The sequence below is a fragment of the Mchenga conophoros genome, linkage group LG3 (assembly GCF_057382185.1).
Source record: "Mchenga conophoros isolate Kocher_MC1m ecotype Shallow Benthic linkage group LG3, M_conophoros_male_GT1.1, whole genome shotgun sequence".
Classification (NCBI taxonomy): Eukaryota; Metazoa; Chordata; class Actinopteri; order Cichliformes; family Cichlidae; genus Mchenga; species Mchenga conophoros.
Window position 1 is genome coordinate 44,915,485 of NC_140528.1, and position 125,524 is coordinate 45,041,008.

The 125,524-nt window shown below is 42.0% G+C and overlaps 8 protein-coding genes and 1 long non-coding RNA gene across 17 annotated transcripts in view; 5 read left to right on the plus strand and 4 right to left on the minus strand.

The window, feature by feature from the left end:
• LOC146578928 (uncharacterized) overlaps positions 1 to 3,144 on the minus strand; it is a 5,478-nt gene extending 2,334 nt beyond the window's left edge. Inside the window, exons 1-2 of one of the 4 annotated variants that reach the window (XM_085259706.1) lie at positions 2,865 to 3,144; positions 1,372 to 1,441 (exon numbers count right to left, since the gene is read on the minus strand). In XM_085259706.1, the coding sequence (XP_085115832.1) occupies positions 1,372 to 1,417 (46 nt within the window). In that variant the 5' untranslated portion in view covers positions 1,418 to 1,441; positions 2,865 to 3,144. Of the gene's footprint in view, positions 1 to 1,343 lie in introns of all 4 variants that reach the window. The other 3 variants (XM_085259718.1, XM_085259699.1, XM_085259713.1) reach the window with 3 other exon arrangements.
• Positions 3,145 to 10,854: 7,710 nt separating this feature from the next.
• On the plus strand, positions 10,855 to 15,332 carry LOC146578929 (low affinity immunoglobulin gamma Fc region receptor II-like). 3 transcript variants are annotated; one of them, XM_085269450.1, is made up of 6 exons: positions 10,855 to 11,062; positions 11,456 to 11,491; positions 12,904 to 13,164; positions 13,244 to 13,489; positions 13,564 to 13,761; positions 13,849 to 15,332. In XM_085269450.1, the coding sequence occupies exons 1-6, from the start codon at positions 11,032 to 11,034 to the stop codon at positions 13,896 to 13,898; spliced, it is 822 nt and encodes a 273-aa protein (XP_085125576.1). In that variant the 5' UTR covers positions 10,855 to 11,031; the 3' UTR covers positions 13,899 to 15,332. The 3 variants fall into 3 exon arrangements, with proteins under 3 accessions (XP_085125576.1, XP_085125577.1, XP_085125574.1); XM_085269451.1 differs by lacking the exons at positions 10,855 to 11,062; positions 11,456 to 11,491 and adding an exon at positions 11,569 to 11,942; XM_085269448.1 differs by lacking the exons at positions 10,855 to 11,062; positions 11,456 to 11,491 and adding an exon at positions 11,569 to 11,863.
• Positions 15,333 to 26,849: 11,517 nt separating this feature from the next.
• On the plus strand, positions 26,850 to 32,415 carry LOC146578930 (scavenger receptor cysteine-rich domain-containing protein DMBT1-like). Its single transcript, XM_085267864.1, has 6 exons — positions 26,850 to 26,898; positions 28,332 to 28,718; positions 28,862 to 29,293; positions 31,145 to 31,531; positions 31,675 to 32,106; positions 32,354 to 32,415. The coding sequence occupies exons 1-6, from the start codon at positions 26,850 to 26,852 to the stop codon at positions 32,413 to 32,415; spliced, it is 1,749 nt and encodes a 582-aa protein (XP_085123990.1).
• Positions 32,416 to 33,180: 765 nt separating this feature from the next.
• On the plus strand, positions 33,181 to 41,802 carry LOC146578931 (alpha-tectorin-like). The gene is made up of 11 exons (XM_085269452.1): positions 33,181 to 33,423; positions 33,645 to 33,795; positions 33,923 to 34,010; positions 34,117 to 34,179; positions 36,557 to 36,756; positions 36,865 to 36,996; positions 37,090 to 37,277; positions 39,923 to 40,074; positions 40,160 to 40,405; positions 40,488 to 40,650; positions 41,716 to 41,802. The coding sequence occupies exons 1-11, from the start codon at positions 33,181 to 33,183 to the stop codon at positions 41,800 to 41,802; spliced, it is 1,713 nt and encodes a 570-aa protein (XP_085125578.1).
• Positions 41,803 to 44,320: 2,518 nt separating this feature from the next.
• LOC146578932 (nephronectin-like) lies at positions 44,321 to 56,829 on the minus strand. Its single transcript, XM_085269453.1, has 13 exons — positions 56,270 to 56,829; positions 55,300 to 55,400; positions 54,556 to 54,648; positions 52,754 to 52,873; positions 52,395 to 52,514; positions 52,178 to 52,312; positions 51,199 to 51,273; positions 48,686 to 49,201; positions 45,750 to 45,833; positions 45,488 to 45,586; positions 45,113 to 45,299; positions 44,956 to 45,040; positions 44,321 to 44,875 (listed from the first exon to the last, which is right to left on the minus strand). Exons 1-13 carry the CDS (start codon positions 56,335 to 56,337, stop codon positions 44,789 to 44,791), a joined length of 1,770 nt encoding a protein of 589 aa, XP_085125579.1. The 5' UTR covers positions 56,338 to 56,829; the 3' UTR covers positions 44,321 to 44,788.
• A 2,138-nt stretch (positions 56,830 to 58,967) lies between these two features.
• Positions 58,968 to 69,206, plus strand: LOC146578933 (atrial natriuretic peptide receptor 1). Its single transcript, XM_085269454.1, has 23 exons — positions 58,968 to 59,096; positions 59,283 to 59,394; positions 59,575 to 59,707; positions 59,798 to 59,930; positions 60,463 to 60,567; positions 61,761 to 61,863; positions 62,113 to 62,258; positions 62,340 to 62,412; positions 62,700 to 62,844; positions 64,084 to 64,170; positions 64,257 to 64,400; positions 64,580 to 64,701; positions 65,025 to 65,163; positions 65,339 to 65,387; positions 65,480 to 65,581; positions 66,501 to 66,620; positions 66,787 to 66,880; positions 67,064 to 67,151; positions 67,320 to 67,459; positions 67,844 to 67,996; positions 68,078 to 68,176; positions 68,300 to 68,391; positions 68,478 to 69,206. Exons 1-23 carry the CDS (start codon positions 59,061 to 59,063, stop codon positions 68,667 to 68,669), a joined length of 2,607 nt encoding a protein of 868 aa, XP_085125580.1. The 5' UTR covers positions 58,968 to 59,060; the 3' UTR covers positions 68,670 to 69,206.
• Positions 69,207 to 76,839: 7,633 nt separating this feature from the next.
• On the minus strand, positions 76,840 to 78,519 carry LOC146578934 (uncharacterized). Its single transcript, XR_014890159.1, has 3 exons — positions 78,347 to 78,519; positions 77,667 to 77,799; positions 76,840 to 77,027 (listed from the first exon to the last, which is right to left on the minus strand). It is a non-coding gene; the product is annotated as an uncharacterized LOC146578934 (long non-coding RNA).
• A 1,388-nt stretch (positions 78,520 to 79,907) lies between these two features.
• LOC146578935 (uncharacterized) lies at positions 79,908 to 94,572 on the plus strand. 2 transcript variants are annotated; one of them, XM_085259728.1, is made up of 4 exons: positions 79,908 to 80,208; positions 81,257 to 83,742; positions 84,770 to 84,901; positions 91,861 to 94,572. In XM_085259728.1, the coding sequence occupies exons 1-4, from the start codon at positions 80,119 to 80,121 to the stop codon at positions 93,869 to 93,871; spliced, it is 4,719 nt and encodes a 1,572-aa protein (XP_085115854.1). In that variant the 5' UTR covers positions 79,908 to 80,118; the 3' UTR covers positions 93,872 to 94,572. The 2 variants fall into 2 exon arrangements, with proteins under 2 accessions (XP_085115854.1, XP_085115861.1); XM_085259735.1 differs by lacking the exon at positions 79,908 to 80,208 and adding an exon at positions 80,219 to 80,326.
• Positions 94,573 to 101,594: 7,022 nt separating this feature from the next.
• On the minus strand, positions 101,595 to 115,708 carry LOC146578936 (uncharacterized). 3 transcript variants are annotated; one of them, XM_085259756.1, is made up of 4 exons: positions 115,511 to 115,708; positions 113,538 to 113,767; positions 110,820 to 111,875; positions 101,595 to 107,776 (listed from the first exon to the last, which is right to left on the minus strand). In XM_085259756.1, the coding sequence occupies exons 2-4, from the start codon at positions 113,652 to 113,654 to the stop codon at positions 107,729 to 107,731; spliced, it is 1,221 nt and encodes a 406-aa protein (XP_085115882.1). In that variant the 5' UTR covers positions 113,655 to 113,767; positions 115,511 to 115,708; the 3' UTR covers positions 101,595 to 107,728. The 3 variants fall into 3 exon arrangements, with proteins under 3 accessions (XP_085115882.1, XP_085115891.1, XP_085115901.1); XM_085259765.1 differs by lacking the exon at positions 115,511 to 115,708 and adding an exon at positions 115,173 to 115,291; XM_085259775.1 differs by lacking the exon at positions 115,511 to 115,708 and adding an exon at positions 114,414 to 115,063.
• Positions 115,709 to 125,524: the final 9,816 nt, after the last annotated feature.

Consider the following 125,524-nt stretch of genomic DNA (forward strand, 5'->3'; position numbering starts at 1 on the left):
CCACTGAACCAGTGACATTAGAAACAGGACTGTAAACAGAACAGAACAGAATCCATTTCCTCTTCAAACTGCTGTCAGACATTATCTACTGCACTCTGATCACAACACCCCGGCTAGCTATCGAGCTGGTGGGTAAAATATGTCTCCGAAAACGTCGGAGTGCTTTTGCAAATATGTGATGTCTTTAAAAACCGAGCAGATATTTGAACTTTACACAGCTACATTCTCGCCTGAAAATATGTTAAAAGTTTGTTTTGTGACGCAGAAAGAGTAATAAGAGTAATATTAAAACTAAGTAGCTGCCGCCATTGTTCGAAACTGGAATAGGCTGGGCTGCGCTATGAATTCTGGGATAGGTTGGGCCACGAACGATACACCCGACCCATCCTTCAAATCCGGAGAAATGAAGGACCCATTTCTGGGCCGCATTTGTCGGAGTCTTCGAAATTGGACGGCCTTCGTCGTGTCGCATTGATGTAATGCGGCCTCAGGAGGATGTGGTTCCTGTATTTGGACACAGCTAGGATACTGGACACAGCTGCTTCTTCTTCTTCTTCGAGGTTTAACGGCAGCTGGCATCCTTGTACATGCAGCGCTGCCATCTTCTGTTTCAGTCCGTTATTACACTCTTAAATCCTACTACTTATTCCAGCGTCTTTTGGGATCTTACAAAGCTTCAAATGACTATTAAATTAGTCGTCGACGATTTTGATAGTCAACGTAATCGTGACTAGTCGACTAATCGTGGCAGCCCTAGTTTCATTTTAATAGACAACTTTTGTACACAAACGTCAACTCGACACCCACTTGAGATATAAACACATAGATCCTGCATCGAGCTTGTAAGATGTTCAGGGTGTCAGACTGTGGGATGCAATTTTTTCATTCAATGAGGAAAGATTCTAAAAGAAAACATGGCAATACAATTGAAACATGGCAAAAACAGGTAATTTTCTACAGGTGACACTAAGTTAAACTATAGCTTAATGAACAATGTTTTAATTATAATATATCATATATACAGTATGTTTAGTTTTTATTTAAAAGTGCATCATAAATACACTTATAACATCTGTAAGCACACTTCTGGTTAATAATGCAGCAAGTTATTATTGGCTCTCTCTGTCTGGACAAATTAATTTGAGTTAAGGGTATAAACTCACACCGTCATCTTCATCCGGGTTACCACACACACAAAATAGATTAAGCCTTGCCACACTCGTCTATACAACTCCTCATTCAACAATCATTTTCAGTGAGCCAGCAGATCACACACAAGTTACAGTACGAGCATAAGTGCTAACAATATGTCATTGTTTTACAAAAAAACCCAAACTACTCACCCATGACACCTTCATGTTTCACACCCACCATTGGCTTCAATGCCCAAATCCCAAGTCCTGGGGGGTGTACTCATCCTCCTGTCTGCTCTCCTTCCGCTCTGGAGCACCAGTTTTTTGTTTGTTTGTTTTTTGGTTGACAAACCCAAAGAAAACAAAAAACCCTTCAAAATGAAAATATTTTTCTTCTACTTAGTGTGTCCCTAACACTCATTTTCCTCAGAGCTCCTCTTTTGCAGAGTTGGTTCAAGTGATGTATTTCCCAAAAACATTTCAAAAATGCCTTTTTAATCAGTGGAGTGTAAACTCCCCAAGTAAATATTGCAGTTTGATATTTGGACGTGTCAGTAGAACTCATGTGGCACCTAGTTTACTGGAATTCTGCGAATACGAGCATCCAGTGTGACGTTGTAGAGGCGGCCCTCCTACTTTTTCGGCCGTGGGGGGATTTGATACACTACAATGCATCAGTCGCGTCATCTCTATTCACTCCAATGGATCAGTTTTGTTTTTTGTTTTGTTACAGCGATGGCAGACGGAGCACAAGAGAGAGGATTTTATTATGGATTTCAAAATCTTATCTGGTTTTCTTATTCAGTTCAATTTCATTTATATATCGCCAAATCACAACAATAGTGGCCTTAGGGCGAGCCCCCATATGGCTAAGAAAATGTCTGGAGGCGGCCCTGTTTGCAAGCATATTTGTGCCTGCGTCTTTTTTACCTTATAAAAACATCTGAACAAAATTAAAGAAATGTTATATATTGGCACTCTTGAAAGGCGTTTTTTGTATGTCTATTAAAGTTATTAGCAGAAAATTGATTGCAGCTTCTCCCTTTTGACAGGAACGTTGTTTGTGGCTCAATGTTTGACAAGTAAGCGCCGCAGGGAACAATCTCAAGTCTTCATGTTTAAACTCGCGACTCTCCCAATCAACAGCTCCCAAACCTCCGACCAACGCGCCATCTACGATGACCTGACGTCGCCACAACTTTAAGATTTTGGAAAAAATTTAACCAATAAAAGGCTTCAAATACTTAATCACACAAAATGACGTTTTCACAGTCAGCGGGGGTGATTTGTTTTGGAGTGTTCAGTGATGTTATGAATAACAGAACACGGTTCGGCGCCGAGGCGAAATCTCACCGGCGAAAGTGGACGCGGTGGCGACGACAACGAGCATCAGAATCCAGCAGGGCCACGAAAACGTTACAACAGCCATTTGCGCTTAACCTAAAACAGCAAAGAATGAGGAGGGAATAGACGCAGGATTAAAGTCACGGAGTCCAGTTAGTTTACGTTACACAGTAAAGATTTACTGAAATATCCGTTTGTTTACCGTCGTTTTAAACTACGGCAGAAAATGATGTGACGTTGCTGTACCGTGAACCCGTTTAAACGTTAGCGCTTTACAGATTAATGGTGAATAACACGGTAAACATCGACGGTCACGTTCAATGTGTCAGTAAAAACAGAGACGCCGGTAAACGTTTATCTTTTAAAGGTTTTCCGTCAGTTACTCACGAGCTCTCAGCCACGTACAGCCAACACGACCACGGTGGAAACTACTCTGAATGAGCGCACCGGATCCGGTGAAGCTTCTTTACCGGCTCCAGAACTTTCTGGAGTTTTCCAGACCAGCGGAGGAGCCGAGAGTTCTGCTAGATACATTAACCGACATTTGTTTATTCGTTTAGATTTTTAAGGTTCCGAAATTACATTAAAGTAAACATGGTTCGTTTAAATAGCTGATTGATGTCGTTCTTTTTTTCCCAATAAAAAGCTAAACTAATCACGCGGAAATGGTTCAGGAAGTCTGTGGGCGGTTCCCGTTCGAATAGGAAGTAAACAAACCGCTGTTTTTTCCTCTTCAAACTTTAGTTATAAAACACGCCGCCCCCAAAACAAACAAAACGAACTAGAAAGCACTTACAGAAAGGTACCGCACTAAGAGGATCACTTATAAGTAAAAAAAAAACAAAAAACAATTCTACCAAAATATGTAATTTACATAGACCTTTTCAGGGTCGCGGGGGGCGCTGGAGCCTATCCCAGCTGTCATAGGGCGAAAGGCGGGGTACACCCTGGACAGGTCGCCAGTCTGTCGCAGGGCTAACACACAGGGACAGACAACCATTCACATTCACACCTAGTGATCCAATTATCCAGTTAACCTATCCCCATAAGCTGCATGTCTTTGGACGGTGGGAGGAAGCCGGAGTACCCGGAGGGAACCCACGCAAACACGGGGAGAACATGCAAACTCCACACAGAAAGACCCCGGCCTGATGGTGGAATAGAACTCAGGACCTTCTTGCTGTGCGGCAACAGTGCTAACCACCGTGCCACCGTGCTGCCTAGGGAAGAGTTTCATCTCAACTAAATTTTAAAAAGTAAAAGCACAGTGCTCCACTGGTTAGTACTGTTGCCTCACAGCAAGAAGGTTGTGAGTTTGATTCCTGTGCATGCTCTCCAGGTACTTTGATTAAAGATTTAAAAATGCCACTGTTCCCATTGGCAGTAATGTTTCAAAAATAATGTAACCATCTTTTTTTCCTGGACACCAGTCCTGACATTAATGTCAGTCACATTTCGGAATATATATATATATATATATATATATATATATATATATATATATATATATATATATATATATATATATATATATATATGTATGTATGTATGTATGTATATATACATATATGTATGTGTACACACACATATATGTATATATACATATATGTATGTGTACACACACATATATATATATATATATATATATATATATATATATATATATATATATATATATATGTGTGTGTACACATACATATATGTATATATACATACATATATGTATGTATATATACATATATATATATATATATATATGTGTGTGTACACATACATATATGTATATATACATACATATATGTATGTATATATACATATATGTATGTGTACACACACATATATATATATATATATATGTGTGTGTACACATACATATATGTATATATACATATATGTATGTGTACACACACATATATATATATATATATATATATATATATATATGTGTGTGTACACATACATATATGTATATATACATACATACATACATACATACATACATACATACATATATATATATATATATATATATATATATATATATATATATATATATATATATATATATATATATATATGTATGTATATCTTGTTGGGTCTGTATAACTGCTAACTGCAATTCCTTCCTCTGCTTCGCTTTCCCTGTTTTACCTGCTACACTTACAGCTATTCTTTCTACCAGCATTTTACACTTAACTTTGTTGAAATCTCCCAATTCTTTGAATCTTTGGGCTGAAGGAAGGACAATACTCGGTGTATAAATGCTCAATCAACAATCATTTATTTCCATACAATTCAACAATCAGAGCATTACAACGTCCGGACGGGAGAGATGTCTGCAGAGGGTCAGCAACATGTCTCAAAGTGGTAGCAACTTTCACAGACTTTTATAGCTAGTAACAGCCCCCCTCCTTGTCATAAAAGCCCAAACATTCACATTCTTTCACTCACGGCGCCTAAAATATGACCTCGGCTCTCTGTCTTTCTGTGTGAAGTAGGAAGGGGGGGTAAGGAATGTGGTTTTATCTCTTTCTCCACAGACACCAAGTCTTCTGCTTACAACCTTCTTCATATGATTCAGCAGTAAAACATGTCAAGAAACAATGTAATACATTCAACAGTGTTGAGTAATACAGGTCAAACAAATAGATCGAATGATTTTCACACTCTTTTAAGTCAGAAGTATAATGCAAACTAACACTACATACTGATCACACACTCTATGTTAAAGGATATAATATGATCTACAGCAATATCATTATTCAACTATTTTGATTACATATAAATGGTAACATATAATAACAGAATAATATCACAATACCCTCTTTTGATCTCTTAAATAAGAGATCACTAATAACATGCACTTCAGCATTGCAAGGTCCACGTCTCCTTGGTCCTCTGTCCCCCTTTAACGGGTGGACCATATGTGGGATGACCTCTGTGTTCACGCAGTTCAGATGCAAGCAAAGTTAGATTTACAACCATAACAGCAGTTACAGATGACACTCCCATCATTCCCCATTTTCCCACAGCTTTATTTTGGTGCTCCAGTTTTCCACCCCCTTGATGCCACCTAATAGCTTTCAAATGTACTTAGACTAGAACCTCTGTCTAAGGAGTTTTTAACCTTTATTTTTATTGCTGCAGCTACCAGTGTCTTCCAGTTGGGTGATTCTCAGCTTCTTTCTTCGACCTCCGGGGTTAGACCACCCTTTAGTCATTGCACAGTTCTGGGGATTATTCTGCCCCGATTTCAAACAAGGATCTGTGTGTTTTGGGGTCACCGCCGTGTCCCCCTTTTCCGCCAAGAGCCTCTTGAACCTCATTGGTATGGTGTCCCTGGTTCTCGCCAACCCCTTCATGGTTATTGCTGTGTTTGTGGGATCCATCTTCTCCAGGAGCCCAAACGTCCTGACACTTGACCCCAGTTGCTGTCTCGGCAGTCCCTACATCTGTCTCTGCTGTGCAGGGTCCTCATATCTCCGTGTCCCCGTCTGGTGTCTGCTCCTTTCTCTGCAAGAGACAGAAAACCAAAACACCTCTCTCCCTAGCCTTGATAATCTAATATTGTTATCCATTGTTCTTCTAATGATTCAAATTTGGTTCAGAATATTATGTTCAGGACTTATTCTAATCCTAATCTATGTGTGTAAAAGAAATCAAAAATTAATGAATCATCTCTAAGTCTAACACATTATAAGCTTAAGTCTTACCATAGCTAAATTATTAAACACAAAAATAAACTCATAGAAATTTTCATATCACCATTGTTAGATGTTCAAACTCAACTTCCACTTCCCCCTTTTTTGACACACTCCCATGTGTCAATTCACCGGAGCTAGAAACTTACAAGAAAAGGTCAGTGACATCATATCTCAAAAAGCATCAGAAATTCTCCTCTTCAGTCTCTCTTATCGTCCTGCTCCTGCAAACATAAAACAAAACAAAACAAAGCATCCAAACAAATAGATCAAATGATTTTCACACTCTTTTAAGTCAGAAGTATAATGCAAACTAAAACTACATACTAATCACACACTCTATGTTAAAGGGTCTAATATGATCTACAGCAATATCATTATTCAACTATTTTGATTACATATAAATGGTAACATATAATAGAGATGGCACGATACCACTTTTTTATGTCCGATACCGATACCGATATCATAAATTTGGATATCTGCCGATACCGATATGAATCCGATATAGTGTTTTTTAATCAACAAAACTGTTTTTTAAATATCTTGCTGCATTTTGTATAAGTTCATACTCAAGTTTAAAACAACAACTACACTAAAGCTATTCTGTTATACCTGTATGCAAAAAAAAATATTTCATAGTTCAGCAATACTGATCAATCTAATAAACTTAAACCTACACCATCCTCCCTATTCTGGTATTTTAAAGAGTACTTAGCATAAATATTAAGCAACCTAACTAATAGGGTTCCAACTCCCAGCAACAACAAAAATAAATAAATAAAAAATAGGGAACCACCCCTCACGCGCCACCTCATGATGCTTAATCAACGTAATCAACCTTAATTTGATGCAGTGTGAAAAAAAATGCACAGAAATCAATTATTTTTCAAGAAATATTAAATAGATTCAACATCTTTCTTCAACAAAATTGCAGACTGCACAGATGGTACCTTCCCAAAGGAAAAAGTACTATAGCTTACTAGGGTATATATATTAGACTTAATAGTTACTATATACAGTAATTGACTTCTATTCATTTTACATCAAATTGAAACTTTGGGTGTCAGATAATTATTTATTAAAAGCTAGACATTTTAAATGAGAATTTGAGTTAATGCCCTATCGGCCCCCCTGGCTAAACTTTGCTAGATCCGCCCCTGCACAGTTACCAGCGTCAGCTACGTAGAAAAAGATCCTTGAGTAGAAAGTAATATTAAATACATTCTAACAATAGCTGATCAAGCTTAAACGTGCTGCTGTTGTTCAGCCCCTGGTTTCCTCTTTCTGGTGCAAAGTGGGCCAAAAGCAAACAAGAGACACGGACTCGCGACAGAAAAGCCGATCAGCTGATCGTTAAGCAGTTTCATGATTGAAGTAGCAGCAGGAGAGGCAGTCGTTTGTTAAGCTTAACGCAGGAATGCTTTACAAACATTCAGAGATGGACTTACACACTTGCTGTACTTCTCTCGGGATAACTTTGTCAGAGATGAAATGCCGGGTTGCTAGCGAAGCTCCAAATGCTATCCAGACCACCGACAGGTCCCGCATGCCACAGCTGCTCTATCACGTGATGCATACTGCTCCGACGTTCTGAGGTGAGTTACGGAGTGTTGCAAGTTTTGTGAGGTGCTTTCTGATATTTAATGGATCGGATTACATTTTTTATTTTTCTCCGATATCCGATCCAGTAATTTAGGTCAGTATCGGACCGATACCGATACGTAATATCGGATCGGTCCATCTCTAACATATAATAACAGAATAATATCACAACTTCCACTAATGTCCCTTCAAATCCACATTTCTTACACCAACAACCTACATACTGCGTGCTGCCTGGTAAAAATTTCTGCATAAATTTTACATCTCCTTCTAAGCAGACTTACACATTTTATTCTCCATTACAAGACAACAATCAGCCACACTCACGCAGACCACGTCTGGCCCGCACACACACAACATAGGCCTATCGCTTGCGTCTGCACGCACAGCTAGCGCTCTCTGTTGAAAACTCTCCAACGCCCCAAATGACGGAGATTCCGGACTCCTTCACGGCGGAGACGCCGAACCTAGGTTATCTCCACTCCCCAAATGGCGGAGAAGTCTCTACGCCCCACACGGCGGAGAAGCCTGCGTCTCTCTCACGCGGCTAGCGCGCTCCCGTACCTGCGGTCAACGCAGGGTCACGTAGCCGCTCTCTAAGGCCTTCTGTACTCACTGTTTGTTTACGTTCATGGGAAGAGTCTCTGGATCCCGTCAATCGTCATCCATCCCGAGGGGAGGTCAGGCGCAAACTTCCCGGCCAAAAACACCAGGGCTTTACGTCAATCATCCCAGACGTTGCGGTGGCGTCCTCTCCCTCTCCTCAGTGGATGCAATGTGTTAGGCTCCGGCTCGGAGGACCAAATAAATGTTGGGTCTGTGTTTCCACAAACCCCGCTGATTCTAGAGACTTATTCATGATGAAGAAAACAAGACAGTCGATCGATCCATTACTTGCGCAAGGGAGGCCTCGTCTGTGTCCAGCACGACAAAGAACCCCATGATGGCCTCCTCTCGCTGCCTTTTATTGACAAACTTCAAACAATAGTTTACAAAACACCTCCCCTTGCAACTCCCTTTGGTTACAAAGACAAGGCACTGTATGTAAATGTATATGTGTGAACTTCTGTAAGAGTGTGTGTGTGTGTGTGTGTGTGTGTGTGTGTGTGTGTGTGTGTGTGTGTCAGACCTCCTGCTGACCAAAGGGTCATAAACCCAGAAAGTTTACATCAAAAGAAACAGATCTTTCAGATAGGATGTATCTACAATAAAACCTCCCCCAGCACAGAGTGGTTGGAGAGGTGATCAGGATCAAAGGAATGGCTTTGATCCTACTGCTTAAACTAAGACTGTACAAATTTAAGAAACACAATGGCAACATTCAACAATTAGACTTAACAAGGCCTCTGGAGAACTTCAAGACATGTTGAGGAGCTAATTTAGCCATTTAAATCTAATAATAAACTAATAATAATAATAATAAATTTAAAACAGCTGTGATGGATCAAGGACACATCTAAAACCTGCAGGACACCGGCTCTCGAGGCCTGGAGTTCCCTACCCCTGGTTCAGAGAGATTCAGATCAACATAATGAACCCTCACTTTACAAATTCACAGGCTTTACTGTGATATATGAAACACGTGCAGAGTCTCAGCCTATCCTACCTGCTTCCTGTCACAGAAAATGATTTCTAATAATAATAATTACTAATTTAAGAAAATACTTTTTCGATTAAATTGATTGACAGTGCTCACACATGTTCACTACAGTTCTTGTTTTGAACCACTAGATGTCAATAAACCTTCATTTTTATGGTGTGAAGAATGAAACTATATTCCTGATGTTTCACAGTTTAACATTTTTTCATATTTCAGACTTTCTGCAAGTATTTCACAATAAAAAAAAATATTTTCATACTTTTTTCAATTTGAAGGGCTAAAACACTTTCCATGTGAAATGATGCAGAAAAGTCTGTTTTAGCCATAAAAAGAAAACAGATTTATTATACTATTATTCAACTTCTATGGATTTCTCATTCATTATTCTGCCATAGCTCAGCCTAGTAGTATTCACCTGTAGTAATAACTTATTGATTTATAAATAATCTCTATTCATTTCAATTTTATTAATGCAGAGCCAAATCACTACAACAGTTGCCTCAAGGTGCTTTATGTTGTAAAGTAAAGACCGAACAATAATACAACCCAGCCCAACCCCCTGTGAGCAAGCACTTGGCAACAGTGGGAAGGAAAAACTAGCTTTTAACAGGAAGAAATACCTGACAGAATCACACTCAGTGGCAGCTATTTCGTGTGACTGGTTGGGGGTGAGGGGAGGGAGACAGGACAAAGACACACAGTTATTAGATGCTGCTCCAGCCGGTCAGAGAATCCCCCGCCGCCCCGCCCTCTCCTCCCTGTGCAGCAAGCAGCAGGCGCACTTCGCAAACGGAGGGCGCCCTTACTCCCAGCAAATGGGCGGCAGAAAACCGATCGGTGCCTATGCTATTCCCAATATGCGCTGGCATGACATCGGGGCAGGATGAGTACAGCAATTTTTTAATTTTTTTTTTTTGCCCATGTCGCCTGTATCAAAAACCTATACTGCATAAGGGCATAAGGAAGTTTGTCTAATGACACCTGTTGTGGATAGGCATAGCTTTGGGTCACGTGGTGTCTGTAATAGTGATTGCTATATGACCTGTTCACGTCCCGAGGGAATTTTTGTGAATGAGTGGGTGATGGGGGAAGTCGACTTTTGCTGACTGTTCAAGTTTAGAATGTTTTTGATTGTTTTTTCTACGGATTTTAAGGATTTGATAACAAATAAAGGAGTTTTAACCTGGTACTTTGACTTACGTTTTAAACAGTGGGCGCGTCAACATTATTCCCCTATTCAGCTGCTCGGCGACTCAAAGGCTTGACAGTCGCCAATAAAACCTTTACAAACCACCCGATTGTGGTTAAAAGAGAGAGAAGCACAACACCACCTCCATCTCACTTCCTTTCATGTGAACTGCTCTCACTATCAGGAAAACAAAACCTAATGTTCTAACATAACAGGTCATCACTTCATCAATCATTGTCCATTAAAGCTCTCTGATTCTCCCCATGAAAGGGAATCAAAGAGCTCATGGTTAATAAAATCACATTCATATTTACTTCATATTAGATATTAGAGCTTTGATTTAATAGAAAAGCCTCGTACTGATGAGTGAAGAGGAAACCACAGTCACAGAGGAGGAGGAAGAGGAGGGTGTGCATAGAAACTGATCACTTATAAACTTTTAACTTACCAAGTGTGAAGATGGGGGAAGTTTCTGTGCTGTGGCTGCTCTGTAAGTTCCCTCTGTTTCTACAAAGTTTAGTTAAAGTTACTTGCAAAAGGGAACAAAAACATGTCTCCGAAGAATGCTTTTAGGGATGTTTGGCTTTGTTACGATTAATTTGTGAGACTTACTCAGAAAGGTCGTAATGATACTCCTACAGGAAGTTTGCATGATTTTCATTTTAATACATTTTAATACTGTTACATCCTGCTAGGGCCGTAACAAATACAAACGTTGAAATTGTATTTAAATTCTCTTTACGTTTGAATCAATTCCTTGTTTTCAGCACTTTTTCTCCTTCCTTTGCTGGCTTTTCTTCAGTGTTTTTTTTTCACTTTGCCCTCTGATCACTTCGTTAAACCTCTCAAATTAAAAACTAACCCAAGTGTCATTTGTCTTCAGTCCTGACCTCACTGCTGATCTACACGACAAACCAAGGTCAGTGAGCTTCGTCTTTGTTAGTAAAAACTTAATTTAAGCATTCAGGTGTTGGTTTAAGGAAAAGTTTTCATTATTATTACTCATTGATTGCATGCTTAAACTCTCATTTCATACAATCTGCTTCACCCCGATGCTTCACAGGGCAACATGATGGTATAAAACATGAAAAAGGTCAAACTCGTGTTGTACCAAGAGAAAAAAATAAAATAAAAGGAAAGAAAACAAACAGCTACAAAGGGAGGAGATGGTTTTAACAAGAGCTCCCATTGGTGGCCTCACTGATAATGAAAGCAAAAAAGGAGGAAGTGACGCTGTTACAGAGACAAACAGACAGTGATCGGAGCATGAGAGTAGAAAATTCATCAGCAGGTGACCAGAGCTTGTTCATCTGTGCAGTCTGGGACTATAAACTGTATATAAAAGATGGCTGAAGTCAAATGGAACAACAGTATGTTAATGATTAGTGAACTGTTTAAAGCTTTAGTTTTAGCTTCAATCGGGAACATCGTACTTAGAAGTGACCGTACTTGGGTGAGAGGTCAATGCTAAGCTATTGGCTAATGCTAGCTAGTTAGTGCTAAGTGACATCCAAAGAAAATTCTAAAATTTCAATCACTAAAACTGGAGCAGAGACATCTTATATGTGCTTTTAGAACAATTAAAAATTTCACCTCCACTTGTCAGTACCATTAAATAAATATAGCAGAAGTAGTACATTTATTTTGTAGTACACATTTAGGTTTTTATGATTAACTGTATGCAATATTTTCTTTATATAAATAAGTTTTTATTCATTAGAATTATAAAGACAAACTGTTAACTGTTTGGTAAAGTCAAGACATTCATTTAAAAATGTGTTATGAATTAAGTCACAAGTAGATTAGAGTTGAGATAAGAATCTGTTCATATGGTCTTAATGTTTACAGCCAGTGGAGTAAAGGCATGAAGACAAAAGCCTGGAAAGGTTGGTGCTTCGAATTGGAAGCATTTGTTATTTATTAGCTCTTCTAGCTAACAGCAGCAGGCAACTTTTTCTCTCCGACTTGTGGCTTTTGTGGTCCTACAGGCGATTCTGTGTCACTGTGTATGCAAGGTAAACATGGCTGTGTGTAAAAAAAAATATTGCCTTGCTAATGAAATACCTCTTAGTTTTAAACCTAACACAGGTAATTAAACATTGTTTATTTTGAATGAATTTCGGCACTGCCAGTAATCCCAAATAGAGTCCTGCTAATCCAGATTTGATAAACCTTAAAAGTCTGTACCTGGATCAGTGTGATTGCCAAAACTGGATCACTTACATACTGTTAAAAATTCAATATTTACGGTGGAAACTTGCTTGACCTTTGTGATCAGTGCTCAGGTTGACAGTTTCTCATATCCAAGTATTTTTTCCCTGTTTCATTCAGTTCGTCTGACTGTGAACCCAAACAGCTCTCAGTTCTTCAAAGAAAAGTCTGTGTCTCTGAGCTGTGAGGGGGCCGAAAACTCTGCTGGATGGACTCTGAGGAGAAGCACACTTGAAGGACAGAGTCACTGTGGAGATGGGTGGGGAAGATGGTCCAATTCTTCCTGTAAGATCAGCATGACGCTCCCATGGGACAGTGGAGCTTACTGGTGTGAGTCCAGAGAGGGTCCCATCAGTAACATGGTTAACCTGACAGTCACTGGTAAGCTGAGTGTGTGGAGTTAGTGTTGATGAAGCTGTGTGTAAATGGATGAAATGCTGTAGTTTGTCTCTGTGTTGAGGTGGATCAGTGATCCTGCAGAGTCCTGTCCTCCCTGTGATGGAGGGAGATGACGTCACTCTGCTCTGTAAAACAAAGACCACTCCCTCCAACCTCCCAGCTGCTTTCTATAAAGATGGCGTCTTCATTGGGAGTGAGACTACAGGTCACATGACCATCCAGCATGTTTCCAGGTCTGATGAAGGCCTCTACAAGTGTGACATCAGCGGTCATGGAGAGTCTCCATCCAGCTGGATCACTGTCACAGGTGAGGAGCTTCACTCTGATTTCACCTCTGATTTCATCCACATATTCACTGAACAGGTGGGATTCTCTCTGCAGGTAATCCAATAACCACAGTCCTGCCTACATCTACACCCCCACCACCCACTTTTACATCCCTCACCCCTGGATCAGCTTCACACCCTGATGCCCCCTCCCTCCAGCTTGAGTTCAGACTGCCTTTCCACCTGCTGGTGTTCTGTCCATACTTCATTGCCACTGTCCTCATGGTGTCTTTATGTCGACGCAGAGCCAAAGGTAACACTTTGATTCCCCTCGAATATTTTTAAAGCTCGATCTGGGGTTAACTTATTCAACAGGCGCTCCTTGTTTCTTTGGTAACAGCACCACCTACCTGCACTGGACAGAAGTTGCCTGACGACTTGTTTGACTGACCACTGAGCATCAAGTGTGAGATGCAGCTTAGAAAAGTCAACATAGACTCTTTGTACAAAGATATGTCTGCTTCCTGATCTTCCCCTGTTAGGTCTTAACGTCAGGCTTTTTCCATAAATCCTTTTAAAAACATTAATAGCAGTTGTTTTTGTTGCTTTTCACTCGTAAAATTTCTTAAATACATTCTTAGGATCAATATGTGAATCACCAAGGCGAAGGCGAATCATTTCTCACTCACCATTGATAACTCCACAGTTTTCCCTTCTCCTCAGGTTAAGAGCCTTGGTGTCATCCTAGACAGTTCACTTTCCTATAAATCTCACATCAGTAATCTCACCCTTTCTGCCTATTTCCATCTACACCACATTAACAGATTACGTCCTTCTCTTTCCACCCAGTCTACGTCCATTCTAATCCATAGTCTCGTTCTCTTCCTTCCTCCTTCATTTACTATAGTAATTCTCTCTTACCTGGTCTCCTCCAAAAATCCCTCCAGAAGCTTCAACTGGTTCAAAATCCCTTCTACCAGCACATCACCCCCATTCTCCAGGAATTTCACTGGCTCCCAGTGAAACTCCGGATGGTGTACAAACTTCTTCTGCTCATCTTCAAGGCCTTTCATAACCTTGCTCCTCCTTATCTTTCTGACCTGTTAAGCACCTGACCTGCCTTTTTTCCGCCTCACCTCCATGGGAAGCAGAGCTTTCAGCTGCTCTGCTCCCAGGCTGTGGAACTCTTTACCCCCAGATATAAGAAACATTGGTTCTTATATCTCAGCTCAGAACCCGTCTGTTCAAATCTGCATATTCACTGTGAATCCACTGTTTGTTCATTTTATCTTGTGCTTTTATTTTATTGTTCTTCATTGTGTCATTGTTCTATTATGTCTTTTATCCTATTGTGCAGTGTCCTTTGGTGTCTTGAAAGGCACATTTTGAATAAAATGTATTATTGTTACTATTATTGTTATTATTATTATTATGAATACTTAACCTCTCTTTTTTTTAGGATTTATATTCAGTGCTCTTTATTGGCTCTTTATTGGCATAAAAACAATTACGTTTTCAATTCAGTTTGATTAATGCAGCACCAAATCACAACAAAGGTTGCCTTTAGGTGCTTTATATTGTAAGTACAATGAATGTTCTCTGTACAATAATACAGAGAAAAGAGAGAAAACCACAACAATCAGATAACCTCCTATGAGCAAGCAATTTGGCGACAGTGTCGCTGAGGTTAGTTCATAGACTGCAGACTGTTAGACTTGATGGATAGGATTAACAACCTGTTAGCTGCAAATAATCATGTGCAGTTCTGAAAGCAGTCTATGAACTAACCTCAGCGACACTAACTAACCTGTTTAGCTATTGTTTCTCATTTCCTTATTTGTCGTCTCCTGTGTTTGAGATCTAGTTTCACTTCCTCATTTTCATGTGCACTCAGAAAAATTATGGTTCTTCAGATGTCTTCATGGTTCTTTAAAGAACCATCATACGTCAAAGAACCTTTTTATTTTGTGGATGGTTCTTCAGCTATTACAAATGGTTCTTTAAAGGTACTGACGTATGTTACCATCAGTTCTTTGCCATGGTGAATCATTAGAAGGAGAGTTTTACTCTTGGTTTTCTTGTTGATGGTATGTGGGTGGATTTCTAATTATAGTTTCTTAGGAGACCAATTAAGTAAACTCAAGAAATGCTTTAGGTTTCAGAGTCTGTAAAGCTCAGATTTGCTGATTAAATATGCTGCACATAGATAATGTTGGAAACAAGACCTGTCAAAGTTGAGGGAGGAAGGACAGCACCTGATTTTGTTGATGGTTATAGAAATTAAAGGTTATTAAGGTGGACAAACTGATAAGGTGATCAGATTTATTGGCACCTGTCAGTAAAGACTGAATCACTGCGTGACAGAATACTGTCGTATCCAACAACACCAGCATTCAGCTGAATCTGAGACCATGGCAGATGTTTGAGGGGTTGGTTTTTGTTGAAACAGTGGAGTTGGTCTGTTTTGTTGATTTGAGCTGCTTCTCTCCATCTCCCATATCATTCATTGTTTGTTCCATTAGAATAGGGGAAAAAATCAAATAAAGGGATGATTAAAAAACAATCTCAGTTTCTTTCAGTTTTTTTGGTTCAGAAGCTGATTTGATGTAAGATAAGAACCCATTAAAATACTGTTGGGTAACAGAGTCAAAGCAGCTTACAAAGAAGCCACTGGACTTACTTAAGTTTCTTGAAGAACTTTTCGAAAAGCTTCTTCTTCAGTTCTAAGACTAAATGGTGGAGAGTCTGATCTATATCGCTACTTTATTTTACATGTAGATCAAGCAGTCAAATATTTTTTGACTGCTTTGCCTTCCCATGCTGCCTTTGTTCGCTTTTCTCTGTCATTTCTTTTCATTGTCATGTCCCTGTGTTTGTTATTCCTCACTTCACTACTTGTTGTTTTGCTGTGGAGATGAGTTTTTATGTCCTTAGTGATTTGGTACATTGGAATAGCCACTTTTCCTGGTCATGAAGTCAAGGAAATGTGTGAAGGAGAACTGATAACTTAGGAAAAGGGAAATGTGGTCCAAAAGGAATCCGACTGGACTGATAAACTCAAATTTCAGGTTTATGATGTAAAATGCAACAGGTCTCCTCTGGATAGAGCCTGTGGCCCAGACCCAGTCTGCAAGACCACACACAGTGCCAAATGGATCCAAATGCAGGACCCCAGAGACGACACATGAACTTAAACAGCTTTATTCCTGAGAACCAAAACTAAAACTGGGGACTCAGAAATACACAGGATCATGAGAGGATGGGCAACAGGGGCAAACACAGATGGAATAAATTTGACAAACGGAACAAGGGAAGCAAAACTGAAATTAACACACATGAGACGAGGTAGCTTCATGATAAAACAATAAGTGACACTCACACTGAGACCCAGACAAAGACAAAGACATGCGAACTTGACAAGAGGACAGGTAACAAGCAGACATGAAACACATGACAGACTGGGGAGATGAGATGAGACACATGGAGAGCCACACTGGAACAGATATGGAAGACGAAACACAGAGACACCACTAACAGAGTGAGAGAGAGGGACGCTGAGGGCGAGGGAGTGTGTAAGGAGTGTGCTAAAGAGACGACAACTATAATAAACGGGACATGACAACAAGACTGACAAACACTGCGGACAACATAGAGGGAAACGAAAACACTAAGAGAACTAAACCGGAAGCAAGAGGGATTAACACAATCAGAAAAACGAATAAATGTAAGAAAACTAAACTAGGAAATATGAGTCACTCTAGAAACATAACACTAATGATTAATCAAGATTCAAGAGGTCCACAAACACAAAGGAGTGGATCAGTGACCCAGGACCATGACAGTTTCCTTTAGAAGACTTTATAAGTTATCTGACAACACAACCAGAACACAAACAGCCTCATAAGATTACAGGTGAAACAATCCTTTTTACTTAATGACATGTAATGTTATTTCAGCAACATGATTATGAAGTGTTTAAGCTGTGACTACTAGAGATTACATCATTTACAGTTGATGACTCTCAGTCAGCTGGGAGTGAGGTCAGGTGTGGCCCATTTAGGAAGGTCAGAGTCAAACTGGTACATCTGTTTCACAACGGATGTGATCATTCTCAGTCCAAAGGAAAGGCTTATGTCCAGGGATTGACCTCCTCAGACTCATCAGATGTATTTTTGTCCACTAGTGGATCTGTATGGTCCTCAGGAAGAGGCTCATCCATATTGCTTTGCTGTTCTGGTTCTTCCTCATCTTCAGCAAAGATATGATCCCCATTTCATACTCATCACAAACATCATGACTTTCACCAGAGCATTTTATAATTTAGTGAAATTCTATGTTTTGTGTCTTCTGTTTAATTATTAGCAGCCATCACATTGCCAGCTGTGTGACACCTGTTTTTGACTCTGGTACAGTTGTTTTTGTTTGCTGCTACCTCCTGGCAGCTTCCTGTCACTGCTCAGTTTGTCTGAAGCTGAGCAGCTCCACAATGAAACACAGGTCAGTGTTTAAAGATGGATATTGGATGGATAAATAATTTCCCCCAGGGATCAATAAAGTATTCTGATTCTGATTCTGATTCTGATATTTATTGAATAAACTGAAATTCATTTTATTAGTCATAATGCTGATTTCCGCTCACACTGGGAATAAAGTGGGTAAGAGTTTGACTTAAGTAAAATTTTGTGACTTTAAGACATTTTAGGGTGTGAAAAATATGCTGCTGTGTTCATCCGTGTGTTATTTAACTCACCACCAACACACTGACAACATTGAGAAATCATGTGTAGCCATTTTATCACAATATAAGATTTTTAAAACATATACATTGCAGATACTCTTGACCAGTGTTGCAAAGATTCTTCATATGCTGTTAACCCAAAAATACCCTCGATCCAGCTGTGGTGAGTGTGAGCAACCAGGTACATGAGACAGAATGACTCTGGTGGGAAAAATGAATCGGGAGCCATGATGAGATGTTCGCAATGTACATACACTGCTTTGCCATTTTCATGTTGTTGCAAGTAACCTGGTAGCACACACAAACTTTCTACCCCAAATGCTGTCTTAACACAGGCAACAAAGGTAAATTGCAAACTGTTTTAGTTACTGGACTCTAATCAAATGAAATGTATTTAACTGGTATAATTCAGTTAATACCAGCAACATTGTCCTTAAAGATTAAGAATTTAAACAATTGAGAGTCACGTGGGACCGCCAAAGAAGATGGCCGCACACTAGAGGCGCTCCTAAAGCCTGTTGATTAATGTTCTGAATCTGGAAACATACACTCCAGCTGTAGTCGGAAGTTGGACACCCTTTGTGGACTTTGAAGCTTTTCAAGGATTACCGTCTTTGGAAAATGGCAGGTAACAACAGAGCAAACTTTTTTAAGGGAGCTACCACGAGGAAGAAGCAAGCTAGCATTAGCCTCGCTCCGGAACCACCCGAAAGTGCATCTGCATCTGAGGCCGCCTCTCCAGTAGTTGAGGGTGGTATGGGGAGCGAGAGCAAAAAATACATTTTTGAAGAAATTAAGAAGATGAACGCTACTCTTCAGGTCGTAGCAAAAGATGTCACCACTATTAAAGAGGCCACTAAAGAATTGAAAGATTCGGTGGAAGATATAAAAGTGAGGTTAGGGGAGGCGGAACAACGTATATCAGACATGGAAGATGCCAGCATGCTTACCGAGGCAAAAGTGGACAAATTCCAGAAGAGGATGGACGCGTTGTGGTCGCGAGTGGAGGACCTTGAAAACCGTAGCAGGAGGAATAATGTACGGATCATTGGACTCAAAGAAGGTGTGGAGACACCCGGGAACGTGGACAAATATGTGATGGCGATACTGGCCAAAGCATTTGAGCTTTCTGGAAGTGAATTTGAAATTGAACGTGCCCACTGTTCCCCGGTACCAATGCCGGAACCTAACGAGCCTCCCAGGGTGATACATGTCCGCTTTCTACGTTCATCTGCTAGGGAGAAAGTGCTTCGGGTGGCCAGAGAGAGGCGTGGAGTCGATTGGCAAGGCTCCAAGCTTTCCTTTTTTGAAGATATTACAAAGGAGCTGGCGGAGAAGAGGAAGGCATTCAACCCGGTGAAGAGGCGTCTTCGGGAGCTACAAGTGAAGCATAGGCTGCTGTATCCTGCAACGCTCGTTTTCACGTGGAACGGACAAAAGAAAGCATTCAAAGACGGAAAAGAGGCCGAGAAATTTCTGCAGGAGTCGACTTAGAGGAATGCGGGACATGATGTAACAGATCGGAGTAGTGTATGTGGAATTTAAAATAAGGTAACAAACAAACAATGGGCACAATGGGGCTGCGGCGGTGGTGCTGCTGTCGGATGATTAGCGTGTCTCACGGACCACAAGCAGTTTGGGGTTTCAAGCTAAAGTTAGTTAGGCTTGGGTAGGAGGGGAGGGAGGGGGCGCTTAGCAACGTTGTTCTGAGTTGCTATGCAAAGAAGGGTGTTGGTTTTGTTCAGGTTTGTTTGTTTTTTTGTTTTTGTTTTTTTAATGACGGCTAGTTTGATAAGACCAGATGGGTTTTGTAATATTGAGTGCCTATGCATATATTTGTGTTGTGTTGTAAAGCGCACAAGGTGTGCCTTACCCCATTTCTGTTAGAAAGCGATGAACAGGTATACTAAAATAATATCGTGGAACATAAACGGATGTGGGGACCCAATCAAGAGGAGGAAGGTTCTAACATACTTAAAATCTAAAAATGCAGATATAGCGTTTATTCAGGAATCCCACATTGCGGGGGAAGAAGAGGCGAAAAAGTTTAAACGAGACTGGGTGGGCTCCGTTTTTCATAGTTCATATTCGAGTAAACGAAATGGTGTATTGATCCTTGTTAATAAGAAATTGAGCTTCGTGTTGCTGAAGAAGTATAATGATGACGAAGGACGCATTATATGCTTGGAGGCCTTAATTAATGGGGTTCGAACAGTTTTGTGCAATATTTATGCACCTAATAAGGAAGAGCCAGTTTTTTTTTCACAAAATTAATAAGATAATAGGGGATCATGTGGGGCAGGTGATATTGGCTGGGGATTTCAACCAGGTGATGGATGGGATAATTGATAAGAGTAATCCCAGGGGTACGTCTACACCCAGGGACAGAGAGGCTGTTCATTTACTGACAGAGGATCTTTGCTTAACGGACATTTGGAGGTTAGTTAATCCCAGTTCAAGGGAATACACGTTTTACTCCAACTGTCATAAAACATATTCGAGGATAGATTTCGCCTTAATATCAAAGTCTCTGGTCGATTCAGTCGTAGACTGTGAGATTGGTGCCATTGCTATTAGTGATCATGCCACAGTAGAGTTGTAAATTGACTTGAACACAGATAGAACGAAGAGGGGCCGCTGGAGGCTTTTATCGAAGTTTACCGGAAGCCCACACACACGGACCAGTACCTCCTGTTCGACTCCCATCACCCTCTGGAACACAAACTTGGAGTAATCAGGACCCTACACCACCGGGCAGAACATGTTCCCTCTAAGCCTGAAGGAAAAAAGAAGGAACACACACATGTAAAGGAAGCACTCAAAACGTGCGGCTATCCTAAATGGGCGTTCTTAAAGTCAGCAAAGAGGCACAGAAAAGAAGACCAGACACCAGCGAGGGAGGATAAGAAGGACAGACGCAACAACATTGTCATCCCCTATGTAGCCGGTGTATCAGAAAAACTCAGGAGAGTTTTCTCCAAGCATGACATCCCAGTGTATTTCAGACCCAGCAACACGCTCAGACAAAAACTGGTTCACCCGAAAGACAAAACGCCAAAACACAAACTTAACAATGTGGTGTATGCTGTACAGTGCAGCGAGGAATGCCCAGACCTCTACATTGGAGAGACCAAACAGCCACTTCACAAGCGCATGGCACAACACAGAAGAGCCACCTCCACAGGACAAGACTCAGCAGTCCATCTGCATCTTAAGGATAAAGGACACTCTTTCGAGGATGCCAATGTTCACATTTTGGACAGAGAGGACAGATGGTTTGAAAGAGGAGTGAAAGAAGCCATCTATGTCCACTGTGAGAGACCATCTTTGAACAGAGGCGGGGGTTTATGACACCAACTCTCTGCCATCTATAATCCAGTTTTGAGATCCCTTCCCAGACGCCTTAACGCCCACTCACATCCTGGGCCATCTGATCTCAGGAATTCGCATGATAAGGTGGGGCCAGGTTTCACAATGAACTCACCTGAAACTCTGGCTGATTGGGACCCACGCCCAGTTTCACATCTTGGCTCAGGCGATTAGAGGATCATCAGGGGGTCCTTTTGTCCCTCTGTGGGGGGTCACTCCCACTAGGTTTAAATCTGGGACTCTCCACCATTTGACCTTAGAACTGAAGAAGCTTCTCGGATGAGAGGTGAAACGTCTTCAAGTAACTTAAAGAAGTCCAGACGCTTTTCTTTGCAAGCTCGTTTGACTGCTCATGTTTGTTTGCATACTGTGTTCAGGAGGCTTGCCCCATCGTGATCATCACTAGAACATCAGTTTCTGAACAAAAAGTGATGAAACACTGGTTTTTAATCTCATCCTTTATGTATTTATTTCTGTCTGTTGGAAGAAACAATAAAGCAATGAGGGAGACAGAGCAGCTCATCAGCACAACTGTGACCAGCACTACTGTCTTCACAACACTCAAAGACAACTCTATAAAATTTACGAATAAATTCTTTACAAATCCTACCATGTGGATTCATGGATTTTTTTTTCACATTCTGTCTCTCACAGTTGAAGTGTACCTCTGGTGCAAATTACTGACCTCTGTCATCATTTTAGGTGGGGGAACTTGCACAATCGGTGGCTGACTAAATACTTTTTTGCCTCACTGTACGTATTTGAGCAGCTATTCCCCACCAAAAACCGCTCACGCCTCACAGACGACAGCTTACAGTCCTGTGTAAAGATAAAAGTGACTTCGTACAGCCCCGGTCTGCTGACGCTGTGTGTAGAGGTTCATGAGCAGAAGTCCCATTGGAAACATATCACGGCAGACCCGACGATGTTTAATAATGAAGAACATTAAAACATTACTGTTGGCCACATGTCGGCAAAGTTATGTGACATTAGTGATGTTTGTACTTTCAGCGTCAGCTTGGTTTTTAAAGCCTTTGCTTTAAAATATACGCCGTTAGATAGTCGACCTCAATCTTACAGAGAATGTGATGATTTTATGGATAGTTAAAGTCAGTCATATATCCACAAACACAACAAGCTGAAAGTCAGTGATGCTGCTCGGTCTGCAGTCCTGAATATCACGGCACAAGCAGGATTCACTGCACTGTTAATGTTAGCTATGTTATATTGCTGCCTCTGTTCGGTGGTGTCGAGCCAAACGGACTTTAACGTGTGTTTGAACGAGCTGACAGTTCAAACTTAATACAGTATGCTCGGATATAAAGCCTGACGGATAGCAGATGGTCAAGATATTAGTGGCACATACGACACGTGAACATGGGTATGCTGATATACTTATTTCATACATTTATATCTCATAAATTCTTTTTATGCATCTCCCACATTTATTTTGCTGAAGGTGGCATTTAGACTTTTAACAGTGGTTGCACTTTGTGTTTGTCTGTGTAGGACAAGTCCTTCGAGAAATGTCAAAGGGTATCATCACGTTGTTTCCATACCTGGCTTATCCTAGGAGCAGGTTTGGCTATGTAAGTACAAGCTTGGCTATGGGTTGAGTAATACTGAAGCTGGGGGTTTTTTCGCATGTCTTCCATCTGTGCTGCATTTTATATTAACTCTGATAGTGGAGCTATCAGGTAGCTCAACTGTAGATGCCGCCTCTGTATCCACCCCTCCTGGGTGTGGAGAGTGGAGCGGATGTACATAAAGAGAGACAGAGTGGTGTCCTCACAGAGACACCAACAGACAGATCTGTCCAAGTACTGCAGATCCACCAGATAGCCTCCTGAACATCAGCTTTCATCCTCCATCAGAGCTGCAGAAGGTAAGATGAGCTGCGCACTTGTACTCTTATTCTTCCTCTAACACAGGGGTCTCAAACTGAAGTGCTCAAGGGCTGGTGACTTGAAACATATCCATGTGTCCCTGTTGCAACACACCTGAATGTAATTAGTAGGTCATTGGCAAAAGTATAGAACTTGACTGCATGCTGAAGTGGCAACCCCTAACGCTACTCAATTAAATTTAAATAAATGTAAGTGTTTGAAAAATTGTACTTCTAAAAGTACTTTTATTGCACCATGTTCATTCACTCATGAGCTGCTGTAACATGAATCAAATGGCTGAATTTCCACCTCAGCATGCAGTTAAGTTCTATCGAGTCTGCTAATGACATACTAATTGTATTCAGGTAAGTTGCAACAGGGACACATTGAAAAGATTCAATACACCGACCCTCGAGGACTGGAGTTTGAGACCCCTGCTCCAACAGGACTGCTCAGCTGGCATAGATACCACACATCAATTTTATGCCTGTTAACAAGCTGCATAAGCTGGACAATACACATACAGAAACAGTTTGAGATCAACATGCAGCTCTGAGGCCTTATCAATAGATATAACAGATAAAGTTAAGGAAACACGAACATAAACTTTAGATTTTTTTCATTTCATTTAACTATTTATTTTTATCTTCATTTCAAAAAGAAATTCAGTGTTTTTGGCTCATAGTAATCACTCCTCTTGTGCTTTTGTCCTAATTGGATTGACTGTAAGATACTCAAAACCTGTTATTGTGATGACGTCCTGATCACTTTTAAATCACCTTATACTTATTCTCGTATGGCTTTAAAAGCTAAGACCTTTTTCTTTCTTCTTTACCCAAAAACTAGGTTTGCAAGTCCTTGAATATCAATGGCGTCTCAGATTACCCACATTTTTCTTTACAAAAGACATCAACTTATTCCACGAGTGTCTGGTTACCAAGGTTTTTCAGTACCAGGAATCCCTGTCTCCTTTGTTTTGTTCCATGTTATTAATTAATAAAGACATGCTTCAGAACTCTTAAGCTGCATCTTTCAACACTTACTAGAGCATAGGGCAAACTGTATTAACTTAATGCTTTACTTGTGAATAGAACACCTTAAATCTGTGCTGAATTCATATAGAACATTTATTGTGTGAATATCAACATTGCTATTTTAAATATTATAACATTTACATTTAACTACTGATTTTATCTACTGTTCTGATTTTATCTGTTTTGATTTTATATACTGTTGTTTGTTTGTTTGTTTGTTTGTTTGTTTGTTTGTTTGTTTGTTTGTTTGTTTGTTAATTAGTTAGTTAGTTTATTTGCTTGTTTTAATCAATTTTAAATCATGCTTTTTATTTGTTCTTGTTTCTAATGTCTCTGTAAAGCACTTTGAATCACCTTGTTGTTGAATTGTGCTATACAAATAAACTTGCCTTGCCTTGCCTTGCCTTATATTTTTACTACGTCTTGATGCATGCTCAATCATCCAGGTAAGTAAATCTCCAAAAGTTGATTCTGTTCATCTGGACGTAGCGTTTTGTGGGAGAAACGTTTCGTCACTCATCCAAGTGACTTCTTCATTCTCAACTGACTGCAGGTTTCCCCAATCGCATAAACAGTGCATTTGCATAATGACTGAAACCAGCCCACTGAAGGAACAATGGGCTGGGAGGTCAGTTCCTTAATCTTTACTATGCAAATTCTCATGACCATTGATCAACAACCACTGACCAAAACCCACTGATCAATGGCCATGAGTACCATTCACAGAGAGTTGGGGAATGGCCGCAATCACAACATTGATTGTAACATTGTAAGATGGCGAAAGATGTACCCGTAGGCCCCCTCCTCAATTCAGAGATGGTGATCCCGTATGTGTCAGGAGCATCAGAGCAGTTGAGACGCATTTTTCTAAACATGCATTCTGTGGCTTTTAAACCCCAAAACACGCTGCGCCAAAAATTGGTCCACCCCAAGGATCGGGTCCCCCGACACAAACAGAGTAACATAGTGTACACTGTTAAGTGCCAGGAGGATTGCCAGGATTTATACATTGGGGAAACCAAACAACCTCTGGCAAAGCGGATGGCACAACACAGAAGAGCTACCGTGTCAGGCCGAGACTCTGCAGTCTATTTACACCTACAGGCCAGTGGACACTCTTTCAAGGATGAGGGTGTACACATCCTGGACAGGGAGGAACGCTGGTTTGAGCGCAGAGTCAAGGAGGCCATTTACGTGAAAAGGGAAAGACCATCTCTGAATCGAGGAGGGGGCCTAAGGGGACATCTGTCACCATCTTACAATGCTGTGATTGCAGCCATTCCCCAACTCTCTGTGAATGGTACTCATGGCCATTGATCAGTGGCCATTGATCAGTGGCCATTGATCAGTGGGTTTTGGTCAGTGGTTGTTGATCCAAACTCTTCCATGGCATGCATTTTTAATTTCTCTTTGATATTTGGGCATATTGGGGCCCGATGAATGTAAAAACAAAGAATTACCAGATTTTTTTTTTTTTACCTTATTTTTGTTTTTAAGAGAAATCAGAGCCACATAAGGATATTTGTTTAAAATTTTGATAGAACAGTAGCAGTATAGTGTCCTCGTAAGTGGATATCAGGCCCTTGTAGAGCAAAATTGAGTATTTTGGTCTAAATAACCCAAAATGTGATGTCCACGTATGTGGACAGCAGGTAGGAGGTTAAGGAACTGACCTCCCAGCCCATTGTTCCTTCACTGAGCTGGTTTCAGTCATTATGCAAATGTACTGTTTATAAGATTTGGGGAAACCTGCAGTCAGCTGAGACTGAAGAAGTCACTTGGATGAGTGACAAAATGTTTCTCCCACAAAACGCTACGTCCAGATGAACAGAATTAACTTTTAGAGATATTTTTACTACATTGTTGTCTTAACCAAATTTTGCTTGTTGGGAATCTTCCACATTTCCATTTTTGTTGGTACCAAATTCTTCAAAAATAAACAGGTTCGTTCAAACTTTAGATGTCCATTAAATGACTCAATAAAACTGTAATACTTTTTTAAGCAGAATTAAAAAGTGACTCCTATCACCCACAACCGCACTGTATCACAAAGACACACACAAGTTATTACGCTCGAGGCAAATAGCAAACTGTACACATCAAAAGGAAATAATGTATGGTATTTATCAGTCCATATATCAAGTCACAAATGATTATATTTTCTTCTTTGGATGGTGAGGGTTTCAAACATTTAGATAAACAAATGGAAATTTACAGACATTTCATCCACCTTGTGGGATGATGTACAATATTAGGATGAATACCAAGTTTTGATGATGGGAGAATGGGATTGTGACTTTCTATCCAATCAGAGATATCCAACTACGTGTGTGGTGTGTCTTACAGCTCAGTCGCCTGATTGGCTCTCTGCAACATGCTCCACCCCCTGCTCATCCTGCCTCTTCTCAGCTTGCTGACAGCAGGTAAGCTAAAACAGCTGGCAGTCAATTAAAAGCCATTTGGGGGTGACATTTAGTTTGTGACCGGCATTTTTTTTCCTTAAAAGAATATTTGATCTTTGTGATAAAATAGGTTGATCAGGACCTGACAATAATGTGTGATATTTTGCATGTGTGTCTGTTATGATTATCTGGGTCTCACACAAGCACCAAAATCACTCCTCATCAAAAGTTACCTCAATCATTTACCTTTGATCATTCTCCATCTGAATTTATACTGAAAGTCATGTCCTATTCATGTATTTAGGAGATCTTCATTTACCCTGAAAAAAATCTTAGTGTCTTACTATTCATCACTGATTGAAGTAAATAAGAACAGCCCTAGGTTTGTCTTCAGCACGGTAACCAAGCTGACAAAAAGTCATTTATGTTGAGCAAACCATTCCTTTAACATTAACTAGCAAGGACTTCATGAATTTCTTCACACAGAAAACCAATCAAGGAAAAAGTATTTGTGACAATTATGTACAGCTGCTTTCAGTACCATTTACCATCCACTGACACTGCTCTGTTTTGTGTGGTCAACCACTTCATGGCTGAGTTGCAGTCACTCCCTATCGCAGGTGGGATCCTGTCAAGGTTACATGAAACAACCAAACAAAGTACATTACAAAAACCATAAATAGCAACCCTTAGACCTGCGAGGTCATTCAGCCTTTAACCCCACCAACCATCCTGCAAATTTTAAACAACAACTTAAGTCCTTGGTAAATACAATGCTGGACACCCGAATGACTTTAAACAGATATATAAATACAATATACTCTAGGTCCTAGGGTATATTGTATTTATATACGTAGGTCCTAGGGTATATTGTATTTATATACCTAGGTCCTAGGGTATATTGTATTTATATACCTAGGGCCTAGGAGTAGTGATGGCCAATTTAAAGCTGAAGCTCTGGTGTAAGTGTCAAAAAAATCAACTCATTGTTTCAGAAACACTGTGTTGAAGCTTGGTTTGTCTGAACAAAGTGATCAATGATGTCCGAAACTTCATTCGGCACGTCACTGTCAATTCAGCTGTATAGAGTGGGCAGTCCTAATAAAGCAGTGCATTCGAATTTGTAGATTCACGCTGCTCTTCATATTTGTGACCACCAGATGTCACCAAAGACTGTACTGAACAGCTTCTAGTGATGAAATGTTTTTCAATACAAGCTTAAATGCATCAGAAAACTTAATTTGGCCATCACTACCTAGGGAATATATATTTCATAATATTTTACCAGGGTAAAAAAGTATTGTGATCAGACAGAATTAACTCTGTCTGATCACATTCGGTCTGAATATGGTCTATCCTTAAAGCATAAGAAAAAGGGTTGTATGACTTGTGTAAATTTCACATATATCAGTGAAATTTGCTTGAGGTAAAGATGACTTCTTTTCATCCTTCAGGATATCCCCAAAGTGTCGATCCTTGTTACAACTACACTGTGCTGAATGATCAATGGCGTTCAACAAACAACACAAACACTCAGGACCTACACTGTGATCAATCTATTAACTGGCAAGGCTGGTACCGCCTGTTTCTGGGGAGCTCCAATGCTCGTATTCCCGAGAGGTGTATAGACTCAAACAGGTGTGGAACCCATGCTCCTCTGTGGATAACACAACCTCATCCCTCACAGCCAGGTGAAACTGTAAATCGCACTGTGTGCAACAACTGGTCTGGAAGCTGCTGCCAGTTTCCATCACACACCATCCAAGTCAAACTATGCTATGGAAACTACTACGTCTACAAACTTGAGAGGCCATCTGTGTGCCACCTTGCGTACTGTGCAGGTATTGTTGCCCTCTAAGCATGATCACACTGTAACAAATTCATCTTTTTCATCCTGCTGCTAAATTCAACTGTTCAGAAGGAAAATGCTCTCAGCTTTACCGCAGTACTCTCACTTATTCATTTATGTATTGACTGTAAACAGAGGTGAACACAACAACATCTGCACTTTCTTCAACCACACCTGCTCCAATACCGCAGACCTCTACAGCCAATCAGGTCAGGCTCACTTCTACAACAGCAGTGAGCAACAGTGCAGCAGTGGAGGGGCGCATCCGCCTGGTTGGAGGAAACAGCTCGTGTTCTGGCAGGGTGGAGATCTTCCACAGTGGGCAGTGGGGGACGGTGTGTGATGATTTATGGGACCTAGTGGATGCTCAGGTGGTGTGTAGACAGCTGGGCTGCGGCAGGGTCGTCTCAGCACCAGCAAATGCTCAGTTTGGTCAGGGCACCGGACCCATCTGGTTGGATGATGTCAGTTGCTCAGGCAGTGAATCAAATCTCACTCAGTGCCAGCACTTAGGATTTGGATCTCACAACTGTGGACACTCTGAGGACGCTGGTGTCATTTGTGAAGGTAAATTTGTGCAGCTGCTTACACTGAAGTCCCACTGCTTGATTATATGTCCAGGATGTTTAGCTGACAGGTTTGCAGTCAACGATTATGATAGCTTTGACTTATGTTACACTGTTTTGCCCACAAGCTCTTTCACATTGAATATTTTATTTACAGACAATATCTTGGAGCCTTACTGTAAACCCAACAAAAAGTCCATCATTTTCCATTTAAAATGCAAATTTGGATGATTTTTTACTCTTTACAGGCTTTGCACTTGAACCAACTCTTCTTTCAGCTCTTTGTGATGGTAAATTGGGAGGCTTTTGAGTTTTCGTTAAAGTGGGACAACACCAAAATAAAACACCAAAATGCAATGCGTTTCCACAGCTCTTGATATTGCTCCACTCAAATATATGTTATCCAACATGTACCTGCTTTTACAGGCTCCGTGAGAATCATATTCTGGAGACGTCTAAGTAACAATATTTGGTCACAATCATACTTGCACCTGGTAGAAACAGGACTTCAGGATTAAATGCTTAAACTTTATCCATTCTAGACTACATTTTCACTGTGGGTTCTGCAACTGATACACAGCTGCATGAAACATAGTTAGTGGGTCCTCTATAACCTTACCTTATGTCCACAGGAAGTCCCTCTTTCTGACTGTGAGCAGCAAAATAATATCCAAGACTTAAAACACCCATGTGACTGCATTAAATGCCCTGATTGCTGGACATGTGACATGCACTGAAATGTTATGGCCCTGTGTTGTGTCCACATACTATTGCATTTTGTTCTGTAGATGCATTTACTAGAAGCACTGGAGGGCGCTAATGAATATCGTTGTTGTTGTGGTACTTGGGAAGGAGAAAAATAAAAAAGGAGTTTTCTCCGGTGATCCTCTGTTCCTACATGCTCATGTGTGTTCATGCCTGCTGAAACAACACCATGTATGCAATACATAAATTGTCTGTCTCAGCAAATCTAACAATTTTATATCCAGCAAAAAGTCTTCTTGATTTTGTTTTGACACTAACAGGGTAAGCAAGAGCACGATGAACGAGATCATTAATCTTCTTTTGAGAACATATGCCTTTTATTTTTTATTTTGTTTATAAATCCGTAAATTGAGCACTTTACATGCATATTAGACTAATTCATATGGCCACACTGTTGGAATTTACATTGTATTTTACAGCCATTTTTAGCTGTGGACCCTGGTTTCAAGGCCTCTCCTTGTGGGTTTTCTCTGGGTAATTCGGATCCCTCCCACAGTTCGATGACTTGCTGTTCCTGAAGATAGGTGAACTGGTGATTCTAAAATGTCCGTGTGGTTGTAAGCCCTGTGACTGACTTGTGACCAGAAGAATCATCTTTTACATTTGCTGTTGTTTTAAGATTTTTTTTCTCTTAAATTGAGGAAGAGGCGATGCGGAAAGAAGCACCGAAAGGCTTGTTTTGAGTTTATTTGACACAATAAAGTGGGTGGAATGAATGTTTCAACTATTCTTTTAAGATATTTCTCACATGTCTAAGGTCGAGATATTATGTCACTTGATTATAGTCTGGATTTTTTTGAAATTAAATACTTTTTTCATGCCAAATATTTAGATGTCAAATCTTTGCAGTGTTCATACCAAAAACTGATTGTATTGAACAAAAAAAGTTTGGAAACTAAAGAGACAATTTAGTTAAAGATATGCACAACAGAAATCTTTAAGACCGGTACAAACACGCTGTTTCATCCCTGCTCCTTCAGTCTGCATGTCGAAGCTTTCTTGGCCAAGACATTGAACCCAATTTGTCCCCAATGCATCTATCAGTGTGTGTGATTGTTTAAAAAGATGACTTCTTTTCATCCTTCAGGATATCCCCAAAGTGTCGATCCTTGTTACAACTACACTGTGCTGAATGATCAATGGCGTTCAACAAACAACACAAACACTCAGGACCTACACTGTGATCAATCTATTAACTGGCAAGGCTGGTACCGCCTGTTTCTGGGGAGCTCCAATGCTCGTATTCCCGAGAGGTGTATAGACTCAAACAGGTGTGGAACCCATGCTCCTCTGTGGATAACACAACCTCATCCCTCACAGCCAGGTGAAACTGTAAATCGCACTGTGTGCAACAACTGGTCTGGAAGCTGCTGCCAGTTTCCATCACACACCATCCAAGTCAAACTATGCTATGGAAACTACTACGTCTACAAACTTGAGAGGCCATCTGCGTGCCACCTTGCATACTGTGCAGGTATTGTTGCCCTCTAAGCATGATCACACTGTAACAAATTCATCTTTTTCATCCTGCCGCTAAATTCAACTGTTCAGAAGGAAAATGCTCTCAGCTTTACCGCAGTACTCTCACTTATTCATTTATGTATTGACTGTAAACAGAGGTGAACACAACAACATCTGCACTTTCTTCAACCACACCTGCTCCAATACCGCAGACCTCTACAGCCAATCAGGTCAGGCTCACTTCTACAACAGCAGTGAGCAACAGTGCAGCAGTGGAGGGGCGCATCCGCCTGGTTGGAGGAAACAGCTCGTGTTCTGGCAGGGTGGAGATCTTCCACAGTGGGCAGTGGGGGACGGTGTGTGATGATTTATGGGACCTAGTGGATGCTCAGGTGGTGTGTAGACAGCTGGGCTGCGGCAGGGTCGTCTCAGCACCAGCAAATGCTCAGTTTGGTCAGGGCACCGGACCCATCTGGTTGGATGATGTCAGTTGCTCAGGCAGTGAATCAAATCTCACTCAGTGCCAGCACTTAGGATTTGGATCTCACAACTGTGGACACTCTGAGGACGCTGGTGTCATCTGTGAAGGTAAATTTGTGCAGCTGCTTACACTGAAGTCCCACTGCTTGATTATATGTCCAGGATGTTTAGCTGACAGGTTTGCAGTCTACGATTATGATAGCTTTGACTTATGTTACACTGTTTTGCCCACAAGCTCTTTCACATTGAATATTTTATTTACAGACAATATCTTGGAGCCTTACTGTAAACCCAACCAAAAGTCCATCATTTTCCATTTAAAATGCAAATTTGGATGATTTTTTACTCTTTACAGGCTTTGCACTTGAACCAACTCTTCTTTCAGCTCTTTGTGATGGTAAATTGGGAGGCTTTTGAGTTTTCGTTAAAGTGGGACAACACCAAAATAAAACACCAAACTGCAATGCGTTTCCACAGCTCTTGATATTAGCTGACAGGTTTGCAGTCAACAACTATGATTTTTTTGATTTATGCTACATGTTTTACCCACAAGCTCTTTCTTTTTTGGACATGAATTCAATCATTGTATCTGTTCTGGTTTTTTGATAATTATTTACAAAATAATACAGATGTTTATTTTTAATTAAAATTTTAAGGCCTTTTTGACATTTACAGGCATTATATTTGAACATAAATTGTATCTTAAGAGATAATGATTTAATTTAATATTAGCTGCATGAAGAGAATTAAAATCGATCATACTGAAGTTGTTCAAAATTTTCCAGTACCCAGTTCCATCCACTGGCTGTAAGGAACAATCTTTCCACCCCAGTAAACAGAAAACGACACAACAAAAAATGCCCAAACAAGTCTGCTTCATACCACCTGTCACTCACTTCTGGTCATTTCTGCAAAAGACAAAGTAGATTGTGTGCTGAGATATTTTGAAATGTTATCTTAAAGATAATCCAAGAGACCAGTCATTTCCAGAGGTTATATCATCCATACTAAAAGTGTGACCATGGTTAGATATTCACATATGCATCTCCTGAACTTATCATGATATCTTGTGAAACTGTTCAAGAAGTTCTAAATAACTTAGAACTTCCAAAATCCAGAAGACTTGTAGAGCTGATACTAAGACACCCTTTCCCCTCTGTTTTTTAAGAATTTCTACCTGAGATGCCCAGTGTGTTGGCCTCAACCTGCACTGTGACCGGCCCCACTATCATTGACGTCCACGGCCAGATTAACTCCATCCAGGATCGCTGTGCGTACTCTCTGTTCTCGACTCCGTTACTCCCAGATTTCCTTGTTCTGGGGAACTTCAGGGACAGACGTCGTAAAGATGTGAGCTTTTTGGACAGTGTGACGCTGCGTGTGGACGGGCATGACATTCACCTGGAACAAGGTGGGAGAGTTCAGGTAAGCGACCTACAGCCACAGTTCGTGTGTCAGAGTGGAGTCTGATCCAAAGTCCTCCCTCATCCTCTGCTGTGTCTCCTTTCATCTTTCTTCTCAGGGCTGTTAGAAGCAGTTCTTTCAGAGCTGCTGAACTCAGTGGTTGTTGCTGTGAAATCAGCCTGTTTGTGTGTTTGACATGTTTCACTCAGTGTTTCCTCCACTTTGTCTCTGCTGTGATGCAGCTGGACGACTCCACACTGACCCTCAGCAGCTCATCTCAGCTGGTTCATGGTGTGCAGCTCTCTAAGGACCAAACTGGAGTCACTGCTGATCTCTCCAACCTCAACATCTCTGTCTTCTTTGACGGCTACACCGCACAGATCCTCTTAGAAGGTGCAGAAGATAAAGTTTAATTATTGTAACGTAAACTGTAAACTGTGCTGTTATTTATTGAGCTGCTGTGTTCCTCCAGTTTGAATATTGATGCTGATCTGACTCATTCTGTCCTGATCCTGTGCAGGACCTGCTGGTTCATCTGTGGAAGGTCTGTGTGGAAAATCCAGCAGGTCTCTGAGTGACCTGAGGCTCTCTGAGTACAGCTCCACCAGGTAAGACCTCATCACAAGCTCAGAGTCCCTCTGACTGCTGCTGCTGATGTTGCAGATATTCTGTTTGTATAAAGGAGCCTGAACTTTGTTGTTTGTCGCCCCCTAGCTGTGAGATGCAGTACAGTGAGACTGCTGACAGCACGATCAACTCCACCAGTGTGACTGAACGGTGAGCAGATCCACACAGTAGGGAACATCTGTTATATTGTTGGATATATAATTTTTGTGGCAGTTACCTTGTGTACTTCTTTAGAAGTTTGCCTTTGCAGACCACCACATTAAATGCCACACTTAAGCCTTGAATGTAGTCTAGATTTATAGCATTAAGCAAAGGTGTTCAGCAAAAGTCTTGCATTAACTGTTTAGGAATTACAGATATATACACAGTTTGATGTTTTCACAGGCTCAGAAATAATTGGTTCCACTGAAAGGCATTCATGCCCATGCTATAACACTGTCTCCATTATGTGTGACTCATAATGTGGTGCTTCAGACTATGAACTATTTCTCTCCTCCAAACTTCATCATTCCGCTACTAAAGTCAAAATCAGCCTTCTTGTTTGTAATTGTAACCCTTAGTTTGTTATGAATCCTCTGTATTTACATTCATGAAGGCATATCTTCATTGCCAATTTTGGCAATGATACTGTGGAATACACTTCACACCGACAACAGTTGTGCTCACAGTTGTCAATTTTATTGGACATTCATACAACAACCCACAGTCAGGGCAGCGCTGGTCTCAGCTTTCCCTCTTTCCATCTCTCGCCTCACCAAAAAGAAAAAAAGGCCGTCCACAGTCTAAGTGCAGTTATGTTCTCACTTTCCTTGCTTTCACGTTTCTGTCCAGTTCATCCCAAAACAGCTCAATGGGGTTTACGTCTGGAGTCTGTCCCGGCCACTCCATGTTTTCAAGCGTATCATCTTGTTCTTTATTCCTGATTCTGGCATAGCTTGGACTTGTTTTTTGGGTCATTATCCTTCTGTAGGATGACCAACCCCTGATCAACTAGGCCAGAGGCTGTTGCATGGCGCAGGATAAGGCTGTGGTAACTGTTGTGGTTCAGGGTTCCCCTCATTCTGTATAAGTCACTGACCCTGGATCCAGCAAAACAGCCCCAGACCATCACACTTCCTCCTTGAAACTTGATGCCATGGAATCTTTCACCTACTCAACAGCATACGAAAATCCAGCATAATGAAACCAGGATTTCAATTTTTGATTCCATTATACTCCCTTCCAGTGTTCAGTAGTCCAATGGTTTTGTTTCATGGCCCAGGCGAGCCTCTTATTCTTACATCTTAGCAGTGGCTTTCTTGCTGCAACTCATCCTGTCAAACCTGTAGCTCGAAGTCTTCTCTTCACAGTTGAAGGTGAGACTTGGTTGCCATGACTACTATTAAGCTTGTGCTTGAAGCTGTTGTCCTTTGAGCCGCCTATCATGCAGGCTGTCCTCTGATTCAGTTGTGGTATTGGGTCTGCTCGACATCTTCCTGTCACTTTGCTGCAGTTTCTGAGTAACTTTTGATAGTGAAAGAAACTGTACTCTCTGACACCCTGACTCTCTTTGCAATTTCTCTGTAGGAAAAACCTACATTTTTAAGTGTTACGATGGTTTGTGTCTCTTCCATTGTTAATTGCTTTTTTTCTCACCATTTTTGTAGCAACACACTTCTTTCAGCAGTATAATACTGATCAACTGATGCTCAAGAGGGTATGATACTGCAGTGACGCAGACAAAGGGGGTTGTAAGTAATCCAAAAAATTGGGATCACCTGTTGGAATTTGTAGCACCAGCTTTCAAGCCTTGATCAACCTCCTACAGAACAGTTTTGAATTGTTAACCCATTTTGAGTTCCCTGAAAAAATGTCATGAAGAGGCTGTGTGCAGGCAGAGAAGCACCTAAAATGCAGACTTCACAGAGCGAAAAAGTGAACTCAAAAAGCAGCTTTATTTCTGACTCAAGGGTAAAACAATAAAAACTACACTGTGGAAGTAATAACTAAACATAGAGTGAGGCACACAGGGAAACACAGCCATGAATGAGGGAGATCGCAACACAGACCAAGGAAAACACAGGGCTAAAATACACAGAGGGATAAGGAGGGAACGAGAGACACAAAGGGAGCACAGCTGGGAGTAATCAAACCTGAGAAGACCAAGAGGAAGCAAAACGGTAAACATTAACATAGGACATGGACTGTCAAAGTAAAACAGGAAACATAACACAGATGCAGACTTGACAAGGGGATACAAACCAAGCAGTCAAGTCCCTTGAAACTGATGAAATGAAAATGAAAAGTGAAAAACTGCAGTTCAGTCACATCTTGATTGATTTACATGATTTTATTTAACAACCATTATGACAGTGTAGAAGCAAAATTACAAAAACAGAGACTTCATTTAATTTTGATCTACCATAAAAAACCATTAGATTTAGAGAAGCACATACGCAAGATAAGTAGTGTTTGATAAGCTATATTTAGACAAATGATTACAGTTGATCATTTTCTTGTCTTTAATTTTGTTTTCTCTGTGGTACAGCTGTAATCTCCTGAAGGAGGCGCCCTTCTCCTCCTGTAACAGTGACATTGACCCAGAGCCCTACATAACCGCCTGCACCGACACTTTGTGTAAATATCCTGCAGTGGACGGACTCAACTGTCAGTTCCTGAAGGCCTACGCCAGAGCCTGCAGTCAACACAACCACACTCTGGATGGCTGGACATCAAAGACCGGCTGCTGTAAGACCTTAATAAGACCTTAATAAGCTCTCCTTTGTTAAAACCTGAACTCTGGAGTTTTAGAGCTCACGTGTTTTCAGGATAATACATCAGTGTGTTCCTCTGTAGCCTCTGAGGCCTTCTGTCAGGACAGGACCTGCAGCGATCACGAGTTCTGTGGTGAGAAGACGGTCGGTGGTGACACTCGCTGCTTCTGTCGGGACATTTTTGCCTCCAAGTACCAAGCAAACAACTCTTTGGGTATGACAGCTGTGACATCACCATGACAACAGGGCTGAATAATGGAGGAAAACTTCTAACTGTGATTTTTCTGACTGATATTGTGACGTTCAGGTGATGCAACAGTCTGCATGCAGGACTCTGCTTCAGTCACTCTGGTCGGTTGTCTCCTGGAGGACAAAGGCATCGACTACTCTGCCTTACACCTCAACGACCCGACCTGCAGGGGTCGGGTGGACGAGCTCACCCACATGGTGACCTTCAGCTTCAACAGCAGCAACAGCTGTGGGACGGTGGTCATGGTGGGTTTCATCTCCTCCTCTTTACCTTCTACAAGCTAGAGTTGGATGTCTCGAGACCGGTCTTGGTCTCGAGACCGGTCTCGACGGACTTTTGTCTTGGTCTTGTCTTGATCTCGACGGACTCTGGTCTTGATCTTGTCTTGGTCTCGCTGTCTCGGTCTTGCTGTCTCAGATCAACATAGTGGTCGGGAGATTTGGAGTCAACAGTATCCATGACACACAGCATAACATTTGATAATGTATCATGCGCAAAAGCTTTAGCTCTAAGAGCCGTGCTTAGAGAGTGCTTTTTAGTGAATCAGAATAGTCGACTCCCATTGAGCGAGAGCCGGCTCCTCAATTAATTTCCTTTCCCTGCTCAGCTGTCACACAGCGACACACAGTGGCTCAGCCATGCTCAAATCCCTCCACATTGTGGCATTTTATTATTTCGCCTTTCGCACCCTTCAAACACAACTAAATGCAACCCGTTAGATTGAGCAGTATGCCCGGTCAGTAAGTTACAGAAATGTAAGCGACTTCGTCTGTCATAAAGTTTGCGTTCATAGAACACAAATAGTTTTTGGTAAATGCAAAAAAGAAGCATTCGGCAAAGTGCAGTTTTTGCAAAGTCTCCTTGACCGAGACAGCCGGGACTACCTCAACCTTCACCAGGCACCTGGAGCGCAAACACCCTCAAAGGTAACAAACACCTTCAAACTCTTCTAACTACCTTTCCAACCTCAGATGACGTGGTCATGTTTATGTAATATTGTTATCTATAATGTGTTCTTCAAACATTATAAATTATGTAGGGACAGTTTTTTTGCAACTGTCCCTGCAGACATAACTTTAACTTAACGTTACAGTACATGCTATGTACAGGTAGCTAGCGCTAGCAGTGGCGTTCAGCTACTTAAACAATTTTCATTAACTTTAGGTATTTTGGTGAATTCATTGAGCAGAAATATATTGAAACCATTTCAGTGAGCACTTTAAGGGCTGGTATGGTGTGGTTTGTTGTCGACTTTAATGGGCATATTTATGTGGTTGCTGACTAGAGTTGGATGTCTCGAGACCACTTTTACGTGGTCTTGGTCTCGATGGACTTTTGTCTTGGTCTTGTCTTGGTCTCGATACCCTCTGGTCTTGGTCTTGTCTTGGTCTCGGATTAGGCGGTCTTGACTACAAGTCTACTACAAGCAGCCAAACATCTTCTAGCATCTGCTGCTCTGCTCTGTTATATTTTTTAAAAAAAAACAAAGCAAAACAAAGAGGAAGCTGGTTAAAGTGAGTTGAAATGACTAAAAAGATGCAATGTAATATTTTTTCTCTTGTGCATACTCATCTGCTTACGAATTATATGCTAGGCTGTTGGTTTGCCAAACCGGTTTTATACGCTTTTATTATATTTATGGTAGTGTGACATCTTAACAGCAACTCAGTTAAATATTATTTGATTCCAGTTGTCCTTTATCAAAAAGCAACACTGTAAATAACAGCTGTTTACAGAAGCCTAATGACTGTCACATGAAAAAGATTTATTATGATTAATTAACATTTGGTGCAAGATAATAACATTTATTATCTTAAGATAGTAATTCTCAGAAGGGAATCACTACCTTACCGTAGTGGAGGGGTTTGTGTGTCCCAGGGATCCCAGGGGCTATGTTGTCGGGGGGCTTTTGCCCCCTGGGAGGGTCACCCGTGGTAAACTAGTCCTTAGTGAGGGACCAGACAAAGAGCGATTCAAAAGATCCCTATAAATAGAGCATCAAGGGAACAGTTCACCTTGCGCGCTTAGGGTTATCAGAGCCCTGCCCTGGAGTCAGGCCCGTGGAGGGTGCCCGAGGTCGAACGTCTGGTGAACGCGCCTTAGTCTATGGGGCCCGGCCGAGCACAGTTCGAAAAAGGTCTGGAGATCAACAGACAAATTGATGCTGCTGCAGTGATGACGCTGTACCAGTCCATCGTGGTGAAAAGAAAGCTGAGTGTAAAAGCGAAGCTCTCAATTGCCCGAGGGCAAACATCTAAACACGCATTGAAGCACACAGAGAAACATACAACCATGAAGCAGAACGTGTCAATGGACAGAGAGAAACAGAAGGCTTAACTACACAACACAATGACGAGTGAACAGGAAATACATTGGAAACACAGCTGAGACAAATTAATGTAATGAGACAGAGGCAGCAAAACTAAACACACTGAAGATGGAACTTAAGACTGTCAAAATAAAATAGGAAACACAATGGCACAAGGAGGGAACAAGCCAATAGGAACATAAACACAGACGCACAGGGAGGGACACAGAGGACAAAGACACAAGGGGACCCTATATGTACAAGAAGCTTGTGCATTTGGAGTTAGATGTTGCATTGAACATGGAGAACAATTCCCAATCTCTTCATCACCTCAGAGTTATGAAAAAAGCTAATTAATTTAACAATGATATCAGGAGCTATAAGTATCAGGTCAGAAATAAAAGTTGGATTGATGCATTCCTATTTCTTTGTGTTGACCAAGAAATCATAGTACCTGGTAAGTTGTAGAAACATAACAGATCTCTGTTGATTCCTGATGTCCAGCATTAAAAAATTATACATATACTATAATTTTAAAATGAACCGACTTGTTCAGCGTCATCTGATTGTGTGACTCCACAGACCAACAACAGTGAACTCATCTACAAAAACACCATCATGACCCAGAGCAGCTCCTCTGACATCATCACTCGTCACGACCAAGTCTACATCGACTTCTCCTGCGTCCAAACTCAGCCGGACATCAAGACTGCCACCTTCAGGATCAGAGACAGGTGTGTGGTTGAATTACTTTAAGATGTGAAGCTTCTCATGAGGTTTGTGAGTCAGAGAAAGCTGAAGTGTGTTTGTGTTCTGCAGCTCTGTGATCCAGCACATCACATCTGGAGTTTGGGATTACACTCTGACCATGAAGGCTTTCACCAACGTCAGCCACACACAAGCTGTGGAGTCCAGCATTGAAGTGCAGCTGAACCAGAAGATCTGGGTGCAGCTGAAGACTGATGGGCTGGACGGAGACGTGGTCGTCGTGGTGACCGACTCCTGCTGGGCAACTGACCAGCCATCACCCGACAGCACTCCGAGATACGACCTGATCATAAACGGGTGAGACAGACTCAGAGAGTCATGTGGTTTTGATCTCTCTCATGCACTCCTGAACAAAGTGTGTTTTCCTGTCTGTGAGCAGCTGTGCCAACCCTGCTGACCAGACGGTGCAGGTGGAGGACAACGGACTGGGAACCTCCAACTACTTCTCCTTTAACATGTTTGAGTTCACCGGGGGTTCTGGTGAAGTCTTCCTGCACTGCAAACTCCACGTGTGTCCCAAACAGGAGTACAGCTGCCTCCAGGTACAGCATTCTGCTAACACACTAGCAGCATGTGTTAAGCTCTATCAAAACATACCAAATTTGCATCTCAGAGTTTTATTATCGGTATTTGCATGTAACTACTCCTACATTACTGAATTTTAAAGATGTATTGATCTGGCATACCTGTACCCACAGGCAAATTAAATCTCTAAAATTCTTCCACGGCTTTGATGTTTGCATCACATAGTGACGAATGATGACCCAAATGCAGTTCAGTAGGCAGACAACATACATAACATAAAGCGCTTCATTAACGGCTGTTCAAGTGATCAACCAGGAAAACATAAACAGAATCCACAGTAACAATGAAATAAGGAAAGGTTAACACACAATTTAAAACTGGAACTACTAGACATGCATAGACACAATGATTGCAATCTGAGCACTCACCACTCTTCCCACATTTTCGATCAAAGCAGCCAGCCTTGTGGGCTTTTGAACAGCATTCACCGTTGTCTTCAATTTCCAATAAACCAGGGCCAAGCCAGCTCAGATCAGGAAGAGCCCCTTTATCATGGTGCTGAATAGGTAGATGTCTTCAATGTCTTCAATAGACAGTCCCGCTAGGCACATGATGCACCACTTCTGCCACCCATAAATCGTGTATCTGGAAGGAAAGTCCCTCCAGAGCACGCAGGCTCTCCCAATCCTAGGCTTCTCGTTGAGAAAAGGGTGTCAAGTGCATTAAGGGACCAGTTAATCAAAGCCATAGTTCTTCTTTACTTTTTAGAGGACAAGAGCAAGAATGAGAGGCTCTCTCAGGGTTAGAGTGAGACAAGACCAGACAAGGACATAGAAGCAGCAGCAGGGAAGATAAGGGTAAGGAGAGGGTGAAAGATGCATCCGCCTCCTCCAAAAGCCAGAGCAAAAAGACTGCAAGGGAAGTAAAACTTATACAAAACACTGGACACTGGGAATTAAACTGGTCCAATTAAGGGATTCTGACACAAAAGCTATAATGTTTGCTCTCAGCAGATTCAGTCCTGAATGAAAGGATCAGCGTTGATGTTCTTAAGTCTGGACTTTGTCTCTCTTTGTCTTTAGACTTGTCCTGGAGCTGCTCGCAGACGCAGATATGCCAGGCCCAAATATGAAGGTGAAGCCTTCATCAGCATGGCCTGGACTCATTAGGTAAGACACAGTCTGCTGTTTTAGATGATATCATTCTGAGACCTGTGCTGATAGTTAGTGCTATTCATTAGCACAATGAAAAGCCTCAATATAATAGAAACATCTCAAACCTCACTGATGGAGGGTGAAAGAAAAACTACAGAAATAATACTGATTCCAGCTGAACTATGATTTCAGGTTCTTGAATTGAGTTAAAGCAAATATAATGTCTTTATTATTCCCACTAAAAGTCTATAAACTTGACATCTGATGAGTTCGATCTTCTAAGTCAGTGAAATGTTGGTTGTCTGTAGCCTGACAGTCCAGGATCAGGGTGAAGGTCCATCTCAAATACTGATGATGAGCAGATAAGAGGAAGAAGTGGGAGGAGAACGATAGATACAATTTGGTATGACACCAGAAACAGGAAGATTTTCCAGCATTCAGTGTCGTTCATCTTCTCAGGTGGTTTCCATGGTGACTCGGACTGATTGACAGGCTGCCCACCTCCATGATGATCCCTGTCTTTTGATGATGATCCGGATGCTGGTTGTATGAAAGATTGAGCTGTCTTCTGGCTGCTATGGTGTTGTGATCACTACACAGCTGGAAAAGGCAGCAGTTTTATTGGAAGTATTGTAAGGACAGGACCAAACAGAGAGATAATGATTCTGTTCCTTATGGGTGGAAGTAGCTCAGGAGGTAGAGGAGGTCATCTACTAACCAGAAGGTTGTTTGTTTGAACCCTGGCTGCTCCAGTCAAAACACTAACCTGAAGTTGCTCTCTGATGCAGCCATCGGAGCATTTACTACATTTTATTATTAACATGGTGAAGGGAAGTGTGTCAGTTTTTTTTTATTTATTTGAACAAATTGATATATTCCTCAAATGTCTCCAAGCAAAGCTGGTTGCACTCTAGAACTTCTGGGGACCAGTAGGGTGTCAAATGTTGGATTAGAATTGAGACTAACGACTTGTTGGACTTGTGCCCTTCTGAATATAAACACATCTTTGGTAACAGGTCTCACAAGCAATAAAGAAGCATTCCTTCTTCTCAAGTTGTTTTAGGTGAAGATGTTTTACCGTACTCATAAAGATGTGAAAGTATCCATTTGAGAGGAAAATGAAATGAAATGACAAGAGGAGAGTTTGAGAAACATATATTTTGGGGCCATAAAGTCCCATATAGATAAATGGAAATTGATTCTTTACCAGGGTGAGTCATTAAAAGGAGAGCAGTATCATTTATTCCCTTACTCCTTGTTTTCTAGCTGCTTTTGTTTTAATTTGATTATGTATGGGTTGACTTTTGAATTTTGCCTTCAAGTGATCATTCAAGAGTTATTGCTGTGTTCTTTTTTCTTATTCTGTCTTACTGTTTGCATGAAAGACCAAAAATAAAACAAAAGGTCAGGGTAAAAATGAAGCTTCAAGCATTTTTTTGTTATTTCCACTGTCTCACTAAGAAACTGTTTAGCCCGAACTCCATTAACTACAGTGGTTTTCTGAATGACACGGGGCTCTATATACACTGAGAACAGTGCATGTTTATGCAGGCTTCATCTATTTAACACCTGTTAAATCAGAAAGAAGAAGGCAATGACCTGTTTTTTCTTCTGTTGAGTAACATTTTGTGGGCTACCAATAAGTACTTTGTACTCAGCATAACTCTAAACCAGAGTTGAAGTATTAAACCACAATAAGTCTCTTTCATATATGAAGAGAGATTACAAGACAATAAGCAACAATCCATATTAGAAATAGAGAAAGAGATGAGATAAAACATGTAGCTTCAACTCAGTGATGTTCTGTGAGGGCAAGCACTCAAACAGTGCTTGTCCAATGAAATCTAAATATAGATTGTACCAAAGTGAGAACAATCTCTCTTCTTGTATTTCAGTATTTTGACACATAAAACTTTCTCCACTGCCTAATTGCATCCATCCTACACATGACTCCACTGCAGTTAATTATTGTATCGGGCATCAGATTTAACTCTAAGCCTTCTTGATTTACTATTTTAAACAATACTTTTTTTTATTAACAACATAAAACAACAATGTTAGATAACGGTGAAGAAGATGTACTGATAAACTGGATTACAGGACATTTTGCAGTGAAAAATGCCGAGTTAAATGCATGGATCTGTGAAAAGAGACTAACTTAATGCATATATAGATTCAGTGTAATGACTTTTGTGTTGTTGTTCTGACAGACAATATGACGTAGCTTGGCTGTAGAGTGGAGTTGGTTTACTTTGGTGATTGCGGTGTTACCGTCTTTAAACATACAGGCTTAAAGATTAACGACAGGTTTCACTCTCCACAGTCACGTGTCTATAAACCAATAAATCTGCTGATCTAACAGGAAAGTAGCAATCAGCTTTCTGGCTGCTCCACCCATCTCTTTGTGTGCGCCCTCTGAAGCAGATGCTCACCAGGCAAATCTCTGCCCTCCTCATCCTCTCTTCCTGCATGTGAAGTTGCATCTGTCTCCCAACACAGAAGATTTAGAATGATTTCTTACTCATGATTTATATGATCGATAAAGTTTATTACAACGTTACAGTGAAACAAAAAAATATGGACCTAAATATTTATTACACTCTCACTGCAGTATTTCTATGAATTGAAATCCTTGTACAAATCAGTGAAATCAGTGTGAAATTGTAAATCTTTGTAACGATATGTTACTTTTACTACATTGATTATAAATGATAATTAATGATAATAAATCTTTGCACTCATTAACATATAAAGTAAACAGTTAAAGTAAATCTGAAACCTTTCCAAAATGAATTCTGAGTGTTTCCAAATCTTCAGTCCGGCTCATAAACAGGAACTTCTACTGTCACGCAGCACAAAATTTAAACTGAAGCACTGCTGCTGTGGCTTCACCACAAACCCACATAACTTCCTCTTCCTCTGAGGGGGCAGAAATCCTGATGCTGGGATTGCAGCAACATTGGTCCTTTAAATCATGTGACCTGAAGGTCTATATTTGGTGTCATCGACACGGCCCCCGTCTCAAAGTGACATCGTCAACAGCGATCTGTCCACTTCGTCCAATCCTCCGCTCGGCCTTGAGCAGCACCTGCACGCACACACATCCGTCATCATCAGCTTCACAAACTCAGCTCAGCAACAAATTTGGGTCATGTACGTCTGCCTCACCCTGTCCAGAGAGTGTGTTGTCAAGGTAACATGCGTGTGTCTCCAACCGTGCCCACCTGTCCTACTCCAGAGGGCGGGGCCATACCTGCAGCAGCAAAAAGTGTTACAGAGGCGACTCCAGCAGGAGTTAACAGTCGTGGCACTTTGACTCGAGTACCTTTGGTCTCGTCCCTTTTTCCTGACGAACAGCTGCAGCACGCCCACGTGATGCCCCGTCAACCAATGGGAGAAGGAGAGACACAGGTCGCCATGGCTCCAGGAAGGGACTACCTGGATGGCCAGTCGAGCACCACGGATGCTTGTCTGTCCCGCCTTCAGCTCGGGGACAGATAGGTACCACCCACCTGAGACACATACGATCATCAGAGCAGAAACTGAATTGAAACTAATTCTACTTTTCACTGGGAACACATCATGTCAATCAGACATCCTTACTATGACATGAAAATGTGTGTGTGTGTGTGTGTGTGTGTGTGTGTGTGTGTGTGTGTGTGTGTGTGTGTGTGTGTGTGTGTGTGTGTGTGTGTGTTACCTGCAGGACTTTGAACCGTCTCCCAGTGTAGATCTCCCTCACTGTCAGACATCCAGTCACAGAGTCTGTGACTGAAGCTGCAACGGAGCTCCCCGACCTCTACGATCAAAGAAGGGAAACAGGAATGCTACTAAAGTCACCAGCTGGGGGAAGTTTGATATGACCCTGTAATCTCCTCTTTTAACAGGGAAATGAGATGTGTCTGCTTTTTTAAAAATATGAATATTAACCTCCTTTATCACGCAGTGTAACCGGTGCTTACCAGGATCGTCTCTGGCATCTTCCGCGATGTTTCCCAGCTCGATGTCAAACTCCCACACGTGGTTGTGACCGGGATGTCGAGGGACTGCAGAGCACACACACAAATAAGTAAACGATCAGTTTATCCTAAATGTATTATTTGGTTCATGCTGATATTCAGTATTTAAAATGCTTCTAACCGCCCATCAAAGACATTCAGTCTATAAACCAACAAAAGCAAACACACCAGCACATATATAAACGAATTACTGAAAATTTTAAAAGAGAAAAATCAATGTTAATCCTCTTCAACCAACACGCAGGCTTTGTATACACACATGTGAAAACCAGACTGAAGTCCAAAGTTTGCAGTTTTTACTTTCTTACATATCCTAAAAAAAATTTAAAGTCTAGATTAGCATGCAAAAACTGGTTTCATTTTTCTACCTTTGTTTATTTTCATGAATCTTTAACTGGAAGACATCAATCTAAGTCACTTCTTTGAATTATTTTGGCTTAGTAACAACGCAATCAGACAAAAACTTACTTCAAGACCTCCCAGTAACGATTTACAAAAGGTAAGAATACTGGAGCAGTGATTAGCACTACTGCTTCACAGCAACACCATCCTGGGTTCGACTTCACTGTGTGCCTTAGAAGAATCATCTTTTTTCAAGATATTTTCTCTCAAAATGAGAAAGAAGCATTGACAGGCTTGTTTTGAACTTTTTTGGAAGGAGTGTTTCAGCACTTCCTTTAAGATATTTCTCACATGTTTAAAAAAAAATCTTATTTTAAGAAATCTTACCAAGTGAAATCATCTTACTGCCAGATTATTTCGCTTGATTATAGTCTCGATCGTCTTAATTTTTTGTTTCTCATATTAAGTAGCTAATTTTTGCGTTTTGAGAGGAGGCTTCACATCCACCATGATCTTGGTGGAGCTGCTGAAGCTCTAACTGGCAGTGTGAAGCTTTATAAAACTTTAAGTAGACCAAACATACTGAAACATGAAGGTTAGCTTTAACGCTATTGTATCTTCTGCTTGACCTTCTTTCATTTTTGACTGTTTTTGATATTTTTTACTTTGTTGCATCTTCTTAATCGAGCATTGAAGTCCAACGAAAATAGAAATTTCTTTATTTTTGTAATCAAGTATTTCATGTTAAAAAAGTACTCTAAGTGTTTCATTTGACATTACTGTGAAATTCAACAACACACCAACTAATTTAATTAGTTTTCTTTTTCTTTCTGCTTTAACCTCCTAAGACCTGAACTCTTCCACGACATGTATTTTTAATTTTTCTTTGATATTTGGGCATATTGGGGCCCGATGAATGTAGAAAACAAAGAATTACCAGATTTTTTTTTCAACCTTATTTTCGTTTTTAAGAAAATTGAGAGCCACATATGAGGATATTCGTTTAAAATTTTGATAGAACAGTAGCAGTATAATGTCCTCGTAAGTGGATATCAGGCCCCTGTACACCAAAATTGAGTATTTTAGTCTAAATAACTAAATCAATAATAATGTGATTTCCACATATGTGGAAGCCAGGTCCTAGGAGGTTAATATTAAATGGCCTGCATTTGTATAGCGCTTTTTTAGTCCTTAAGGACCCCAAAGCGCTTTACACTACATTCACACACTGGCAATAGCAAGCTACATTGTAGCCACAGCTGCCCTGGGGTGCACTGACAGAGGCAAGGCACAGGACACAGGCGCCACCGGGCCCTCTGACCACCACCAGTAGGCAAACACGGGGTTAGTATCTTGCCCAAGGATATTTGGCATGCAGCCAGGATGCAGCCTGGGATCAAACCACCGACCTTCTGATTAGTGGCTGACCTGCTCTGCCACCTCAGCTATAGCCACCCCAATTAGAATTTACACAAGTGTTGGACTTTCTTTTCCATCCATCCATCTTCTTCCGCTTTATCCGGGGCCGGGTCGCGGGGGCAGCAGCCTAAGCAAAGAGGCCCAGACCTCCCTCTCCCCGGCCACCTCCTCCAGCTTATCCGGGGGAACACCAAGGCGTTCCCAGGCCAGCCGAGAGATATAATCTCTCCAGCGTGTCCTGGGTCTGCCCCGGGGCCTCCTCCCGGTGGGACATGCCCAGAACACCTCACCCAGGAGGCGCCCAGGGGGCATCCTTGTCAGATGCCCGAATCACCTACTCTGGCTCCTTTCGATGTGGAGCAGCAGCTGCTCTACTCTGAGCCCCTCCCAGATGGCCGAACTTCTCACCCTGTCTCTAAGGGAGAGGCCAGCCACCCTTCGGAGGAAGCTCATTTCTGCCGCTTGTATCCGCGATCTCGTTCTTTCGGTCACTACCCACAGCTCGTGGCCATAGGTGAGGGTAGGGACATAGATCGACCGGTAAATTGAGAGCTTCGCTTTTACACTCAGCTCCCTCTTCACCACGACGGACCGGTGCAGCGTCCGCATTACTGCAGCTGCAGCCCCAATCCGTCTGTCGATCTCCGGCTCCCTTCTCCCATCACTCGCGAACAAGACCCCGAGATACTTGAACTCCTCCACTTGGGGCAGGAACTCATCCCCGACCCGGAGTGGGCTTTCTTTTTTCTTTTTCTATTTTTACTGGTCAACATTCAGATCTGCATCTGCATCTGTCCCATATTACAGACACTGAGTCACTTTTACGTTGGGGTCCGTGAAAAGTTCAGACTTTAGTCCTTAATAGTTTTTGAGAAACTGATGATTTTAGTGTTTGAAAAAATGTCCTGAGAGTTGATGAACTGGCTTTAAAAATAAAAGTATTTGATACATGAAGCTAACATTTCACAGCAAACATTTTATAACATTAACTTTGTACCTGGCCATAATGAAACACAGCAACAAGAGCGACTTCTTCCCAATTAATTAATAAACAGTGTGATTGGGCGAGCTCATACTCGGCAGGTCCGTGGATGTGTGCTGTGTTTGTGTGTCCTTACTGTGCACGTCTCCTCGCTGCTTTTGTGTCACGTCTTTGTTGATCTTGTTGTTCACCGTGGTGGTTTGCAGCGAGGTACTCGGCAGCACTGTAGTGATTGCTGGTGTTGTTGTTGTTGGAGGAGGAGGAGAAGAAGGTGTCGTCTGGGTTGTAGTTAGCAGAGTGGTGGGTGTAGTTGAACTTGCAGTGATGGTAGTAACATTTGTTGTTGTACTAGGAGTAGTAATAGCAGAAGTGGTGGACGGAGGAGGCGTTGTGGGAGTTGTCGTATCCATTTCAGTTGTAGTAGTAGCAGCAAGTGTTGTTGTTGTCACAGTAGTGGCAGTAACTGGTGTAGCAGTGGTATCAGTTATAGGTGTTGGAGTGGTGGTCATAACATCAGTGGATGTAGACAGGGAGGTTGTTGGGATGGGGGCAGTTGTGGTGGTTGGAGGAGATGTAGCGGTAGTGATGATGGTGGAGGTCATGGGAGTTGTAGTTCTTGGTCTCTGCGGTTCTACCGTCACTTTGGGGATGGCTATGAGTAAAACAAAGAAAGTAAACTTTACTGCTGCCTCAGAGTTTGAGGCCAAAACCAAAACTTGCAGTCGGGGGAACTGCTGACGTGCTTAAAAACAGTGTAAACCTCAGGGAGGACAGGCAGGTGAAAAATGAGTGGTTGTTAGGCGATATTTGTACAGTCTGGATAAATTGTGTGCCATTAACTGATACACAAGAGGCATAAGACCAATAAAACAACTGGAACAAGAACTAGTGTGCTGGGACGTAAAGAAGTGAACTTAATCTTCCCATCAGCTGTAAAGAAGAGAAAGAGATTCAGGTTTCCTTCATGTTTCCATGCTGTTGATCTACACAGGCTGTTCTCAGACCCAACTTTATATTATATAATCTGTTTGTCTGTCTATTGTTTGTCTGCTAAGACATCATATTTAGACTTTGTGTGATGTTAGTCCAATGACAGCATTTCAGAGAGAATTTAAATAGTTTTAACTTATATCTTTTAACACAGGTTCTCTCCTGTGAAATACAACTTTTTTTAAAAACCTATATATTAATAGGTAAGTGTACACTAATATATAATATATATTACTGTTGGCAAACAATTAAAATATTGAATCAGATTCATCACTGGGTTACTGTGGATTAATATTGATTAGTCACGATTAAATATCCTTCATTTTCATTCTATATTAATCACATTTCATTTTGCATGAGCAAACAGACTCAAGAAAAAGGGAAAATATACGCACTTAACATGTTTATTGAACAGCTTGAACATTCACGTTAACAAAAAACTCTGTAAACATTTATCCCCTCTCTCTCTCTCTGTCACTCTTGGCGAGGCACTTCAAGTCCTTGAAATGAGGAACCAAAGCTATGTAAAGAGCGTGTTCTCATTGATATTAATAGGTCTGCAGTTTGTTGCAATCCACATGGCATTGTTTCAGTCAATATGTCCGAGGTAGACTTACTGAGTCCCCTGCTCCGTGAGTGGTTTGTCGCAAGCTGGGTGACGCATTAGCCAAAGTCCTAGCACCATCCCAGACTAATGTATGCTTTGGGTCAATGTGAAATTTTAAGCTCAAAGTGCTTCGGTGAAAAGAAAATTCCTTCTGGCACAATGTGCATAATGCTTTATGTCGGTCGACTGCTCCGTCTTGTTATTTTTTAATACTCAAATTTCCCATTGAGAAATCATTATCATCTTCCATAGAGTTGATTGGTTCAGCTGCCCGTCACTACCAGATCAACTGCCTATTTGCGAATGTGCATAGGTAACTCTACTTGGACAAACTGCCCGAAATGTGTTAGCTGAAATATTTCAGGGATTTTGAGTCATTCTGTGCTCCAGATGCGTTAATTACATTAAAAATTTTAATCGCGTTGACCGTGATGGCGGATTAATTTGCTTTAACGCGTTAGTTTTGACAGCACTAATTAAAACATAATACTATAAAAGATTATGAAATCCAACCTCAAAGGAAAAAATTCACATGGCATATTGCACTGTGTCATTATTTATTTAAATCTAAACCAGAAGCAGTGTGTGAAGATATGACAAAGCCAGTGTTCATTATGTTGTTTCAGCCCAAAGTGGAGCTAATTATAAGCTCAACACCTTTTTTAAAGTTTTGTGTTTTTGGTGGGGAAATTTACAGAAGCAAAGCTGAAGTTCAGCTCAGACTTTGAAGCAGATTTTATCATTGAAATGTGTCTGACTGGTGCCTGCAGTTCACCAACACCTGCCTCTCATCTGTCCTGAGTAGCAATAAAAGAGTCAGAAGACAGAGACTGAAGGAAGGTCTGGGACACTACCGAATCAACAGATCTAAACTTTTTTCCATCATTTTACTTTACCGTGCTGATTATATGATTGTGTGAAATGCAGCATACAACTTCAGAACTCGACAGATTTCTCTTTTTATTTGAAACGACAAGAAAAGTCTAAAGAATAAACCCTAACCTAACCTTTTAAGAGATGGACAGGTGTTTGTGATAAAGAGCTGTTTTTACCTTTGCAGCTGCTGTCTTTACACTTGCACTTTGGAGACGATGGATTCAGAGAGCAGAACGGACGAGTGTCCTTATCTGGTAACAAAGAGAGAAACGAGGAAGAAGCACCTTCTTTTCTTTTTTCTTTTAACTTCTAACAAATTAAACTTCATTCTGATTAAGTCTGAAGAATAAGTTATTTACAACACCAGAAATCCGTCTAAAAAAATGAATTCGACTAACAAAGCATATTTTTATGGCTAAAACAGCAGATAAAACATTCCATTAAAACAAGCAGCAACCTCCAGAACTAAAAATAAAGCCAGCATGGATTTGATAGACTGCAGTCCCTCTAATGTCCACTTGAGGGCCCCCCAAACTCAGTCAGTCCCCACAGACTCAGATGTCAAACTGGCCAACTTCACAGCAGACTAAACATGTTTCCAGCCTGATACAAAAAACGAAAACCATTTTGGTCTTTATAGATCATTCGAAACAGGCAGATGTCGCTGCTAGCTGTCTGCTAGGCTCCACCTCAGGTAACTAGAGTCCCTGAACTGGACCTGTGGCATGTTTGTCATATTATGCTGTTAGCATATCGGAACATTTTACATGTAATTGTCTGACCGCTAATATGGCTGCTGTGAAGTTAATTGCAGTAAACCTATCTAACTATGGGTTAGATATTTAGATAGGTGTGATGCACCCATACAGTCTTGTGATGCTGCTTGCAAACCAAATACGCTAGCATTAACTGATAAGTTAAAACTTCACCTTCTTGTCCAAATATGGTCACTTCCCCCCCAAAATTAATTAATTAATTAATTAATTGAAACAGCAGGGCAGTGGCTAAAATGCTAAAGAGTCTATGTACAGCCACAGTGACTTAGCAGGGAGTTTTGTGAATAGTTAAGACATATTTATGTATAAGAAGAAATGAAAGCTCTGTAAAATCACATTTTATTTTATTTTACTTTAATCTCCAGGGTTTTAGCCTCACCGATGCAGGTGTACCGCCCGTTGATGTACACGAGTCTGAAGCCCAGGTGACATTTACAGATGAAGCTCCCGAAAGTGTTCACGCACTTTCTGCGACGAGGACACACGCCTCCACCCAAGAAACACTCGTCGATGTCTGAACAGAAAGAAAAAGGTGGAGGACGAAAGATGATCCTGCACTTCTTCATCCAGGAATTTAAAAAAGCAAGCTAACTTACCGACGCAGGTGTGTCTGTCTGGACCCAGGCGTAACCCTGGCGATGGACAGGTGCATCGCACTGCCCCTTTGATCACCTCACAGCCATACTGACAGTTGGCATGGTAACAGGTTTGGGCATCTGCGAGCGTACAGACACCGAAAAAAATCAAAGTATGACTCACAGAGAAAAATAAACAGGACAAAAAGGATTATAATGTTTGTCTTTACTAAGAGACAACTCATAAAACACTCTGCACAAGAAAAACAAGTAGGCCTCATAAAGCTGGTGACTGCACTGTGTTTTAGCTTATAGCTCACACTGAACACGTGCATAAATACTTCTGCGAAAGGGAATCGAACGCTCGATGAGTAACTCACTCCTGCAGCTGCCGTCCGGCTGCAGCACGTACCCGTCCACGCAGTAACACTTGTAGCTGCCTGGCGTGTTCATGCAGCGGTGTTTGCAGGGCCGAGGCTTCACGCCACACTCGTTCAGATCTGAAACTCACACACACACAGAGGGGGTATTAAACATAAAACTCCTCCCTGTTTTCACTCATCTTGTCAGCCTGCGGGATTAACCTTTGACCTTAAGCCCTGAGCATTTTAAATAAGTGTGTGTTTGTAAAAACACCTCTTGCTCTGAGACAAAAAGTGCATTCCAGGTGGAACAAATCACCCACTCCTCAGGTAAACACCTGGTTTAACCCTTTATTACCACAGGCTCAGTAGCAGGGCCATTTTACAAGCGCTCTTTAAATTTCCATTTGTGCTACAGACAAACTTGAATCATCTTTGGAAAGGAGAGAAGACGGGCTTTATGCTGACAGTTGATTTATCGTGGCAGCACAGAAGAAAATCAGCTCCAAATAGATTTTGCCATGTGCGCTTCACATTTTGGGCTCGAGAGAAAACTGAAATGGTTCCTGAAAGAAGAGAATTATTTTATAATTTTGCAATTTTGTGTGTTAAAGGGTTAAGTTATCTAAATGAAAGGAAGACAGAGCGGTGTGCTCTGAAGTGTTGGAGAAACATCTGAGTTTAGATAAACTCAGGACTGAAACCATCATAAGCAGGACGGTCGTCATGGCTTCAAAGGGCTTTTTGAGGTCTCTCAGTGAGTGTCCTCTCAAAGACAGAAGTCCAAACACACACAGCTTCTGGGGGGGTCTCCAGATGCTGTTTTATGGTCAGGATATGAGTCATAATGAAGCCTCTAATCAGGACATTAACACTGTGTGTGGGTGGAGTAGGCCTAAGATTAGAAACAGTAGTTAGAGTGTGTTTGTGTGTTTTGGGGGTCTTCAGGTAAAACACGCCCTTGCAGGTCAAACAAACATGACAGGAATGCATCTGTTTTGTTGAGGCAAAACAGATGCATGATGGGCAATCTGATCTCTGTGAAACCAGGAGTCCACATCTGGACCAGCTCCCTGCAGATGTGCTGAAGAGTTCTCACTTTGTGAGCTAACTTTATGAGCAATCTCCTATTCTGTCAGGTTATTAAAAGGCAGTTTTATATCTATCTTAATTTAGAAACACACCTGTGAGGTTCACTGCTGCACTGCTCATGCACTGAGGTTAATTTAGAAGCAGATCCACAGTCAAGTTTTAACATGCATATATATTAACATACAGCTTTCGTACTTTCTTCTCTGTACCCACACACACTAGCAAAAATCACACTAGCAAGATGTGACTGAAGTACAGACTTCCGGCTTTAATTCAAATGGGTTTAACAAAAGTGCTCAGGAATCACAGCCATTTTTACCCAGTTGACTGACATCAACTGCTTGGAAGGCAGCTATGCTAACCACTATACCTCCAACATTCACAACCACCAAACAAACATGAATGAATGACTAAAGGCAAAGGCTTCACAACAAGGTGCAAAACACTGGTTAAATTCAAAAACATGAAGGTGAGATGAGACATTTTTATCAGAATGATGGAGGATAGAAACGGGCAATGATCCAAAGCACCACAGTATCTATCTCTGCCATGGTATGGCATGGCCAGTTTAAAAAAATGTGATATTCCTTATTAACAGCAACACAGCATCTGTGCATCACTCATATCTAAATGTAACACCTCCATTTAATTACAAATGCATAAAAATAGAGAAGTTTGAATAGGTACGTCTGAACCTGGTGTACTCTGTGCTGAGTAAAAAGACATACCTTGGTTACACGCCTTTCCCGTGTATCCTGGGTGACATTTGCACTGGTCTGGTTTCACACACTCTCCATGTTTACAGCCCTGCTGGCAGTGAGCTGCACACACACACACACACAGAGGGTGTTAACATACACTGAATCATGTACAAACATATGTCAGGCTGACTGGCTGCAGATCAGTTTTCAGTCCTAAATAAAATAACACACTCCGGTCTCTGCAGCTGCTCCTTCAGTGTTTAAACCCTGAACAGATGCACAAAAACACAGTTAAAGCTGATTTCCTTCCTTCCAAGCAGCTGCTGGTTTAACAAAGAACCATCAGTCAACACAGTCCAGTTTATTTGTCGACTGGTTTCCATCACCAGTCTGACTGTGGTCCCCCATTGAAACAAATGTAAACTTTCTCTAACCAACATGCTGGTTTTGCTGGGGATGCTAGCTTGCTAGCATTAGCTGACAGCTGATCACTGAACCCTAGGGTTGAAATACCATCATGTCTGACCTCACAAACCAACAAATGCCTGATCACAAAAGCTAAAACTGAAGCTTAAAAATATGCAGGTTAAAAAAAAAAACTACAAGTGACATCACTGTATCTACTGCCTTCTTCTATATACAGTCTGTGTCTTTAACAGCTATCAGCAGTCGCATTAAGTAGGTTAAAAGAAAAGTCCACTGGCTGATCAGTTGGTTAGGGAGGATTTTAGACTGACTTCACTGAAAGGACGTATAAATGTGTGTCCTTACGTTCACATCGCCCCCAGTCCAACTGTTTCCAGCCCCAGCAGCACTCCACGCTGTTTCCATAGCGACAGAGTCCACGGGACAACGTGGCCTGGTCCGCCCAGCTGCAAACACACATGAACACACAGCATGTTTGAGGATCATATCATGTTGTTAGGATTGGGGCGTTGTGGGGGGGTGTTGCTGCCTGCACGGGGTCATGTGACCCTGTGGATGAACAAAAATCCAATGAACTGTTAGGACAACAAGAAAAGACACAGAAACAATCTGAGGGAGAAACATGACTTGAGGCTTTAAAAAACTACTCTGTGGCTCCATGACTTTTTTATGTCGCCTGTACTAGTTGAGACCGGCTGGAGAGAGAGAGAGAGAGAGAGAGAGAGAGAGAGAGAGAGAGTGTGTGTGTGTGTGTGTGTGTGTGTGTGTTATTGACATCTCCTGTTTCCTGGTGCCTGTCTGAACATGAAATATATCAGCCATAGAGGAGGGGAGGGTGCTGTGCGTGCCTTTTTTCCACTCCCTCCACATACTTTCCCCTCTTCATCATGTCCTCCTCAGTGTTCCCATCATCATTCATTGCTAGTTATTTTTTAACTCTGGATTTTCTTCTTCCTTTCTTCCCAGGTCTCTCCCCTTAGAAATGAATTCACGGTTTTAGTTGCTGTCTTTTAGTTAAAATGTTCTTTAATTGCACAGACTTTAAAGTGTTTGACTTGTTTGCCTTTTCTTCAGCACTGCTTCTGAGCCAAACCCTTTAATTAGAAACAAGACCATGCAGAAAGGAAGAAGACGCTCGTGTTTTGCACAGGTGTGCGTTACTGTGACTGTCACTGAAAAGCACCAGACAGTTGAAATGTATCATTGTGAGCAAGATTATTTAGAATTATCTAGTTACATTTATTTTTAAAACATGTTTTCAATGAAATTGCCTTAGAAAAGCTTAACCAGCTAAAACGAAAAAGAAATTCCTGACCTGTCGTGGTCCAAGCGCTGGCCCCGTGTCCACAAACAGAAGCAAGACAGGAGAACTATGGTCAACATCCTGCGGTTTTAACCCGGGACACTAACACTAGCACGGCCCGGGTTAGTCAAACAGTTCGCTCCAAATATCTCGGATTTCGGCAGGGAACCGGTACCCGTGCAAACTTACACAGTGCGTAAAATAAAAAAAAACCCGAGACATTTAAAACATGCAGTTGGTTAAAAAGAAGGCTCATCAAAAGTGCAAAAAGCCGCTGAATCCAGTGAGTAAAACATAAAAATAGATCAAAAACGACATGTAGAATAACACAGCTGCGATGCTAAATGTGAGAAAAATGAATTAAAAGCCGCTAAATCATTGCGCTTCTCACTGCCCTGCGCGCGAGCAGGCGCGAGAGAAAGAGAGCCGGGAGAGTGTCCTCGCGCGCTTGAATTGGACTGTGTGGAGTCGCGTGCCGGGGAATAACCCGACAGACATTCGGACAGCGCGCGAGCAGGAAGTTTATAGTCGTTAACACGAAGACGGATTTGTTTCTTTAACCCCCCACGCGCTCTCTGTTGATGCATAAACACAGATGGAGCGTAGGCGCGTGGGGTTATTCATTCACGTCCGTTTTCATGAACATCTTGCACCAATCAGAGCCTTTCACTTCATGAAGCTGTTCCCCTGTGACGTCATGTTCTTAGGCAGTCAGGAACGACCAAAGTTACAATGTTAATAAATAATTACTGATACTTTTTTCCCACTATTATTATTGACGGTAGTACTAGTAATAACAACAAGAACAATAATAACAGTGTTATTTTGTCATCAACATTTTAACTGCTGTAAAAATAATTTAGGCAATATGGAATAAATAAAATACGGCTGACACTGTGTTACTCTATATCAATATTTAAGATATTAACATAGATGTTTAAATTCTGATAAGAATATATAGTTTGCAGTTTATGACCCTCGTATATGTGTTCATGGATAAATAAAAACAAAGGGATAACTCAATGAAAGCATGGCAATTTTATAACAGTTATATTTGAAGTTAAATGATCTCATTAGTGATAATTAAGGATGTGGTTCATGTTTACAAGTAGCTGGCACAGCTGTCAGGAGCTGGCTGATTTGTTGTTTTCTTTTGGAGATTACAGTCTTTGTAAAATCTGTGAGTTATATAGGAACCTAAAATACCAGAGCTACAGCAAACTTTATATGTGTGCGCGTGTGTGTGTTAACATCAGTGATTACATTAGCTACAAATATGCCGTTATGTATGTTACAAAGTTTCCTCAGTTGTCTGTATGATGAGCAGATAGAAAGAAAAAAAGCTATTTAGTGCTACAATGAGCAGATTTCAGCTTGTGTACAGGTAAATGGTAAATGGCCTGTATTTATATAGCGCCTTACTATTCCCTAAGGACCCCAAAGTGCTTTACATATCCAGTCATCCACCCATTCACACACACATTCACACACTGGTGATGGCAGCTACATTGTAGCCACAGCCACCCTGGGGCGCACTGACAGAGGCGAGGCTGCCGGACACTGGCGCCACCAGGCCCTCTGACCACCACCAGTAGGCAACGGGTGAAGTGTCTTGCCCAAGGACACAACAACCGAGACTGTCCAAGCCGGGGCTCGAACCGGCAACCTTCCGATTACAAGGCGAACTCCCAACTCTTGAGCCACGATCGCCCCAAGGTAGGACACAGAGGTCTGTAACCTCTTTGGAGTAGACATAAGGACACTTTAATTTGTATTGTTCAAATGGACAAGAGTGGGAAAACTATTGAGTAATTACATAAGGAAAGGAATGTAGCATTCATTTTTTAGAGTAACATCCTGAACACTCACAATAAGTCATAAACCTTCAAGCAAGGGGGTGGACCATCAGCTGCATACAGACCAGTTTTGGTCTGCTTTCGGCTAGACCAGTAAAAAAAAAACTGAGATAACCTTTATGCAAACATCTTGGTTGGTTTGTGAAAAGCATCTTTAAATATTTCCTACAATCTAAAATTAAATGCAAAGTCATCAATATGTCTGACAACCCAAGGAGAGCCATCAGCACAGATCCCTGCAGTGTGGTGCAGCAGATCATGGGTAAAGTCTGTCACAATATCTTAACAGTTCAAAAGATCCATCCAGTGGGCTGGTTTACTTCCTGTGGGCTAAATGTTTGACACCGCTGCCTTACAGGGTTAAACTGTAACTGACAAGTTTTTTTTTGTTTTTTGTTTTTTTGCTTTAATCCATCATTACAAAGTAAATAAAGCAAGTGAAGTCAGCGCATGTTGACTCTTTAAAAAAACCTGCAAGAAGTTTGAAGAAGAATTTGTCTTTTAAATATAAAAAAAAAATCTAAAAAACTCCAAAAGACCACACATAGAAAACTGGGTTTGCATAGTGAATAACAATACAATATTTCTTAATTCTTTAAAGCCTTTATCGGTAGAGAATTAAAAATGTAGAGAGGGAAAAACTCAACTGAGCTAATAGTAAATGTTTAAAGATCAGTGCAGTAACAGCAGCCACCACCAGAGGGCAGTGAAGTGTAGCCATCTCTAGGTAAAACATTGAATTCAGCTTTGACAGCGCACGGGAGAAATACGGGATCCAATCTCTCTCTCTCTCTAGTGTCTCCTGCCTCGCTCTACCTACCACCGCTCCATCAGCTCTGACTCCACAGCGAGCGAGCAGCTCAGAAGCTGCAGATGTCCGAGACTCTCAGTCAGTCTTCCTACCTGTCTCCATCCTGTCCACCTGTCTGTCTTTCAACAGCAACAGTATGAAGAAACAACAAAGACTTTGGTTTCTGTTCTGGGTAAGACATCATATATGAAACACCTTTTTTTACAGGCCTAAAGTTTAATATATTTAAATTCAAAGGAACGAGCTCAGGTCCATAGTTTTTAATCATGTGAGCACCTCGGATGATTCTCTGGATGCTTTTTCCTTTTTTATTTGTGGTGTAATTTTGGTCATTGAACACGTGTCATGTGGTTTCCAGGTGTCTGTTTGTGGTGTTGGTCTGGTGTTTTGCTGGCACGATTTGGACAACAGCGAGTACGACTGTTGGCCTCTGGACAGGCCCAACGAGTACAACATGATCGACTGTGGAGGTGAGAAAACAGACGGCAGTTACAATACAATCATTAACCGTAGGTCTTGAAGAGAGATTTTGGTTGGTCTCGGGATTAAATAACAAGTATTACAGCTCCCCAGTGAAGGCTGAAATTATTTATTTTAAAGATTGCAGTCTAAAATCTCTGTCTGTCTATTATCCTGTGGCTCTTGTCCAGGTCTGGAGATGGCTTGGGTTCTTCGTCCTCCAGAGTTGATAAAGAGTGGTGAGGTATTCAGTGTCATATACTCGGTGACCGCCCAGGACTCTTTCTACCACTGGGCCGTCCAAAACCGCGTCTTCACTCAAAGGTAAACTGGTTAAACTGGGTATAAAGCAGAATAATTTTAGACTGAACAAAATAAACTAGATAAACTGGTCTGCTTTGTCTGTGTGTTCAGTGACATAGAAGACGCTGAATCAGCTCGGAGGTTCTGTGAACATCACGAATGTCCGGCCAACTGGAAAGATGCAAATGGCGAGAACTGCTGCATTCACCACGCTAACATCCACTCCTGCCCGCTGGGATACATGGTGCACTGCTTCTTCTTGTCTTCATCACTCCTCTCTGTAACACAATCCACAGAGAACTCCAAAATCCAGTTGCAAAACGTAGTTTGGCAAATTTTGTCACCAATCCTCACACAATAGAGTATTATGGAGATACAGGTTAATCCCAAGGTTGGTCAGCTCCAAAACTTAAACTGTTTACACAGTTTAACTCAAAATTGGGACCATAATTTACTAAATTATGCTGATTTCAGTTAAACTTTAAACTCGCAACAGAGGCCATAAATAAACCAGACTAGTGTTTAATGAGGTCACAGATTACATAAGCAGTGGGATCATTTTCTATTAGACTTCTTGACATATTCACTTATTTTCTACCCAAAGTAGTCACCCCTTAGTGGTGAGAAACTGCAGGTCTAAGACACCTTAGGATCCGTTTACTTTTCCCAGATCTACTTTCTAGATGTAGTCCATCTATGTAATGTCTGACAGATAAGTAAACAGATAAAAAGCTCTCTCATAAAAATAAAGTTTTCTGTTTTTTCCTCACTAACAGACAACAGAGAGCATTTGTGGCCCCTGGATTCCTGATGATGGAAAAATCTTCACACATACCGTCTCGACCTCTGGGAAGATGACCCAGACCAACTGGACCGCGAAGGTAACACACATGCCAGTTTATCTTAATAAGTCCATATCTCACATAGTTCCTCTTCAAAAATAAATATAACTCCACCACTGATTAAATGGATTTAGGTCAATTAATTCAGAGAATAAGAGTAGAGCCACATTGGAAGGAGCCAGTTCACCCAGTTGATGCCCCCTGGATGCCTCGTAGGCGAGGTATTCCAGTTATGTCCTATCAGGAGGAGGCACCAGGGCAGATCCAGGATTTGCTCAAGAGATTATATCTCACAAATGGCTTGGGAACAACTCGGTGTCCCCTCTGGATAAACTAGAGGAGGTGGTGAAGGAAACCTGGGCTTTTCTGCTCAGACTGCTGCCCCCACAACCCTAACCTGGATAATCGGTAGAAAATGGCTGGATGGAAGTGTAATAGTGAACATTAAGCCTAAATAATTGTTTAAAATAGTTTACATTAATCCATACACAACACACGATTGGGCATATCCAGCAATGAGGTCACTGAGGTCTTCAAAAGTACAGCAGTTTCTCAATGAAACAAAAACTTAAAATAGGAAAACTAACATTTTAGGAACATACTAATACACTTACTGGACCTACAGGTCATCTCATTGGTTGCATTTAGCAATTTAGGTTGATGCATAACTCAGCAGGAATGATAACTGTCTGGTTTAAGCACAAAGAGTGAATCACTGGATCACTAGAGCCAGAGCCATTGAAAAATTAACCTTTTCCCTCGTGCTGTCATTTCAAGTGAATGAATAATTCTGTATTTTGCTATTCTTTTTTATTCCATTGTTTTATACAGACAGTGTTCTTCTTCCTTAATTCTAGTATTTACACCCTACATTGTTTCTGCAAAAGAGGAAGCTGTCCAAAAAGCATCTTTTACAGTTTTCAAAATTTCTGGTTTGACTGTTATTTCAAGTCTAGGACCTAGTCTCTTCAGAAATGAAGCCTTTTGTACTGGTTACTGGTTACCAAGTTTCTTTAAATACAGAACATTAAGCAGAGATGTAACATATGCTTCTGTACAGATAAACCTATTTCATTCAAAGTAGGGCAATACTACAATATTATAATCTGTCCCAATGACAAAATAATATAATTGCATGCAGATGCTACACTCAGTTACTATTAAATACTCACATTCTGATTCTTTGCTGATGTTTTGTCTACAGCCAGTTAATCTAACATGTTGATTTGTAGGTGGTTCTGTTTCATCCTGGCTTAAACTCACTCATCGCTCACATTCGGGTCGGTACCATGCAGGTTGCCCTGGAGGCCAAAACCACCGTGTTGCCTGCTGTGGGTATGTTTTTCCCCTCTCAAAATCCTGACTTGACTATAAGAAGTGCAACAAGGAGTGCACAAAAGCTTCTGTATTAGATCATATTGTCATTGTTATGTGAACATTTTCTGGCCACTGATGACAGAGATTATACTGATAACCCAGCAGCAAAGATGTCATAAGGTTCCAGCAGTCAGTCAACCCCAAACATAGTGTTGCCATAAAAAAGTAAATAAGTCACAATTTCATCTTTAAATTTCACCCTTGAAGTCTGTGGGGATGGTGTCTGTGAGGAGGCGGAGTTTTGTTCCACCTGTCCAGCTGACTGTGGTGAATGCCCTATGTCCCCTTCCACGAAGATTGCCATCGGTCTGCCACTCAGTCTGCTCTGCCTCTCCTTCATAATGACTGCTGTGGTAAGGACTCACACAACAACACACATATGCTCAAAAAAAGTCTGCCAGTTAAAAATAAATAAATAAATCTGTCTCTTGTAGTGGCTAAGGTACCAGAAACAGAAAATGTTGTGGGACGAAAGCTGGATCATCGACTTCTCTACAATAAAACAAGGTCCTTTTAACAGTCTACATAAAACTCTGAGAGTAGCTTAGTAAGTACTGAAAGGCTCTGAGTGTATGCTGGAATTGCCTAAAAGATGCACAAGAGAGATATTACTGCAAAAAGAGTATGAACCAGATCTAAAACATTACAGTGCAGAGCAGGACACAAAGCACCACAAAAAAACTTAATTAACAGCACTGATTTAGAATGATTTGAAATGGACCCACATCTGTAAATTTGTATACATTTTATGTACATGAAGGAAATCTAAAACTTAACTCTGTTTTTCTCTGCAGATCAAGAGGGGCACATGACCATGGGCAGCATAATGAGTGTACCAGTGGGGAACAATGACAGTCATACTAGCTGTGTATCAGCGCTAAGCACCTGTACAGGACAACTGGGAACCCGAAAAACAATGTTCACCTGCACTGGCATATAGTACGCCTACCTATGTAACCACTAGGGGTGCAATGATACACAAAATTCACGGTTCGGTTTGATACTTTGGTGTCACGGTTCGATATTTTTTCGATACAAAAAAATGTTCATGCCTTTTTAATTTGTCATTTAATAAAATTATAAATATATATTTTAACTCAAAAGTACCGTTTTTAAATTTAATGTTGCTGAAACAACAAAATAATAAAAATAAATAAATCTGTCTGATCAAGAAATCACTCATCTTTGGAAAAGAGAGTTTATTACAGAGAAATGGCTCTTTCCAAAATAAAAGCTATACTATACGCTTCTTCTGGGCTATATTCTCAGCAGCATATTAAACATATCAGGTCCCCATAAGGAGAATCATGTGCTAACGGCTGTCTAAATGACTCGGGTAAAGTTTGTAGCATGCGTGCTTGTTGTTTTTTTTGTCTGCTTCCACTTGTCTTTGCACTAGGATGATGTCGGCGTAAATGTGCAGTCAAATTCATTGTGTTCCCACCAGTGCTGTCAGCTTTAAACTCGTTAAAATGACATTAACGCCACAACGCGGCAAATCTCCGTTAACAAGTTACCGCGGATCGCCCCGTGTGTGGGGCTGGACGGCGTCAACACGTTAACAAGCTAAGTGCGCTAACACACTAGCTCCCACCAATTGAGCATTGCGTGGCACATCCGACATACTGTTTTACTTTTGTCCATCAGGGTCATGCTTCACATGAAAACCAAAATAGTTCCAAACGCCAGATCCGAATGAAGGTGGGGGAGGCTCAATTTCGGGTAGCGTTGAGGCAGTTGCTATGTTGCAACGAGGTTAGCTTCTGTCTCACTAGCTTGCGCTCCGCTCAGTGGATCTGCGCTCGATTAAATTTGATAAAACAAATTAAAACTTTTGTATTGTTCGATACATATGCGTACCGAACCGAAAGCACTGTATCGAACGGTTCAATACCGATACAAGTATTGTTGCACCCCTGATAACCGCCTGTCTGTCTTTATATAAAACTGTACTGTGCTATTTCGGATACTTTGATAGGCCACCAGGGCCAGTTTCAAGTATCTTTTCCTGATTCCCAGAGGTCAAGATTTTTGTTTGTCAAAGCCACAAGTTGTCCTTTGCCACTTCTGTGTCACACACTGGTTATAGCACCATCCATACCTATCGCCAATAGAAATGTCTCCAGCTTCCTGGTATATTATTTGGAAATGTATGTTAAAAGCCACTTTGTTTTCCAGTGATGGGCGCACCGTGGCTATCAAAAGGATTCACACAAAGACGTTCTCTCTGTCCAAAACCATCAGACAGGAAGTCAAGCAAGTCAGGTAAGATGCAAATACAAACTTATCCCCTTCATACTGCAAATACACAGCATGTTAGTCTGACTTTCTGTCTTTATGTTTGTCTCCAGGGAGCTTGATCACCCCAACCTGTGTAAGTTTATCGGTGGCTGTGTTGAGGTGCCAAATGTTGCCATAGTGACAGAGTACTGCCCAAAAGGAAGCCTTAACGATGTCCTTCTTAACGAGGAGATCCCACTTAACTGGGGATTCAGGTACTCAGATAATCACACAGACTCTTGCTTATGGTACAATGACATCTTGAGGTAATTAAGGCATAATGCGACTACACATAAAGTGTTTGTCTTTGTAAGTTAATTGGTCACACACATTTCCAATTCATTTGGGGTTCTCATAAGGTCTGTTTAGATGCATGACTGTTTGTGCCTGCCAGGTTTTCCTTCGCCACAGACATCGCCAGAGGGATGTCGTACCTGCACCAACATAAGATCTGTCACGGCCGACTGAATTCTCTAAACTGTGTCTTAGACGACCGCTGGGTCTGCAAAATAACAGGTGATCTGAGCGTGCAGAAAGAATGTTCCTAAAAGTATTAAAACTATACGTGTAAATAAAAAAAACCCAGTAAATACTTGTTAAACTTACCAGATATAAACTAGCTTTGAAAGTGAACGTTTGCTTTATTCCTAATTTAGTGAAGATCATTTTCTATAACTGAAATCTCTTTCTGAATTGTTCTAATCTCCATTTTTTATTGTCATTTTAATTAAACCAAATTTTTGTCATCCTAAAATAGATCTGAAAAATAATCTAGAATGCAGCAAAATTTTTGATTATATATCTACAATTGTTTTTATTTACATATAATCTCCAATTAGATTACGGTCTGGGAACCTACCGCACGGGCGATGGGGCGGAGCCTCTTTCCACCTATCAGCAGAGGCTCTTGGAAGTGTACTTGCCGCCTGAGTTTCAGGACTCTAACACGGAGCCAACGCTGGCAGGAGATGTGTTCAGGTCACAGAGTTAACTTTAAATTTCCTTCACTTACTCACCTCAGTTCCCCGAAGACTTCCATCTGCCTCCCTCACCTTTACCCTAAACCAAAGCAAAACTGTAGTTTTAGCTCAGTCTCCACAATGTGATAAATAAATATAGATCAGTTGATACTCTCTGTATGTAAATTTCCCAGTTATTCCATCATCCTGCTGGAGATTGCAACTCGCAGTGATCCGGTCCCTGTAAGTCAGTCTGAGTGTCCTTTCCCTTCACTGTAACTGTGCTGCTTTCATGGTCTCCCTCAGTAAAATTCGTAAAATGCTTTGGTTTACAGGCAGAGGAGTCAAACCTCGAGTGTTCCTGGTGTCCTCCTCTTCCTGAATTGATCTCCAGTAAAGCTGACAACACCTGCCCCTGTCCCGCTGACTATGTAGAGGTATGTCATTCCCTTTAAACTGACTGTTATGAAATGGTTGAAAGCAGGCTGTATGAAATGTGCTATCATTAATAAAATAAATAAAAATTTATAGTGTTCGTATGCTAGGTTGTTATAAGCATACTTTTGTAGGAAAAAATGTGTTCATTTATATACTCAGAACTTAGTTATAGTTCTTTTAACACAAATTACTGCATCAATAATTACAGTATTCGTACCATGAAGGTGATCAGCTTGTGGCACCTCAGCTTCAACTTCCTCATCTTCCTTCTCTCAGCGAGCTGTAGAATCTGTCAGGTTGAGGTTAGGTGAGTTAGCTCCCCAAATAAGCATAGTCATAAAATGGTTAGCAAACTGTTTGGTAGTAGTTCTGGCACCACCAAACAATTTATTAACTACTTAGTAGTGGAAGTGTTAAGTCCTCTCGGAAGAGGGAATCTGCATGTACATAAATATCGTCACCAAACTGAAGCATGAAGAGTTCTAAAATCTCCTGGTAGAGGGCTGTGCTGACTTTGATAAAACACGTGGATGAACCACCACCAAGACCAGGAGATGATAAAGTACCCCAAATTATCACAGAATGCAGAAACGTCACATCAGACTTAAAACATCATGGATTCTGTGCCTCTACACTACTCCTTTATACTCTAAAACCTTGCTTTCCAAGTTAAACACTAAATTTACTTTCACCTGAAACGAGTGATTTGGACTTCTGAAGAACAGTCAAGGTAATGTTTTGACTGGGTGAAGGATGTCTGTAGCTGACAGCTGTCAGGTGTTCCTTGCATTTGTGGTCGTGTATACTTGAACTAGTTGATGTTTTGTTTAAATTATGTTTTCTTCTTTGAATGATCCTCGATGACTGAATATTCCATCTCAGCTGTTCTGCTCTTTTGACCCACCTGTGTTTCCGTAGCTGATTCGGCGATGTCGCTCTCATAACCCTACCCACAGACCTACCTTTGAACAGATCAAGAAGTTTGTGCATCGAATTAACCCCATCAAAACCAGCCCAGTGGACATGATGATGAACCTGGTAAAAACAAACTCTGTCAATACAGTGGACAGTCCAATAATCATTATATGTTATTACTATAGTAACAAACTGTGCACTGTACCATGTTCTCATGTAATATCATATGTTAAATTACATCAATGCTATATACTGTATATGTAAAGCTTTTTTCTTTTGTCTGTTTCAGATGGAGAAATACAGCAAACATCTGGAGGTGTTGGTGGCTGAGCGGACTCAGGATCTGATGCATGAGAAACAGAAAACTGATAGGCTGCTATACAGTATGACCCACAAACACACACACATACTAATGTGTTACTAGGTTAGTAGGATGATTCTGTTTCACATTTATTACACACATTTTCATCCAGAAAACATTTATTTGTATGCAGATTATACAATTCTCTATATCTCTGACCAGTTAAAACTCGCCTTTTACTGACATTTGTATGTTTGTGGTTCAGGTATGCTTCCCAAACAGGTTGCTGATGACCTCCGTCAGGGAAAACCTTCCCAAGCTCAGAGCTATGTCAGTGCTACCGTCTTCTTCAGGTAAAGATAGACTAGAGTTGAAAACCTGTGGGGTCTTTAGTCAGATGAGGCTAATAATGCTGGTTTGTAGCAACCACATGAGCTAAATAAATTTCTATGGATTCTATTCTACTTTTCTATATTTTTACAGCCACCATAATAAAGGATGGTATGTGTGTGTTTGTGTAGTGATATAGTGGGCTTCACCCAGCTGTCCAGCAGCAGCACTCCTTACCAGGTCGTGGACTTCCTTAACAAGCTCTACACAACTTTCGATGACATCATTGACAATTACGATGTCTACAAGGTAGAAACCATCGGAGACGCATGTGAGTGACACACATGGTAATATATAGCTATATAAATATATAGCTCATCTCCGGGCAGCCTTTCCAAACAAGCCACACTTGTTTGGTCTTTTTTCTAATTGTACTGCCATGAACTAAAAGATTTAAAATGCTAACTGAAGCCGGTAGAGTCAAAGATGTAACTCTTTCGGTTTTGTTAATTTCTCTCAAAACTGACCTTGGTCCGACCTCGTGGTTAATTTTCTGGGATGTTGCTCTCTTATGTTAGCAGCATCTGGCTCCGTCTTACCCACTTGCTCATAAATGGAAGCAATAAAGGTGTACTTGGTTTTTCACAAGACTCTATAGTGTCCTGTGAAATCTTTTTACTTGATTGTTGTTTTTTGTTTGTTTGTTTTTGTGTAGATATGGTGGTCTCTGGTGTTCCACAGGAGAACGGGATACTCCACGCCTCAGAGATCGCCAGCATGGCTCTGGATCTGGTGGGCGTCTGTCGCACCTTCAGGATCCCCCATAAACCCAACACTCAGCTGCAGATACGAGCTGGGATACACTCCGGTATACAAGCTACTAAGCCACTGTAATAAAAAATTTTTGTTAAATCATTTTTCCACCCGTGACTCTTCTGAGTCCTTTTAGGTCCAGTGGTGGCAGGGGTGGTTGGGACAAAGATGCCTCGTTACTGCCTGTTTGGAGATACAGTGAACACAGCATCGAGGATGGAGTCAACAAGCGTTGGTAAGACTGCAGGACCTAATAAGAGTATGACTAATTATTACTGGAACAAATGCTGGTTACTGGACACAGACTTAACTTTCTTCTTCTTGGGGTGAAACAAGCTGGTATGTTCCATTTTTGCAGCCCTGAAGATCCAGTGCAGCTCCAGTGTCTTTTACCTACTGGAAGAGATTGGTGGCTACGTGTTGGAGTGCAGAGGAACACTTCAGGTCAAGGTGAGCTGTACACTCCCATTGGAGTCCAGTTAAGGTAAAACTGGGAGCTGCCCAGTTAACACTCTGGACCTGATTAATTTCTTCAGGGTAAAGGTGACATGGTTACTTACTGGTTGGAAGGGAAGAAGACTTCTCTGGTCTCCAAGGACATCATTGCAGACCCAAAGACAGCCAAACTCATCACCACGGAGACAGAAGAGGAAGCAGAGAAGAAGCAAGAGCTGTATTCATCAATACCGGGGTATCTGAATGACGATCTTCTCCTGGACCCAGCCTGAACCGCAAACTGTGGATCTATCTTTTGTTGTGATGTCCTCACTGTTAGCCTAAGAAGAATACATTACTGTGTTGTGTGCTACATTTCACATGTATGGTCACCCGGTGGATCTCATTAATCCACCGAGGAATGTTCAACGAAACTGAAAAACAGAATAATCTTAGTCTAAATTTTGCCATTTGCTATGTTTTTCACTCCAGTCAAATCTTCGCCTGATAGTTTATGTTTTACTATATTCTATGCTGTTATTATGTTTTTGTGAAGAAGCACTTTCCCATTAGTCGACTATGAGGATGAAAAGTTTATGTATAGAATTTTAATGTGACACCAGGGATGCTTTTAGATGAAGACAGCACCTGGTCTGAACCAATGAGTTACTTTGTTTCTTCTTCGATGTTTTGTCTTAAATTTGTTTACAAGTGAAAGGCAGAATACTGCAGTTCAGAATACTGCAGGTATATTTTACTGCTATTAGTTTGTGTTGTTTGTTGGACTGTGCACAAAAACTCAAACTGACATTAATGCTGAATAAATACATCCTGTGTTCACGGGAAGTTTTGCTGAAGTTTCTGCATATTCTTTTAATACATTCAGTCCCTCTTGTGAGACTAGAGCAACCCTGTCATAATTTAAAGAACTGCTGGAGGAAGTTCTTGAACTCTTTTGTGTCTAGACTGCAGTTACTCGTTTTATGGACCTTTCTAGGTCACTGTTTAGCTTCAAATCACAGTCACACAGATTCAAACACAATCAAAGACAATCTGCAATCGACTCGCTGGGGCTTTCGCAATCATGGCACAAGGTTTTGCAAAACCAGCCCTTTTTGTAAAGTTCCATTCATGATCTCAAACACTGCATATGCTTCATGAAAAACAGGGACTCTGTGATTTCAAACCTGAAAAGCAGACATTTTGACTTCAAAGACTTTTGGTGGTACTTGCCAGTGTTTTCTTTAGCGCCTGTGGTTCATGAACATTTAACATGTGGCCATGTTGGTTTTATGTTTTGTCCCGTTTGCCTGTTTCAGTTTTATTTTTATGTTTTTAATCAAATCTTAGATTTTTTTTTCTCCTATTTTTTTCTGTAAAACACTTGGAATAATAGAAATATTATTAGAAACGAGACACAAAAGTCAGCCTACAAACATACTGGAGTGAACATAATTATAGTTTAGTTTTTAGTTTTTATAGCATTTGTGTAATATTTCAAAATAAAATAGGTCAACAGTTAAAATGGTGATATCCATGAAATACTCAACAATAAACCAACACAGAGGTTTTTCTCTAAAGGCATTAATAAAATCAAACCAATTATATTATTCCATCCATTTCTTTCTCCTCCCAGTTAGTTTCATACTCAGACACTTCACACCGGCTGGTTAATCAGCACCTTTTGTCACGAATGTTCTGTGTGAATATTCATGTCACGTTGTTGAGCAGATGGAAGACTTAAAGAGATGGAGGCGATGTGGTCTGTTTACTTTTTTGTGTCAAAGATGGCTGACATGACAACTGGCGGACATGAAGAAGAAGAGGCTCTGAGGGAGAATAGATGAGTTCCCAGTTCCAGACTCTCCTGTCTACAGACATAAAGTGACAAACTGCATTTTACTCACAGCTGTTGGGTTTTGTGGCTTTGTTCAGAAATAATTTTTATTTTGGCCAAAAATATAGGTGGAGAGTTAAGAAAAGTAGATTTTTAATATTTAGTAAGCAGAGATGGGCAGTAACGCGTTACTGTAATCCGATTACTTTTTTCAAGTAATGAGTAAAGTAAGGGATTACTATTGCAAAAACGGTAATTAGATTACCGTTACTTTCCCGTAGGAACGCTGCGTTACTGCGTTACTAAAACCGTGATTTTTTTGCGAGAATGTCTCATGACAGTGATGTAAGCGAGTGCGACGTTTGTGGCAACAGCTGTGTACAGAGCAACAATGGATAATATATCGAGTGCGGAGAGAGTATGAGCGTGCAGCATTTAAAGTGTGGAAGTACTGAAATTACTTTAAGTTTGATTCCATAAAAAGTGACAAAAACTTTAGTGTCCGTTGTGCGTGGGAAGAAAAACTTCTTTTTACAGTGAAAAAAACCCCTAAACTTCCAAGCAAGCACCGAGTGCGCTACCATGTAATGGGAAACTCACAGAGAAACTCGCGGATTCTTCCACTGACCTCTGTGGCTCACCTGCACCAGGGTAAACCTCCGCCTACCCTACTCCTGCTTTACAGGTGAAAATAGAGCAACAGGACCGCTGAGTCTTTGACTTTATTTATTGTCTGCTGTGTTTTACTTGCATCTATTTGAAAGACTGAGTGTAAACACAAAAAATATTTTATTTTATGTGCTGGAATGTGCAGAAAATAGGTTTAAATGTTAAACAAATTTCTTCAAGTCAGAGAACATTGCATATAATTAAATTTTTGCTTGATGCATAAAGTTAAAAGATTAAAACTAATAAAACAAGTTTTAAAAAGAGACTTTTCCATTTGATTACATTTTGTATGATGGATTATGCAGAAACAGTAGAATTGGGCTGAAAGATCTATCGCTTTATCACCTCTTCAGGTTGTAAATCGTGTTTTTAAAAAGTAACTAAGTAATTAATTACTTTTGAAAATAAGTAATCAGTAAAGTAACGGGATTACTTTTTTGGGGAGGTAATCAGAAATTAGTTACTGATTACTTTTTTCAAGTAACTTGACCAACACTGTTAGTAAGTGCATTTGACCCTCCCAAGATTACCAAATTAATTACTTCATTAAACCTGGTCAATGATTGTACTTAATTACACTCTGTTTCATTATATAGCACCAAATCACAACAAGAGTCATCTCAAACCATCCTGTATTCTAAGATAAGGACCCTACAATATGAGAGAAAACTCCAGCAATAAAACAATCTCCAATGATCCAGCACTTGGGAAGGAAAAACTCTCTTTTTGACAGGAAGAAACCTCCAGCAGAACCAGGCTCAGGGAGGCCATCTGCCTTAACTTGTTAGGGTTGAGGGGAGGAAGACAGGACAATAATTACACTGTGTAAGAGAGCCAGATTAATAATTACTGATGATTTAATGCAGAGAGGTGCATAAACAGAGTGAAAGCAGCCTAAGCCTATGCAGCATAAAAAAGGGAGGATTCAGGGTCACCTGATCCAACCTTAACTATACTGTTCCAAAAAAATATATGAACACTTTGAAAACATGTCACATCTCAATGGGGAAAAAATCTTTCTGCATCTCCATACTGATAAGGGTAACATGTTAGGAACACAAGGATGCCACATTGTTTGCTGGGAATTAAAATTCGTCACCTAGCCTGTAGAGCAGGGGTGCCCAATCCCAGTCCTCGAGAGCTACCGTCCTGCAGCTTTTAGACGCACCCTTCTTCTGACACACCTGAATCAACTGAATGGCTTGTTATCAGGCCTTTGCCAAACTTGATGGCATGCTGAAGAGGTAATCACACCATTTGATTCAGCTGTGTTGGAGTAGGGATGCATCTAAAAGCTGCAGGATAGTAGATCTCGAGGACTGGGATTGGGCAGCCCTGCTGTAGAGGACAGTGCGTTCCTCCATGGATATGCCTCACCAGACCATCACTGACCCACCACCAAAACAGTCATGGTGATCAATTTCACGCACACCATAACATTCTCCACGGCCTCTCCAGACACTTTCACATCTGTCACATGTGTTCAGGATGAACCTGCTCTCTGTGAAAATCACAGTGCACCAGTGGTGGACGTGCCGATTCTGGTATTCTGTGGAAAATGCCAATCGGGTTCCAGGGTGTCAGGCAGGGAGTCCAGGAACCACTAGAGGATGTTGTGCTCTCAGGCAACACTCATGAAGTCTGTTTGTGATTGTTTGATCAGAGACATTCACACTAGCAGCCTGCTGGCAGTGTTCATCCTGCTACTTATAGCGGCTTACAAAAGTATTCGGCCCCCTTGAACTTTTCCACATTTTGTCACATTACAACCACAAACATGAATCAATTTTATTGGAATTCCACGTGAAAGACCAACACAAAGTGGTGTACACGTGAGAAGTGGAACGAAAATCATACATGATTCCAAACATTTTTTACAAATAAATGACTGAAACGTGGGGTGTGCATAATTATTCAGCCCCCTTTGGTCTGAGTGCAGTCAGTTGCCCATAGACACTGCCTGATGAGTGCTAATGACTAAATAGAGTGCACCTGTGTGTAATCTAATGTCAGTACAGATACAGCTGCTCTGTGACAGCCTCAGAGGTTGTCTAAGAGAATATTAGACACCACTTTGTGTTGGTCTTTCACGTGGAATTCCAATAAAATTGATTCATGTTTGTGGCTGTAATGTGAAAAAATGTGGAAAAGTTCAAGGGGGCCAAATACTTTTGCAAGCCACTGTATAGAAAGGTGAAGAAACCCTTCCTGCTAAAGGGTTTAGGGCAATCTATGGCTCTGTCCAGCTCTCCTAGTGTGGAAAGAGCCTGTCTCCTGGAATCTCCTCCATGCTCTTGAGACTGTGCTGGGAGACAGCAAACCTTCTGTCAGTTGGACAAATTGATGTTCTGCCCTGGAGGACTTGGACTACCAGTGCAAACTCTGCAGGGTTCAGGTATCAACTCATGCTATCAATAGTGACACTGAGCCTACCCAAATAGAAAACTAGTGAAAAAACAGTCAGAAAAAATGAGGACGGAGAAATTGCCAGTGGCCTCCACCTGTAAAAGCATTCCTGTTTTGAGGGATGCCTCATTGTTGCCCCTCTAGTGCACCAAAGCAGCTGAAACTTGCCAGACCAGATCAATATCCCAGATGTTTCACTGACTTGATGACATATCTGATTAAAAAGTGTTACTTACAGATTTTTAGCTTCTATCTCCTGAGATGAATTTTAATTTGATTCTGGATTTAACAGGGAGCCAATAAAGACAAGCCAATATTGGAGATATATGCTCTCTCTCTGTAACCTTCACTAATGCTGTTTCTTGACTGTGATTAGTCCTGAAACCTGACTGAAATGCTTCAAATAATTTTGACCTACAACTTGTGAAGACATCCTACTCCCGTGTGTCTTATCAAAAAGGAATATATATTTCATGATTTACTTCCACATGCTGTGTGTGTATACAAAGTGCCTGATAGCGAGTGAATAAACAGAGTCCTGCAGCCTCACACGAGTGCTTGTGTGTTTTATGGCTCATCTGCATGAGAGGTTTGAATACAAGCACAGCTGCAGAAGGCAGCTCGCTTTTTCTTTCCAGCATGCAGAGCAGTGACGTCTCACTTCAGAGGACATCGTGCTAATTTAACAGGTATTCATCATCCAATGGACTCAGTGCAACCATGTATTTATTTATTTTTTTAATTAAATAGAAACAGTGCACGTTAATGGCCATCAATATCAAAATATAAAATGTAAAAATGCTGTATTTCAAAAAAAGATTTTTTGGAGATGCACATGAACTGACTACAAAAATCAGGAAAAGATCAAAACAGTAACCAAACCTCAAAAACATAACATGTCCTTACAAGGTGTCGTTTCATTTCTGATTAATTCCAAACAGGTTAAGGAGATAAACTGGATTTAATTCTATGTGTTCAATTTAAAAATTCAACACTTTGATTTAAATCCATAATCGAATGGGTGGCTAGTTTTGCATTCACAGTAATGCTGTATGGAGTTCAAAGAGGCGTCATTACAGGTGAAAGATGAAATCAACAGGCTGCAAGAGCACCAAGAAGAAGGGAATACAAAAGTGGTGGACGATCACAGAATCTTTTCCATTGTAATAAAATAAAAGCCTTTTATAACATCCAGCTAAAAGAAGACTTGACATGTCAGTAATGTATCATGAAGACTTCATAAGAGACAGTTGAGATGCAAATCATACAGGCTGGGTTAGACGGACAAAAATCCCCTGAATCAGCACTCTGAAAGTGAAGACTATTGGAAAGCAGCTGAGTACACCAACTGATCTCAACATGCTGTATTTCACTGCTGAACACGAAAACTAAAAAGCACGAAGGGCTGCAAACACATGTGAACACACCAACACTTCAGTACTTCTTTTCTTGATTTCAAATAGATTTTTGGTGATGTAGAAGGAAAAAGAAGCAAAACATTTGCCTCTGTCCAAATACTTTTGGAACTATACCACCTTGGTTAATTAATAAGTAGGTCAACAAGTGTTTTACCTAACTGAGAAAGACTCTGTTTAGACTCCAGACGCCACTTGTAGTTCCTAGGAGACCCTTATGCACCCCCCTCACATTTATCACATATTTCCAGTGGTTTCCAGAGGGCTCTGGATCTTTCTGGCAGGTGGGATCGTGCCCACATTCCCATCAATGTTTTTAATTTTCCATGAAAAGGTCTCGGGGCCCCAAACACGAGAGCAGATGGAGACACGATGAGCAGGATTTTAATTACAGATGACAGAAGGTGTGTGTGTGCTTGAAGTGGTTTTTGATAACAGAATGAGTATTTACATAAAGAGAACCCCCTCTCTCTGCTTCTCATTCTCTCCTTACCTCACTTGCCCTCACTCACCCATTCTGTTAAGAGCATTTACATATCTGAGGGCACACATCAAAGAGCAAACCTCTTCCTTCCAAATCAACCTCCTGTGTGTGTGTCTGAGGTTTATTTACTGAATACATCAGAGGACACACGTCTCCATTATTATCCCTGCTTCTGTTTAACATAAATCTGTTCAACCCTGGTGGCATGAAAATGAAACATCTCAACACACATGAGCTGAAGAAACTAATCTTTAATGTTGAAATATACAGAAAAATGACCAGATACTCGTTTTTCATTGCTTTTACATTAATTTAGAGGTAGATCAGGTAATATTAAACTACAAACAAAGCATCAGACCATCAGGTTTCCCAATGTTAAAGACACATTTAGACCTTAGGGAAGTTCACACTTGGGAGTTTAAATTGAATTTTAAAAAACAAACATTAAAAAAAACTGCAGAAAACTTTTTGGTGATTCAGCCGTAGTGTCTAGTTATAGAATTACATGTACTGAATAAATAACTTTGTGAATGTAAAGCCTGCAGTTCCTCTAATGTCCACTAGAGTGACTGTGTTAAAACATCTGACTTTACAAGACAAACAAACATATTTACACCCTGCTACAATAAAGGTTTTGAACCCTATAGCTAATTCCCCTCTTCTTAACAACTCTAAGGGAGGGTGAATTTTTTATAAGTCATCTGTTTAAATTATATTAAGGTTTAAAGTTTGCATTATTGGGGCGTGGCCTCTTTGACTGACAGGTGGATGATGACACAGGCGGCTAAGCTTCACCTCAGCTAATTGGAGTTCCTGAATTGGACCCCTGGACCCTGTTTATGTTGTTGGAGCATTTTTATTGTGATTATAAGACAAAAAAAGTACAGATTCCTGATTGGCTGACCAGATCCCAATAAATGATATGTGTAAGTGTGGGACAAAGTGTTAAAAATGCTGGGAGGTAATCCAATATATGTGAATGCAATTTTCCCAATTCTTTTTTTAAGTAAATATAATAAGATTTAAAGGGCGCTCATGTGATAGTCTTTACATACTCCTGCTGTTCCAACTGAAACTGTCTGTGGGTGTCAGTAGTGATGTATCCATAGATTATGTCAATAAAAAGTACCAGAGTTTAGCTATCTTTAGTCAGTTCTGGCACAGCATACTGTGTCACCTCACACCAGACTTGCTTCCGTGCAAAATCAAAACAACTACAACAAAAACACTATTTTGATTCTAAAATACTGACACTCCATTTCATTTGTGGTGGTTCCAATCATAATCACTAAAATGTGAAAATCTTATGACTTTCTGGTAATTTGTAACATTCGCAACATTAAACAGGCTAATCTTTATTTGACACATATAAAAAAGCCTTCCCTTGATATGCACTGGGTAAAAGCCACACTTTAGAAAAAGTGCAGAAGAAGTCAAAATGTGAGACAGATGTGGGACAATGTATAAAAGTCTCAATTAAAGAGAGAGATCTGGTCTGACTGCCCAAGAAGTCATTAATCCAGCTTCAATTACTCTAAGTTACTCAGCAGTAATTACAACATAAAGTATCAGAGTGGATGTTGTGGGTTTTACTGTGTTGTGGGCTAAACGCAGTCCCCATAGAACCCGCTCAAGTTCGGAGCTCGTCTTCATTGTTTCTCTCATTACGCCGTCTTTTCCCACTTTTAAACCAGTTTTTGGTTGTTGTGTCGTCTCCTTTCAGATCTGACCTCCTGGAAACCTCTGGTGCTTTCAGCCGCTTCTGTCCTCTCCTACCTGAACAGTCACCATATGTTCAGGTCTGAACCTCTGGAACGAGGGCTCAAAGGGGTCCATCAGCCTGAGACCAGAGCAGGAGGAACAGGTTTAACCTTCTGAAACCAAAGAACTTCACTTCAAAGAAAGTCCTTCCAGACACACTAATACATCCACAACTAAACAAACGACTGTAGACTTTAGGAAAAAAAATCCTACAACATCCTATCGTGCGGGGATAAATGACCAGCCTGATCTTCAAGCTTCAACTCCACTAAAGGAGGCAAGCACTAAAGGGTCTTTTGTTATGTACCTAGAGAATCTAACCCACAACCAGGCTCATATTTAGGGTCATGTCATTCAGTTAGGAACTTTAATTAGCAAATTTAAAAAGTTAAGCAAAAATCTGACTGAAGCCTGAGATCTGCAGCAGATCACAGTTCATATACTGACCCCTGGTGGTGCTGCAGTGACTTCAACCTGGCTGGGTTTAAAGGGATGTGAAAAGAGCAGTGAGGTGTTCATATGAGCAAGGAAACAGGGTCTGTTTCTCCCATTTGTACCAGCAGCTAAAAGAGCTCTTCCTAACATGCTTTGTCTTTTATGCATGACGCTCACTTTGTGCTTTGAACAATACCACAGTTTACACCCTTTACACTGTGCAGGTGTCCGTGGAGATGACTTTATTTATGATACCACATGTCATCATGACCAGAACACAGACCTGTACGCTTGCACTCTGACGCACGGTCAGTCTTGCCTCAACGACGCGTCCTCTGTTCCAGCAGCCAAACGGAGGCGATCCTGCTGGCGTAGATCACATAAGACCAGGACAAAACCACAACTGCCAGCAATACCTGAAGGCCGGAGAGAGACTTGATTCAGAAGGACTTCAAACCTTGGAAAGATGGTTAAACGTGCTCTAAGCAGCATTTTTAAACACGTTTTGGACAATTGAATCTGTTCCACGAAGAGTTAAAGCAGCTCATGTCCAACCAGCAAGTTGTACCTAATATGAGTTGAGGCTGATGAGTGTATAAGATCACACACAACTTTTCTGTGACAAACTCACATGATGCTGACATTCAGACTATGACTGTTTTCCTGTCGTACGTAATAAACAAAAACTGAACCACAATAAACGCACACGATAAAGCAATTTGTTACATGTCGGTAATTTTGTGTTTTCACAATCAAACAGGCATTTCAATGTTCTACGTGTTCTATTTTTGATGTGAGTGAAAATTTTTATGCATTTATTTTTGGTCTTTATGATGTTAAATATCAGCTTGTTAGTGTCTTCCTCGCTAGCTTTACTGTTTCCAGGCTGTAGCTTGTTGCTAACGGTTACCGCGTCTAGTCCCGGTGACTGAGAAGTCAATAGAATAAATAAAGAAAATTTACCGCGGAGTAAATCCGGTCCAGAGCCCGCCTGCTGAGTGCCTCCATCTTCTGTTAAAACCTAAAAACTAAACACAAACGCCGCCTCACTTTAGTTTGTTTACAGTTCTTCTTCTTCGACTGCCGCTGCTTCTTCTTCTTGGATTTCCGGCAGACTCAACAAAAGGCGTATTGCTGCCCCTTCAGGTCCTTCAATCAATCAGCAGGAGATGTCAAATAAAGAAAATCAAATAAATTAGATAAATAGAATAACGGATGGTTATAATAGGTTATAAAATAATAGGAATATAACATTTTAAAAAAAATATATGCTATTTTTATATAAATATATACAAATCAAATCAAATACTATGTAAATATCAATCTAGAATGCTACCTCAGCTGCACGTGCAGTAGACAGCAGTGAGTGTGCAATTGCATGTGTGCAAACAGAGGAATATAGATGGAGGTAAAACAAGTTTACAAACTCCTGTCAGGTGTTTAGGAGTCTGATGGCAGGAAGAAAGAGTTCTTCAGTCACACACTTCTACACCTCCAGCAAGAGGCTGGGAGTGTGAACACAGTTTGTTGGTAGTGAGTAGGGTCTTTAAGGGAGGAGCCAGGTATCCTGTGGACTCTGCAATGGTAGATAGAGATGTAAAGGACCTTCTTTTTCTTTCTTTTTGCAGCCTAATATTGGCCTCTGTCCCCATGAACAGAGATCAGATTCAGGGAAATGCTTGTTAGTGTGCAAACTACTTTACTGAGAATTCAGGGGCTGTGTAAGAAATGACTGAAACTCATGAATAGTTGTTGTTAAACATCTTAAATTTAGGCTAAAGATCAGCACTACAGTAGTTCTACAGTTGATTTCAAATATAGACTGGGGGTATACAAGTCATCTAGATTGCACTTATCAACATTCTTTTTTCCAATACATCCACTATCCTTCCTGCACACATGCACAATCTCAGCCTTGATCCTCTCTAACCCAAGTGGGATAATATGCCTACTCCCCGGAGAGTCTTCTTCTCTTGCTCTGAAGTAATTTTTCTAATCATGGAAACGATCTTGCGATCCCCTATGGGCTCAAATTGTGGTCATAAATATTTTGTACTTGTAAATCAGGATTTGTATGTGTAAAAAAGAATTTGTGTGTGTGTGTAAAAAAGATTTGTATGTGTAAAAAGAATTTGTGTGTGTGTAAAAAAGCCAAACCCATGTGTTCTCTGATTGACATGACATTGGCCAATCAGATGAAAGGAAGAAAAATAGGGTCACAATTCGTACTTGTAACTTGAAACTTGAGTGCAGACTATCTCACGTATTTTTTGGCTAAGTCCACACACAAATCTTTTTTAAGCACACACAAATTCTTTTTACACATACAAATCTTTTTTACACACACACAAATTCTTTTTACACATACAAATCTTTTTTTACACACATACAAATCCTTATTTACAAGTGCAAAATATTTGAGCCCATAGATCCCCCCGTGCTGTCCCTCACACCCTGTGCTGCAGATTGCATTCAGAATCCTCGTACCATCACCCCACCCAACTAGGTGGCAGTGATAAACTGATTGTGGGGGCTGACCACAGAAGAAGACGAAGAAAACTCGACTGTCATTGTATTTCCCATCATCCATCGCGGCGTTTTTCTCGTTCCAGCTGTGAGGAGCGTCGCTTCTGAGGACAGTGACAGGCAGATGTGTGTGTTTCTCACAGCAGTCGGTTTCTAAACGGATCGATACAGTGTGTGTCCGGGGCCATCGCTGAGCTCGGTGACGGCGGATGCCGCTGAAAGCGCGGAGCTCGACCCGGAGGAGGAGAAAGAATCCGGATGAGGAGCAACCCGCGGAGCCTGCTGCTTCCTCAGCTCAGGTACGAAGCTAACAGGCATGCTAACAGGCTGGGGGAAGCCGTTTGTTTGAACCCGGCTAGCTTTGGTTAGCATGTTGGTCTGGTAGCAACCTCGGCATCGGTCCTGCTAGAATATGTTGTAAGTAATAAAATAAACAATATAATGTTTTAAAACATCATTGTTGTTATGGAGAAAGAATTAAAGAGTAAAGCCAAGTAATTAAACGCAGATTTTTATAATGACCGTAGAAAATAACAAATGTGGGCTAAATGCTAACAGGCAGGGAGCTTCTGTTAGCCAGAGATAGCATGTAGGGTTTTTAAGCAACGATGAGCATCCCTAGCTTGAAAATCTTTAAACAAAAAAACATATTTAATTTAAACAATTAGATTTTTCGCGAATAATCTTTGCAAAATTAAAGGTCTTTATAGAATTGATAGAATTAAACAAAATGGAAGGCTTAGGTAACAGCTAGCTGGTGTGTTAGCAGGCTAACAAACTCAGGGGAGTCCTTCCGTGTCGGTAATTGGGTGAATAATTAGAATAATAATCAGTGTTAATATTAACACAACTGTGTGAAGGGTTTCCACAGACGGAGGGTTAAACAGACGGATGATTTAAACAAACAGAGGCTCTGACAGGTGCAAAGTGTTTACCGCAGTGTTCAATCCTGACTGTGAGCTTCAGTTAGTCAGTGTTAGCACGCTAACATAGTGGCTACAAGGAGCATCAGTGAAGTATAAATCTATAAAGAACAGCACCACAAGAGGGGCTTTGATTTACAGTTAAGTTATTTTTCAATAAAAAGTCAAATATAAAAGCAGAAAGTCAAATGGGTAGCGAAATTTAAAGAGTGACAAAGAAGCAGTAGCTGCTAGCTGTGTTGGTGCCACAGCTTTCCTGTGTTTTTAGATCAAAGTGAAGCACTGGGGAGCCATGTGACCTGATTAATTTGTAATCCAGGACTTTGTTTTTGTTCTCAGCCGGTGTCATTTCACCTGTACTCAACAGTTCTGAATCCTGAAAGCTGAATAAGGACACATTTCTTCCTGCGTTGTTTGTTTTCAGGTGATGGCACCGACGCGAATGAAGCTGCGCGTTCGCCGCCGTGACAATGCAGCCGCAGGTGCTGCAGGACGTGGTGCTGCGCTGGAGGAAGATGAAGAGCAGAAGAGTCGAGAGAGTGGCAGCAGGAGGAAAAACGCTAGCAGATCTTCTACTGCGGCCACATCCTCCTCGTCCTTGTCTCCACCCGCGTCCTCCGCCTCAACGTCAGCACGCCCCCATCTGATGGCAGCAGAGGAGGCGTCGCCTGACTCCAAGTGCCCCATCTGCCTGGACCGTTTCAACAACTTGGCATTCCTGGACCGCTGCAAGCACCGCTTCTGCTTCCCGTGCATCCAGGAGTGGTCTCACAAAAAGCCAGAGTGTCCGCTTTGCAAGCAGCCCTTTGCTTCAATCTTTTACCGGAACCAAGCTGAGGATGACTTCAAGGAATATACGCTACGCTCAGCGCCCCCCAGCAGCAGCGTGGCCGCTACTGTGGCAATGGTGGCAGCGATGGCATCAGCTGCAAGAAGCAGCCATCAAATGAGGCTAATGCTGAGGCGGCACCGGGTGTCAGAGGCTGGCGAGACAACAACAAGGAGGCGGCGGAGGGAGAGAGGGGCCAGAAGGGCGGAGGAGAGGGCAGGGAGTTGGGAGTGGTACCTCGATTCCCCTCCCCTTCCACTCCCTCCTCTTCCTCACCCTCCAGTCGTTGCTGAGGACAGTGAGGATGGGGAGGAACAGAGGATAAGAGGAGGTGCTGATTTGGTGGAGCGCGGTGTGATATTTGAAGGACTAACAGGCCTTGGAGGGGCAGTGGCACCCATTGCCCCCAATGACCGGGCATCACGGCGACTGATGACTCGCTTAGCGGCAAGGCAGCGTTTGCAGCGTGAAGGTGGAACCGTGCGTCGACTTAGGGAGAGAGAGACGGTGGCTTTTCGCCGTGGCCTCTATCGCTGTGGCATTCGGGTCCGTGGGGTTGCCGGAGTACACGGCAACGAGGGACAGCGTGACATCACGGCAGATAGCTTCCGTCGGAACCCTGCCCACTTGAACAGGCTCCGCCCCTGGCTGCGGAGGGAGCTCACGGTGCTGTATGGCTCGCACACCTCGTTGGTTGACATCGTTCAGCGCATCATCATGGCAAGGCTCGCCCGCCACGGCCTGGAGAATACACCCAACATAGAAGAAGAGTTGCGGCCATTCTTGCTGGCACGCACTGAGCACTTCCTGCATGAGCTCATCAGCTTCGCCCGCTCGTCGCTCAGCCTGGAGAACTATGACCTGCAGGCGGTGTACGAGCCACCGGACGCTGCAGTGGAACTGGATGGGATGAGCAGCTCGTCCGATGGCAGCTCTGTCATTGCCATCTCCGAGGGGGAGGATGAAGAGAGGGGGGCAGGGGGAGGGTCCGAGGAGAGGCTGGGGAGGGAGGTGGGAGCTCAAGATGACCCCATCCAAACAGCGAGTGTCCTTAGCCTTTCGGGTTGGGACGATGAAACCCCAGGCCCCTCCTACTCCACCGCCGAGCCTTCATCTTCGTTCAGTCCTGCCCTGCCGGAGGCAGCCAATCAGGATGGAGGAGAAAGGCAGGGAGAAGAGGATGAGTGTCTCATCGTTGGGTACAAGAAGCCGATTGCAGAACGGACGCCAGAGTTGGTGCAGCTCTCCTCTGACACAGAAGAAGAGGAGGTAGAGAAGAAGAAAGAGGAGGAGGCTCCTCCTCCCCCCTCTGCAACACCTCCCCTCTCTTACCTACCAGCGATCCCTCCCTCCACATCAGGTACTTACAGAGAGGAGCAGGACAAGGGGCAGAAAATTGGCGAGGTGGCAGGACAGCGCTCACGTGCACGCTCATGGTCAGGGAGCTCTGGTCGGAGCAGGAGCTCTGTGTGCACGCTCAGCCCGGCGACGCCTGGAGAGACTGAGCGGCAGCAGGAGATGGGGAGCTGGAGAGACAGGAAGTCCACCAGTGAGGCAGCAAGAGAGAAGAGGAGGAAGAGAAGGCAAGAACGCAGCAGCAATCAGCACAGGAAAAGTGGCACTCTGTTCAACCCAAATCGCTCCATTTATCCCGCCATGATGCGGCACCGCTCCTCGCCTCCGTTTGACTCCAGCGCTGACTCCAGCTCCCCGCCGTCGCCCAGCCCGCCGGACTCCAGCTGGGAGTACCCCTGCGCCCAGGTGTCCCCTCTCACCTCCTCTGCCTCTTCACCATCCCTCTCCTCGTCCTCACCACGTCCTCCCCCACCACCACCGCGGACGCCACCGACGCCCACGCTGTCCCCCAGCGACAGCGCTCATCACGGAGAAAAACCCGGCGGGAAAAGGAAATGCAAGAGCCGCCACCTGGACAACAATGTCAAGGATCCCACATGGAGGCCGAGCGGCAGTGGCGGTATTCGCAAGGAGAAGAGGAAAGAGAGGAGGAAGAGGAAGGAGCGAGACAGAGGAAGGAGAAGGGAGAGGCACAGGCGGGCGAGCAGTGGCTACGGTGGCGAGAGGTAAGAGGCCACTGGATTTATTATTATTATTATTAGACTTTCCAGAAGAGTGTAAATTATCAGTGGTCTATTATTGACTGTTTTTGACAAATTTTGATTTGCAGGATAAGCCGGTTTCACCCACCACCCTCACCTCTGATTTGGGTTTCATTTGACTTGTACCGTATTTTTCGGACCATAAGGCACTCTGATTTTCTTCAAATTGACAAAAAGGTTGTTTTAAAATCACAGGACAGTGCTTTGAGTGAAAAACTTGAGCTACTAAGTTTTTCGGTAATTTGACACATTTATTTTGCCGACTGAAGCTACCACAAAGCGCGACTTGCACAAGCAGACATGATGTCACTGGTTGTACGGTGAAACTAAGAAACATTTCCTACCTGGGATGTTACCTGTTGGTTCTCATCGTTTTGACCTCTTGTGATTTTCAAAATCATGTAAATGAATTCCCCACAGGGGATGTGATTTTGAACCCATAAATATTCATGTAAAAGCGTTCCCGCAGGCCAGTGGTGCCTAGCAACATTGTTTATACATTTTGATGTGATGGCTGCTTCTAGCTAGATCTGATTGATAGGTAAACAGAAGCAGCAAGTGTTTAGGTTTTGAAAATGATTATCTTTGGTTAATCACTAAGCTGCAGCTCTTTATTCAGGGGACGATGCACGAAAAATGAATCCTTTACCACGAGAGATCAGCATTAACGTATTCCTCTTTATTCTGGAAACAGACACAGTTTTGTTGTATTTTCTTAAGTTTAAATGAACCTCAGTCTAATATTAATGTTTGGGATTTTCTTTTCAGCAATGAAAAGGCTTCATGTTCGCGTGTTGTTTCTCCTCTTACTGTTGATTTCTTTTTTTAGAGTTGCTTTCCTGACTCTAAAACTGTCAGCTGAAACATCTCACCAGCTGTTGTGTGAAGTGCTCAGCTCAACAGATGAGGAAGACCTCTCAATAGCTTCCTGTGGTTCAGGTGTTTTAATGACGTTTCTAGAAGTTGCTCACTCCATGCTCTCCCTCTGCAGCAGCCGGAGGTCCAGACAAGACCGCAGCCCCAGCGTGGAGATCATCTACGAGGGCACCATCACCGCCGACGGGGCGCAGCCTCCTGCCCACAAACGGCGCCGGAAACGTCATCGCAAGGCTCAGCAGAGCAGGTACGAGGTGTCACACTGCTGGGAGGGGAAAAAAAGGTTTGTTTTAGCACGTTACACAAATTCATACAGCTGACAGTAATTAACACGTAAAGAAGAGTCTGAGACGAAGCGAAGTGGTCGTCACCTGATTAACTGTGAAATCAGTTATTTTAAATGAACACAGTGATGAAACACTTCTGTTGATCATTATCAGGTGTACCGTTTGCACAGGTGATATCAGTTTTTGAATGTGAGATGTTACACATCCACTCTACAAGTCTTTGTCAATCCCTGCATCACACTTTGCTCACAGACGGGGAACAGAAATGCTATTTAGAAATTACAGGCTGCTACATTTCTGCTGCTACATTTCCAGCCTAAAGGTGGATTTTTCTGCCTGTATTTCTCTGGTTTGTTTAGGATATATTACTTTCTTTCGAGGAGGGGGCCTAAGGGTACATCTTTCGCCATCTTACAATGCTGTGATTGCAGCCATTCCCCAACTCTCTGTGAATGGTACTCATGGCCATTGATCAGTGGGTTTTGGTCAGTGGTTGTTGATCAATGGTCATGACAATTTGCATAATTAAGATTAAGGAACTGACCTCCCAGCCCATTGTTCCTTCAGTGGGCTGGTTTCAGTCATTATGCAAATGTACTATTTATAACAGGGGTGGGCAATTCTAGGCCCTGAGGGCCGGTGTCCTGCAGGTTTTAGATCTCACCCTGGGTCAACACACCTGAATCACATGATTAGTTCGTTACCCGGCCTCTGGAGAACTGCAGGATGTAATTTAGCCATTTAAATCAGCTGTGTTGGTTCAAGGACACATCTAAAACCTACAGGGACACCGGCCCTCGAGGCCTGGAGTTGCCCACCCCTGGTTTATAAGATTTGGGGAAACCTGCAGTCAGCTGAGACTGAAGAAGTCACTTTGATGAGTGACGAAACCTTTCTCCCACAAAACGCTACATCCAGATGAACAGAATCAGCTTTTGGAGATTTACTTTCCTGGATGATTGAGAATGCATCAAGACATTACTTTCTTTGTTAGTCCAAAAGTGATCTGCTGCACTGCGTCTTCTTTTAAAGGGAACCCCGGCTATCAAGACATGTTTGCGTTAAAATATGTACTGTGCTTTCAATAACACATGTGGTATTAAAATACGCCAAATGTTTTCCTTTTAAACACATTTTATATAAAACCATTTACCAGTAGGCCGCCATTGTTATTTACTTCTCAATACACTCTGGGTAGTGACGTCATATGGTTGCACCGCATCGAGTTCACAGTTAGCAGTGCACTGGAAATGGCTTCTGTTCAACCTTTCCAGTTTGAACCAGATCAAACCGAGAGAGCGAATGAAAATAGTCAACAAGTACTTAGTTTAGATGAAGATGAAAACAATCCGTCACACGAGGACGAGAGAGTGAGGGAAAACTACTGGTGTCTATGCGGCTACTGCTTGCCAATGGCAAAGGCGACTGAGAAGGTTTGTTGTAAAGTACCAAAACTTTTTTAAGCCGTTTGTCTTAATCCAGATGTTCTTTGGGCAGTCTTTAAGTGATAACATGATAAATCGTGCTTCCAGGCCCAAAGTTGTCTGCATTTAATAAGACTGTTGTGTTTTTAACATGTTTTAATGTTTTGTATCTTGTTCGATTTAATCTCAACAAGCCCCTAAAAACAGTCAGTGATCACTGTCGGCTTCTCGTGGTTTTTATTACCGCTAATCATTTTAAAGCTCAGTTTTTAAACCCTTACGATGTAACTACAGACCAGCCCATGCAGCAGTATATTAATGACTAACCTCGTATTGTGGATGGATTATCTTGGTGGTTCTCCTGATGTTTGGTTCGTTTACAGCATCCTGCCATGAGCTGTGTCGCTAGCGGCATGTAGCACATCATTATATACCAGCTAGCCCAACTTCAGTAACCCTACAAACGTCACTGCTGTTTAGTTTTCTGTCTTCATTTATGTTGGAAGTGATAACAGAGCTGTACGTTTACGTTTTTTTTTTTTTTTTTTTTTCCAGAAATCTCTCAGTCAGAACATGATATATCGTGTTTCACCTGTCTATCCAGTCGTTAAGTGATGACGTGATGAATCCTACTTCCGGGCCTAAAGTAGTCTGCGTTTAATATGGCTTTTGTGTTGCTAACATGTTTAATGTTAAGTATTTTCTTCTATTTGTTACACCCCGGCCTAGGCAACCGGGGTGCAACGCAGGAAAATAAAAATAAAGAAAATAAAAATAAGGTAAAAACACACGAGAAAAAAAACTAATACGGGTTTCCACAAAAATCATCCCAAAACGACCACTATTTTCTTTAAAGCAAAATGATATTTATTTACATCACAACGCAAGGCGCCAAACTATTTACAACGGGGGGGAAGAAGATCGCGACCCTGATCAACTGACACACAGGGCTTAAATACATGGAGGGAACAATCAGGGAATGGACAACAGGAGGGAAACACAGCTGGGGCAAATCAGAACTGACGAGACAGGGAAACGTAAACTGAACACACTAAGATACACAGACTTTCAAAGTAAAGTAGGAAACACATAACAGTCACGCAAAAACAACACATTACCAACGCCAAATCGTCAATCCCGGAGGAGCACCTAGACACTCAAATCCACACACAATTACGGTCACAGTCGTAACATATTTAAGAAAAGCTCCTAAAACAGTCAGTGATCACTGTTGACCTCCCTCGGCTTTTATTACCGCTAATCATTTATTTAAGCTCAGTTTTTAAAACCTTAGGATGTAACTACAGCCCAGCCCATGCAGCAGTATAAGAATGACTAACCTCGTATTGTGGATGGATTATCTCAGTTGTTCTCCTGGCTAAAGTTTGGTCCTTTTACAGCATCCTGCCATGCGATTACATTTGTTCCTGACCACCGAGAACACTCACGGTAACTTTTATCCAGTGAGAAAAAAAGTTAGCTTGTTTATATTATGCTAACATAGCTGTGTCGCTAGCGGTCACGTAGCACATCATTATATACCAGCTAGCCCAACTTCAGTAACCCTACAAACGTCACTGCAGTTTAGTTTTCTGTCTTCATTTATGCTGGAAGTGATAGCAGAGCTGTACGTTTTAATTTGTTTCCAAAACCCCGCAGTCAGGACATGCTATATTGTATTTAGATAGAAGCTAGCGAGCTAACTTCCTGCTAACTTCTAACTCCGTTAAATGTTATAAATTCCGTTTTCATGGATGCCTGGATGTTAAACTCAATTAACTCAATTGTTAAACACCTGGTAGAGCAGAACGCTGATCATTTTATTAAATATGAAAGACTTTGGACAGTTTTTCTACTCTCAGTAATGCCATAGTGATCGTTTGATATATGGACCTGCAGCGGAGTTTAGACCCAGACACGGCTAGTGACGTCAGACTTGACGGGATTTCCACCCTGCAATGTTAGTGATGACGTCCAATTCCAACAAAGTGCCAGCAGCAGCAGTATTATACTGCAACAGTTGTAACACAGGCATTATATCCAGTAACGCAGTCTAAGTTTAAGGACCTGCAAACGGTGACATCACCGCAGCTCTGTAACATTTACACCAAACTTTGCAAACATAAGTCCTCTGTTCGTTAGCGTTCGTCCTCCAGCTTTACTGTTTATATTATGCTAACATAGCTTGTCGCGCTAGCGATCACGTAGCACATCATTATCATTAGCCCAACTTCAGTAACCCTACAAAAGTCACTGCTGTTTAGTTTCCTGTTGTCATTTATGTTGGAAGTGATAGCAGAGCTGTACGTTTTAATTTGTTAAATAAATCTCTCGGTCAGAACATGGTATATTATATTTAGATGGAAGCTAGCAAACTAATTGCCTGCTAACTTCTAACTCAGTTAACGTAAATTCCGTTTTCATGGATGCCTGGATGTTAAACTTAATTGTTACACCTGGCAGAGCAGAACGCTGATCATTTTATTACAGATGAGCAAATTTAGACAGTTTTTCAACTCTCAGTAATGCTGCAGTGATCATTTGAGTTTGGGCCCAGACATGGCTAATAACGTCAGACTCAAAGACCAGATAGTGCTGGTCTACCAAGTCGTAACCAGGTCACTAATAGGCAAGTTAATTAAAACTGTTGTTACACTTTAAAAAACAAAACAGGTTAGCTGAACGAAAGCACCGATGGAAAACTGCCGACAACCAATACACGTCCTCGTCCCAGAATGCATTGTGTGCGAAAAAACATGGCTGGCATGGCATGGATGGAAACCCGAACAAAACACGCATTAGCAGGCTCTAATGCCTGTGTCTCAATCTCACGGCCCATGTCACCTCTACTTGCGAAAATTATTACTCTAAAAATTTTATATCAAGGCAATAGGCAGAGTGTTACAGGCATAGCCCTAAAGAATGTAGCCTCATGGGCAGTTTAGTCCATGCTGCAGGGAGAATGGACTGCCATACCTGTTGTGTGCAAAAAAGGAGAGTTGAAAAGTACAAGTTGTCACCGAGCAGAAACGGGAGCTGGAAGCATGTAAATATAATAATGACCACTGCAGCCAAAAAGAGTGCCTGACAAGTCCAGTTGTAAGTAAGCTATTAAGACTTGACTGTACACGGTGTTCATGTGAAACAATAAGTTCCAGTGGAGTAGCGTTTCAACGCCTCTCTCTGTCTCTCGCTAGCAAAGTTGACGCAGACAACAAAGTAAAGCTAGTTTTCGGCTACAAGCTCAACACGGAACCTGGCGTATTAGTCAGAGGTCCCTTTACTACGGTTCGGAGCCACAGACCTGTTTTATATACGCGTGGAATAGTTTTCTATACAAGATTGCTGCAAAAAGTGCAGTCTTACCTAATGTCCACTCTACTGTTACTCATTTATATTAAGATTTAAATATCTAGTTGGTATTGGTATGGCGAGTAACCTTCAGTAATAGTAATAAATCACACAGCAATAGTACATTCATGTATTTGGGTCATTAATATACTGCAACAACATGGGAATAGAGCAGCTGCGAGAGAATTCAACATTAATGAATCAATGGTACGGAAGTAGACAAGGCAAGAAGAATGAGTTGAGTAAAGTTTAAGTTATCTGACTGTTTTGTTTCCCTTAATGCGCCTCATGGTCTGAAAAATACGGTAATTTTTAAGGTTGCAGCAGCGTGGCGTTCAGAGTTCAGCTGTTTAAGGGTCAACATCAGGTTGTAGCGTGTAACGGATGGTAAACATTAATATCATCTAACACTTAGCAGGTATTTTGTTTGTCTCAGGGAATTTTGTGATGTCATTATCTCTTTTCCTTTCATGAATGATGCTTCAATGTATCCTCTGCTAAATGAGGCAAGTAAGGAAGCATTGAAACTCCTTTCCTTTGTGTTTAGAGAGTTCATCCATCTCTGATGATGGCTCCACTTCTGTTGCCTTCCTGAGGAAATCTGCCTGTTTGACTTAAAATTTTATTGGCAGAGCTTCCATCTTTTGTTTCATTATTAACCTTCAGACACTGTGTCTGCAGAAAAGCTTGATTATAGCCATCTGCGGGGAACATTCACGTAGGTGCAGAGACTGCAATTTTCTTGTCCAATTTCATTTTTGTTTCTGGTGATGCAAACATTATGAGTAGAATCTACTTTTTTGTTCAAAACGTTACTTTAACCTCCTAAGACCCGAACTCTTCCACGACATGCATTTTAATTTTTCTTTGATATTTGGGCATATTGGGGCCTGATGAATGTAAAAACAAAGTTTTTTTTTTTTTTAACCTTATTTTTGTTTTTAAGAAAAATAAGAGCCACATATGAGGACATTCGTTTCAAATTTTGATAGAACAGTGGCAGTATAATGTCCTCGTAAGTGGATATCAGGCCCATGTAGAGCAAAATTGAGTATTTTAGTCTAAATAACCCAAAATGTGATGTCCACATATGTGGACGGCAGGTCCTACGAGGTTAATAACAAAAGAAATGGCTGAACTTTACAATTTCCCCAAATAAAACGTCCAAATTTGAGGTTTTTCACCTTGTAAAGCCTGAACAATTAAATAAATGCCAAAAAAAACCTGTTTGTTGAACCTTTTACTAGGAAGAAAAAAGGAAAATAAATATCATTTTGCAGATACAAATTTTAATTTAAATGAATAATTTTTGCTATTTGTGCAGATGGTTTCTTAAAAGTTTTATTTGGGTTTTTCACAGATACGATACACATTACAGGATTAAATATGTATTATTTGTAAGCTCCGTAAGTACAGTAAAAATTTCCAGGAAAAAAAAGCAGTTTTAACCTCTGCTAAAAATTGACACCAACTCAGTTTTGTGCTTACTGCAGAGTTAAAATGTGTTCACCAGTCCAACAAATGTCATGTGGGTATCTTCTGCACTAATAAGGCTATAAATGCTCACAAATGCTGAATAAAATCTTTAATAACGTTAAGATAGGCAGCACGGTGGTTAGCACTGTTGCCGCACAGCAAGGTCTTGAGTTCAATTCCACCATCAGGCCGGGGTCTTTCTGTGTGGCGTTTGCATGTTCTCCCCGTGTTTGTGTGGGTTCCCTCCGGGTACTCCGGCTTCCTCCCACCGTTCAAAGACATGCAGCTTGTGGGGATAGGTTAATTGGATAATTCAAATTGCCACTAGCTGTGAATGTGCGAGTGAATGTGAGTGCGAATGGTTGTCTGTCCCTGTGTGTTAACCCTGCGACAGACTGGCGACCTGTCCATGGTGTACCCCGCCTCTCGCCCTATGACAGCTGGGATAGGCTCCAGCGCCCCCCACGACCCTGAAAAGGAGAAGCGGAAGCGAATGGATGGCTGGATAACGTTAAGATTTTTACCACAATATGTACTTCAGGTGGGATTGATCTATGTATTGATCCCTTTGTAGAAGAACACCATTATTGATCACAGAAGACTCAAGTGATGAGGGTTGTTGCTGTTATTTATTTCTGATTTTATTTCTTTGTCTTTCTCTCTGTCAGCTCTCCGGTCATCATCACCCTGGACAGCGACAGCACCCACGACGACGCCAACAACAAAAATAGCGGCAGTATCAGCAGCAGCCCACTCAGCAGCCAGCAGACCGTCGACTTCTCAGACCTTCCTCCGCTTCCATTGGTGCATTCGGCCAGTGTGGGCGGCGTTTTGGACGCTGAAATCGGAGAGCTTCCCGTTGACATTCTGGACCGAGGATACGATGGGTCGGACACAGAGCTGGCGGGCCGTTCCAAGGCAGCTAGACTGATCGCCATTGACAACAGCGATCACGAGGTGGACGTGGAGAACCTGGATGTTGATGTAGAAGGACCAATCAAAGCGACAGATCCAAAGACACCCAACGCCGACAGTCACAGAAACATGGGCTCTGTGAGCGTGGGCTCTCGACCAATGGGAGACCAGGATGCTGCCCGCGTAATGACTGATCTTCTTCATAAAAGACATACTGAAGCTTCAACCTCTGACAGCCACCTCTTGGCCTCCATCCTAAGTGACCTGGACAGGATCGCTGCACCTAAACGTGAAGCCCCGTTGGACATTGACGCCAGCTGTTCCCCAGACTCCAAAAAAAGGCGCTACCGAGATCCGTGTGGCGTTAGTCAGGCTCATCAACAGCAGGACAGCTGGAAATCCACTTTCTCTGAGGAGCAGCCAGTCCAGAATCAGGACGCTACGTCCATAAACTCGCCATCTCAACTCAAGCAATGGAAGGAGGGGAGGGATGCCCCTCCGCTCCTCAGACAGGCCAGCCCGGTTCGGTCATACAACAGGAACACGCCGCCACCACTAAAACACAAAGATGCTGGGAGTCCACGCCGCTCCCCTATCTTTAACAAAGACCTCCACTCAGATCACACCTCTGCCGGACCAATTCTGCATAGTTTAAATCCCACCGACTCCTGTTCGCCCGCGAAGCTGCCTGACGACAGCGAGTCCATCCCGCCCATTTCTGCACTGAAGAGACATCTGACCAGCACGTTCGCACTGAGCAGCAAGCCGGCCAACATGAGCAGCGTTTCAGCTGCTCTCTCTAAAGTCCGAGCACTAACCACTGACTTCGATCGCTCCGGTCACAAACCTCCTGTCGCTCCCTCTTCCTCTTCTTTTGCGTGTGATTCGACTCCCACGGCTTCTCGTTATTACTCCTTAAACTCCTCAGCTTTACATTCCACCAGGGAGAGCACGATGGGAATATCTTCCATCCTCTCACCCGTCGACTTAAATCCTGTGAATTCTTCATCGGACATTGATTTCCACTCAGCTGCTGGCTGGTCCAAAGAGAAGCCAGCTCCTGCTCACTCTACCTCCGCCAGCTGCAGGAATAAGACTCACAACTCCTTCTGGGCATCACCCGTTGACTTTCATCGATTCAGCAGTGCTGCTGGAGGTCCCCCGGCACGTAGCGGCATGTACTCAGGAGTCAACTCTCACGACACATCACTTCCCGTTTCTGTTAGTGATTCCAGGACTCAGAATGATGTCTCACCCCCTAACTCCCCCTGTTCCAGTAATCTGACTCTAATTGGCTTGACAACAGCTGCCACGCCGTCCACCGTGAACCTGCTTCCAGTTGACTTCCACTCCTCCAGTCCGGCCTCGGGAGGACGGACAGGCGAGGAGACGGCGTCGGTGCTGAACTGCGAGGGAAAGCCACTCTCGGTGGGTCTTGTTGCACCTGCTAACTTGCATTCGTCTTGTTTGATTGACGGACACTTGAACCACACAGCCTTCTCCTCCTCCTCTACTCCCTCTGAACACAGCATTACATTCAACGCCTCGCACAGAAAGTCCGAACTCGGCATGGACCCGAATCTTCTCCGGCCCCCCAACCACGTTGATCCTGATTCAAAACATAACCTCCCCCCTGACTCTGAGCCTCCACCACCAAAATACGCTCAGAGGGACTTTGAGCCCCACATGGACAATCACATCATCTCGGAGTATAACTCCACTTCTACCACTGACACCCATCCATACGAACGCTCCGCCACGTAGGACACGATGAAACGAGAGATTTAAATGTTCGGAATAAATGTCAGGGACAAACTGTTGCATTATACTTTTAGCATCATTTTTCATGAACCATTTATAAACTTGTTTATTTAGAATTTAACTCGAGTACAAACACATTCCTAGTGACTGATTTTCAAAATAAACTTGTTTTCTGAGGCAGCACCAATAAACTGATTGTTTAGACATGAGCACTGTCATGTACTTTTGTATTACTTTTATTATTTTAATCGTTGAGGCAAGCGGGTGAAACCCCCTCCAAACCTCGCTATCAATTGGTTGGTTTTTGTTTTTTTTCCCATGTTCAAACTGCTTAAGAAAAAAAAAAGTGTAAGGATGAGTCCAGAGTGAAGCGCTCTCAATCACATGTAGTCCACAAAACCGGTAGCTCTAGACTAAAAGTAAAAGACAAGGTGTAAACCTGAACAAAACTGGCCTTTTCAGGGGAATGATGACTGAATTTGGTAATGACACTCGGACACATGCTTGTGTAAGTGAGTGGATGTTTGTGCGTTTACATGTTCTGTGTGCAAAAAAAAAAAATCTGAATAAAAGTTTGGTTTAAAAAAAAAATCTTTTACAGTAATGTAAAAAAAATGCTTTTTTTACTCAAATGTATGAGCAATGTTGGCAGTGGCTTGTAAAACAGATGAAGTAATGACTCATTAAAGCTTTCTGACTCATCATATATTTGAATGGAATTTGGATTTATGTACTGGGGTCCATTGCTAAAAATACGTGACATTAGCTTATCGTGGTAACGGATCTTTTTTTCTTTTCTTTTTTCAAACTGGTTACACTGGTGTGTTCCTGCGTTGTTTGACAATGAAAAGTAAAAGAAACACAGACCTCCAAATCACTAACTTGCCCACTCCAGCTCCTCTCCCACAGGGGATTTGTAGAAAAGGGCGGCTGCATTTATTTTCACATTAAACATAAAGTACGAACTTACATGGAACAAATTTGACTTACGATTTAAAAAAAAAAAAAAAAAAAAAAAACCAACAACACGAAATCTGACATGCCTGACAATGAAAGGTAGCAAAGACATGCAAGTCATTAACTTGCCCACTCCAGCTCCTACAACCAAATGAAAACAGTAGGGAAGAGGGTTAGCTCAACCCTCCACAACTCCCAAGCTAGCAAAAAAAATAGTTTTTTGGGGTCTGGCCCAGTCAAGTAGCAAAATGTGGGGGGGTAAAGTCACAAATAGCTGCCTGTGCATTTGTGTTCACGGATATGAATCATCGGGTTTTGGGTTTGTTTTTTATTTGCTTTTTATACCAGTCAACAGACTGGAAGTGCACATCTGGTCTAAAGTTGCATCATCATATTATGAAAGCAAAGAAGTGGTAGTCAAAGGAGCTTGCAAAGAAAAGCGTCTGGACTTCTTTAAGTTACTTGAAGACGTTTCACCTCTCATCCGAGAAGCTTCTTCAGTTCTAAGGTCAAATGGTGGAGAGTCCCAGATTTAAACCTAGTGGGAGTGACCCCCCACAGAGGGACAAAAGGACCCCCTGATGATCCTCTAATCGCCTGAGCCAAGGTGTGAAACTGGGTGTGGGTCCCAATCAGCCAGAGTTTCAGGTGAGCTCATTGTGAAACCTGGCCCCACCCTATCATGTGATTTCCTGAGGTCAGATGGCCCAGGATGTGAGTGGGCATTAAGGCGTCTGGGAAGGGATCTCAAAACTGGATTATAGATGGCAGAGAGTTGGTGTCGTAAACCCCCGCCTCTGTTCAACGATGGTCGCTCACAGTGGACATAGATGGCTTCTTTCACTCCTCTTTCAAACCATCTGTCCTCTCTGTCCAAAATGTGAACATTGGCATCCTCGAAAGAGTGTCCTTTATCCTTAAGATGCAGATGGACTGCTGAGTCTTGTCCTGTGGAGGTGGCTCTTCTGTGTTGTGCCATGCGCTTGTGAAGTGGCTGTTTGGTCTCTCCAATGTAGAGGTCTGAGCATTCCTCGCTGCACTGTACAGCATACACCACATTGTTAAGTTTGTGTTTTGGCGTTTTGTCTTTCGGGTGAACCAGTTTCTGTCTGAGTGTGTTGCTGGGTCTGAAATACACTGGGATGTCATGCTTGGAGAAAACTCTCCTGAGTTTTTCTGATACACCGGCTACATAGGGGATGACAATGTTGTTGCGTCTGTCCTTCTTATCTGGGACTCTCCACCATTTGACCTTAGAACTGAAGAAGCTTCTCGGATGAGAGGTGAAACGTCTTCAAGCAACTTAAAGAAGTCCAGACGCTTTTCTTTGCAAGCTCCTTTGACTACGATGACCTGGATGACTGAGAACCTTCACAGACACAAAGAAGTGGTAATTGTGCTACTTCAGGCCAAACCATGGGATTTTTTTTTTTGTAACTTAAACGTTATTTGTAATGTCTAAACAGGTAAACAGGTAAACCAGGTAATGTATTCTGAAATTACAAAGCATTAAGGAATCATATTTGTGTCCTCTGGTTTTTGTGAAAGGTGGCCCAGTGAATTTGCTAAGCCCATATATATATATATATGTATATATATATATATGTATATATATATATATATATGAAAAAGAATATAAAATGACTGCTTACAGACATTATATACACACAGTACGTTTAGTGCGTTATAAACGAATTTATCAATACTGGAAAAATGTATCTGAAGCTGTGTGATTGTTATGATTAACAGGTGGGAGGCCTCTCCAGATCTCTTTCATCTGAGTAAATTTTAATTATTTTATGCAAAGGTGACATTAAAAAATCAGTAAAACAGAATAGGTGGCAACAACATAAAATGAATAAAAATCAAAAAGGAAAGGAAAATAAAAACGAGTCAGGAAATCAGAGTGAAGGACAATTAAACCAACAATGTGGAAAACAGGAGAATAAAAACACATAAAACTTTTCCTTTTTAGATTTCATTTATTCCTTAATTTTCAATTAATTATTTTTCAGAGTAGTAGCTCTTGGAAAACATAAAAACAAAAAATATAAGGCAAAAACAGAGTTTGTCAACGAGCTTGCAAGTCTATATTTGGTATGACCACCTTTATTCTTCAACACAGCCGGAACTCACTTAGCAAATCTTTCTTGTAATTCCTTGAAGTAGTCTGCGGGACTAGTTCTCCAGGCTTTTTGAAGGACATTCAAAGCTCTACATTAGATGTTGTCTTTTGTCATGTTCTCTGTCAGGATGAGCCCACACTTCATCAGTAATATCTGGGCTTCAGAAAATCCATGACTGATAGTGGTCCGCTGTGTGTTTTTGTATCATGGTGGGCTTTTACTGCACTCGCAGTGTGTTTGGGATCATTGTCATACTGAAAATCTCCCATCGTCTCCCCAGCTTCTCTTGTGATTGCCTCAGGGTGTTCTCCTTGTTGGACATCAGCTAGGAGGCTCCCAGAAGGGCATCCTAGCCAGCTTGCTCCTTTTGATGTGGAGCAGCAGCAGTTCTCTGAGCTATTCTCACTCTAAGGCTGAGCCCAGAAACTCATCATAGGAACATTTCTCCACTTAAATCCATGATTAAAAAATTTTCAGTTAAAAATAACAATTTATTTGACATGAAAATAACCACATGCAGATACAGGTAGTACCTCGGCCTGCAGTCTAAGGGGATAAGTTGACTCAACAGTGACAGAACCTCCAGATCCCTTCACTGTGAAGGACTAGTGGATCAGTTCCCCCACAGTTCATCGCCCGTCTCATCAAATCATTTAATAAAGTTAGAAAAAATAACGTTTTTCTGTGATTTACATTTTTACAAGAAAAAAAGAGTAACAGAAAAGTCAGTGCAGTTTATGTTTCTCACCACCAGATGGAGCCAGAGGAGTGGTTCCCCCCCCCCCCCCCCCCCCTTTTCCTCTTCCTCATCATGTCATCACTTTCTCACCACATCCTCATCTTTCACTTTCTCCTTCTTCCTCCCAATTTCCGTGTCCTCCTCTTCACTGGCCCTTAGAAGAGAGCAAGAACACTAAGTGGGATAATGAGCCCCGAGAGAGACCGAGCCAGCGACAGCGGTTCTCCCACACTAATTAAAGCCGCTGGGGTCCCACTAAATGGCTGTTAAATACACACAGTTACACACTGTGATGGATCAATGCCAACTCCTTACTACAGTTGAAGAACATGAGGAGTGTAAAGGAGAAAAGATGACATGATGAGCTGTACAAAAACACCTAAAGAAAAAGCTGAGTACACAAGTGGAAAACAGCATCTTTTCCAGCATACATGTCCATACTGGAAAACGTGCTGTGAAAGATTTGAAATGAACCTCAGACAGTATAGACAGCAGCATAACGCTGAATTTACATTTTTTAAATTTCAAAATAAAACTACTTGTTGAAAACCCATAAAACTACTCTTCAGAAGTGAATTTCATGTCTTTGCACAGCATAAATATGAAGTTGTTTTATAAGTACAATTTCACAGTTTGTAAAGTCTTGTTTTGAAAGATACTGTGCAAAAGTCTTGAGCCACCCCTAGTTTCTTTACATGTTTCTTTTTGTTTAAAGTCATCTTGAGCAGTTGTTCTCCAGGCTTTCTGAAGGTCTTCCAAAGGTCTGTCCCTTGGCTGCTTTTTCACTCATTCTCAGTCCAGTCCTTGTACACAACCACTTTCAAAGGAATGTTTTTAGTTTGGTAAGCCACTAACCAGTGAATCATACAAGCGTAAAAAGGGATGAACCTGTCTGGTGTCTGCACATAGGTGGCACTATGATAAAGATAAACACATGAAAATAGTCACCCCCCCCCCCCCCCATTTTATTTTATGCCCAAAGACACTTTATTTTGGTAAGGACACTATTAATGTCCATTTCCTGTCATGTAAGGTGCGCCAGCAGAGGGCGCTCTGTGTCGTACGCTTCAGTAGCCAGTGTTGCCAACTTAGCGACTCGCTATATTTAGTGAGTTTTTTTTTCTAAAAAGCGACTAGCGACAAGTCTGGCGACTTTTTCTGGTGTTATTGGAGACTTATTTATGACGACTTTTTGACGTGAAAGAGCGTGTTGCTCTTACTCTCGACAAGCAGCGGTGCTGCTGTGGGCACCTCACCCGTGCTAAAGCGCTCATGGGCAGAGGATAGTCCTCCCCCAGCTGCAGGAGATGTTCACATCTATGCGTCCAAACTGCAAATGAACCACGCATGAGCGAAACCGCTGCTCCCGCACTGACTGTAACGCAGTCAGTTCTTCTTTTACTGTTATGCTGTTTTGTGGATCACAACGTTTAAAACTACTTATAAACACACACACATAAAGTGGGCTTTTTTCAGTGTTTTGTTTGTTCGTGAGTAAATCGGTTTGGCTGAGATTAAAGTTATTAGATTAGATTAGATAAAATAAAACTTTATTAATCCCCCGGGTGGGTTCCTCCTTGGTTTTTACACAGCTGACTAAACGTCAAACAGAAAACTGATTAAACAGAAGTATGAGACGGTCGAGAATTTACACCAGTGTCCTGTTATATTTTAGATAGCAGGGAGCAGACGGCTGAGTATATTAAACTCCACCGAGACAGCGGTGACGCTAATCTGAAGGCTAGACCGTCCAATTTCACGGCCGTTTACTTCCGGCCTATCCGACCTTCTAAGGACCCGGCCCACGTAGACCACAAAGGCCGGGTCCTCAGGAGGATGCAGCCCATGAATTTGGACACGACCATAGACTCCTCCGAATGCGGCCGACAAATGCGTCCTCCTTTTCCCCGAATTTGAAGGATGGGTCGGGTGTGTCCTTCGTGGCCCACCATATCCCAGCCAAACTCCAGTTTCCAGCAATGGCGTCCGCTACTAAGTTTTAAAATTACTCTTACTAATCTTTCTGGGTCACAAAATAAACTTTTAACATATTTTCAGGCGAGAAAGTAGCTGTGTAAACATCAAATATCTGCTCGTTTTATCAAGATATTGCATATTTGCCAAAGTGCTTCGACGTTTTCGGAGCATCTGCTACCCACCAGCTCGATAGCTAGCCGGGAGCTCGAGGGTTACTGATGCAGCCGAGAACGGCACAACTCCCGGCACATCATTTTCAGATCACCGCGGACTTTCGCTACTCGGGTTAAATGTAATATATAATTCACTTAGACAACCTAAAAATGTTATTGTTGGGCTTTTTTCAGTGTTTTGTTTGTTCGTGAGTAAATTGGTTTGGCTGAGATTAAAGTTATTAGATTAGATTAGATAAAATAAAACTTTATTAATCACCCGGGTGGGTTCCTCCTTGGTTTTCACACAGCTGACTAAACGTCAAACAGAAAACTGATTAAACAGAAGTATGAGACAGTCGAAAATTTACGCCAGTGTCCTGTTATATTTTAGATAGCAAGGAGCAGACGGCTGAGTATATTAAACTCCACCGAGACAGCGGTGACGCAAATCTGAAGGCTAGACCGTCCAATTTCCCCAGCAGTTTACTTCCGGCCTACCCGACCTTCTGAGGACCCGGCCCACGTAGACCGCGAAGGCCGGGTCCTCAGGAGGATGCAGCCCATGAATTTGGACACAACCATACATTGCACAAAACATCACATGGGGAAGACAGGTCAGAGAGGTATAACAATGGAAAAATGTACCACATGAGGAAAGATAAGGAGATACAAATAACTCCCCCCAGACTGAGCTCCAACAGGGAGATTTCTTTGGAGTCTTGTGTGGTGAGCGTCATTATTACCTCATTATTACACATAATTTATGGACATCTATGTTCTACTTCTTTCTGTGTGCAGCTGGGATGGGTTGTAGCTGACTTTGGTGAGAATTTCATGTCAATAGCAACTTTAGAAATATATTTTCTTCAATACTTTTTTAACCTGCTGTAATTCCTAATTTCCTATCAGCAAATAAAGAAGTGAAGAGTGGATCAAGACTTTTTGTACAATAGTGCAGTTATTATTATGATTTTTGTTTGGATTTGGTCATTTTCGGCATACCATGTCTTTTGCACCTCAACCCTGTGCAGAATTTTATTCACATCAGAGTTTTAAAGACTTCGTTTTTTGTTTTTTGCATGAGCACGAAGTGGTTCTTAAAGCTGTAGATGTGCCTTTAGATTTGTCATCTCTTTTTGTGTAATGGCGTTCCTTTTGCATGCTGTTTGTTTGTTTGTTTAGATTTCTGACAGATTTAAGGAAAGCTGCTTTATTCGCAGATTTGCAACAGACTGTAATAAACATCAATCATTCATGTCACAGCTGTTTATCACGAGATTAATGGGCTGAAAACTCTGCTGAGAGAAAAGTGCCCTCCTCTATCACTCAACCCCTCTCTATCTGTCAGGCCACGCCCACATTCTAGAACACTGGTGGTGGGCCATTGTTAGCGCTGTTGCTAGGCAACACGGAACACTGTCGTCAGGGACAACCAGCCTTTCAGTCTTTCTCTCTTTTTCTGATAGCAACACCATTACTGAGATGAGAAGCCCACGCGCACACATAGACACTCTTAGACACACACTCAGCTTCCATCTTGTGGCAGAGAATTTCACACAAACACAAGAAAACATATTGTTCATTTTCATGCCTGCCTGCTCTCACTCTCCCCCTTCCCCTCCAGCTCTCTCACTCTCCCTCTCACACACATCATTACAAACAATACTGTATGATGCAATCACCTGACATCCACTGCGTGTCTGTCACACACTCGCAGCTAATCTTTGAAATGCTTTATTATAATTCAGCACATGAGGAGGTCACAGAGACAGAATACATGAGGAGGAGGACACACATACAAAACAAACGCCCCCTTCCTCTCTCAAACCCCCCCTCAACACCTTCAACACCTCAGCCAACCTGAGAAAAAGGGGATGTTTGATTCCGACAATGAGGCAATGGAACATTTTCCTCCAAAAATAAATTAGGCTTACGTCAAAATAAAAGTAATCTGTATTTCCATCACGTCGGCAGGTGCAGAAACTTCAACACACTGATGGTAGTAACTGAAACCAGCCACAAACAAACTAATAGGAATCATTCAGCGGGAAACCTGAATCTTTGTACAAATTTAACACCAAATCATCAGGTAATTATCAAGACATTTTCTTTGAAGTTGAAATTCTGACCTACTAGTGGTGCTGTCTGTTATGGACGTGAACGTCCAAGTAAAACATTTAAAATATTTTACTGCCAGTTTCTATTACAAGAAGCTGTCGCCATATTTGTCAGGTACAGATTTGTCAACATGTCAGAGCAAGCAATCATGATGGCATCACACTCATATATTTATGGAATAATAGGAGGATGCATTGAGCATAAAGCTACATAGCTATATGCTGATGATGTCAGATTATTTGCAACAAATTAACACAAATATGTGCTCTTTGAAATAATTAAAAATTAATAAAGATTTTCTTTATTAAATCGGAATTTTTGGGCTTGCTGTCTGTGGAACAAAAGAATCAGGTTGTGATTACTATTTTTTGTCTTGTGTTATTTCTTCTTTCTGGTCAAAATTCAACAAATATAGTGTTAGAAAATATAGTTCAGTATTTGTGTTTCACCTAAAGACCACTTTGTCAAAGTACTGATCAGCTACACAGGACCATAGTATAAAACACGGATGTATTTTCAGGTTGGAAAAATGAAGTCAATGCCCAAGTACCTAAACACTGCAATTTATCTGAAAGCCACTAGATGGTGGTAGCTAGGGTTGCAGAAAGACTTAGGGTCCCGTCGACGTTTCTTATGTGATGTTATGCACACTTTGCTCGAGAGTTGTCTGCAGTGTTGGATGTGATACAACCAATTTTGCTGTATTGGTAGCTAAGGAAATTTGTTTTTCCCAACTAGTTGGTAGTGGTTCCTCAATGTTTCTGCTGCACACTGGGTGTAATCTGTTGCAAAAAAAAAGGTCCACTACCAAAAACCTCCTGATGTTAAATTTGGTTGCTACCAAATTCCACAGTTGACTAAAATTTTTCATGTTTGTTTGCAAATACTTGCTAACTGCTAGGCTGCTAGGGTAGTAAAACTTGAAAAAGTTTGAAGCAAACCAGAAAGGGAGAATGTTTGCCTCTATAGTAAAAGTTCGGTTTCATGAAGGCAAATAGTATCCAGTTCCAGTTTGCATCCTTCTTTTCAGTTTAACTGTAGCTTGGACGGTAACTGACTACTGTTTGTAGACAAGTCTGTCACATTCATCCAAATTATGACCACTGCAATCTGCCAGTGACCAAAGCAATCACAAGGAAGTTTTTGCTAACCATAAGGTTGCCATCAGGTCACTGAACCATTTGTAGACAAGCGTGACTGGGGATTTAGAAATAATTTTCCCAGGATTTCAAAAACCACTGGATGGCATTACAGTATCTACATCCACCTTTTTATAGTGTCTGGCTGGAATCACATTTATGTATTTCAGGAGTTAATGTTCTCCTTTCTTAGTTACAAATCACTTATCTACTGAGTGGATAAGTGATAAAGTAACAAGAGTGTGTTATAATGAAAATCTTCTAAATGTTATGTGATCCAACCCAGAAAACATGTGAAATGGCTAACATTCTTGACTGTTTCCAGATACACCATATGGACAAAAGTGCTGGGCCACACTTCCTAATCAGTAAATTCAGGTTTTTTTCAGTTCCATTGCCACAGGTGTATAAAATCAAGCACTTAGCCATGCAGCGTCCCTCTACAAACATTTTAAACATTACAAAGAGTAGGCCTCTAGCATCAGCAAAATACGTCACCAGAAGCTTCATGGCATGGGTTTCCATGGTCGAGCAGCTCCTAATGTGTGGTTGGCCCAGTACTTTCATCCATATGGCATATCAAAGGTCTTCTGATGGCAGATTGCTCAACATTCGTGAAGATAATATTTCAAAATAAGACTTTAAGAAGGCTGTGGATTCTGCCGTCCAATCATTTTATAAGACAAATTATTGTTAACAGTAATAAAGGTTTTTGTGCACAAAGTCTCATAGGGCCTCATCAATGGCCTACAGACGTGTTGGAAATAACATTATTTTTTTCTGTGTGTGTGTAATGTTCTGATTTGATCTTTTAGTTCAGTTCAGTTCCTTTTAGTCCCAGAGTTATACTCAGAACCTCAGAGCTCTCCAGATGATCCAAGGGTGAGTCTCTGTGCCACAAATAAACTGCAGGTGAGTTCTTCTGTTCTGGATCCTACTGGTCACCATGTGTGGTACAATATGCCCAGATACAAGTACAGAGAAACTGGTTCTGAACTCTCTTGGAGGTCCTGGCAGGGGTCTCATAGATATGAACTTTAGAGATCTGAATATTCAGGACTGGAGGTGTAACTTGAGAGCAGATTTTCTGATCCATACTTCTCTAAAAATGCATCTTGCCATTTTAAGCTTTTAGTGAAGACAGGAATTTCAAACCTTCAACTGCCACCTTTTAATCAAATGTAAAAAAAATGCAACAAAGTGAGTTTTGTGTTCAGTCTACTGTAGTTCATATAAACCAGAAGTGTGACTGCACCCTGAGAACTTTCCATTAAATCTAGACAAATAAAATAAATTCAGACATTTCACGACTCATTTAGACAGCAGAGTACACTTGCAAATACAAAATCTAAACACCAGATTCCACAAGAGGCAGATCAGCTCCGGACCATCTAGAGAGTTAAGAAGCAGATCATGCCGTACCAACATGAACAGAGCCCAATAAGAATCAATCAAGGTGCCTTTAATGTTCTTGAGGAGGAGGTAGACAGAAGAGACAGATAACAGTGATGTGGTAGTCCTACTGTGGTGAAGTTGTAGTCCTTAATAACAGTCCTGAATCACGTCCTGCTGAGGTCAGTTTGTATCCTCTCTGTGGTGATTTTTTTTCCCTTTGAGGTTAACGTGTCATCCGGTTTTGGTCAGACTGTAATTGTTTCTGTGGTTAAGTCCTGAATCTTCCTGGTTTGGCTACAATGGGGTTTGTGGTTTGCTAGGAGGAGGAAGAAGAGGAAGCAGGTGACAGTTTTATCACAGATTGTGAAGGCTGTACACAAACATACATAATCTGTGCCATGATCACAAACTATATACCATATATACGGCTTCTGTTCACATTATCGGACATCTCAAGACAGCAAGACTACAGCTGACCAAAATTATACTTTATGTACTAAAATCAAAAAGTGCAACTGTGAGAGAGCAGAATGTGGAAGAATTGAAGCTCAAAGGTCAGATCAGGAGTTCTACTACCATGCTAGTTGATATTATGGCAAACTGTGTGTTGTGCACCCTGAGTTCACTCTCAGGTGTCAGGCTGCCAATGCAGAGTTCTGCTCCAACATCCCGAGGCAGGGTCCTGAGGGGTTAGAGGATGACTTCCACTATGCAACCTAAGCCATGTTGGGCTGCACATGAATTTGAACACCCTGAAAGGAAGAGTAGCCAATTTAATCCGGTATAGTTATTTTTTCTATTTACTTCGAACTTTCAGACAATCAGCTTTTCACTGGTAATGTCTTGGATGTTTATGTGAACACCGCTTACATACCTTAAAGATATGTTATTCATAAAAGAAATCCAGATTAAGGAGTTTGGACCTTGACCCAGAACAAGAACAGTCTTCTATAAAAGCACGTCAGCACGATGCTTCAGTGGTAAGCCCTGTTGCATGTTCTCCCCATGTTTGAACAGCTTTTCTCTGAGAACTATGGTTTTGTCATAATTGCCATAACTGAAAACCAGGCTAGACTTATGCTCCCTGTTTAGGATAAGGACACTCTCACAAAATCCAGGAAGCCAGAAAGAGATGTTTCATCTCAATTGTTTTACTTCCTGGTAATATAAGTGTTATGGAAAAAGAAAAAAGAAAAAAGTTGCTACATTGCACAGTACACAAAGCGTCCTTGCAATAATGTCACTATTAACATAATACTTTTTCTCTTAGCAAAATATGTTTGTCAGCAAGATTGCTGAATTTCATGAAATCTGTTTACTGGTTTACATTTGGTACTAAAGTTTGTATAATTTCTTATATTTACTGAAGATTATTTCCAGAAAGCTCTTTCCTGTGGGTGGCCAGTCAGAGGTGAGGTAATGTTAGCTACATGATTTTCCTAGTGTCAGGGGGATTACAGTGAGAGTAATCCATTGTCATTAGTTTAACAGGACCAAACTGGCATATATTGTTATTTCAGAATGATGTTTATAAGTAACAACAGGAAATCCTATGCTACAAACTGGGCTTTTCTTCTTCTGGGAGAGACTACCTTCCTTTGGTGTGGACTTTGGGCTTTGTGACTTGATGGACCTTTACAGAAAAGCTACATAACACATTAGAGGAAATGGATAAAACGGTTACAATGTTGGCACTTAAAATGATTTCTATGTAATTAATACATGTTTATGTGAATGAGATTGTCAAGACTGTTCTGGAACTTACAAAAACACTGCTTTGATTGCCTTTTTCCTTCCTTTTTCTTCTTTTATTTTCAGACATTTTTAAATCAAGGCTACATGAGGTACACCAGGCTAAGGTAAACTTCATGTTGAGGTCCATACTGGGATCTGAAATGGATAATCTACCTTATTGATAACACCACCCGCTTTTGCCAGAGCAATCACGTGACCGGAACATCTGGCCAAAACATCTGGTCAAGCTTACAAAGAAGCCCAATTTCCCAAATCTAACATTTACTGTTGAAAGCAGGTACAGAACACTCTCTCTGCTGTTGGCTTATTGATCTTTGATGCCATGCCTCTATTTTCTGTTTTTCGGGGTCAGGTTGCATTGATAGCAAACTATGCAGGGTATTATTCTCCCAATGTCTGCAACATTTTTCAGTTACCCGTGGGAGTTCCCAGTTTTCTCTTGGCTGAAATGGGATCTACAATCTGCATGGCTCCTTCGAGCTTGGATTGTACTGGAACCTTCCAAAGGACAGTACTCAGAGGGAATCTCTAATTAGATGCTCAAACCACCACAGCTGGCTGCTTTTGATGCAAAAGAGCAGCATCCGAGATCCTTACCCTACCTATAAGGCTGAGACCCAATGAAAGAAAGTCTAAAAATCAGTCCATAAAAAGTGGATTAGATCTTGACACAAAGAACTGCTAAAAGTAGAGGTACAGGGCAATACTCTTGCATTTTCACCAGTAGATGTCAGATTTCATATACCCTCAAAGATGTCGTTTTGATACAATTTCATGTAATTTTAAGAACAGCCTAGCTACAGACATAGACATAGTGGCAGCTTTGTTCCAGCACTAGTCTTTGAATTGATTGCAACTCTATGAGTAAGCCATAAGAGAACCGTTAATGTTTCGATATTCATCCAGTCAAGCTTGCAATGGAACAACCTGAGCTTTTCGAAATTTTTATGTAATAGATTAGAGCTACAGAATTTATAGATTATTTTTATGTGGCTACTTAGCGGCCTATCCTTTCAATAGTCAAGGCCTGAACTGTTTGTTAAGAAAAGCAAACAGGAGGAGTGATAGACAATTTAGAGGTCTGGAACAAGTTTGTTTAGCCAGTACAAATACAGACTAGTATCTGTTCTAGCCAGTTTGCTTGCTACGGTCTGGACATTCTGTGTGCGCCTTTTTAAGAATTGATTTATAAATTTACCTTTACACAATCTTGGGAAAAACATGCAATTATGGCATCACCACATCAATTGGCCAAGTCCGGTTGCCTGTGACCAAACTGCCCCCTCTTCCTCTCCTTCTGTCTAGCTACTCCCTGTTCCAGCTGAGGTGGGAATAGTCTCAGTCTGGGAACTGTCATCCATACAGTATGAAATTGTAATCCTGTCGCAGAGAATCAATTTCAGTTCCAGAGGTTGTAGTCCTTTTGCTGATTTTGCAGTCCGTGTGATGGTGACTTCCTGCTAGGCCTCCAGATTTTGGTTCTGTTGGTGGAGGGAAGGCTAGAAGAACCAACGAAATGCCTCACTGGCTGGGACAGAGGGAGGCCGCTAAGAATAGGAGACAAAATGTGGCGTGAGACATAGGAAAACTGACAGTAAAATCGAAATGACAAAATAAATACACACCTAAATGTCTGTTTCTACTATTTCTTTCCTGAATCTTAGTCTTTTACCTTTGACTTTTTTTCAGTTAAATTGTAAATATTGGATCACATCAGCATCAACGCTGGCTCGCAGTTTCTGCTGTGTTTCTTGAACCGTTTGTGTGGGTAAACACATCCGCAGTGATGCAGGCTGTAGATCAAAGTCGGTCTGCTGCGACTATACTCTCCTTCCTCTGAAAAGCTGCCAGCAGAACTTCATAGAGTCAATATAGATTTCCTGTCTTGTCACCTTGTGATAAAGTTTAATTTCATTATAATTTGGGGTTTGGGATATAAATTAACTTCGAAAAACAGCAAATCTCTTTGACTGTGTGGATACACAAACTATCACTGGTTTAGTTTAATACTGAGATAATCTTAAAAAAAAGAGGGTTTGTTGAAAGAAGAGCCACCAGTCACAAAGTAAAGTATTCATCTGTAAAGGGAAAGCATGTAAAAACAAGTTCTTTAATATAAATTAAAAGGTGACCCCAATAATGAAACAGTCCCCAGCATTTTTGGGGGTGTGGCCTCTTTGAGAGATGGTTGGCGACACAGGTTCAGCTCCGCTACATTTGGACTGTTTGATCTCTTTGAGCCTTTTGGAGGATATTATTGCAATTATCTGATGATTAATATAGTCGTAATAGACTAATATATTTCAATGCAACTTTTCCTGTTGCTTTCGATCTTTTAATAAGATAGTAAGATAATAAGTTTCTTTTATGGTCCATGAAATAGTCTTTATACACCCCTGTACAGCTGCAATTCTGTATGGTCAGTGGTCTGTGGTTTTCAGTAGCGATACATTGTAGATTGACAGAGCCATATGTGACAATTTCGCTATTTTTAACCACCTATGACACATGTACTCTTCTTCAGTGTGAAACTGAAAAATATGTTTAAGAAAAAAACCTGAAAGACAAAAATGTTACTTCTCAGAATATACTACCACTTCATTTCCTTTATGGTGGTTTCCATCATATTCAACAAAATATGAGCTCAGTATTAAACTGGCTAAGTTTCATGTGACTATAATAAAATGCTTTCCCTTCATATGCTCTGGGTAAAAGAAGGCGTAGAAAAGTGCAGAACCAGTCAAAATGTGGGAGGTTTTTGTAAGATGTTTAAGATGTTGTGCAGTCTCACTTGAAGCATAATTTTTCAATCTGCATAATTGTTACATTGCTGGGGGGTTTTTTGTTTGTTTTTTCTTTTTTAATCTTCGATGGGGTTTTTTCACAGTTCTCCCATTCCTGGTGAACTCCTGTTGCTCCTGTCCTATTCTGACCTACTTGTCAACCAATTAGCATTTGGCAGATGCAAATGTCATATGGTAGCAATCTGTAGTTAGGATTTTGGAGGCCAGGATGGGAGCACGTCTGCGGTTGAAAACCCTTCTCTGCTCACTCCGTGAATAGAAAAATGTTTGAAGTGAAACCGAGTGTAAAAAACAATGAAAAGTTTCCACCGCTGCCATGATCTCTCTTTGTATTTTATAACTTCACTCTTCTCTTTGGCTGGCTAACGGACCAACAAAACAAGCAAGAATGGCCCACAGACCAGTTGTACCACTTATTTGTACACTGGCGCCACTGCAGGTAGAAGGGCCATCCTTAGACTCGAACCATAAATTCTGCGTAATGAGGGACATGTGGTCACCCTACCTGCTAAGAGTTGACCATCGAAGAAGTCTGTGCTTCAGTTTTGGTCAGTGACACTCACTAATTAGCACAGTTAACTGATAACTCAATTACATCCTCTCATCCAAATATGGTCGCTTCTAGCTCCACAACCGCCAACATGACGATGGACATGAAGTTGAAATTAAGGCTTCAAAACTGGACTTCTTAAAAGTGACGACGCCTACATATGCGGGGTATGATATCCTTGCATATGTTGCATCGAGTGCACTGAAATCAGCTGTGACTGGTTTTGAAATCACTTTGAAGTTAGTGGCCAGTTTGCTATGGGCTCTGACAGGTTATCCTGCTGCAGAGAAAGGTGGAGAAAACTACCCAGGGTGCTTTGCTGTTCATCTCACAGAGTAAACTTGGTGCCAGGCTGAGAGTTTGTCAGGTCGACATCAAAGAGAGCGGAAAGAATGAGGCAAGAGTGTGAAACCACCTGCTGACACACACACAGAGAGGGAGAGAGAGAGTTGCCCTCACAAACATTCACATACTTTGTAACACACACACACACACGCCGCTGTCACTTGCCGTTAGCCTCCACAGGTCCAATTAGCGTGTAATTGAGGAAGATTATGGCTGCTAATTCACTCTCTTCCCATCACACACACACACAGTGTTTCAGCGCGTGTCCTCACAGCACATGTGTGCAGATGAGGGAATAATTAGTGATAGTTTGTAGCGATTCCCACAGGAAGTGCGTGTGCGTGTGTGTGTGAGAGAGAGAAAGGGAGAGAGATATATAGAGTCATCAGTGAGGTCGAATGCTGGTGTCAAAGAATTATTGATCGCCACTAATTCTTATTGCGCTCACACACTCTTATACACACGCACGCACACAGCAGTGGTAGATCACATAAATATTCGCCGTTCCCTCCCTCTTGCCTGGCCGCTTTATCACTGTGAATCAGTGTTGGTGTGTGTGTGTGTGTGTGTGTGTCTGCTGGCGGCTTGCCAGACCTCAGCAGGGACCGAGCTCTCACATTTCACCACCCACCATCTGCACAGCACTCACACACACACACACTCAGCAGGGTGAGCGATGCCTTCCAGCTCGAGCATCACTGCCAGTGATCTGGGTTAAGTGAGCCAGGACACACACCGAGACACACACGCACACCGAGATGCACACATACACACAGACAGAGATGCGCACACACACAGAAGAAAGAGAAGATGAGACATACATTTGCTAACGTCCAGCCAATGCTGTGCGTGTGCACGTGTGTATGCGTGCGTGTGCGTGCATGAACTCACCTCCAGCACCCCCCCTCCTCCCCCCGGCTTCTTCTTCAGCTCCTCGCACTTTCTGAACTTGCAGATCTGGTGACCCGTCTTCCTGTTGCGGCACGATGAGCAGACGCCACAGTTGATGAGCCGCCTGCACGGCCCGCACACGCCACACCGCTTCCTCTTTCTTTTAGCCACCGTCCCGGATGACGAAGATGATGATGACGACAAGGAAACGGCCGCCGCTGTCACGCCTGATGATGGGGGCGAAGAGGAGGAGGGGCAGGGGGAGGAGTTGGCATGCTGCTGGCAGTCTGTTAGCGCCCGCTGGCCGCCTGTCATCTGAAAGGCGCTGCTAGCGTCTGAGATCCCGCCCCCTGCTGACCCCATTGCCATAACAATGACCCCGGGAGGTAGTCCCAGCCCCCCCAGGAAGCTGCCACCCATAACCCCTCCTCCGTTGCAGCTGCCACCCTCTGATAGGCCTATCATGTCCGCGTGGGTGTGTCCCTGCTTGTTCATGACGCCACAGTCTGTTCCGCCACTGTATCCAGGAAGGAAGTTCCCGTTGCTTGATGCCATGGCGTGATGGTGTGCCGTTCCCTGTGAAACAGGAAGTGAGGCAGTGTGTCCGTGTTTCTCAGCCCCTCCACCGTCACTGCTCCCACCACCTCCTCCCCCTCCCGACCCACTGCTGCTGCTCTGGTGCATACTGGTACTATGGGGGTGCGAGGATGTCATGTGACCCGGCGTCGCAGAGGGGTGATGATGGTGGTGGGGGTGGTGCGTCGGCGTGGCCGCCACGGGTTTAGGTCGGCCCCAGAACATTGCCGCCGGGTGGTTCATGTTCATGTTCATGTTGTCGTGGCAACCCCAGGGCGTCGTCGCCATAGCCCCAAGTCTGGCAGCGGTGGGAGGGAAGATGGGGGCGGCCGCGGCCAAGCGGGCGGCCAGTTTGGCTGACTGAGGGAAGTTTGTAACGTTCATGTTCATATTGACGTTGGTCTTGTAGAAACTGGCGATGGAGGAGCGGTACCGATCCATCTCTGTAGTGTAGTCCAGCATGGGAGCCAGGCCCGACACCTGCAGGACATAGCACCAATCACTGTTATCAATACCAGCCATAATCAATTTAAAAAAGCACACAAATAAAGTGGCTTTACAGGGAGGTTGGTGGGCAGAGCTGTCTTCATGGAGCAAAATACAAAGGACAGAGCGGTTCACCTGTTAATGGAGCCTCAAATATCAGCAAACACCAAGGCGACAGAGTTGATACTATGCCTAATGACGACTGCTAAAAGCTGGCTACACACCAACAAGTCCACCTTTGAATTGCCCAACAAAACCAAAATGAAGGTGTTGGAGTGGCCTAGCCAAAGTCCAGATTGAGCTGCTGTGGCATGACCTTAAACAGGCTGCTCATGCTTGAAAACATTCCAGTGTGGCTGAATTAAAACAATGCTGCAGAGTAAAAGTGTGCCAAAATTCCTCCACCATGACACGTAAGACTCATTGGCATTGCAGTCGTTGCTGCCAAGGGTGGAACAACCAGGTACTGTTTAGAGCAGGGGTCCCCAATCCCAGTCCACGAGGGCCGGTGTCCCTGCAGGTTTTAGATATGTCCTTGTTCCATCACAGCTGATTTAAATGGATGAATTACCTTCTCAACATGTCTTGAAGTTCTCCAGAGGCCTGGTAATGAACTAATCGTGTGATTCAGGTGCGTTGACCCAGGGTGTTATCTAAAACCTGCAGGGATACCAGCCCTCGCGGACTGGGATTGGGGACCCCTGGTTTAGAGAACAATTACTTTTCACAAAGGAACTAGTGGGTTTGGATAGCTTTTTTCCTTAATAAATGAAACCATCATTTAAAAACTGTGTTTTGTATTTACTCAGGCTATCTTTGTCTAATATTGACATTAAATCTAAACGATTTACCGAATTTCCCAGAGGGATTAATAAAGTTTTATCTAATCGAATCTAAAAAAAAATCCAAGACATATATGCAAATCGCTACAAAATCTGGAAGGGAGCAAATACTGTTGCACAGATCTGTTCCACGTTTTCCTTCCTTCACAGCTCACAAAGAAATATCCGCTGTATTCACCAGTGCAGTTTTATTCATCTCTATTATTTGCCTACAAACATTCGTTCATGAGAGCCAATCTAAGAACTACTTTATTCCAAAGTACAACTCTTAATGAACAGTACCACATTCTGTCTTTGTAGTAAATCCATTTTTGCCTAGACTTCGTCTGTCGTCTCACTGCAGGAAACATTTATTTTGCAGTTGGTCTGACCACACCGTCGCTGTATTCTCTGGAGCAGAGTGACAAGAAGGAAACTGAAAAGTAAAAGTTCTGTAAATGTGAGCATTAATTAAGCTGGCAGTCCCCCCCTAGCTGTGAAAATGTGGGGGTCATTTTCACAGCTAATGGATCAATCCTTAAAAGGCTTGTTTCGTTCTTTGAAAGTAACGCAGTGGATTGGACTAATGAGAAAGCGTATTGACCGAACAATCGACCAGCTGACCCTGAGATCGGCGCCCTCGCAGCAGAGCAGCGGTGGGTTCTGTAATTGATGCCTACCTGGATGATCTAATTGAGTTTTTGGCAATGACCCGAGGCCAGTTTCAACAGGAACCTTCTAAATTTAATTTGATTTAACCTTCGCTTCACCCGCTGATTCTGCAGCCCTGCACTGGGAGACCAACATGGATGCAAAAGTTTACACGTCAACTCACCTGTCCCTGTCCACCGTAGCCATGGTGATTTGGGTGATGGTGCGAGGGGGCTGAGCTTCTCTGGAGCATCGAGGAGAGGTCACTGTCCACACACACGCCACTCGTCATGCCCGACATGACCTCACGCACACATATACATACAAGCGCACACACACACTCACTCACACACACTCAGGTGGGCTTTGTTGCACAGGAAGCTAGTTAGTTCTGCGTGGTCGCCACGTTTTGCTCTGAAAGTAAAAAGAAAAGTCAGGTGAAGGTGCTGCATTCAATAAAGAAAACCCTCACTCTCGTGGATCATCTTTTTCAGGCTCAGCAACAAGATTTTCTGTGGTTTTAGTCCCACAAATGCACAACTCTGTTGCTTGTGAAGCTCGCACACAAGAATTTCACTCACATGTACTGTACCAATGTACCTGCACATGTGATGTGACAATAAAAGTGATTTGATTTAATTTGATTTGACAAATGATCTACAGAGAGTATTTTAATGTAGCTGATTGATTGGTCAGTTAAGTCGGCAGGCCATTACCCTCAGTTATTCACATCTAATCTGAAAGTAAACCCAGAAAGTAAAGCCGTCAGAGGACATGAAAGACCGACTATCCTGTGACAGTAAGCGAGGGGAAATCCCTTAAGCCTGCATTCCCTCTGAGGTTCGGCAGGGAGCGACTGCTCATAGCTGCAAAAAGAAGTCTAACTGTGTAGAAGTCTGATTCTAACTCGATGTCTGACTTCGGCTAATGCTTTCCTAATGAATTTTAAAAATTATAGGAAATTTAGTCGAGAATAAGCTCTCCTCAAAATCATCACATCAACAGCTCACTTGGTTTCAAAAACCATGATGGCAGCGCACAAAACGCTCCAACAAACTACCTGGTGACATCACGGTGGCTACGTCTTGTCTTTTATATGGAGATGGCGATGACACAAGGCTGCAAACAAAAGAGGAAACAAAGAACAAGCTGCCATCTTCTTCGTCTTCCTTTGTGGAATTCCCTTTTCCTCAGGTGATGACGTGCCCTTGAGCAAGCAAGCGCCGAATCCCCACCAGGGACACCGCAACATCCGACATCGAGTGAACTGAGGCCTCTATTTGTAGCTCGTCAGCGTCGGTTTCAAGGCCAGGTCGTGACCCCAGTGCTTCCACGGAGGGCACTCAATAGGCAAAAAAGTTCACGTAAGGCAGATCTCAGGTCCAAGCAGAGGCCTCGAAATATCAGAAAGGGTGGAATAATCTGATTATAAGTGACCTCTGACCTCTCGGTGTGCACACGCACAAACTCACACACAAATGGTTAAGTCCAACTGTAAAGGAGTCATTGTCGTTTGTGAGCGTGTGCAGAATAAACGGGCTGCAAATGTGTGAGCTTGAAAATGTGTTTGCATGGAGAAAGAAAGAGACTGAAATTGTGTCCCTGTGTGTGTGTGTGTGTGTGTGCATGTCTATGTGAAAAGAATTGAATGTGTGCAGCCTCAAATGTGTGTGTGCGTCCGTGCGCTCTGCTCTGCGTGCGCAGCCAGTGTGTACGTCAAGCCTGTGTGTGTCTGTGTGTGTGTGTCTCTCGCAACATCCCCCCCCCCCCCTTCCTCACCACCACCACTCTCCCACTCCCCCGAGGCGTAACTAATTACCCTGTCTGGTCAACCGGGCTGGCGCGAGCTCCGACAGAAGGTCATGGTGGCCACCGGCCGCGAGGGGGGAAAACGGCTCTCCCACGCGACACATTAACACCTCCCCTCCTTCCCCCCCCCCTCCCCCGGCACAGCACGAGAAAGGAAAAGGAAGGAGGGAAGAAGGAGGAGAGGGAGGGGGGAGGGTGAGTGTTGGGGGGGAGGGGGGTCAATCAAAAAAAAAAAAAATAGCCAGACTCGATAACGAGCGGTAAATACCGTGAACACAGCATGCAGTCCGACAGAGAGAGGAGGAGTAAACGAGAAGATGGACGGCGCTTGCTGCTGCTGCTACTTACCGGGCCCGCGAGGAGGAGGAGGTGGTGGAGGAAGAGGGTGATGAGAAGAAGAGGAGGAAGGAGGAGAAGAGGAAGAAGACCGTCTGGGAATTAGCCCGCCACGGATCATGGCTGGCGGGAAGGAGACAGAGAGAGAGAGGAAAGGAGAGGAGAGGAGGGGTAGGGGGGAGAAAGGAGCACCGGGAGGGATTTGTCGGTCTGTTGGTACCGAGGAGAGGAGGAGGAGGAATGGAGGGGGGGGGGGGGAGGAGGAGGAGGAGGGGGGTAACGGATAACGGGGGGCGGATGGATAATCACCTGGGCTTGGCACAAGCCAGTGCGAGGCAGGGAGAGAGACACACACAGAGAGAGAGAGAGAGAGGCGTTAAATTAGCCCGGGTGAGGCGAGGAGGAAGCAGCTCTGTGGAGACCCTGCAGGGGTGGGAAAAAGAGACGAGCTCGAGGAAAGGAAAAAAAACGGCACCATGGGAAGAAAGGAGAAGGACGGGGGAGAGGGAGGGGGTAGGGGGTGATGAATAATGGCGGAGGTTATGAACGGATACGTGCGTCGCTCTTGCGACAGAGTGAAGGGAGCGAGGGAGGGGGGAGGGTGGTGGCAGGGGGTACACACAACGCTGATGTTCAGTAACAGGGAGGGGAGGTGTGTGTGTGTGGTGGCTTGTGCCCTCCGCCGTGTCTCCTGCTGTCAGCGGCGCCCGTGGCGACGTGCCGTGGCGTGTGCGCAGTGTGAACGGTCTGATTGGCACTGAGGCGAGGTGAGGCGAAAACAGGAGGCGCGAGACCCTGCAGATGATTGGCTGCCTGCCGGTAACAGAGAGAGATGGAGAGACCTTAGAAACCACACGGAGAGAGAGAGCTGAGCGAGGAAACACTGAATGAATTTACTCGATATTTTTGTGACAGTGTGGATGATTTTAACTGAGTCCTGTGACTTTGTTGGATTGCTGTTGTATTATTAGTGCGATTGTTTACTACATTTTTGTTAATGTGGACTTGTTGGACCCAGACGTGCCCACATTTAAAGAGGTCGGAGGGTGAAGTTATCAGAATGTTGTGGTCGTTACTCAAAAAGTTTAAAGCGTTAAACATTACTTGTTACTTTCCTTAAAAGCAATGCGGTGTGTTGCTTATTTACTCTCCAGAGAAACTAATTTGGTTACTTTTGCTTAACTCTGTAACATGAACTTAAACACACTGTCACATAACGTGATAACAATATAAACCTGAGGCTACAGTTCCACGCACCGCCACAAACCCCTATCCTCATCATATATGCTAATGAGAATACACATATGATTTTTCTTACAGTACAAACACAAAAACAACAACAACAAACTTTGAAGTGATTGCTGGTGCGTATAAAGCACCTTTCCGCTTAGTCTGGGGAGTTATTTCACCCGCACCTTGTCTAACAATTGCACACACATACACACACACAAACACACACACACAAGCTCATCAGGTACGGTATCTTGCCCAAAAATATTTTTTTACATAAAGAGTAGAGCAGCCAAGGACAGTAGACAACCTGCTCTTCCTCTCCGCTACAGCAGCAAAGCAGCTTTGCATTGACTCAGAATCGAACCCGGATCAACTGCTCTAACTACGGCTGCAACGATTCATCGAGTAATTCCAGTAATTTGATTATAAAACTCTTGACACAGACAGTGCATCATTTAACACATGACTCTGCAGTATGCCGATGTGTTAAATCAGCAGTCCCCAACCTTTTTTGTGCCACAAACCGGTTTGTGTCCGATGATACTTTCACGGACCGGCCTTTAAGGTGTCGCAAACAAATACAACAAAATAAAACCAGTACCGGTACCCAAAAAAAGATTTCTTCATAACACACAGGAAAAAACCCGGGGAAACCGAGTCAATGATAAAAATGATTTAAAAAAATAACGATAAAAAACAATAAAAACCCTGAAAACAGTACATTTCACACCCAAGCCTCAACTGTCACGGCCCGGTACCAAACGCCTCACGGACTGGTGGATTGGGGACCGCTGTGTTAAATGATGAAAAGACAAACATTTCATTCTTGTAACTAAAAACAGTTCTGCAGTAGGAACATATTTAGGAGCAGTGTTTGAATAAAAAGTCTGAAAACATTAAGCCCACACAGCCCCCAGTTTTAAACAAAAACACAGATAACATAGCAGCAGTGATGATGACGCTGCCACAGTTTTTTTTAATGAGATGGTAAGCTCAAACTGAGTAAAAGAAAGAGTGTTTCTAGTGTTTAAAACAGAGGCCCTGTTCCTGTAATTACCATTAAAACCTTAACTGGGAAAAAGCTAGCAGGAGTCCTTCATCAAACCACCTGATCAATAAACTCCGACATGAAGAAAAGGAAAAGGAAACTGGCATTTCCCTCCACCACTGTTTGTTTTACACAGCAATAAGTCTGCAGTAAGCCTCCAGAAGGTGTATTCAAATTTTATATGGAAGCGATACCTCCAGCAAATAGTGGTGACTCTAAAGGGGGGCATGGGGTGTACTAGTCCAGATTTATTTCAAGGCGTTCGTACCATTTTTCAGATTGAAAGTGGAGTAATATAAAATATTTTATCAATTAAACTGGATTCGCGTTTAAAAATATAAAAATAAAAGCTTTTTTCACAGGCCAATAAAAATGTACATGGGCAACTCTGAGCCACTGACGTGAGGGTTGTTGTTCGGTTGGACGCTATTAATTAACGTCTATATCATCATAGCGTCTGTTTTCCGCAGGACAAAAAGTTGCCTCCAAGAAAACAGGCAAGAAAACAGAGTAAAGGTATGCTTTATTTTCGATTGCGTATACATCTTATTTTATTTGCCTTTGCCCTTTGATCGTACTTGAGATTATTTATATATTTTTGAATTTAAGAAAATGTTTTCAGTATGAAATGTACATCCAATCAAAGAGTTTAGTTTTGTTGGTTTTTTATAAAAAATCAATTTTATGCAGTTAAACTTTAAAACATTGTAATTTCTAAAATGCAAACTAATATGCATATTATTATTCATAATATTCTGAAAGACCTGAGGGTTGTTTTTTTTTCTTTGAATGGGTTTTATTGCTCATTAATAAGACAAAAGCATTTCTTATCCGATTAAAAGACGGACTAACTGATAACTAACTCGATTACCAAAATAATCGATAGCTGTAGCCTTAGCTCTAACAAGTATACCACCAATACTTAAAAATGCAGGTCAAATGGAGGCTCCAGTGTCCAAGCCTAATTCCTCATCACTGCCTTTGTTACCTGTTGAAGTTCAGGCTCTGGCTGCTGGGCTCAGGTCTGCATACACTCAGCTTTGATGTCACTCTAGGATCTTCGCTAGCGTTATGTTATTATTGTCTGTGCAGATATCTGCTGAGGACAAAGGTTGTGCTAGTAGCACAATGAATTTTTTGACACAATTTGCATGCTCTTGTTTTTTTGTACATTAACAATAAAAGCAATAAAAACTTTTCACTCAATTGGAGCTCTAAATTAGCTTTTTACACCAAGTAACAGACATTCAACATTTACATTCAACATGTTAGACAACATTGTTTAACATTTGCACTCACTCACATGAAAGCATTAGGGTTCAGTATATTGCCCAAGCTCACTTAGATATGCAGAGTAATCAGAGTAACCACTCACTCACTGATAGGCAGTGTTGGGTAAGTTACTTTAAAATAGTAACTTAGTTACATTACTAGTTACTTCTCTCAAAAGTAACTCAGTTACTTCAAGTTACTCGTTACTTTCAAAGTAACTAGTTACTAGGGAAAGTAACTTTGGTTTTACTCAGAATTCTCTTGTTAATGTGTTTCTTCCATAACTTTGCCAGTCTTCTAGCTTGCTTACTTGCCACAGGTGCACTGTGCCACCTACCAATAGAAAGGAAAAGATAATGTGCATATTTCCACGAGAGAAATCCCACGCCTGGACCGTCATTGACTACTGCCATGATTCTAGCCTACGTCACAGTGTCATGTGCGCCTTTTACATCCAACACAAAAACTGCAGTCGTGGTGCTTTCGATTGTACTCAGAACTCGGAAATTCTGCCTTCTGAATAGGAAGATGTAGGTAACACCAGACTGCAGATGAGCTGCATACAGGGCTGGACTGGGACAAATAAATCGTCCCGGGCATTTTGACTAGAGACCGGCCCATCATTATAGGAAAAATCATAAAGCCTTTGAATGAAAATAAACGCTGTTGTGACAGTGATGTTCACTGTTTTGATGGTATATATGTATCAATCTATCAATCGTTTGTTGTAAGATTCAGATAATTATTTGTTAAAAGCTAGACATTTTAAATGAGAATAAGAAAGAAAAGTATTTCTTTGTGTCCCCATTTCCCTGTTAATGCCCTACCTGCCCCCTTGGCCACACTTTGCTAGATCCGCACCTGCACAGTTACCAGCTGTCAGCTACCTAAAAAAGGATCCTGGTGTTATTTGTCTCTCAGAAACAGTTCATAACTTCCGTTCAACTCATTCATGTCACCTAAAAGGTAAACCTGTTTCTCCATCACCTGTTCAGCTCTGATGATTCAGTAAGGACATCTCCTGGCTTCATCTTCATGTTTCCCTCTCACCACATATCCAAACCGATATCATGACCAGCAGCTTTACAGCTGTGGCTCCAGCAAACATCAGCTGATAGTAGAAATTAATATTAAATAAATTCTAACAACAGCTGATCAAGCTTAAACGTGCTGCTGTTGTTTACCGCGACATCCGCTGGTTTCCTCTTTCGGCGCAAAGTGGGCGATAAACAAACAAGAGAGCCGATCAGCTGATCATTGATCAGTTTTCATGATTTAAGTAGAAACGGGAGAGGGAGGGGGGAGAATGAAAGAAGAAGAGGCAGCTGTGCAGCAAAGACACAGAATAACTCCAGCTTTGTGTCTTTTTCATTGTAGCTGAAGTCCGGGACAAACTGTTCCTTTTCACCTCAATAAGAAACGCGTAATATTTTCTCTGAATACCAGACGGGACGGTTGGCAACTCTGATAACTTATGAACAAAATAAAGTTCAACATCATTAACTTCATAGCACCCACCCAGCTGTATAGAAACTCCGTCATGCTAGCTAGTAGCAGTACGGAAAAAGTCAGCATAACGAAAATAAACTCCACCTAAACTTGGTTCATATCTGACCCAGAGAGACTGCAGGTCATAACTTCTTACCTGAAGTTCAGTTCACACTTGGACCGGCGGCCGCCTCGGGTCTCTTTTCCTTCTGCGTCCCTTTTCCTTCATCCACCTGCTGGCCTCCACCACTTGCTAATGTTACTGAATCTGTGGAAGCTCCGCGATAGCCACCACACGAAGTAACGAGTAACGACCCTATCTAAATCCCAGTAACGACTAACGCGTTCCTGATTTTGGCATAATAACTAGTTACCGTGCTCGTTACCACAATAATAACGTAGTTACTGTAACGCGTTACTTAATAACGCGTTAGTCCCAACACTGGTTATAGGAAAACTTTCCCCCCACCATTTGTGTGCCCTTGGCAATTCCAAGAAGAAATCAAGGAAAAGAGGCTGTAGAGCCCACTCTTCCTCCTGAGTTACAATCTCAAAACAGTTTTACTTTGGCCAGGAATCACACCTGCTTGGAAGGCAACTAAGCTAACTACACATCCAGTGCTGAAACATACAGATAGAAATGGGACATACAACACTGCAAGGTGAACTGCTAATTACTGTCTTTGTTACCTTTTTAAGTTCAGGCTCTGCCTGCTGTGCTCAGCTTGGCTACATTTGTGTTAGCAGGCTGTCTGTGCAGGTGCTTTCACAGACATGCTAACACATGCTAAAAGTTGTGTTGGCAATCAAATGTAGTTGTTTTGTGATCCAGTTTGCACTTTACCATTACAGTCCTGTCTTTTTATGCAATAAAAGCCTGCAAGTCCACTCCTCAAAAATTGTAGATTGCTCCACTGTTTTCCTCCTCCCGCCACACAAACTGAAATCACTTGATGCTATCGTAAAAAACACTTTGCAGTATTACAAGTAGCTCAAAGGTCACAACAAATAATAGGATGTCAAAAACACTATATGGAAAAAATTATGTGATATGTCAGTGAGTGAGTAGTGTTGGTATGTTTGCATGTGAGCACTTGTGATAAATGAAATGCTGCTTGAGTGTAGAAAAGAAGCGCAAAGGGAGGACTGAGCAGCAATTTTCGTCTCTCACCTGCAGCAGAAAACAGAGACACAAAAGCTACGTCCACATGTACACTTGTATTTTGGCGAATGTGGCTTTTTCTTTGCTATATGTTTTTGTGCACATGTAAATGAAGCATATGAAAGACTCGGTTTTTACATTTACACACGAAAAAGGAAAACAGAGATGCTGTCTTGCGATGTTTTTGCCTTTATCTACTTTTTCTACTATCTAATACCAGGTTGAGATGCAAATGAGGAGACTTCACTCAGGCAAGTCTGCTGGACCAGACGGAGTGAGTCCCCTTGTCCTCAAGACCTGTGCCCCCCAGCTGTGTGGAGTCTTTCATAAACTGTTTATGCTGAGTTTGAGTCTGCAGAGGGTCCCGGTGATGTGGAAGACATCATGCCTCATCCCTATTCCAAAGACGCCACGTCCCAGTGGCCCCCAGGATTACAGGCCCGTGGCACTGACCTCCCACATCATGAAGACCCTGGAAAGGCTCATCCTGGACCAGCTGCGACCCATAGTAAGACCACATCTGGATCCCCTTCAATTTGTTTATCAGCCTCATTTCGGAACTGAGGACGCCATCATCTACCTGCTCAATCGTGTCTACACCCATCTGGACCAGCCGGCGAGCACTGTGAGGGTCATGTTTTTTGACTTTTCTAGTGCTTTCAATACCATCAGGCCGACCCTCCTGGGTGATAAGTTAACAGTGATGCAGGTGGATGCTTCTCTGGTGTCCTGGATTGTTGATTACCTGACAGGAAGACCACAATATGTACGTCTCCCACAGTGTGTGTCTGACAAGGTGATTAGCAACACAGGGGCACCACAGGGGACTGTCCTCTCCCCCTTCCTCTTCACCCTCTACACCACAGACTTCAGCCACTGCACAGAGACCTGCCATCTTCAGAAGTTTTCTGATGACTCTGCGGTGGTTGGATGCATCAGCAGGGATGATGAGACAGAGTACCGGGCTGTGGTCGACTCCTTTGTCACGTGGTGTGAGCAGAATCATCTGCAGCTCAACGTGGCAAAGACCAAGGAACTGATCGTGGACTTCAGGAAGACCAGGAAACACTTGACCCCTGTTTCAATCCAGGGGGTCAGTGTTGACATTGTGGAGGACTATAAATACCTTGGAGTACACATTGACAATAAACTGGACTGGGCTAAAAACACCACAGCACTTTACAGGAAGGGCCAGAGTCGTCTCTATTTTTTGAGGTCCTTCAACATCTGCCAGAAAATGCTCAGGATTTTCTACAAGTCTGTTGTGGCCAGTGCGATCCTCTATGCTGTTGCATGCTGGGGGAGCAGGCTGAGAGTCGCAGATGCCAACAGACTTAATAAACTGATCTGTAAGGCCAGCAATGTTGTGGGGATGGAGCTGGACTCCCTCAAGGTGGTGCCGGAGAGGAGGATGCTGTCCAAGATAAAGACAATGTTGGATAACACCTCCCACCCACTCCATGATGTACTAACTAGTCACAGGAGCTCGTTCAGTGAGAGACTGAGATTACTGAAAAGCACCACTGAACGACACAGGAAATCATTCCTGCCTGTGGCCATCTCCCTGTACAACGCATCCACTTAACACACTGTTTACTGCTACAGCTACACATGTTTCTTTTTCAGCTATTTATTGATAAGTGACTTTTATGTATATATATATATGTATATATTGTGCTATTCTTAGTGTAGTGTATGTCTTGTTAATGTTAGTTTATAATGGAGCACTGTAACAAAAAATAATTTCCCCTAGGGATCAATAAAGTATTCTGATTCTGATTCTGATTTTCAGTCAGATTAGGGTTATATGTTTGTTTGGGTCTTGACAACGCTTGAGATGGGTTTTTCTTTTTAGTTTTATGTGGATGGGGGTATTTTATTTAAAGAAACTTGGGGGAGCTGTTTTAAAAATTAACCGTGTACGTGTGGATGAAGACAAAGGCAACTGCGACCCAAGAGGTGAGCTCTTTTTTTTTTTCAGCATCTAGTCATTGATCTAAAGGATACTTTAGGACACATCACTTATCCTATTTAGCCTATTAACTTTACAACACAGCTGAATCTATAATGCTGACAGAAAGAGGGGATAATTGTAAAATGCCAACATGTTCAGTTGTTACATGTTACCAAGCCAAGAAGAAGGAGACAAAGGAGACACTGATACTTGATACAGACACATAGTATAATATAGTAAACACCAGTATGAAATGTAAAATTTGGTTCTAAATTTCTTTGTCTAATGTGTATAATGACACAAAATCACCAGGCAAAATAGGTACACTCGAATAAGAGGATAACTCTTATTTAACTACATTCAAGTACTGCATAAATAATTTTAAATAGGGCCTAAATTGTAGGTATTTTACAGGAAAGGAGAAACAAATTATACTGTAATTAATTTTTCAATACAGTGGTCCCTCACTATAACACGTTTCACCTTTCGCTGCCTTGCTGTTTCGCATGAAATTTTGCATGCTTTGTTTTTTACTGAGCCCCGCAGGGGACATGGGAGAAAAGAAATGAAGATGAACTTTTGCGAGATCTCGCAAAACTTCAAACTGGTGGGTAACAGACATCTCCAAAAACGTTGGAGCACCTTTGCAAATATGTGATGTCTTGATAAACCAAGCAGATATTTGAAGTGTACACAGCTAGATTCTCGCCTGAAAAGGCTGGCCCACAAAGGACACATTTGGAGCAGCCTTTGAATTGGGCCAGCCTTCGTCGCCTGGGTCGTCAGCTTCAAGCTGGCAGCCTCTGAAGGATGCAGCCTATTTTGCGAGATCTCGCAAAACGTTTGTGAGATCCCGAGTTACTTTTGCGAAATCTCACAAAAGTTCATCTTCATTTTTGTTCTCCCATGTCCCTTGCAGGGCTCCGTAGTTTTTTCTTTTTCTTCTTCTTCTTTTTTTTTTTTTTACAGCACATTGTGTTCTGCATCCTGATTGGCTGTAGACCAGATAAGAGAGAGATAAGATAAGATAAGACTTTATTAATCACTCGGGTGGGTTCCTCTGGGAAATTCGGTTTCCAAAAGCACAGAACCGACAGAAGTTACAGAGTTACAGAATGTTATATATATATATACACACACACACACACACATATAAATACAGAGACATATATAAATAAAATATACGAAGGGGATAAATAGAATAAATAGGAATAAAAATAAAAATACAAGTGAATTGCACATTTAAAGTATTGAGGTCTATTGCACCGTTGACTATTAACAAGAGTATTGCACAAAAGGTATTGCACAGTGAGGTGCAGAGGCACTACAGCTTAGTTGTTCCCCCCTCCTTTGTCCTCCTGTTTCCCCTCCCTCTCCCCTCCAGAGAGGAGTTAAACAGTCTGATGGCGTGTGGGACAAAGGAGTTTTTAAGTCTGTTGGTTCTTGTCTTTGGGAGAAGCAACCTGTCACTGAACAGACTCCTCTGGTTGTTTATGGCCGTGTGCAGAGGATGCCCAGCATTGTTCATAATGTCCAGCAGTTTTTTTAGTGTCTTTTCTCTGCCACTGTCACCAGAGTGTCCAGCTTCATGCCGACCACAGAGCTAGCCCTCCTGATCAGTTTCTCCAGCCTTGATGAGTCCTTCTTTGCTGTGCTGCTCCCCCAGCACACCACAGCATAGAAAAGTACTCCAGCAACCACTGACTGGTAAAACATCCTCAGGAGCTTCCTGCAGATGTTAAAAGACCTCAGCCTCCTGAGGAAGTACAGTCGGCTTTGGGCTTTTTTATACAGGTGCTCTGTGTTGCATGACCAGTCCAGTTTGTTGTCCACCCACAGCCCGAGGTACTTGTACTTGTTGACCACCTC

Bases quoted from the DNA above. Each gene is read 5' to 3' on its own strand.
- LOC146578929 (XM_085269448.1), top strand. From the start codon at position 11,779: ATGAAAGCAAAAAAGGAGGAAGTGACGCTGTTACAGAGACAAACAGAC. The intron at 11,864-12,903 runs GTGACCAGAGCT...TGTTTCATTCAG, and splicing joins AGTAGAAAATTCATCAGCAG to TTCGTCTGACTGTGAACCCA. The intron at 13,762-13,848 runs GTAACACTTTGA...CTTTGGTAACAG, and splicing joins ATGTCGACGCAGAGCCAAAG to CACCACCTACCTGCACTGGA.
- LOC146578930 (XM_085267864.1), top strand. From the start codon at position 26,850: ATGCTCCACCCCCTGCTCATCCTGCCTCTTCTCAGCTTGCTGACAGCA. The intron at 31,532-31,674 runs GTATTGTTGCCC...GACTGTAAACAG, and splicing joins CCACCTTGCATACTGTGCAG to AGGTGAACACAACAACATCT. The intron at 32,107-32,353 runs GTAAATTTGTGC...TACTCTTTACAG, and splicing joins CGCTGGTGTCATCTGTGAAG to GCTTTGCACTTGAACCAACT.
- LOC146578931 (XM_085269452.1), top strand. From the start codon at position 33,181: ATGCCCAGTGTGTTGGCCTCAACCTGCACTGTGACCGGCCCCACTATC. The intron at 33,796-33,922 runs GTGCAGAAGATA...GATCCTGTGCAG, and splicing joins CGCACAGATCCTCTTAGAAG to GACCTGCTGGTTCATCTGTG. The intron at 40,651-41,715 runs GTACAGCATTCT...CTTTGTCTTTAG, and splicing joins AGGAGTACAGCTGCCTCCAG to ACTTGTCCTGGAGCTGCTCG.
- LOC146578932 (XM_085269453.1), bottom strand. From the start codon at position 56,337: ATGTTGACCATAGTTCTCCTGTCTTGCTTCTGTTTGTGGACACGGGGC. The intron at 54,649-55,299 runs GTAAGGACACAC...GTGTGTGTGCAG, and splicing joins GGACTGGGGGCGATGTGAAC to CTCACTGCCAGCAGGGCTGT. The intron at 45,041-45,112 runs GTACTCGAGTCA...TTGCTGCTGCAG, and splicing joins AAAAAGGGACGAGACCAAAG to GTATGGCCCCGCCCTCTGGA.
- LOC146578933 (XM_085269454.1), top strand. From the start codon at position 59,061: ATGAAGAAACAACAAAGACTTTGGTTTCTGTTCTGG. The intron at 59,395-59,574 runs GTGAGAAAACAG...GCTCTTGTCCAG, and splicing joins CAACATGATCGACTGTGGAG to GTCTGGAGATGGCTTGGGTT. The intron at 64,171-64,256 runs GTAAGATGCAAA...GTTTGTCTCCAG, and splicing joins CAGGAAGTCAAGCAAGTCAG to GGAGCTTGATCACCCCAACC.
- LOC146578935 (XM_085259728.1), top strand. From the start codon at position 80,119: ATGCCGCTGAAAGCGCGGAGCTCGACCCGGAGGAGGAGAAAGAATCCG. The intron at 83,743-84,769 runs GTAAGAGGCCAC...CTCCCTCTGCAG, and splicing joins AGTGGCTACGGTGGCGAGAG to CAGCCGGAGGTCCAGACAAG. The intron at 84,902-91,860 runs GTACGAGGTGTC...TCTCTCTGTCAG, and splicing joins CGCAAGGCTCAGCAGAGCAG to CTCTCCGGTCATCATCACCC.
- LOC146578936 (XM_085259756.1), bottom strand. From the start codon at position 113,654: ATGTCGGGCATGACGAGTGGCGTGTGTGTGGACAGTGACCTCTCCTCG. The intron at 111,876-113,537 runs GTGAGTTGACGT...TATGTCCTGCAG, and splicing joins GCTACGGTGGACAGGGACAG to GTGTCGGGCCTGGCTCCCAT. The intron at 107,777-110,819 runs GTGAGTTCATGC...TCCTATTCTTAG, and splicing joins GAGGAGGGGGGGTGCTGGAG to CGGCCTCCCTCTGTCCCAGC.